Source organism: Grampus griseus (genome assembly GCF_964374135.1).
Source record: "Grampus griseus genome assembly, chromosome: 20".
NCBI classification, from domain to species: domain Eukaryota; kingdom Metazoa; phylum Chordata; class Mammalia; order Artiodactyla; family Delphinidae; genus Grampus; species Grampus griseus.
The window spans coordinates 14,720,167-14,846,122 of record NC_139014.1 but is presented as its reverse complement, the minus strand read 5'-3'; the positions used below and the strand labels follow the sequence as shown (position 1 = coordinate 14,846,122).

Sequence of the window (125,956 nt, the reverse complement as noted above, 5' to 3'; positions counted from 1 at the left end):
AGGGCCGATGAGGCTGCCAGAACAGCCACGGCCCTCGGGCTGCACCAACAGACTCACGTTAACCGGATCAGGACCCCTCTGCCCCAGCCCTGAGGTTAGACCAGCCCTGGGGTCTTCCTCAAACACGGGTGTGCGGTTTACCAGGAATATGGAAGCGCTGCAACCCATTCACAGGAGGATGAGCCGGTACAGAGAGATCTGGAAACCCTCTCTTCCTGGGAGTCACTGGAGGTGATGGATTTCTCCTGGAGAAAAGGAGACCTGGACAGACAGACCTCTCCTGTTGGAGGATGGTCGTGCCAAAGAGAGAAAAGACGAAGTGTGTCTCTAGAGAGCAGAGTGAAGAACAGTAAGTATAAATGGTGAGGCAGGAGACACAACAGAAGAAGGCAGTTCCTAACAGCTGGAACAATCCGGCCCACCAGAGTGGTGAGCTCCCTGTCCCTGGAAACGTCCTGATGGAAGCAGGATGATGTCAGGGATATCATGGCCATCACTGGCAGGAGACCAGCGTTTCCTAACCTCTCTTCCCCTTCCGAACATCCCACTGTTCACGAATCCCATGTTTGATAATAATGTATCTATTTAATAAATTGTACTTATGCAAAGTAAAATTTATTCCATTTTAATAGTCAAAAACCTGTGTATTGTCAGTTATCTGACGCTTAGCCAGGCTTGGGGCCCACTGAACAAGGAAGGAAGAAATGCTTCTGTGAAGAGGAGGTTGTGCCTTTCCTCCCGAGCCACCATTTTCCAGTAACTCACAAAGTGACCAACACAAAAGCGGGGAGGAGAGGCACTTACTGTATGTTCTCCAGGCCTTTCAAAAAACAAGGAGCTGTTCCTTTGGCCACATTCACGTGAATCTACAAGAAAGGTGATGTTGTAGACATGAAGGGAAGGGGCACCGTTTAAAAAGGAACGCCCCACCAGTGTCCCCATGGCAAAACAGGAAGAGTCTCCAGTGCACACAGCATGTGGCTGGCATTGTTGTAAACAAACAAGATAAGGGCAAGATTCTTGGCAAGAGAATTAAGTTAGGATTACTCCACCAGCGGAGACAGCTTCCTGAAACGTGTGAAAGAGACTGATCAGAAAAAGAAGGAAGAAATTTACTTGGGTTCAACTGAAGCGCCAGCCTGCTCCACCCAGAGAGTCCCGCTTTGTGAGAACCAGTGAGAGGAGCCTGCACTGCTGGAACGCACTCCCTGTGAATTCATGGCTTGATAGCTGTAAAAAAGTAAAGACCTCTGGACTGTGGGGGAAAAAAGAGAGAGAGAAGGAGAAGAGAGGGAGAGGGAGGGGAAAGGGAAGAGGAGCGGAGGGGAGGTTGTGCCAGAGCTGGGATTTGAGGAGTGATGGGGTTCTACGAGCAGATGAAGGGAAGTCTTTGCAGCCAGGACAGACTCAGGGGTGAAAATGTGAGCTCCAGAACAAACTACTGAGTGTAAAGTGGGACTGAGACGAGGCTGGATGCAGGAGGCCGTCCATGCTCTGCTCAGAGCTTATCAATTCAGCAGGGACCATGCAGAGGCTGTGACCAGGAAATAGGCATGATCTGCAAGGAATGAAGAGGAGCTAGCCAAAAAAAGGAAAAATAGAGAAAAAAAAGTAAGACCTTCTCTTATTAAAAGACACCACAAGGAAATTCAAACGAGTTACATGCTGGGAATGATTTCTGCAACACATTTAAATGACACAGGACTAATATTCAGAATATATAAAGAACTGTATGAGTTGATAAGAAAATGAAAAAAGAAAAGGGCAAAGGAAGCAAACAGGAACAGCACAGAAGAGGAAGCACAATTGCCCCATAAACATATAAAAAGATGTTCAACCTCATTAGCAACAAAGGAATGAAAATATGTCATGCCCCCCAAATTGGCACAAATTTAAAAATAGGAGAACACTAAGTGTTGATGAAGATGTGGGGCAGTGTGCAAGCTCCCATCCACTGCTGACAGGGGTGCAAATCAGTACAACTACTTTAGAAGCAGTTTGACATTGGGACCCCCTTGAACTTTTGCATATCTCTGAACATCTGCATATCCTTGGCCCAGAAATTTTACTCCCTAGAGCAATATTTCTCAATGAGGACCAGTTTTGTTTTGATTTTTAATTTGTTGGGGGAATAATACTTTCGTAAAATACAGTACAAATGAATTCCTAAAAATGAAGTGAAAATAGACATACAGTATACAAGCCTGATATTATTAGATTCAACAGACATAAAGTTACTTATGTATACCAAGGAGACATGTGCGAGAATGTTGCTGGCAAACTGTTTTGTAGTAACTGAAAACAAGAAGTAACTCACATGTCCAGTGACAGGATTAGAGGTTGGAAGAAAAAAATGTGGCGTAATCACATGATGGATTATTATGGACTATGAAAAAGTTATAAAAATAAATGAACTGTAAACATGCAACAGCAACGACAAAGTCTCAGAAACGTAATTGTAAGAGAAAAAACAAACCTTAGAAGACTCTAATATGATGCCTTTAAAAAAAAAAAAAACTTTATCAAAGTGTAATTTACATTTCCACGTTTTAGCATAATTCACCCATTTTAAGTGTACAATTCAATGATTAATAGATTATTTTAAGATTGCAGTGCATTTCCATCACCTTCAAAAGAACCCTCCTGCCACTTTTCAGTCACTCCTCATTCCCACCCCCTGCCCCAGGCAACCCCTGATCTATATTCTGTCTCTATAGATTTGACTTTTCTGGACATTACATATAAGTGGAATCATACCATATGTAGCCTCTTGTGTCTAGGTTCTTTCACTTAGCATAATGTTTTTGGAGTCCATCACGTTGTAGCATGTATCAGAACTTCATTCCCTTTTATCGCCAACTAATATTCCATTGTGTGGGTCTACCACATTTTGTCTACCCATTCGCCAGGTGATGGACGTCAGGTTGCTTCCACTGTTCAGCTCCTTTGAGTAACACTGCTCTGCACGCAGGTCTTCGCACAGATGTGTTTTCATTTCTCTTAGGTACATACCTAGGTGACGCCGTCTTTATAAAGTTCTAAAACAAGCAAAACTAAACAGTGTGATGTTTAGAGATACATACGAAGTGCTGAAACTCTTCTTCACAGGAGAATGATAAAGATAGCATTCAGGGGAGCTGGTGTGGGTGCATGTGGGTGTGGGGGAGGGAGATGGGAAAGGGAAGGACCAGACTCAGCTAGACAAGAGTAATGTTGGGCAGTGGATTTATGGGTCCTCACTTTATTATGCTTCATAACTTACATATACATTAGATATCATGTATACATACTACTTATATTCTATGTAACATATATTACATTATAAGAGGACACTTTAAAAAATGAAAGCCTGTCACCAATACCCAACAATTGCACTGGGTTCTCGTCTCAAGATAACCGGGTCCCTGCTCTGGCCGCCTGTCCACACTCAGCCTATTCTTGTCTCCCCCTGCCCCCGCCGCACTGGTGCCTTAGCTCTTCCTCAACTCAGGGAGCAACCCTTAGAGGGAGAATGGGTAAAAATGTCTATAGCTGTTTTACACATGAGGAAACTGAGGCTCAGAGAGGTTATTTTGCTCAGGTCATAAGGCTTGTAAGTGTGGCCCAGATTTTTCTGGCTCCCGATCCAGTGCTATCTCCCCTACACCTGGCTTTTGGAGTCCATGTGAGTTAATGCTGAATAAATATCGAAAGGCGAGGTTATCATTGGTTGAGGAGCTAGAGCTGCTCATGTTAGAGGCAGGACTTGATCTGGTCTTTGAGAGATGGGTAGGTTTTGGCTAAACAAAGAAGAGCAGGTGGGTATCCAGTGAGAGAACCACGGCTCCTCTGAAAACCAATCAATAATCGTGAGATTCCTGATGAACATAGAATGACAAAAGTCAACATTTGGGCGTATTTTTTAATAACAGCTTTATTGAGATATAATTCATGTGCTATAACATTCCCCCTTTTAAATTGTATGATTTGGTGGTTTTTAGTATATTTAGTGTATTCAGAGTTGTGCAACTACTAATTTCAAAACATTTTCATCATCTCATAAAGAAACTCCATAGCATTGGCAGTCACTCCCATTCCCTCTCCCCCAAGCCTCTGGCAACCACTCATCTACTTTCTGTCTCTATGGGTTTGCCTATTCCAGACATTTCATGTAAATGGATTTATACAACATGTGGCCTTTCACTTAGCATCATGTTTTAGAGGCTTATCCATGCTGTAGCAAAGAGTCAATTCTTCATTTCTTCTATGGCTGAATAATATTCTGTGGTATGAATACACCACATTTTGATTATCTCTTCATCAGTTGGTGGACATTTAGGTTATTTCCCATTTGGGGCTGTCATGCTTAGGAATGGAATTGCAGGGTCACATGGCATCTCTGTTTAAAGTTTTGAGGAACTGCCGATGTTTTTTCCAAAGTGGCTGTACTATTTTACAATCCCACCAGCAACGTATAAGTTCTCCAATTTCTCCGTATCCTCAACATTTGTTATCGTCTGTCTTTTTGACTTTAGGCCTCTTGGTGGGTGTGAAGTGGTATCTCACTGTGGTTTGATTTGCACTTCTGCGATGACTGATGGAGTTGAGCATCTTTTCATGTGTTTCTTGGTCAGGTCTCAATTTTATTCCATTGTTGGGCATATTTTCTAAGGGATATTTTTCTCAAACTGTGGTGACTTGTGACCTGTCCTCCCCTGGAAGAGAGGTGGAGAGATGGGGAGCTCTCCCAAGCAGACTGCACTTCCTTGGTGGGTCAGGCCTCTGGGGGGTCATAATTACATCCTCCTGCAGGATTCAGAGCCATCTCCATTGTTTTGATGGCAGCTGGGAGGTAGCTGACTGAACAAAGGACCTTATCTCTTTACTACCTCTCAAGGTTATTATAAATATCAAATAAGATCACTTACACAAAAGAATTCAGAAAGGTCTAAAATGCTATCCAGATGTAAGTTGTATTTACTTTTAGATTATCTTCCAGCCCCATTTAGCCTTTGCTCTTATGGTTTTCCAATGAGGCCGAGGCTGCTCCATGCTGAACCCAGATGCTCCATAGACAGCGTCACGAGGCCACCTTAGAGCTGAGGATGGGCCGTGGAGCAAAACCCCTGCCCTACCCGCCTCCCAGACACGGCGCTCGAGAGCTCTTCAGAGACAAGGCCCTGCTCAGACCTGCTCAAACCCTTCAGCTTTCCACGCTGTTTCTTTCCTGGTAGAAGAGAAGGGCTCCCCGGTCACAAGCTAAGCGCCAGGCTCTCTACCCCCTCTGCCCATCCTTCCGCTCCAGGACCCCTTCTTTGGGCCCTGAAGGGGTGCCACTCACAAAATCCCCCCCACCCATGCCTTAGCTGGTGGAGAGACTGCTCTCTCCCAGCAGACAGCAGCTCACTGTGCACACACGGCCCATTGCCCTCAAAGCCTGGAGAACACAGTTGTTAGAGCCACTCGAGAGCTGGCGAGTTCTGAGGAAGAGAGGCCAGGCTCACTGCATCGCCCTCAGCCGGGCCCCTGCCCTCGATGGGGCTGCTCTGATCACAGGTGTCCAGTTCGCCAGCCCTGAAGTGTCCGCTGGAGTGAAGGAAAGCCAGGGGCCCAGGACTCCTCTTCCTCCCCTCCCGCCTTCCCCCACACTGTTGAACAACAGCACTGACGATGCCCTGCTCCCCCTCCTAGGGCTGGGGCAGCCACCCTCCTCTTCTCCCCGCCTTCCTCCCTCACCCCCCCTTTCACACACCACCCTGGCACCATGTCATCTGGCAGCTCAGCACGGCCTCGGGCCACACAGCCTCCTGCACACACTCCAGAGGGCACAGCGAGCCCACGTGTCCCTCAGAGCCCCAGGCGCCATCCTGCACACAGATACCCAGGAGCCCAGGTGATTCCCAAGGTGCCCAAGCTGCGGATGGGTTGGGTCTCCTGAGCAGCTGTCACTGACTCCTTCCCTGCTCCCTCTGCCCAGCCTGTGCTTCCTCCGTCGCCCTGCCCACACCTTTGTCGGCGTCTGCTGGGGGTAGGTCCTCCCGCCTCTGGGGACAGACACCATGATGCTGAGGAGTTAGGGGCGAGCCCTCAGCCTCCCCAGCCGCCTCAAGAGGATGCCACTCTCCTTCCTCCCCCGTGCTTGTCACTTGGAGGAACGCGTGGTGAGACAGGGAAAGACTGATGGGGAGTGTGGAGACCTGGAGTGACTTGGAGCAAGCCATTCAACCTGAGTCTTCATGTCTTCCCCTGTTGAAGGAGAGGTTGCTGTCATCTCTGCGCTCATCTTTGTAGCTAGCTCTCAAAGTCGGCAAGTCTGTGACTGTTTCTGCCTGAGCGAATGACAGCTCGTGTGAAGAAAGCAGGTGTGCCAGTGCTCCTTTGGCTTTATTACCCGCCCCCTCCTCCCAGAACAGCTCCTCTATTCTTCCCCCCGCCTTCTGACAGCCCCCCTTCCCCAGTCCGCAGGTGAGCCGGGGGCTCTGAGCACCGCCCCAGGCGCCTGCGGAAGCTAAACTCTCCCCTACCCGCGCAGGCCACACCCTCTCCCCCCAGGGCCTCGTGAAGAAGCTGGACCGGGCGACCATCCTTAACCCTATCCGGCAGCACTAGCGGCACTGCGGACAGCTCCCCCACTTTGTCACTCCCGAGTCCAGAGAGCCCTGGGGCGGCGAGGCCGGGAGATTGAGCGTCAGAGACCGCTGGGCCCCGGGTCCCTGCGCCGAGGCTGTGAGATGGAAGGGGAGGGCACGCTGGCAGGCTGGGGTGTTCCAGCAAACTGCTGGGTCCCTCAGCTTCAGAGGTGTGTGTGTCCGTTAGGGGGCTTCTTTCTAGCCTCCCTTGTGAGAACCTGACCTAAGGCCCAACCGCCACCCCCGGGCTGCATCTCGCAGGGGGCCGCCTCGGGCCGGCGCCCTTGCCTGGGGCGGGCCAGGAAGCCTCGGTCCCCGCCCCGCTCCGTTAGGCCCGCGTAGCGGCCGGGGGACTTTGGAGCCGAGGAGGAAGCGCGGCGGGGCGGGGAGGTGAGGGTGTGTCGGAAGGCGGCGGCGGCTGTCGGGTTTTATAACCCGCGGGGCGGGCGCGGCGCGGGAGAAGAGGCTGCACCGCGCACCGCGCCATGGGGGCCGCGTCGGGCCGCCGGTGGCCGCGGCCGCCGCTGCTGTCGTTGCTGCTGCTGCTGCTGCTGCCACCACCGCCGCCTGTGGTCCTGGCGCTCGACCCCGCGTTGCAGCCGGGGAACTTTTCCGCCGACGAGGCCGGTGCGCAGGTCTTCGCAAAGAGCTTCAATTCGAGCGCCGAGCAGGTGCTGTTCCACAGCACGGCCGCCAGCTGGGCGCACGACACCAACATCACCGAGGAAAACGCGCGGCGCCAGGTGGGCGCGCGGGCCCGGGGCGGGGGCGGGGCCCGGGCGCCCAATCACCGGCGGGCGGACGGGCGCTGGGGGGCGGGGAGTCATCGCCCCGCGTGCGCCCCCGGCCCCTGAGCGGTGGGGACCGGGCTGGGCCAGCCGGCCTCCCCGCTAACCCCCAACCCCAACGCCGTCCCAGCAAGACAGGCGGTCGGTTTCCTAGCACGGTGCTGGGCACATGCCCAGTAAGGAACCGAATGGATGAGGCTGGCCCCTCTGACCCCGAGTCCCCCCAGGTGGCAGCGCCTGGGGTTGACGACGGGCTGGGCCAGCGGCAGTCTTCGCTGAGGGTGCCCGCTCTGCTCTGGGTTCTCATCCTCTCCGACTGCAACGTACCCCTCTCTCACTGTGCCTGTCATCGCTCACCACAGTTCACACTCTTCCCCCGCCTCTCCTGGCCCCAGTTTCTGCTCCACCGCCTCCCTGAGGCAGACTCCCCCAGTTCTTCACCCCGAGGGCCCAGGAGGAGGGAGCCGTGCTCCCACAAGCCCCAGTCTCCTGAAGCCCTTGGCCTTCCTCCCCTCCCCCGCGCCACGGCTTCCCCTATTTACCCTCTCGTGCCCTCCTGGTACCCACAGGAGGAGGCAGCCCTAATCAGCCAGGAGTTTTCAGAGGTCTGGGGCCAGAAGGCCAAGGCTCTGTTCGACCCAATCTGGCAGCACTTCACCGACCCCACGCTGCGACGCATCATCAGTGCCGTGCGCACCCTGGGCCCTGCCAACCTGCCCCTGGAGGAGCGGCAGCAGGTGGGCCTGGTGGAGCGGTGGATGCAGAAGTGGCCTGGGTGCCCCCATTGCCCCGGAGGGGTGGGGCCTGGCAGGGAGGGACCCTGGGATCTCTACCGGCCCCGACTGTAGGGGAAGCCCCGCAAACACAGAACGGATTCCTGAAGTACTGATCTTCCTTGGAGCTGGAGTGAGAGAAGTTCATTTCTATCAAAGCAAGTATTATGGAGCAGAAAGCAAAATTCAAATAAAGAGAGAAGGATGAAACAGGGGTTTTCAAACTTTCTCCATAGGTGGTTTGGTTTATGGGCTTCCTCAGAAAGATTGGGAAGGGCTGAGAAGGCATCAAGGTCAGAGAATGAGAGGGATTTGCCCTCGCTCAAGGTGGTGGCTGGGCTCAGAATTGAACCCTGATCCCTAATTCTCAGGACACTAGTTTCCCAGGCTGCTCCACTGGAAGTGGAATCCGTGCATTCATGCTCAGCTGTGCTCTGGGTGCCACAGCGTGGCCTTGCCCTAGCCACGTCCCCCTCTCCAGGCATCTCCCCTTTTCCTCCCAGCGGAAAGAGTAGAGGGCGCCAGATTACCTCCAAGGACTGTTCATCGCTAACATTTTCTCAACTCTAACTCCCCAGTACAACTCTCTGCTAAGCAACATGTCCAGGATTTACTCCACGGCCAAGGTCTGCTTCCCCAACAAGACTGCCACCTGCTGGTCCCTGGACCCAGGTACTGCCCTGTGTCTACTCTCTCTGTCTTCGGGGGCTTCCTACCCTTCCCCATTGGCCTGCTGCACTCAGGAGGATGACGTGTTTTTGCAGAGAGAGTGGGTAAACCCAAAGGCATTAACCTCCAATTGGGACTGGACTGTCAGATGCCCCCAGACCCCTGCTCCTCCAGGCAAACTGATTTCTGGAATCTCCAGCCTCCAGCCCCCGCTCCACCCCCACATGCATGTGTGCTTTTTCCTCTCTCATCACAACCGGCTTTCCTCCTGGCTGCCTGGTTTTCCCTTTCATGGGTCCTCTCATTCCCCACAAGAGTCCTCCACAGGCCTTAGACCCCTCATGGCTTCCCTTGCAAACCTCCTCCTCTCCCCCCACAGCTCCCCCGCCCCGCCACGTACCAGGCAGCCTTGAGGTCAGCCACTCCGTCCAAGGAGCCATGAAGGGTCTGCCTATGTTTCAAGTTGTGGGTGTCCTCTTGGTGTCAGCCACCTTAGAATAATCATTTCCTGGGAACCAGGACCCTGCCTGGCTCCTTACTTTGTATAGCTCCCAGTGCCATCCTGTCCAGCTTGTAGGTTGCCCTTGACTTTGAGGGTATCATGATGCTGAGGAAGTAGGTGGAGATGGTGAGGACCGGTGTGGGAGCTCTGGTGAAGGCTACTGCTGACTTCAACGCAGAAGTCTCCAAACTGACCCTGCTCACCTGTGTCTCAGAGCTCACCAACATCCTGGCTGCGTCGCGAAGCTATGCCCTGCTACTCTATGCCTGGGAGGGCTGGCACAACGCTGTGGGCATCCCGCTGAAACCCCTGTACCAGAAGTTCACTGCCCTCAGCAACGCGGCCTACAAGCAGGATGGTGAGCATGGCCACCCTGTCCCTTTTGTGGGCGTTTCCCTCTCATCTTCTGTCTCCACTGAGCCCCGCCCCCTGAGGCAAGCAGAGCGGCTATTACAGTGACTCCATACACTGGTCCAAGGTCACACAGATAGTGGATGGTGGAATGGGCATTAGCCCCATCGCCCTCATGCTGCGCTCCTGGCACTCCTCCCAGCCCTAGGGCTCAACTTTGCCTCTCCTGCTCTCTAGGATCTGTTTAGCTGGAGTTGGAGCAACCCGTAGTTACAAGATTGTAGAGCAGCAACCCCCAAGCTCTCCCTTCCAGCTAGCAGGCAGATACACTGGCCCTGAGCCGGGAGAACGGCCAGGTGGTAGCTGGGAGGCGGAGGTGCCAGAGCCTGGGGCCTGAGCTGCACCCCAACGCCACCCTCCGGCTAGGCTTCTCAGACACGGGGGCCTACTGGCGCTCCTGGTACGACTCCCCCACCTTCACGGAGGATCTGGAGCACCTGTACCATCAGTTAGAGCCCCTGTACCTGAACCTCCACGCCTACGTCCGCCGCGCACTGCACCGCCGATACGGGGACAAATTCATCAACCTCAGGGGACCCATCCCTGCTCACCTGCTGGGTAAGGACCTGGCCTTGCCACCACACATGTCCAGGGTCCTCCTCATCGTGTGTCACATTTCAGAGCCCCGCACTGCTCGATCCCCTGCACATGAGCCCATAAAGCAGGTGACCCTTCTCATGGTCACTACTGTTCCTACTTTTCACACGGGGACACTGAGGCTTAGGGTGCGCGAGTGACTTGGCAGAGGGCAGAAAACTATTAAAAGGCAGAGCCAGGAGTCACACTGGAGGCTTTAGCTCCAGGTCCAGTGGAGGAGGAGAAATGAGCCTAGTTTATGCCCCAGGAAGCCAGCCCTGTGGCCCTGCGTCAGGGTTGGGAGGCAGGGACCCTGGCACCGTCAGAAAGGACCCAGCAGCATCACCTGGGCTCACACTTGGCCTCTGCCAGCCCCAGGGAACGTGGAGCACTCGGGGGTGTGGGTGGGACTGATGTGTGAGCCAGCTGAGAGGGCAGTGGCCCTGCAGCACCCTGGGTCCAGACACCAGGCGCCCAGGGTGCCGTTCAGTGACACACATGGGGAAGCAGGCACTGGCTGGACTGGGAGCCAAGCTGTCTGGCTCCCCTCCTCTGTCTAGGGGACATGTGGGCCCAGAGCTGGGACAAAATCTACGACATGGTGGTGCCTTTCTCTGACAAGCCCAATCTTGACGTTACCAGTACTATGGTGCAGAAGGTAAGCTCGGAGTCAGGCCAGGTGGGGGCCACAGGAGTGAACAAGACATGAGGAGAGGGACGGGAAGGGACCTCAGTCCCTCCCTTTCTACAGAGCAGCAGCCTGGAGTGTGTGTCCAAGCCATGAGCTGGGGTCTGTGTCCTCGTCCTCGCTGAGCTGCCAATCCCTCCTCCGGGGCCCCTCGGGAGTGGGGGCTGTGAGCATCGGTCCATCCACTCTAGCCAGCAGGGGCCGGACATCTGGGAAGGGAGGCCCCAGAGCAGAGGTGCTTTTCATGAGCAGGGAGCTGAGCTGGGTGGGGGACCACAGACGTGCCCCTGGGGCAGCCATGGCGGGCTCCAGCGGCTGGCCCCTGACCCGTGCGAACACCCCTACCAGGGATGGAACGCTACACACATGTTCCGGGTGGCAGAGGAGTTCTTCACCTCCCTAGGGCTCTTGCCCATGCCTCCTGAGTTCTGGGCAGAGTCCATGCTGGAGAAACCAAGCGACGGTCGTGAGGTGGTGTGCCACGCCTCCGCCTGGGATTTCTACAACAGGAAAGACTTCAGGTCTCGATTCGGGAGGAGGGTTCTGGGGCTCCCACAGGGCAGGCAGCCTGGGCACGGAGAAGCCAGTTCCCAGGCCCGCCTCTAACCCAGCCCCAGCACTGGCTGGGGGCGGGGTCCCTTCCCTGGGCAGCTTTGACAGGCAGTCAGCTCTGTACCTTGGAACGAAGGGAAAAGGCCAGAGTGTGGGCTGGGGCAGGGGAAAGTGTTTGCCTGTTTCCGCCCGCTCCTTCGAGCCCCGGGGCAGTGCCCGCCTGGCTCCTTTCCCTCAGGCGCCAGCCCCACTGTTCTCTGGTTCCTGCCCCACCCATCCTTCACCCTCACCCACGCCCTCTCCCCACCCCAGGATCAAGCAGTGCACGCAGGTCACTATGGACCAGCTGTCCACGGTGCACCACGAGATGGGCCACGTGCAGTACTACCTGCAGTACAAGGACCAACACGTCTCCCTGCGCCAAGGCGCCAACCCCGGCTTCCATGAGGCCATCGGGGATGTGATGGCACTCTCCGTCTCCACTCCTGCACATCTGCACAAAATTGGCCTGCTGGACCATGTCACCAACGACAAGGGTATGGGGGTGGGTGGAGAGAGCCCAGTGCAGCCGCCCCCCCCAGACCCCACTGGATCCCACAGGAGGCCCACATTTGTCCCCGCTCCCCTCTGCCCTTCTTGTTTCTGCCTCACTGCCCCATGTCAGGCAGGTTTGGGGATCCACCCAGACCCTCACAGCCCACCCTGAGTCCCAACTCCACTGCCCAAGCTCCCTCTTCCAAGCGGGGCCCCAGGGTCCCAAAGCCTGGCGCTCCCTTCTATGCGTCTGCCCAGCCTCACCTCCTGCTGGCTTCTCCCCAGGCCCACCCTGTCCCAGCTGGACTCCCCTCTCCCTCTGACCTCTCTCTTTTCATCTCCCCACAGAAAGCGACATCAATTACTTGTTAAAGATGGCACTGGAAAAAATTGCGTTCCTGCCCTTTGGCTACTTGGTGGACCAGTGGCGTTGGGGGGTCTTTAGTGGGCGTACCCCCCCTTCCCTCTACAACTATGACTGGTGGTATCTTCGGTGAGCAAAGCAGGACCGGGAAGGGCCTAATCCCAAACGGCCCTCCCCCCGCTCCCGGGCAACCTGCCTCCTGCCTCCCTCCTCTCTAATGATGCCTCCATCCTCTTCCGCAAGGCATTCTTTCCTGCCTAAAACTTCCTCCGTCAGGCAGTCTCTCCTGGTTCGCCAGGATGGGGAAGGTATGGCCCGTGGGAATGTCTGCTTAGCAGACTTTTCTGCAAAGGTAAAATCAGCCTGTGTACAACCCTTGGGTCCTAAGACAATTTAACCACATCCTCTTCCAGAACCAAGTATCAGGGGATCTGTCCTCCAGTTGTCCGAAACGAAACCCACTTTGACGCTGGAGCCAAGTTTCATGTCCCAAATGTGACACCATACATCAGGTACTGTCGCCCCCACTTCCAGCACACCTTTAGTCCCCTTCCCCCTACTCTGGGACCCCCATTCCCAGGGCTTGTTCCCACACCCTTCTGGACCCCTCAACGGCCTGGAATTTGAGGGGGCCTCTCTCCTGAGCCAAGCTCGGTTCTCCCTTCTCCCCCAGGCAGCCCCTGGTCTGGCCTCTGCCCAGCGGAAGCTGGCTGGGACCTGGGCGAGGGGCCTCCACCATCCCCCTCATGCCCACCCTGTGCCTGCAGGTACTTCGTGAGTTTTGTCCTGCAGTTCCAGCTCCATCAAGCCCTGTGCAAGGAGGCGGGCCACCAGGGCCCGCTGCACCAGTGCGACATCTACCAGTCCACCCAGGCGGGGGCCAAGCTCCGGTGTGTGGGGCACAGGGAGGGCAGTGGGAAGTGAGGGGAGCGACCAGTGAAGGGCATGCCAGTGAGGGCACCACCACCAGACCAGTGGAGGGGGCCTTTCTCCCCTCCCCCTCCCTTTCTTTCTCTCGTCGAATGTTTATTGAGTGGGCCTCTTGGCTGGCATGGGGCAAAACATACGTTCCCCCCTTCACAGAGCTCCTAGGCCCTGGGTCTTAATGCTGCTGTTCTTGCCATCCAGTGGGGGCAGAAGTGGCCGGAGATGGGGCAGGTGGGCCAGGGCAGCGGTAGTGGCCCCTGGCCCGAGAGCCCTGTGCCCACTGTGCCCGCTCTGCCTGACAGGGCACTGCTGCAGGCAGGCTCCTCACGGCCCTGGCAGGAGGTGCTGAAGGACATGGTCGGCTCAGATTCCCTGGACGCTCAGCCGCTGCTCAACTACTTCCAGCCGGTCACACAGTGGCTACAAGAGCAGAACCGGCAGAATGGCGAGGTCCTGGGCTGGCCAGAATATCAGTGGCGCCCACCGATGCCCGACAATTACCCAGAGGGCATTGGTAAGGCCCGAGGGAGCCTGGGGCGGGGCGCTACCGCAGGTTCTCAGTTCCAGGCTCGGGACCAGGCCCCCGGTTCATGGTTCCCCATCAGCTTCTCCCAGCCGGGCCCTGGCGCCCTGCCTGGAGGGCCAGGCAGCCCCCTGAGCTGGTTGGCAGGGCCCTGGGGTGGGGTGGGCACATCTTTCCCAGCATCCTGGGGAGGGTATGCCCAGATCTGAGGCCCCGGCCGGGGGTTGGCTGGCAGGCACACTGCTCTATGAGGTCACGCTGAGGTCACACTGCAGGCTCCGCTCTTATAGGCCAGGGGGAGGGGCTGCAGGACTCTGCTCTCCTGCTGCCATGGGCCAAGGTTGGGCTGCTCCGGGACTGTCCCGCCTCCTCCTCCTCCTCCTGCTCTGCTGTGGGCGCCCCCTGCTGGCCCCTGGCCAGGGGACCACCGGCCAGGTGTCAGTCAGCCAGGGAACAGCCAGCAGCCAGACGACTACCCGCCACTCGACAACCAGCAGCCCGAAAACCCAGAGCCCAAGTGGGACCAGCTGGGGGCCGGGGCGGGGAGGCCGGGGCAGCAGTGGAAGGGCAGGGGGAGTCCTGTCTGTGTCTCTCTGCTCTGTCCCACAGACCTGGTGTCCGACGAGGCTGAGGCCAGCAGGTTTGTGGAGGAATATGACCGGAGATCCCGGGTGGTGTGGAACGAGTATGCCGAGGCCAGCTGGGATTATAATACCAACATCACCAAGGAGGGCAGCAAGATACTGGTAGGGGCCCCTGCACGCCCCCTTCCCCCCACCAGAGCTCGCGCACAGACTCAGCACACGTCTGCTCCTCCCCCGGGGGCCACCCTCTGAAACCCAAGGCACTGCAGGCCGCCCTTCCGCCCCCCGACGTCACCTCAGTGGGAACAGGCTGTCAGAATTTGTGAAGAATCCCAATGGCATATTGAAAAGCGTCCAATTTCAGGCACACACCCAGTGCCTAAACAAGTTGCCTTATCATTCACAACCAACCCGTTGTTGGTAACGGAATAATTTGTAGATAAATAAGTGATGCTAAAGTCAGTTTTTAAAAAGATTGAACGCTCCCGTTTGCCACCATTGAGAGGGCTGTGCGTCCCCTCCAACCCCCCTCCAACCCCCCTCCCCGCCTGTGTGGCTGAGCGCTGACTAACCAAGGTGAGCCGCAGAGGACTAACATTTCTTGAAGACCCACTGTGTGCCGGCCACTTTTCCTTGGCACTGGACATCTGTTGCCTCATTGATTCCTCAACAGCCTTGCGAAACCAGTGACCTCATTCGCATTTTACAGCTGGGACCCTGAGGCTCAGAGAGGCCACAGAGCAGATACCAGGCTGCATCTATCCTAACAGCCTTTAGGACACGGGGTGGGGTTTCCTTCTCTGCCGCTGCCATCAGATGTCTTGCTCGAAATGGCCATCTGTTGAGGGGCAGGTACTGCACACAGGATGTTATAGACAGTCCGGGTCGAAGAGGGTCTTCATAGGCAAAGGCAGCCACTTGGTGAAACCGGCCCCACCCTGACACCCTCAGTCCCTTTGGCTCCCCTCAAGGCGCCTCCTCCCAGGAGGCCTTTCTAGAGCTCCTGGGCCTCATGATACGGTTCCCCCGTGCCTTCAGCTGGAGAAGAACGTACAGATGGCAAACCACACTGTCAAGTACGGCACCTGGGCCAGGAAGTTTGACGTGACCAACTTCCAGAACGCCACCATGAAGCGGATGATAAAGAAGATTCAGGATCTAGAGCGGGCGGCGCTGCCTGTCAGGGAGCTGGAGCAGGTGTGTGCCTCGTGGGGCGCATGGGGCGGAGGATCCAGGGTCAGGGGAGGGTCCTAGCTCGGGGGACAGCGTCTGGCCTTCATGCTGCTTCCCCTTCCTCGATTTGCCGTGTCGTGACATCTGGCACGTCAACACACACCTACAAACTTGCTGAGAAGGCAGAGCTCTGGGAGCACCCGCCTCAGCTGCAGAGCCCAGGTCCACGATGGTGCCGGGGGCGGAGCAGGGAGCCCAGGGCTCAAGCTGGCCGCCCCTCTCCTTCCCCCTGCAGTACAACCAGATCCTGCTGGACATGGAGACCACTTACAGCGTGGCCTCTGTGTGCCATAGCAACGGCACTTGTCTGCAGCTCGAGCCTGGTGAGCACACGTGGGGAGTGAGAGGGAGGCCTGGGGAGGTCAGGGGTGCTGGCCGTGAAAGGGCGGAGTTCACGTCTGACTCACGGGGTCCGCGCGCCCGGGAGACTCACTTCCCTGTCTCCCACCGGTGGTGCTCCTCTGACCCTGCTTAGAACCGACACCTCCTTCATCGCTGCCCTGGTCCCCTGCCCTGCCCTTGGCTCCGCCCATCCGCTCCCACTGGGTGCCCTCTGTTCCTCCCTCCACTCCGCCCTTCAGAGCAGGTGTATCTCAAATTCATCTCTCAGGGGCTTGGACTCCCCAGTAGGTAGAGTAACTCTAGGCATCTCCCCTCTGCGCTCTTTCCTTGATCCGATCCACCTTCCCCATCTTCCCTGGCCCTTCCCTGGCCCCCTCCTCCACCCAGAAGTTGAAGCCTCAGCCAGCAGAAGCCACGTCCACGCCATTCCCACTTCACTCCCTCTGCCGCCACTCGTCACTGGAAGGAGTGGGCCAGCTCTGGCCTGTCCTCTTTCTCTCGCAGGAGACTGGCTGGTCCTTCTTACCTTCTCCTCTTTGAAGGAGCTCAGCCCCGACACCCCAGTACCTGCGCACAGATACACCCCCTCCCCTCTCTGACCCGTGCTTCCCAGGGTCGAGGAGCCAGAGGCATAAACATTTTTCCTGAGGAGTCTCCACCCAGAAGCAGTCTCTTCCTGGCCCTCCGCCCAGCTCCCACATTAGAACAATGACAAACAGAAGGGGAAATGGAAAATAAACAGGAGAGAGAAGCAGCTTTCCTGGGACAGGGTTTGGCCTGAGGGTTGTGTATGTGGGTAGGCACGCAAAGTGGGGGGAAGGGGATGTGCATTTGTGTGCATTTATGGAGAAGAGCATTAAAGGGAGTATGGCCTTCACCCCCCATCGGTCAGCCCCTTAATCCAGGGCTGGGCCGTCAGGTCACTGCCAGTAGTAAAAATAAGAAGCACCCACAAAAACAGAACACTCACATCAGCAGAGGACAAAATTCTCAAGATATGTTTCTTCCCCCAATAAAATTAACTTGAATGTACTTTGTCTGTGAAGAGTAGGTAGCGCATAGCATGTTTCAGGATAGAGCACAAGTCCATGAGGTGCGGATGCCCTCAGGCCTCCGTCTCAGGCCAGGCCGGGCAGGAAGGGGAGCCACCTTCAGAACCGACACGTGAGCTCACACCATCCTCATCCCAGCTCTGTGAGGTAGATGTGAGCTCCGTGTAATCCCTAAGCCAGGAGGCCACTCGTATAGTCACGGCTTTGACAGGACACAAACGCAAGATTTCTGGCTCCCTGATGATGCTTGAATGGATCTCTGTACTTTGCCTTCACAGCTGTTCTTTTATTAATCAGTCCAGTCACAATGTGGGAAAGATGCCCTGGGCCCTGTGGGGACGTGGGGATGAAGGAGGCACTGTCCCTGCCCAGGGGCGTCCTGCCCCTGGGCCGGCATAATCCCCATTTCATAGTCAGGGAAGGAGGGGTCCCGTGATTCACCCAAGGTGATTTCGAGGTCAGGAGGAAACCGAACAAGAACTCGGGTCTTTTGACCTCCAAGCCATTTCTCCCGGGGAGGTGGTGGGCAGGGAACGAGTTGGGAGCAGCGGCTCTGGGGTCTGGGCCCTTTGTGCCCCAGCTCAGCCACTTGCTGGCTGGGGAACGCAGCCGTGTCACCAAACCGCTTGCGTGGAAAGAGGGTCAAGGGCATCCCTCACAGGGCTGTTGCAGCCCTGCAGTTGCCTGAGATTGTGTACGGGAAGCGCTGAGCCCCGGGCCTGGCGCCCTGTAAGCCCCATGGAAAGGGCACCAGCCTGTCTCCAAGTTCCCTCGACTTGCTGCCTGTGCAGTCCCTTTCCAGTTTTATTCCACCTCTGAAGGAGGTGGGAGTTGAGCCAAGAGCTGGAGGCTTAAAGCCATCCAATCCCTCCCACCTAGATCTGACACATCTGATGGCCACATCCCGGAACTATGAAGAACTGCTGTGGGCATGGAAGGGCTGGCGAGACAAGGTGGGGAGATCCATCCTCCCATATTTCCCCCAATATGTGGAGCTCAGCAACAAGGCTGCCAGGCTCAATGGTGAGTCCTCTCTGCCAGTGTCACTGGCTGTCGGGTCCCAGCCCCCCGCGAGGCCCTCAGAAAGGTCCTCTGAAACCCAAGAGGTGAGGGGGGAGGAGGCAGGGCGCTCAGGGGATGGTCAGGTGTTGAGAGCCTGGCTGTGTCCCCTCTGCAGGCTACAAGGACGGAGGGGACTCCTGGAGATCTATGTACGAGATGCCATTCCTGGAGTACGAGCTGGAGCACCTCTTCCAGGAGCTGCAGCCGCTCTACCTGAACCTGCACGCCTACGTGCGCCGGGCCCTGTATCGCTTCTACGGGTCCGAGCTCATCAACCTGGAGGGCCCCATCCCAGCCCACCTGCTGGGTGAGGGCAAGTGAGACAGTCAACAGTATGAGGGAGGGGGCAGCCCAGGGCTGGCCAGAGGGCAGAGGGCAGACTGGGAAGGGTCTGCAGATGACACCTGAGGCTGGGGAATGTTGCCAGGGCTGGAGTGGGGTCGGGGCTGGGGGTGGGGAGAAGAGCCCCCTCCCTGCATTTGGTGCCACGTTTGCTACAGATCCACGTTACACAGGTCATCAGGGATGGGGCAGTGGGCGGAGTTCATAGGCCTGTCGTGGGGAGACCACATCACCCGTCGCAGCTCCAGGCAGCATGAGGGAGAGGAGGGGGCCGTGAGTGGGAGCTGAGAAGGCCTCCCCAGGAGGTGGCATGTGAGCAGAGCCCTGAAAGATGAGAGGTTCTGACAGATGGAGAAAGTAGTCGTGGGGAGAGAAAGGCAGACACGACATTCAGGCAAAGGGAGCTGTGAGAGTGTAGATCCTCCTCAACTTTGGGCGCCTCATTCTCCAGGGGTTGTAAACTCAGATGCCCTGAACACTTGAAGCAGGCAGTGGAGGACAATAAGGGATGGTGGGGACTGCGGCAAAGTAGAGGCTACTGGGTTCCTGTCTCTGTCGGGCCATCGGGAACACGTTTCTGGGGGCTTCTTACTGTGAACAGAGAGGCCAGGCGGGGCCATGGACCATTGACAAATCAGAGGGAGACCACCCCCCGTCCAGCTTTGGGTCTAGCTCTGCTCAGCCTAGAGGGTCTTTGCAGCCCAAGAGACCAGCCATTTTTGGTCCCTCTGTTGTGAGACCAGAGAATATCAGCTCCATGGCGGAGAAACACAGACCCCGGGAGGGAACACAGGTGCCCGGCTGGCCCTGGGAGCTGGGGCTTAGAGCTGAGCCCCCAAGACGAGCAGAGCAGCCAGGCCCAGGCTCGCTCCCCCCTCCCATTCTCGCTTCTCACTCGCTCTGACTCTCACTGGTTTGCACTGTAGGCTCCACTTGATGTCAGCTCAAGCTTAGTCCCCTTTGGCTGTCAGAGCCTCTCCAAATGTATTTCTGCACCTTTCCACTCATTCTGAATAGCTTCCTTATCTCCACTCTTGCGGTGAATGCAGAGGCATCAGCCTCTCCAAAAGGAGGGTGGTTCTTGCCAGCTGACCTGTAAACTGACCTCAGGCGACAGGGAGGGGACAGAGCAGTGGCTGGTCAGATTATGATCAGTGTTCCCTCCCCCTGCATGACGGTGCTGAGCCTAAGATCTAACACCTGTCTCTCCTCTCTCCGCCATCTCTTCCTCTACCCGCCTCCAGGGAACATGTGGGCACAGAGCTGGTCCAACATCTATGACTTGGTAGTACCCTTCCCTTCAGCCCCCAGGATGGATGCCACAGAGGCCATGATAAAGCAGGTCCGCACCGACCCCCTCCTTGCACCCCTGCTCCTCCAGGGCACAGGGGAGGGGGACCCTGCCCAGGTGGGAGAGGGCCCTCTGATTCAAGACTCCCAGCTTGGCCCTCTCCCAGGGCCCTCCCACTGCGGCACACAGTCCATCCCCACAATCCCCAGCTTCGGCAGAGCTCCCTCTGCTTGCAGGGCTGGACACCCCAAAGGATGTTTAAGGAAGCAGACAATTTCTTCACCTCCCTGGGGCTGCTGCCCGTGCCCCCCGAGTTCTGGAGCAAGTCTATGCTGGAGAAGCCGACCGATGGGCGGGAGGTGGTGTGCCACGCCTCCGCCTGGGACTTCTTCAACGGCAAGGACTTCAGGTATGTCCGGGCTACAGGCCAGGGGGACCTGGTCCTGAGCCCAGAGGACAAGGAGACGAGTCAAGTACAGGCTCCGCTGCTGTCTCCTCAGCCAGAACAGGGGACGGAGGGTTAAGAGAGTTGGGCCTGGCTGCAGCTTGGCCACTGGCTTGTGGCAGGGTTTCCTCGAGTGCTGACCAGCTCTGTCAGCCCAGCGTTCAAGGTCCCAGTCCTGGGGGTGAGCCCCACGTGAGCTGCCAGCCTTCCCTCCCTCTCAGGCGGCCCCTGTGTACAGCTGGCCCTCTCCCTGAGTGCCTGTGCCTTAACACGGAGGCACATGGGGACGTGGGGGCTTTGCACAGATCCACTCTCACCACTGATGGGCTCAGAAGCTGTCTTCATTGGAGGACAGTGTTTCAGTTACCTACTGCTGCATAACAAACCAGCCCAAAACCTAGTGGTGTAAAACAACCATTTGCTTACGCTCATGATTTTATGGGCCAAGAATTCAGGCACAGTGCAAATGGCTTGTCCTGCTCTGCAGTGGTGGAGAGCTCCGCAGGGCTAGAGAGGGCTGGCGTGGCTCAGTGGGGCCGTCTATCTGGGGCTGTGCTTCCGGCTGTCTGTTCGGTTCCTCAGTTTTTCTCTGTGTGGCACGTGCTGGGGCAGGGACGTTCACGTTGGGCTCCTTCACTCACGTGCTGGGCACCTGGGCTGGCATGGCTGGAGCAGCTGGGGTTTGGTGGGACATCTCTCTCCAGGAAAGCTTGGACTTCCTCACAGTATGGCAGCCTTAGGTGGTCAGATTTTTTATTTTTTACCTGGAGGCTGGCATCCCCAGAGCAAAAGTAGAAGTAGCCAGATCTCTTAAAGACTAAGTCTAAAATTGGGACAGGTCACTTCTACCACATTTCATTGGCTAAAGCAAGTCACAAGGCCAACCCAGTTTCAAGAGAAGGTAAAGAAGATTCCACCTCTCGGGAGAAGTGGCAGAGATGATCTGCCACAGCTGATGAAGTGTCTCTTATGAGAAGAGTGGGCACAGAGATCCTGGAACAAAGCAGCCAGTTTCACTGGCTCACCTGGCCTTGGGTCCTTCCTTCAAAGGCACAAGGACCAGAGCTGTAGGGCTGGGCGCAGACAGAATCAAGGGGGTGAGGGCTCTTTGGGGATCTTCCTTGTATGGGGAGTCATAGCAGAAGGTGGACAGCTCCCAACCTCATTGTCACCAGGGTGCTGGGCAGCTCTTTCCCTAGAATGACAGACAAAGGGGGTCAACTGAGCTGAAGAGTTCTGGTTAGATCCAAGGGAGAATTGCTTTGGCTCACAGAAGATGGAAAGTGATGCAGCCTCTGGCTTGGACTGCTCAGCAGATGTCCCTCTAGTCCTGGCCCTGAGAAATCCTGGGATGAATATCCTTGCTGGCATTGGGCACAAGGGATGCAGAAGAGCTCAGACGCTGTTGTTTCCTTCAGGAAGCCTAAGTCTTGGGAGAGACAAAGCACGTAATGAGGAACCACATGACTCACATGACCCAAGCCCTACACGGACCGTGACCGAGGGTCCCCATGCCTCTAGAGCACATACTTCGTACAGTTAGGAAGCCACACGGCTGTGTGGGCTGGAGTCAGTTGTTCAGGGAAGTTGGGGGCAGAGGAATAGTCTGGAGGACCAGACGTTCGGGGCTTCTAACCCCCAGATTCCCTCTATTTCCCCTTTCGGCTTTCCTTCCCATAATGCTGTGTTCCTTGCATAAAGCAGTCCTGTGGGTACGCTCTGCATCCAGTAAGGACAGAAGGTCCCTTTGCCCCAGGGATCCTCACTGCCCCCTTCCACACCGTCTCCCCACCCCCGTGTTCCCAGGATCAAGCAGTGCACCACTGTGAACATGGAGGACCTGGTGGTGGCCCACCACGAAATGGGCCACATACAGTATTTCATGCAGTACAAGGACTTGCCGGTGACCTTCCGGGAGGGTGCCAACCCTGGTTTTCACGAGGCCATTGGGGATGTGCTGGCCCTCTCAGTGTCTACCCCCAAGCACCTGCACAAGATCAACCTGCTGAGCAGTGGGGACGGCAGCTATGGTGAGAGAGGAACGGGGAGATCCTAGTGGGCAGAGGGGCCAAGAAGGGGCAAGCCTGGGAGGCGGAGAGAGGAGACTTCATAGCCCACAGGCAGAGCTGGGACAGAACAGTGGGGAACAAGAGGGGCAACCAGCAGGGAGAGTGGGAGGATGAAACCCATACCATCCCAAGAGGCAGGTCGCAGGACCCAGAGAGGTACAGCTCGCCCCGCCCGCTCCCCCCATCGCGCCCATCACAGCCCCACTGCTAGGAGGCAGGCCTGGATCTGATGCCAGGGCCCCCTTCCCTTGGCAGAGGAGGACATCAACTTTCTGATGAAGATGGCGCTCGACAAGATCGCCTTTGTTCCCTTCAGCTATCTTGTGGACCAGTGGCGCTGGAGGGTGTTTGACGGAAGCATCACCAAGGAGAACTACAACCAGGAGTGGTGGAGCCTCAGGTTCTGGAATGCTGCTGTGGGCTGGGGGGGCCTCCGTGGCGGGGTGTTTGCACGTGTATCCGTGTGCACATGGTGCGTGTGCGTCTGTGGCGTCTAGGGGTGTGTGTGTGTGTGTAAGTGCCGTGATGCGCAGAGGCACAGCACACAGGAGTCTGGAGCGCCCAGTGCAGGCGCCATACTTCAAATCGAAAACACCAACTCTCCCAGCTTGATTCTTCCCAAACCCTCCCTCTAATGTGTCTTCCTCCCCAACAGGCTGAAGTACCAGGGCCTCTGTCCCCCAGTGGCCAGGTCTCAAGGCGACTTTGACCCAGGGGCCAAGTTCCACATTCCTTCAAGCGTGCCATATATCAGGTAACAGGAAAGGGAGGAGGGTGCCGTGAGGGGCAGCGCCTCCGCTCAGCGTTCGGGCTGCCCTTGCTGCTGCCCCCCGGCAGCTACCGTCAGGGCGACCTGGGCACCCGGCTGCATGGCCCACTGTGTCTGGGCCACTCACCTGTGACCGGGCCACTCACCTGTGACCAAGGCTGGCCATTGTTTCACTCTTGTGATGTGACAAGAGCCCGCACCCTCTTGACAGCTGAAAACAAAAACTTCACTATAACTGGCTAATGCTTATAAGACCTTTGTTAGTTAACATTAACCATGACCCACGGCCGGATCATGACCTGAGCACTGTTTTTTTATTTTTACAAGATTGTGATTCCCTTACTATATACTGAAGGTATTTCCTCTGATATAACTTAAGTTGTACCTGGAATACCTTCTATCCACTAGAACTAGGATTAGAGACCCAGCTAGATTGGGAGTCTGTATTATTAGGGGCATGGGGTCATAGGCTGGGGCCCAGACAGAACTGGGTTCAAATCTCGTCTCCACAACTCTGTTTCCTTGAGTAAATTCCTCAGTCTCTGTAAGCATCATTTTCCTCAGCTGTGGAATCCTATTTCACAGGATCATTGCAAGAGCTAACTTCTTATCACACTGTCAAATACATAGCATGTTTGGGAACTGGTGGCCATAACCCACCATTATTAAGTTACTGACTTTTTTTTTCTCTTTTAAAAAATTTATTTATTTTTGGTTAGGTTGGGTTTTTGTTGCTGCGCGCGGGCTTTCTCTAGTTGCGGTACACGGGCTTCTCATTGTGGTGGCTTCCCTTGCTGCAGAGCATGGCCTCTAGGCGCACGGGCTTCAGTGGTTGTGGCCCACGGGCTCAGTAGTTGTGGCTCGCGGGCTCTAGAGCGCAGGCTTAGTAGCTGTGGCGCACGGGCTTAGTTGCTCCGCGGCATGTGGGATCTTCCCAGACCAGGGCTCAAACCCATGTCCCCTGCAATGGCAGGCGGATTCTTAACCACTGCACCACCAGGGAAGTCCCTAAGTCACTGTCTTAAATGGAATACAGAAACATAGCCGCGTTGTGAGTCATGCAGCCATAGCGTGAATGCACCCAACGCAGCCCCTTTCCCTCCATGTGCTGCAGGGGAGCACTTGCTGGGGACTAGGAAGGGTGATTAGAGGATCTGGAGCCCTTCCCAGAGGTAGGGATCTGGGGACACCTCAGGGTAGAGGGCTGGGGGCCCCTGGGCTACAAGTAGCCCAGGCCACCCGTGAGGCAGGACGTAGAGGGCACCCCAGCCCTTGCCTCCTGTGCTCCCCGGAAGGCAGTGAGGGAGGGCTTATGCCCACTGTGCCCAGTCCTCCACCCCAGCACCTGGCACAACGTCAGCACATAGTCAAGACCTAATAAGTAAGCATAGGGTGGGTGAATTCTGTCCCCGAGTCCAGGAAGAAAGAGAAAGCCTGCTCAGATGCTCCAGAGAGCATAGGTGGGCAGGGAGCCAAGGAGACTCAAGGGCGCAGCACAGGCCTGACCCGGCCAGTGTGCCAGGATGACCCGCAGGGAGGGCCTCCGCCCGCCTTCCCGAAGGATTTCTGAGCTTCCAAGCTGGCACTCACTTTCACACAGAAGCCAGGCCCATGTGATGGTTAGCTTCCGAGCTTAGCACAGATAATTCTCTAGGCGGGGGTGCGCAGAGGGGATGCACTCCAAATTCTGACCAGCAGCCTTGGCGAAGCACTTTAGGAAATGCCAGGAAAGTCAGTGACACACGGCTTGTGCCCAGCCTTCAAAGCGGGAGGCCTGCCCTGCTGGTTCAGGACATTCACAACCTCCCCAGGCTCGGAGAGGCGACCCCCACCTGGACCGGCAGACTTCTGCAGGGAATTCCTGCTGCCAAATTTGGGATAAAGGAGGTCCTTCGGGCTGGCCTCCCTGCCTCGTCAGAGAGGTGACCCCTTGGGCAACACCCGGCCTCTCCATGCACGTAGCCCAGGGACGGAGACCTCGCTGCGTCCAGAGCAGCCTGCCACGTCCGTCCGTGAAGGGCTCTGCCAGTGCCCCTGCCCCTCCTCGCCCACGAGGGACGCCCAGAGGCGCTCAGAGTAGGCCCTGCTGAGAAGTGCAGGCAGCCGCGTGGGCGTGGGCGGGAGGTGCCGGGGCGGAGGCAGTGGTGGCCGGGGGCGGTGACGCCGCCCCTCCGCCCTGGTCCCAGGCCTCGCCTGTCCTCCCGCAGGTATTTCGTCAGCTTCGTCATCCAGTTCCAGTTCCACGAGGCGCTGTGTCAGGCGGCGGGCCACAAGGGCCCCCTGCACAAGTGCGACATCTACCAGTCCCAGGAGGCCGGGAAGCGCCTGGCGTGAGTCTCCTCTGGTGTCCCCCTGCCTGCTGTCCACCCTCTGACCTACTTCCCAGGGCCTGAGGAGCCCCTCCCCCAGCCCGCCCCCGACCTGCCCTGCGCGGGCCTCTCAGGCCGAGGGAAGCTGGCGCGGGGAGGTGGGGTGCAGAGAGAACCCGTACGAGGCTGGGGCAGACGGGCAGGGAGCCCCGAGGCCTGTCCCTCTGACTCGGTCCCCTTCCCGGGGCTCCCCCAGCGACGCCATGAAGCTGGGCTTCAGTCGGCCGTGGCCCGAAGCCATGCGGCTCATCACGGGCCAGCCCAAGATGTCGGCCGCTGCCATGATGACCTACTTCAAGCCGCTGCTGGACTGGCTCGTGACCGAGAACACGCGGCACGGGGAGAAGCTGGGCTGGCCGCAGTACAACTGGATGCCAAACTCAGGTACCGCCACCCACCCCCCTCGGCCCCAGGCCGCCCTGGGGCTCGCGCAGGGCCAGGCCCCCCCAGGTTCAGGCAGGTGGGAGGCCGACCTCCGGGCGGGGGCGGGTGGGAAGCCAGCCCGCGGCCCGGGACCGGCCCAGCGCCCGCTCTCCTTCCTCCCTTCCCAGCTCGCTCGGAAGCCTCCTTCCCGGGCTCCGGCCGTGTCAGCTTCCTGGGCCTGAACCTGGAGGAGCAGCAGGCCCGCGTGGGCCAGTGGGTGCTGCTCTTCCTGGGCGTCGCCCTGCTGGTGGCCACCCTGGGCCTCGCCTACCGGCTCTTCAGCATCCGCCACCACAGCCTTCACCACCCCCACAGCGGGTCCCAGTTTGGCTCCGAGGTGGAGCTCAGACACTCCTGAGATGAGGGCTGGGCGGGCCTGCCGGGGAATGCGCCACCGGGAGACCCAGGGACCGGGAAGGCCCGGGGATGGGCTGACGACCCGCCACTGCTCTCAAGGCTCACCCCAGCCCTCCTCCCCCTCCCCCTCCCCCTCCCCTCCCTCTCCCCCCTCTCCCTCCCCCTCCCGCCCCTCCTCCCCCTCCCCTCCCTCCCCCTCCCCCTCCCACCCCTCCTCCCCCTCCCCCTCCCTCCCCCCTCCCCCTCCCGCCCCTCCCGCCCCTCCTCCCCCCTCCTCCAGTCCTCTGGACCACGAACCACCTTGGCCCCCTGGCCCCTGGGGACCAGGCCACCTAACATGGAACCCCCTCCCCATCTCTCTCTGAATTCAATTAAAGGTCCTGCCCTCCCCATCTGTGTCCATGTCCCTCACAGGGAAGCCAGGGACAGGGGAAGCTCTCTCACCTCCTGACAGTCAAGGAGTCACTTCTCGGGGGTCTTCATCCTCCTCCAAGAAGAGGCTGGAAAATACCCAGAGCTCTGGCCCCAGCACCCCCCAGCGCCCATCCCAGTCTCCCCTTCAGCCGGGGCAGCTGGCCCCTGTCCTGCCATGGCAGGCAGCCCCTGCCAGGCCTGGACACCAACTCAGGAGGGCTCTGGGCAGCAAAGAGGAAGCAGACATTCTGGGCTTCTGGAGCCCTGCCCCAGCTGTTCCATAAATGGCTAAGTCCCCCAGATGGAAGGCTCCGGGCTGCCCTCTGGTTCCCTCGGGAGGGCGCCTTGCATGCTGAGGCTGTAGAACTGGCCAACTGACCCCGGCGTCACCTCAGGCGCCTGCCTGCCCCAGTTCCATTTCCACTCGAAACAGTGGACAGAGCCACCAGAGTATTGCCCACAGGGCCCGGGGTCAGGACCCGTCACCCCAGCTAGGCAGTAGCTGGTGCCCACGCAGGGACTGACTGCTAGGGGACACCCCTGCCCATCCCCCCAGCACATGCCCTCACCCTGAGCCTTCCTTGGAAGGCCATTATGGGTTTGAGGGAGTATCATTTTGAGAGACATTTAAAAATCTCTTATCTACGTGTTTATTGTAGAAAATCTAGAAAACACAGAATAGTATAAAGAAAATAAAAGCCCTTTATGTCAACACAGAGATAAGCACTGTTGACATTTGGTGTATATCTTTCCAGCCTTTTTTTCTCAGCACATATTTTAAGTGGAGTCACACTGTATTTACAGTTGTATAACCTTTTTTCCAGTTAACATGACTAGACCTATTTTTTTAGATATTTAAATGCCAAACCTAGAAACTGTCCAAAGCCTGGCCGCCTCTGTGGAGACCCTTGGCCTTGAGCCTCTTCTCGGTTTTGCTGATGACTTGGCCCAGCCCCTAGTATCTGTCCCCCAACATCCTTTAGTCCACAGCTTTTGCCCAGCCCCCCAGTCTCCAGCTGCCATTGTGTGTGTGTGTGTGTGTATGTGTCTGTGATTGTGTGTGTGTGTCTGTGTGTGTATGTTGTACATAGACTTAATTGTACAGGCCTGTTCCATGGGGCATGACGTGGAGTTGAGGTATTTTGGATTTGCAAGAGGGTGGAAGTTTATGATTACTTAGAACAATGGAATCTATAAACATAGCCTCTAAATAGTTCCAAGCCTTCTACCACCAAAGACTTCTGTAATTACCCCCCTCCCCAGCCTGATGTTTCAAAAACTGTTTGCTAGACGAAGGTCACTGTCACATCACCCCTTTCCTATCTTTATGAATGACATAGGTTCCTGCTGCCTGTCAGAGCTGTGGGCAGCGTGAGAGCAGCAGCATTCAACACCCAAAGGTCTGAGGTGCAAAGAAGACTTAACAGCCTTATCCACTAGGCCTCTTGAGATATTAAAACTATTCAGACTCCTGTTTCTGCCTCCTCGGATGAGCGAGGAGGGGCCGTGTCTACCTCGGAGGTGGCCTAGGGAAGAGGAGGTGGTGACAGCAGGAAGAGGGGCCGTTCCAACATTTTCTCCCAGTGGCCTGAAGGCTGAGCCCTGCCCTGCGCTGCCCATCAAGCAGTCATTTCTCAGTGACAGCTCTGACGCACACAGGCCAGGGGTGATGGTGGTTTCTCTGATCTCCCCACCCTGCCCCCAGCTGCTCACTCTGGCGCTCATGAATGAGTCCAGTGGCTTTGGATTAGGCCTGAGTCAAATCCCACCTCTGCACTTACCACCTATGTGACCTTGAGTGATTTACTTCCATTTTCTGAGCCTCCATTTTCACACGTGTGAGATGGTTCTTATGATGCTGCTTATAATTATGATGGTTCTTATGACGCTGCCTCATGATTGCTGCAGTTGATCGAATGAGATAATACAAATTCCCGGTGCCTAGTCTCCTCTCTTTGTAATGACTGCATCATCTCCTGATAAAGATTGCTTCATATCTGCCTCCCACTTCAAACATCCCTTCGAGTTGCAAACTGGAGAGCTGGAAGGGCAAGCCCCTCACTAGAGAGACAGAGAAAGTCTTCCAGAGCAGCTCACTGCCAGCTGGATAGACATTTCTCATGATTCCTCCGTGCACCATCGGACGCTCTCGCCCCGGCAGTGCGGTGAGCTTGTTCACTTCAGGGACTCGGCTTCCATCAGTTCTCGAGACGCTCAGCCGTCATCTCCTCGTCCTTTTCAGTCTCCTCTTCGGGACTCCTGCCAGACCCAGCTTGGAGCTTCTTTCTTTGTCCTCTGTGTCTCCTCATTCCCACTCGTATTTCTCATCTCTTTTTTGTCCTGTGCTCCAAGCGATTTTCCCCAGCTGTGTCTTAGCCTGTGCATCGAGATTACTGTTTTTCCAATTTAATAACTATATTTTTTATTTTTGCATCTCTGTTACTTTCAAACCTACTGTGTTTCCACAAAAGTCTATCCTTGCTTCACAGATCCTGTTCTTTCTCTCATCCCTTTAAAGACCTTTTTTTTAAACTGTTGTAACATATACATAACATTTACCATTTTAACCTTTTTTTATTTTTAATTTATTTTTGGCTGCATTGGGTCTTCGTTGTTGTGCTGTGCAGGCTTTCTCTAGTTGTGGCGAGTGGGGGCTACTCTTTGTTGCGGAGCACGGGCTCTAGGCACGCGGGCTTCAGTAGTTGTGGCGCACAGGCTTAGTTGCTCCGCGGCATGTGGGATCTTCCTGGACCAGGGCTTGAACCCACGTCGCCTGCTTTGGCAGGCGGATTCTTAACCACTGCACCACCAGGGAAGTCCCATTAACCATATTTAAGTGTACAGTTAAAAATGGCATTGAGTATATTCAATTGTTGTGCAACCATCACCACATCTGTTCAAGTCTCTGACTTCTTTTGAGTATACACCCCAAATTGAAATTCCTGGATCATATGGTAATTCTACGCTGTTTTCCACAGTGCCTGAGCCATTTTATAGTCCCACCAGCAGTGCACGAGGGTTCCAGTTTCTGTACGTGTTGGCCATCACTTGATGTTTTCTGGGGTTTTTTGTTTGTTTCTTTGTAATATCCATCCTAGTGGTATTTCATGGTTTTGATTTGTGTTTCCCTAATGATTAGTGATATTGAGAATCTTTTCAAGTGCTTATTATCCATTTATATATCATCTTTAGAGAGATGTCCATTCAAGTCCTTTGCCCATGTTTGAACTGGGTTGTTTGTTTGTTCACTGCTGAATTTGGGGAGCTCTTCATATATTCTGGATATTAATCACTTATCAGGTCTATGATTCGCAAATATTTTCTCCAGTTCTGTAGCTTGCCTTTTTACTCTGTTGTTAGTGTCCTTTGATGTGCAAAAACTCTTAACTTTAATGAGGTCCAACTTGTCTGTTTTTTTCTTTTGTTGCCTGAGCTTTTGGTATCATATCCAAGAAATCATTGCCAAATCCAATGTCATGGAGTTTTCCCCTGTGATTTCTTCAAAGAGTTTTATAGTCTTAGTTCTTATGTTTAGGTCTGTAATCCATTTTGAGTTAATTTTTGTAGATGGTGTAAAACCCAGATTTTAAGTCCCTTTCAGATTGCTCTAACACCTGCCCTTCCTCAGGTCTAATCCATGCCTGTGTCTGTAGTTTAGCACAGACTCTGGAGTCAAACTATGTGGATTTGAGTCCCACCTTCACTATTTGCTAGCTAGGTAACTATGAGCAAGTTTCTCAACCTCTTTGTGCCCATTTTCCTTGTCTGTAAACTGGGGGAGTTGATCACAGTACCTACCTCATGGGTTTGTTGGGAGGATTCATGTCCTGAAAGCCCTCAAAGGGTCCCTCGCCCCTGGGAAATGCTCAGTGAGGGCTGGTAATCATTATTAACACCGACTACATTGGACTTCCTCTTTCACATGGAAATCTTGATCTATGAGCCATCTTCAGTGGGACAGCCTTCTGCAGGGGGACCCTTCCCATTGCAACACCAGGTTGTGAAGATGTCCTCCGGGTCGGTTTCATGGTTGCTTCTTGCAGGGCTCCCTTAGAAAAGAAGCCATCTGCTGGCTCCCTTGATGTAGGCAGTACTTCCACTATGACTGGCTATCCCCAGGCAGGCACCAATGCTGCAGCCCTTTGGGCATGGATGAACTTTGATTTACCACATGGGCCCCCACTCACTGCTGCATGAGCCCTCCTTGTCTCCCAGGCATCTGAAGAGTCCCTTTTCTTGCTTTCCATCTCAGCTCTGTATTTTGCATTTTTAAAAATACTATGTTTTGACCCCAAATAGACAAAGCAATCTTGAGAAAGAAGAACAAAGCTGGAGGCATCACACTTCCAGATTTCAAACTTTATTACAAAGCTATAGTAATCAGAACGTTATGGTATTGGCATAAAAACAGACATGTAAAAAAAAAAAAAAGACACGTAGATCAGTAGAACAGAATAGAGAGCCCAGAAATAAACCCATGCTTATATGGTCAATATATTTATGACAAAAGTCAAGAATATACAATGGGGAAAGGATAATGTCTTCAATAAATGGTGTTGGGAAAGCTGGACAGCCAGATGCAAAAGAATGAAACTGGACCCTTATCTTACACCATAGACAAAAATTAACTCAAAATGGATTAAAGACTTGAATGTAAAGCCTGAAACCATAAAACTCCTAGAAGAAAATATAGGAGGTAAGCTCCTAGATATCAGTCTTGGTAATGAATTTTTTTGGATTTGACACCAAAAGCAAAGGCAACAAAAGCAGAAATCAACAAGTGGGTCTACATCAAACTAGAAAGCTCATGCACAGCAAAAGAATCCATCAACAAAATGAAAAGGCAACCCCCAGACTTGCAGAAAATATTTGCAAATCATATATCTGATAAGGGGTTAAATATTCAACATATATAAAGAACGAATACAGCTCAATAACAACAACAAAAACAATTTGATTAAAAAGTGGGCAAAGGGGCTTCCCTGGTGGCGCAGTGGTTGAGAGTCCGCCTGCCGATGACAGGGGACACGGGTTCGTGCCCCGGTCCGGGAAGATCCCACATGACTCGGAGCGGCTGGGCCCGTGAGCCATGGCCGCTGAGCCTGCGCGTCCGGAGCCTGTGCTCCGCAACGGGAGAGGCCACAACAGTGAGAGGCCCGCGTACCGCAAAAAAAAAAAGTGGGCAAGGATCTGAATAGACTTTTTTTTCCAAAGAAGACATATGGATGGCCAGAAGTACATGAAAATGTGCACAGCATCACTAATCATCACTAATCATGAAAATGCAAATCAAAACCACAGTGAGATATCACCTCACACCTCTGAGAATGGCTGTTATCAAAAAGACAAGACATAAGTGTGGGCAAGGATATGAAGGAAAAGAAACCCTTGTGCACTGTTGGTGGGAATGTAAATTGGTGCAGCCACTTGGAAAACAGTATGGAGGTTCCTCAAAAAATTAAAAACAGAATTGCCGTATGATATAGCAGTTCCACTTCGGGTATTATCCAAAGGAAATGAAACCAGTGTCTTGACATCTGTACCCCCATGTTCATTGCAGCATTATTTACAATAGCCAAGATACGGCAACAACCTTAGTGTCCATTGATGGACACTGAAAATGTAATACACACACATACACACACACCCACACACCCACACACACAAGAATACTATTTAGCCATGTAAGAGAAGGCAACAACATGAATGGAACTTCAGAGCATTATGCTAAGTGAAAGAGGTCAGACAAAGACAAATACTGTATGATCTCACTTATATGAGGAATCTAAAAAACAAAAAAACACCCCAAAACAAAACAAAACTGAACTGAACTTATAGATTGGTGATTGCCAGAGGCAAGGGTGGGAGGGTGGGTGAAACGGGTGAAGGCAGTCAAAAAGTGTAAACTTCTAGTTACAAGATAAGTCCTGAGGATGTAATGTATAGCATGATGACAATAGTTAACAACAACCAAAAAGTACTATTTTTATCATAGTAGATGGTCCTCTACCTTCCGTGCCTCCTCCTGACAGCAAACTCATAGTATCGGGCTCTCCCTGGGGAAGCAGGTGTAAGAACAGGGAAAGGGAGGAAGGGTCCTGCACAGCCCTGGGATGGTCATACATCCCACAAGAGAGAAAAAGGCCAAAAATATGAACATAGGAGGTCAAGTCAGAAGAACACGGAGAGACAACTGTGCTTCCAGAGTCCAGAGACCCGGAGATGTCATTTCCTTCCATCCATCCATCCTCCCACCCACCTGCTCAGAGGTAATCTCAGCCTGTGGAGGGAGGAGACGCATCAATCCCTGGTCATGGCCAAGGGTGGCTCCAGTGCCAGGGAGAAGTGACCGAGTAGAGTGAGACAAGCTCTGGTGTAGAAGTCAAGAGCCCTGGTTCTCCTCTTGGCTCTGCCACTGACTAGCTGTGTGAATCAGGTTGTATGGCTAGACCATTCTGGACCTCAGTCTCCTCACCTGTAAAATGGGGACAGTTGGACCAGAAGGTAGATGGGGGCTTTCCAGTTCTGACGTTCAATGGCTGACCCTTTGGCCCCTGATGTTACAATATGGAGCTTGATCGTGATTGGCCCATAGCCTCACCCAGCTCTGCTGTTCTCCTGGCCATGGGAACAAGATGGACTTGCCCTGGACCTTCCCTACTTGTGCTCTTCTATTATGGGCAGCTCTTGCCATGGCTCAGGACTGAGGCTGATCAGAACTCAGGTAGCGCTGGGACCTGAAGGAGCATGGGATCAAACAAGGGCACCAGGCAGGGGCAGACGCCTCCCAGGGCAGCATTATACCCGTCTCCTTCTCCGCAGACAAGCTCTACAATGAGGCCGTGGCAAAGGCCTTCCTGCAGTTTTATGAGTGTACAGCCCAAGTTGTGTGGAACCAGTTCATGGAGGCCACCTGGAACTATGTCACCAACATCACCAAGAATAACCGCGGGGAGATGGTGTGGTACCACTTCCACCCCAGCCCCTTCTCCCCTTGCTCTTCTCAGGGGTCTCGGTGGGGGGATGGGGGGGAACCACACTTTTTTGCCCCCTTTCCAGAGCTAGAGGAAAAAGGGAAGCCCCAAAGTACATGTCAAAACAGACTGTAAGCTCCAGGCCTCTTGGTAGCCCTAAAGATCTCTAAGTAAGAGTCTGTTGTTTCTTTCCCCTTGTAGATATCCCCTGCTTGCTTTTAAGGACCAGGCTCCCTCCTTTCTCCCTCTTAGCAAATTTTTAATGATTCCAAACCCTTAAAGTGGGCTTTGGGGGACTTCCCTGGCAGTCCAGTGGTTAGGACTTCACCTTCCAATGCAGGGGGTGCGGGTTCAATCCCTGGTCGGGGAGCTATGATCCCACATGCCTAGCGGCCAGAACCAAAACAGAGCAATATTGTAACAAATTCAATGAAGACTTTAAAAATGGTCCACATCAAAAAAAAATCTTTAAAAAAAAAAGTGGGGTTTGGGAGGAGGTTGGGGGGCTGTGAGACCCTGACACTCTCCCTCAGCCTCACATGACAAACACAGTGACCCTCCTTCCAGCTGGACAAGGACGTGGAGCGGTCCCAGCACACGCTGTGCTCTTGGCACGCGGGCCCTCCTGTTTAAGGTCGCCAGCTTCCAGGACCCAGCCGTGAAGCGCATGTTGAGTAAGCTGCAGAACTTGGACAGGGCGGTCCTGCCCAAGGAGGAGCTCCGGGAGGTGAGGACAGGCCCCCAGGTCTCCAGGGTGGGTGGGCTGCCTGACGGGGAGCCGCCGGGGGCAGGAGGGAGGTTGGCAGGCAGGGCCAGAGCTTCCTCTGGAGGAGGAGGGAAGCAGAGGCTGGCGGGAAGATGCCTTGGCCGGGCCTGCCTCTCCAGGCTGGTGGGGCTCGTACCGGGGTGGGCCCACAGGTACCGGCCTGCCCTGGGTGACACCCGTCCCCCCAGTACAACCACATTGTGGTCCACATGGAGACCACAGACAGCATGGCCCAGGTGTGCCTGAACGAGGGGCCCTGCCTGCCCCTGGAACCTGAGGAGCACCCGAGCCCACCCCTCCCAGCCCCAGAGTCTCAGCACCAGCCCCTTCTAGGAGCCTCTAGACTCCCACCCTGGTCCCAGCTGCCCTGTTGGGGGGGGCGGGGAGAGTGGGTGCCTGGGGCAGGTGAGGGCAGAAGGCCACCAGCCGGAGTGGGGTCCCACCTTGGCTCCTTTTCCGGGCACAGACCTCCAAGAAGTCACGGCCTCCTCCCGGGACCAGAGGGAGCTGCTGTGGGCCTGGCAGGGCTGGCGGGATGCTGTGGGTCACCAGCTCCGCAGCACCTTCGAGCACTACCTGCAGCTGCGAAGCTCAACGGTGAGGCCCCTCCCCCGCCCCACACCTACCAGTCAGCCCAGCCGGGGGCCGACCAGGTACTGCGTGGGGCTCAGGGCAATGCTGGGAAGGGCGAAGCAGAGTCTGCAGAGGGGAAGGGTGGTGGTAGGACCTGGAGATGGGAACCCTGAGCCCTGCCACTGGGGAGGGCAAGGTGGGTCACTCATTGTGTGGTTCCACGAACGGGGATGGGGCACTTACTGTGTGCTGGTGCTGGGGAGGTTCTGAGGATGCATAGGTGAAAAGACAAAGAAGGTGCCCACGCTCCTAGGGCTTACAGTTCGCTGGGGGACAGACGCACATCTCCAGTTGTTGCCAGCTGGGATGAATGCTGAGCAGGAAGGGGCTGCAGAGAGAGAATAAGGGAGCCCTGCTTCAGCTAGGTGGTCAGGGAAAGCCTTGCTGACGTTTATCCAAGGCCTGAAATATGGAACGAGCCAGGCAGCAAGAAGAAAAGAGCATCCTGAAGTCCTTGGGAGGAGCTAAAGGAAGGCGGACTGGATGGGTAGGGCTTGAGGTGGGTGAAGAGCGGAACAGGGCTTTACCCAGGTCCTATCCAACCAGGCAAGGGGAAGAGCACACAGTATGTACTTTGCTTAGTGCCTTTCCACCCTGATCTCATCTAATACGGACAGTGGCTTTGGGAGGTGTTTTTCCTGTTTGGCAAATGAAGACCCCTAAGGATCTAGGAGGTCAAGTGGCTTCCCTAGAAGGTGCTTGGGTCTCCTGCCAGCCAGGCCAGGCTGAAGGGTGGTGAGCGCCTCTGAGCCCCCTCCCCTTTCCTGGGTTACAAAGACATGGGGGCCTTATGGCGGTCCACGTACAAGTCCGACACACTGGAAGAAGACCTGGAGCAGCTCTTCCAGGAGCTGCAGCCGCTCTACGTGAACCTGCACGCCTGCGTGCGCCTGCGTGCGCCGGGCCCTGTATCGCTTCTACGGGCCCGAGCTCATCGATCCGAGGGAGCCCATCCCAGCCCACGTTCTGGGTAAAACCCCAGCTGGCGGCAGAGGCAGGGCGGGCGGAGTGGGCCTCCAAGCAGGCAGGCGAGCAGGCAGGAGCTCAGGCGGGGGAGAGCCGGTCTCCTGCCTCCTCTCAGCCCTCCCCCTCCCCTTCCAGGCAACATGTGGGCTCAGTCCTGGGTCAGCGTCTTAGACCTGGTCCTGCCCTTCCGGAGAAGCACCCCGAGGACATCACGAAGATCACGTGAGGCCAGGTCAGCGCTCGGCCTCGGTCTGCCCCTGCCCACTCCGCAGCCCTGAGTGGGGCCCCACGCACTTCCTCTTCCTCACAGCAGTGGAAGTCTGAGAAAATGTTCCAAGAGGCTGAAAAATTCGTCACCTCCCTGGGGCTGCTTTCCACCCCTCCTGAGTTCTGGAAAAATGCCATGACGGAAAGGCCAACGGACGGGCGGGAGGTGGAGTGCCACGCATCCGCCTGGGACGTCTACGAGGGGAAGGACTTCAGGTGCTCAGCCTATGGCCAGCATCACCCCCTGCCTCTGCTCCTTCTGCTCTCCACCTGTCTGCCTGGCTCAGGAGGGCAGCGGGGGCGGGGGGTGGGCCAGGTGGGTGAGAGCAAAGGGCTTGGCCGCTGCTTGGATGTGAGGCCTGGAGTAACAGCATAAGGCCCTGCTGGTCTCTGGCTCGACCACCCCCGTCCCTTAACAGAGCCTGAATGGAGAAATCTCTCCTCCCAGGGCATCCCCATGCTCCTTGACCCCTGCCCTTTAACCCTAGGATAAAGAAGTGCACTGAAGTGACCATAGAAGATCTGCTCTCCATCTTCCACCAGATGGGCTATATCCAGTACCTCTTGCAGTACAAGAACCTCTCTGTGATCTTCCACACAGGCGCCAACCCAGCCTTTGAAGAGGCCGTGGGGTCGGTGATCACCCTCTCGGCCTCCTCCCATAAGCACCTGCTCAACAGAGCCCTGCTCAGCCACCAGCACCAGGATGAAGGTGATGGGGACCAAGGGGATCATAGGAGGCCAGTCTGGGCCTGGGGCTGCAGCTGGGGCTCTCCAGGCAAAGCTGAGGGGAGGGGGAACTGGGAGCAGCCTCCTAACGGCCCCACTTTCCCCAGAAGAGGAGGTCAGTTTCCTGATGAACGTTGCCCTGGAGAAGATCGCCTTCATCCCCTTCGCCTACCTGGTGGACCTGTTTCACTGGAAGGTCTTTGACGGCACCATCGAGAAGGCCGTGTACAACCAGGAGTGGTGGAACCTCAGGTGGGGAGGACCGCTGATCGGGCCCACTGCCCAGGCCCAGCGCTGCTGTGGGCTTTCCCAGGGCTTTCAGGGCAGCCTCAAGGGTACCACCTGCTACTAAAGAGCGCTGCTGCCTCTCCTGTGAGGGCAGAGCTGGGAGTGAGATGCTGCTGACCTGGGGCCATGGGGAAGCCCTGGGGTGGCGTTGGCTGTTTGCTGTCACCGGACAAAAGCGTTCCTGCTGAAGTGGGTGGGGCCCGAGCGTGCAGTCGTGGGGGATCATGTCGAGTGCAGCACCAGCTGAGCAGTCCCCTTAGCCTCTCTGGGGATCCTGGGAGCCCGGGAAGCTCGCACATTCGTTGCGCCTGGGCTCCTCCAAGAACAGGACACTGCCTGCCGGGCAGGCCTTCCTGCTCCCCCCCTCCCTTTCTGTGCCCACCAGTGGGACCAGCAGAAGGGGTGTTTGGGGGGCTGAGATCCTTCCCTCCTGTGGAAAGAGTCCTCATGGGACAGGGGCAGGCCCAGTGCCCCCTTTCCTGCTACCTGGACACGCACACACACCTGCCTCTGACTTAGCATCCCCAGACCTGTCTGCGGGCAACAGAAGGAGCACCACCAGCAGTCGGGCAGCATCAGTCTTGAGTGAGGGGCACCTGTGTCCATCCCATCACTGACCCCTGGCTGTTTGCTTGGGTAATAACTGCCCATGACTATGGCTCCTCCATCTTCACTAGGCCTCAGACTGACCAGCTCAGGTCTGCTTGTGACAGACGACCCTGATGGGCCTGCTAGCTCTGCACCAGGCCCTTACGTTGGCCATTCACAGAAGAAGGTGTGACCACCCTGCGGTCACACCGCCATCCAGGGATGGCAGAGCTGGGCGCCCCTCCCTTTGTCCTCTCACCCTCACACCCCCGCCCTGAATACAGGGCCAGGCCTCACTGGAGGGACTGGCGGAGTCTTGACTTCGTGCCCCCTCCGAGAGCACCCCCACCAGCCATCTGAAGTGCCTGCCCAGGACCTTTTCCTTCCTCTCCCGGCCATGCCCACCACCACCTGAGTGATGGAAACCTGGGGTTGAGGGAGAGGGACGGCAACTCCTTGGTCCTTGAACAAAAACCTGTCAATGAGAGAGGAACTTCCCTCAGAGGATAGTTCAAGGCTCCAGTGGGCCAACAGTGAAACGATGAGCTTGTTCACAGACTTTGTCTCATCCCAAAGATGGGTCATTTTATCCCCATTTCACAGACAACATTTTACAACAAGGCTCAGTGACAATAACTTTCCCATAGTCACACAGCTCAGAGGGGCAAAACCAGACCTGAACATGAACGTTATTAGGGTCTGCCCATGACTGTTCTGTGTCCTGCTACCAATTCCCTGATCCCTAAGCCTCGGTTTTCTTCATCTGTAGAATGGGAATAGGAGTAGTACTATACCACAGGGATGTCACTCTCTTTTCTTCTTTTTTTTTTTTTTTAATTGGAGTATAGTTGACTTAAATGTTGTGTTAGTTCCAGATGGACAGCACAGTGAATCAGTTATACATATACATATATCCACTGTTTTTTTTTTTTAAGATTCTTTTCCATATAGGCCATTACAGAGTATTGAGTAGAGTTCTCTGTGCTGTACAGCAGGTTCTCAGAAGTTATCTATTTTATATATAGTAGTGTGTATATGTCAGTCCCAATCTCCCAATTTATCCCACCCCATTATCCCCTGGTATCCTCTTGGCACTTTTTTTTTTTTTAAATATTTATTTATTTTTGGCTGTGTTGGGTCTTGATTTCTGTGAGAGGGCTTTCTCTAGTTGCGGCAAGTGGGGGCCACTCTTCATCGTGGTGCGCGGGCCTCTCACTATCGCAGCCTCTCTTATTGCGGAGCACAGGCTCCAGACGTGCAGGCTCAGTAGTTGTGGCTCACGGGCCTAGTTGCTCCGCGGCATGTGGGATCTTCCCAGACCAGGGCTTGAACCCGTGTCCCCTGCATTGGCAGGCAGACTCTCAACCACTGCGCCACCAGGGAAGCCCCGGCACTTTTTATCAGATGAAACGACCTTGTTGGTTGGTCTACAACCGTCCCCCATCATTAGGATGAAAGCAGTGACCTTGCCTAGCTTATTCCCTCCTGTGCCCCCAGAACCAGGACAATGTTGAGTGAGTCTGTGTGAAGAGCTTGGCACGGTTCCTGCAGAGAGGAAGTGCTCAGTGTTCACTATTGTTATTTGATTCTGATTCCCAATCCCGTGTGTTTTCAACTCATTTATTTAATCAGTAAAAATGCATTAAGTGTCCTCTGCATGCCAAGTCGCTTTGATAGCTGTGCAAATGTTTCAAAAGGAAAAGGCTCTGGGAACCCTACCGGATGGCACTATCAAGCCCCCAGTTTGCCCCCTGCCCCCAGGTTGAAGTCCCAGGGCCTGTGCCCCACTGTCCCTCGGACAGAGGATGACTTTGATCCGGGCGCCAAGTTCCACATCTCTGCCAGCTTGCCCTACATTCGGTAAAGGTCTGGGCCCTGCCAGCAGAACCGGCTCTTCGAGTTGGGAGTCGGGGGCATAGGACCCAGGCTGAGGATTTCCAGGAAGGCAGCAGATCCAAACGTCCCCCTGCACCCTCCCCACCTCCTCCCATCAGACTGCACAGCCTTCTGAGGGCCATGCCCTGAACCCACTGGGCTTTTACGTCAGCTCCCGCGTGGAGGGCAGAGCTGATGGGAAAGCGTGTCTCATGTCCCTGAGAGGAGGGAAGGAACGAGGGAGGCCAGCATAGGTTTGATTCAGAAGGCTAGGAAGGAGAGCCCTTGCAGTGCTCCAGGGCCAGCCTACCCCACTGTGACTGCGGACCCAGGCCCACCTCTGCCACCCCTCCCTAGCCAGCCTCGCCTTCTCTCCCAGGTACTTCCTCAGCCTCGTGCTCCAGTTCCAGTTCCATGAAGCACTCTGCAAGGCCTCAGGCCACGTGGGGCCCCTGCACTGATGCGACTTCTATAACTCCTAGCTGGCTGGGAAGCTCCTGGAGTGAGTGCCTTCCTCCCTCCCCTGTCCTTGGCTCCCCTTCCCCACCTTGCAGGAAGCCTGCCCCAGGGCCCCTCTTCTCACCTGGCCACCCTAGGCCCCCTGAGCAGAGCTTGTGTTCTAGTGGAAGTTCTTCCTTCTGTCAGACTGCAGTCTCTCCTATGTTAATCAAAGCTCATTTCCTCTTGTGTAGCCCCTTGTGGTCAGAGAGACTGTTTAGCCCCTCCTGCTAACACACACACACACACACACACACACACACTCACTCACTCACTCACTCACTCACTCACTCACTCACTCCCTCCCTCACTCACATAGCCAATAAACCAAACTGTCCCAGATCAGAACCCAGTGTTGGAGTCCTGCCTCTGCCTCCATCTTCCATCTGAATCCCCTTATTCTTTCCTGGCAAGTCGCTTGCCTAGCCTCTCAGCAGCATTTGATAAGGTGCACTCTGCTTTTTCCACCTTTTCTTGGAAGCATCTGAACCCAGTTCCCAGGCCGATCCAGGTGGCTTTCACACCAGCCTCTTGGCACACTCTGATCAGCTGTGGTCTACTTTGACCCCCTACCCGCAGTCTTTTTTCCTGCACTTGGTATCTAGCCCATCCTTTCCATCCCTGCCTCTGTGGCACTGCTTTCTGGTCCTGAAGCAAACCTGGAGTGGGGCGAGAGGCTGACCTGATGGTGGGAAGCATTTACTGCTACAGGCTGGGCTCCCTAACAAGCGCTCTTACAGTGTTTCACGTTAGCAGCTCATAACTTTGCAAAATGGATATTATTATCCACATTTCGTAAATGATGAAACCAAAGCTAAGAGAGGTAATGTGATCCCCTAGTGCACATCGCTCAACTAGGAAGTGGCAGAGTCATGCTTTGAGGCCCAAACTGACTCCAGAACACAATATCTTTCACCCTGTTGCTTGCATAAGTTAAACGATACTGGTCTGGTGAAGTTGACCTAGTCCACTGGTCCTAAGATCAGCGCTCCAACCACTGAGACATGAGGCCCACCCAGTGACATGGTCTTTTCCCCATTGAGTTTCAACCGATTTCAGTAGGTCCATTACCCTAACATGTCAAGGTCATGTTGAGGTTTTTTTTGGGTTTTTTTGTTTTTTTTTTTTTGCGGTGGTGCGTGGGCCTCTCAATGTTGTGGCGTCTCCCGTTGTGGAGCACAGGCTGCAGACGCGCAGGCTCAGCGGCCATGGCTCACGGGCCCAGCCGCTCCGCGGCATGTGGGATCTTCCTGGACCAGGGCACGAACCTGCATCCCCTGCATCGGCAGGCGGACTCTCAACCACTGCGCCACCAGGGAAGCCCCAAAGCCTCTTTTTAGTATCCTAATAATTACCCACAATAATTTAGTATCCTTTGCAAATTTAATGAGCACATTTGTGATTCCACCATGCCATTCATCAGTAACCACAAGGCCAGATGGAGTTGCAGGACTGGTGCCTGCCTTTGCTTGCAGGAGGGTTACACCTTGCATGCCTTCTTGTCTGCCTAGTCTATTTGCTTTTCTATCTTTTCGTACTACAGCAGTTTATTCTAGTTGACTGCCCAGGTTTGAGCTTCTCTGAATGTGTGAAACATAAGAGGCCTCTCTGCTTCCTGCATTCATGTCTCTGGCTGCCTATCATTTATTCATTCAGCAAACATTTACTTGTGCACGTGCCAACCAGCCTGCCCTGCGTCCAGCAGGGGGCAATGGGCCACAGGATAAATCAATAACCGTAATCCAAGAAAGGAGATGGTGCAGTAAGAAAGGGCTTTGATGAACATGTAAAGAGAGTGAGGAGGTCATGCCAGGGGATCAAAGAGGGATCTCTGACCCCCAACGCAGGAGTAGAAAAAATAGCAGACATCCATTTTCTATACATCAACTCACTTTTGTTTTGTGGTGTTTTCTTGTTTTGGCCGCACCGCGTGGCATGTGGGATCTTAGTTCCCCGACCAGGAATCGAACCCGCACCCCCTGCAGTGGAAGCCTGGAGTCTTAACCATTGGACCGTCAGGGAATTCCCAACATCAACTCACTTTTGACTCTGAGCCTTCATCCCGCTTGGTCGCTGGGACTTTTGAGCTCAGTCATTCTCATCACTTCCCACCCCCACTCCACACAGGGCACACAAGGCTCCCAGGGTGTGACTTGACACCAAGCATGTAGAAGCCTTGCCGGTCGTCACTAGGCATATTGTGGAGGGATGGGGCAGGCACGTGCTTGCAGGGGAGAAGGGGAGGGGCAAGATCCTTGGCTGCTCTTTTGCCTAACACAGCTTAAAACTTGATTTTGCTATTTTTGACTCATCTTCCTAAATGTGATTGCCGTGGGACAGCCTCTGGGTTGGTTCTCCTGGGAAGAGAGGGTCAAAGTGGACTTGGTCCAAATTCCCAAAGTCCCCTGCCTCACGCAGCCAGCCATGAGGACCTGACCCTGTCCATGGGGCCCGTTGCTGCCACGTTGGAGTTGAGGGCTCCAGGCAGTGCCCAGTTGTCACCCTTGCAAGTTTCATGTGCTGCCCACATCAAACCTCTTGTCCCGCCCAGCCTGAAAGACTATTTCTGAGTAGGCAGACTGTGAGTGGTTGAAACTTTTCCCCCACCAGGTCCTTCCTTTTTCCCAGGACCTGGCATCTGATAAAAATCTTCTAACTTAAAGTTAGTTTTGTTTGTTTTTTTCTTTCTATCTTGATGACTTTTCTCCTCCATTTCTCTAGGCTCATAACTACATTTCCCCCCAGTGGTTTCTTCCAAGGATCCACTGACCTTTAGTTTCCCCACCTCATTCTTTCCTAGCTGTTTATTAAGCGATGTGTATAAGTCTTTGCAAGCAACAAAGCCCTCTGTGCTGCCATTATGTGACTTAATCCTCACCACAGTGAAATGCAAGTATTAATGGAACCCGGCTTTACTGATGAAGAAGCTGAGGCTAAGAGAGGTTAAACTGACTGTCTGTGGTTGTGCGGCCCGTAGCTAGCACTGCTGGATCTGAACCTGGGTCCTGTTAGTCTAGATTCCACACTCTGACTTCTGGGCCTCTCAGCCCCACCTCTCTCCTGGTCGGATCAGGGGAAACAGGTTGAGAAGCATCAACATACGCCTCCTGCTACCTCTGCCTAAGGCTAGACCCCCTGCCACCAAGCACTAGGTGTGCCTTGAGACAGAGCTGACATTTCTGCAGCGCTGCAGGCAGTGCACAGGACACATCCCATGCTTATTATCTCTCTAATCATCCCAAACGCTCCCTGTGAGACCGGAAGAGACTGAAGAGTGACCTCTCTCTACTAACACTGAACACCTCATGGGAAACATGAGGTTTCCCTCTTGGCTTTAGGCTTATTTGAGTCCAGGAGAACAATAATCATCACAGTAGTAGTAGTAATAATAATAATAATAATATTAGGCAAACATTTATTGCCTACCTAGTATGCTCCGAGAATTGTGTTTATTTGGCCAACACAGCAACCCTAGGAGATAGGTACTGTTATTTTCTCCATTTTATGGATATGGAAATTGTAGTTCAGAAAGGTTAAGTACTTGCCCAAGGTCCCACAGCTGAGCCACAGAGGACTCAAACACAGGTTGGTGTTATTTCAAAGCTTATGATTTTATCCACTGTGCTGAGCTCTGTTGGAAGAGTCTGGGTATCACAGCCCTAAAGGCGGGGTTGGGCATACGGAGGGGTCCCAGCAGCATCAGCTGACTCCCCCACACAGCCTCACAGCTGTACCCACTCTCCCAGGGATGTCCTAAAGCTGGGCTTGAGCAAGCCCTGGCCAGAGGCCCTGCAGAAGATAACCGGGGAGACCAAGGTGTGTACAAAGGCCCTCATGACCTACTTCAAGCCCCTGCTGAACTGGCTGGTCGCCGAGAATGTGCGGCGTGGGGACATCCTGGGCTGGCCAGACTTCAGCTGTTCCTTTGAAGGTTTGGTAATCTGACCCTAATCCCACCACTGTTCTAGCCCCAAGCCCTACCCTAGCCTGCCCTGGGCCAGCCCTTACTGCAACCCAGCCTTCACCCCTAGCCCATCTATGACCTGACTTTCTGCTGTGGAGCCCTGTCTGCACCTGATGCAGCCTCGGCCGGGACCACAGCCCACGCCCCAGCCACTAGCTCGCTCGGATGCTTCCTTGCCCACTCTCCAGCTAGACTGCCGGGCTGGCTTCTGAGCACGGGGTGGGCACCTTGCCTCCCGACTCTTGCACGGAGCCACTGCTGGGTGCCATGTGGTACACAGCCCTATCTGTACCATCCCTTCCTTCTCTTCCTTTTGCTCTCTTTCTCACTCTCCTTCCCAGGCAAGGCCCTCAACTTTGGCTTGGAAGGTGGGTGCCAGAGGCTGAGGGAGAAGGCCCGTGGCAGTCAGATCCTCTCTGATCACCATGAGGTACCCTCCCCAGTTCCACCTGCTTGGCAAGATTCCTATGTCTTTCACAGAGAAAGAAACAGACAAGGAGGCATTCCTGGGTCTGGAGCTGGACGCTGCCCAGGCCAAATCTAGGCCGTGGGTGTTGCTGGCCCTGAGCTTTGTCATGTTACTGGTGGTCCTGTTGCTGGCCTACAGGCTGTACATCCTGGAAAAAAAGCTCACTGGCCCAAGACACCAGTGCGCGGGACACCAGTACTCAGGACACCAGAGCACAGGACACTCAAGTCACCACCCAAAGCCTGCTTTCTAGGCACAGCCATGGAGCCCCACCAAGTTGTCAAAGAACAGTGGCTGCTGCTGGGCCTCTGCCTCATCCTGATGCTGCGCTCAACCGGCCTGACCGTTCGGATTTTCACACAGCACAGCAGGAAGCCCCCGTGGATGAGAGCTGAATGGTGGAGCTGGGACTAGACACAAGTGTGACTGGTGAGGCTGGGGGGCAGGAGGAGGGTGGCCAAGCCAGAGAGGACGTTGGGGAGGTTGAGGAGGGGGCCGCTTGCACACATAGTGCCCTGCTGTAATGGGTGCAGCTGTGGCAGATCTGGGTCCATGCGGAGTTGTAACTGTGTGTGTGTGAACTCGTGTATGTGAGGCCATGTGACTGTGTGATTCCATGTACGCCCTGGGTTCCAGGCCAGCCTCCTTCCCTGGGGGCGCAGGAACCATGGTTTTAGTGACTCAGGGGCTTTGTTCCTCCAAGCCATCCCCCAGCCCCAATTCATGCCCAGAACTTGTTCTTCATAGTCATGCTTTCTTTAGGAGCCCAACTGTGGGGCTGGACAGGGACTGCAGTACCCGAGGAGAATCTGCTCTGGTTAGAAACTGGACACTGCTTCAGTCCCCTTATAAAATGTATTCAAGTAGAGCCAGACACTCCTGTACAAATCATCAGCGCCCAGTTCATGAGCACGAGGCTCTGTATACTGGCCGGCACCTCTTTCTGCTGATCCTCTGGCCTGCCCTGTGTTGGGCTGCATAATCCAGCCCCCAAAAGCTGCTTGTTAGCTGTCTGAGATGCAAGTAGCCTTACAAACTGCCCCATGGCCCTCCCTGCCCCAGTCCAGGCCCTCCCAAATGGAGAGAGTGGGTAGCTGGGCACCAAGAGAAGCTTGATTAATGATTGACTTCTTTAATATTTAAACAAAGCTCATCTCCAGCCACTGCACTCCATAGATGGCCTGGTTCAACACACACACCTGCTGCCTGGGCTGTTGCCCTGGGGATTGAGCACAGGGCAAACAGCACCTTTCCAGGCTCAGTGGGGGAGGGGAGGATGGGGAGGGAGAGCCTTAGGAGGACATTGGGGAATGAGTACTCCAGGGGCAAACCTAGGAGGAGAGAGGGAAGGCCTCTGCTCCTGCCTCTTCTCACCCTTTCTTTCTTGTGTTGTCTGTCTAACCCAAGGATGCCACACCCAATATATGGGAACTTATTGAGTTTGGACTGAGGCCCCAGGGGCTGCTGGGGAGGCTGAGAATCAATGCCTGTCAGAGATTAGGGAAACCTTGAGGAGAAGTAGCATCACAGCCAGTAACCACAGAGGGGAGGCACAGGAGCTCCAGTTGAGCTAGTGGGAAGGTGGCCAAAAGATGGAACTGGCTCTCTCTAGATTAAGGATCTGAGCCCAGAATTCAGGGGTTCAGGGTACAGAAGGACTGTACCCATAGGCTGAGACCTCCACGGATCCTACCTCTGCCCAGGTTTCAAGAGGTCTTCTTGAGTTCTGGCTGAGCCCAAGCACTTCCTGTTCTGACCGCAGGCTCCACAGGCTCCTCGTTTGATGTCTCTGTCACTGCTCTTGCTTTGCTGTGCTGCAGTGTCCTTATTTGTCCCCATTACTAGCTGTCAGCTCTGTAAGGGCAGGACACTGTGTAACACCTGTAACCGGCACAGGCCATGGCACATAGTGGGGACTTGGAAAATGTTTGAGTAAGTGAATGAATGAGTGTCCCACTGCCCAAATCCCTCCTCAGAGCTCAGCACCCCACACACTGAGCCCATGAGAAACAGCCCCACCTTTCCTCCACAGACAGCTTATCCCCCTACACACAGGGTCAGCCAGGACAACTCTGCCCCCAGCAGGAGGCCACACTTGCAGCCCTCCCATCCCCCAGCCACAGTGGCCAACGAGGCCCCCAGCAGGCATTGTGGCTCTGCGTGGCAAAGGCACATCCGACCCAGGACTCTGAACCTCTCAGCTGGACTCCAGCAAAAATCTCACTGAGCCTCCTTCTCCATCTTCCCTCCCCCACCCGCCATTGTAAAATTTCTTTCACTGGACTATTTCCTTCATGCGTAACTGCTAAACAACTTAGTTGTCCATCAGTTAAATCTAGATGTTCAAAATGGCATCTGAGGGTCTTTATCATTCCCTTCTTCTCCCACTTGACCTCTCCCACCCCCCCCAGCTCAGACCCCTGCACTGATCCCACCATCAGCCTTTGCCTGAAGTGCATGCCCCATTTGAATGCTTGCCCTCCAAGGCCTGGCTTGAAACTGGCCATTGGACCCTCTGCAAAGCTCCAAGCCCACCAAGATGCTCAGTAAACTGTGGTCCCCTTCTCTCCCTCCTCTCCAAGAAGCCTCTTTCAATAAACCTCACCCCATCCCCATCTGCTTATTCTATTGTATTCATTTTCAACCTGTACTCAGACACTTTAATCAGTGGTCACTTGCTAATAGGTGGTTTTAAATCTGTTCTCTTCCCAAGCAGTGCCTGTATGCTAAGAGCTCAAGAAAGCACCTCATTGCATATTTCTTGTACATCACTCTGCCAGGACCAGGTCCTGGATGGGCTTGCCACTAGGAGTTCTACGTGGGCACTGGGGTTCAGCTGGAGCGCACCTGGTAAGGATGGGCAAGAGGTCTAACCGTACCATTGCTGGAGTCCAGCCCAACAGATCAGGAAAGAGACCTTCAGCAGAAAACCACTTGAGGCCTCTAACACCCCCTTCTGCGCCACCACCCCCCGACCCCCCATGGCCTGAGAGAGACCTCCTGGCAACGTCTGGACTGCCCTCTGGTACCGGGAGCGGGTCTGAGAGGGGCCGAGACCACAGGTCATTGGGACAGAGCAGAAGCTCCTCCAAGAAGTCCTGGAGCGGGACTCCCGCCCAGCTCCGCCCCCTAGGAGTCAGGGCCCCGCCCCTGCCCCGTTGAGTCCCGGAGAAGTTGCCCCCGCCCAGCCGCCGCCGCGCGGCTTCTTTCAGCACCGCGTCGCGGACAGCTCCCGGGCGGCCGCGGAGGGGAGGAGGCGCGGCGAGCGGCCGGCCGGGGAGGGCCGGGGAGGGCCGGGGAGAGCAGCAGAGGGTAGACGCAGGCGGGCGGGCGGGGCACGAAGCCCCGCGGCCCTCCCCGGGGGCGGCGCCCGCCCGGAGCCGGACGCTGCGGAGCCAGAGGGCAGACGGAGACGCAGGGAGCCGGGGCGCTGGTGGCTCCAGGCAGAGGCCGCAGCCGAAAGATGCCGGTCCGCAGGGGCCACGTCGCGCCCCAAAACACTTACCTGGACACCATCATCCGCAAGTTCGAGGGCCAGAGTGAGTGTGTGCGTCGGGTGGGGGCACGATCTGGAGCCCTGGTTCGGTGGCCGGAGTGGCCGGAACCCTTTACTAACTTCAGATAGAGCAGGGTGGGGGGGTACCTGAGGCTGAACGCAAAACCCTTCTCTTTAGTGTCCCCGAAACACCTTCTCCCCCAGGGAGCCCCCGCTTACCTCCAATGCTGCCCTCTCTTCTACAGCACGGTGGGCAGAGCGCAGTGCTCCCCTCCACCCCTGAGCTGTTTTTTTCCCCTTCCAAGCCCTGACCTCCCCTTCTATCACTGTACCAATTCCCTCTTGAACCGCCCCCCACCCCCCCAAATTCCTTCAGAGGTTTCCTTTTCACCCTCCTTTTCACCTCCTAACCCTAGCCACTCTGGTCTTTCCAGGAGCTCACCCAGGCCTGGCCCCGGTCTGGTCACACCCCTTTCCCTGCCTCCAGGAAGCCTTGGGCCTCCCTCCCTCTTCACGACCCCATTCATTCCTGCCCTGGTCTTCCCACAATCCCCAGCCCTGACTCCCCTTCCCTCACTCCTCTAATCACTCTCCTGCTTCCCCCTCCTGACCACCCCCTTATTACTCCCAGGAGTCCCCTGACCTTCCCCCATGGCTCTGGCCTCCTTGGTCTTCCCACCCTCCCCAGACCTGACCTCCCCCCTCCCCCATTCTGATCACCGCTCTGCTCCCCCATCCAGATCCCCCCTGACTGCTCCCAAGAGTCCCTATGATCTTTCCCTCTCTGCTGCTTGATCCTGGTTGCCATGGGCTTCCCACCTCCCACCCCAGGTCGTAAGTTCCTGATCGCCAATGCTCAGATGGAGAACTGCGCCATCATTTACTGCAACGATGGCTTCTGTGAACTCTTCGGCTACTCCCGAGTGGAAGTGATGCAGAGACCGTGCACCTGCGACTTCCTCACAGGCCCCAACACCCCACGCAGTGCCATGTCCCGCCTGGCGCAGGCCCTGCTGGGGGCCGAGGAGTGCAAGGTGGACATCCTCTACTACCGCAAGGATGGTGAGGTGCCCTCAGGCCACAGGTTCTGCAAGGCAGGCTTGGCCCCTCTCTTGTCCAGGCAGAGTGACCATGGGAAGGGCACTGACCCAGAGGACCAAAGGGTCTGGATAAATCTTGTCTCTTCTCTGGGCCTCTGTTTCCTCATCTGTAGGGTGAAGTGATGGACACTGGATGAAATGTCTTCTGAGGTCCCTTTCAGAGGCCAGGGACCAGACTGAGCCACCAACTGGTCCTGGCCCCATGCAGGGCCTCCCACACCACCATCCCTCCCCCATGTCCCTGGTCTCCTGGCTGTCCACTCTGTCACTGTCAGCCCCAGCTGTCAGGCAGCTGGGATGGAAATTAACCTTTACTCATCTCCATCTGCTCTGGGGATTAGGGGAGGAGTCACCCCCTCAAGGCCTCTGTGGCGAGGCAAGGCAAGGGGCAGCTGGCTTGAAAAGAGTGCTGGGTCTGGCTCACCAAGCCCTAGCTCCCTGGGGAGATAGGGTCTGGAGTTTGCCATGACCTGGAGGCTCATCCTGTTTGGGATGTTATTGCCAGCCCAAGCTTACTGCAAACAGAACAAAAGCATAGGTCAGGGGCTGAGGATGAAAAATCATGAAGCCCTTTAAGACCCTCCCCCCAGTGCTTCACTGGATCCGTGAGGGGAGGGAAGAGAGGAGTGGGAATTAGGATCCTGAAAGTCCCTTTGAAATCACCTGGATCAATGGCCCCACCAGCCTGGTTCTGAATCAGAATTACCTGGAGCTTGTTTTCCAAAACACACCTTCCCTAGAGAGAGGCTGACTCAGAGGTGTGGAGGGAGGACAAAGCAGGTGTATTTGTAAAAATCTCCCTGGCAGTTTGGGTGTTTTGCCAAGTTTAGGAGCCACTGGCTTAGATAAATCCCTTCCTTTCATGGATGAAGAAACCAAGGCCCAAGAAAAAGAAGGGACTTGGCCAAGATTCTACTGCTTGGGTCCAAACTGGGACTGGACCCCAAATCTCTGGATTCTTCCCTCAGAGATATCTGGTCTGAATAATCCCAAGAAGGGAGAAAGGAACCCAACAGCCTCTGTGTTTGGAGGCAGGACTCTGGGGGAAGGAAGCCTCAGAAGAGGGCCTTCCCTGGGGAAGAAGGAATGAGGACCACTGGAGTGCAGGTAAAGGGCAGGCACTGGGGCTGAGGGGTGCTGACAGCCGGGTAGCAGGGGCCTCGTGTGTGTGTGTGGAGCATGAGTGTAAGTGTGAACCTGAGCATGTGTATGTGTGTTTAAGGGCTTCCGGGTGCTTCCTGGGCAGGTCCTGGCTGTACCTCTGGCTGTCCCCTGCTGCTGCCACCCATGTGAATGGGGTAGTGATTAGGGGACTAGGAAGAACCTGGCTTAGCTTGGCAGCGCTCACAGGGTTAATGAAGTTAGAATATTTTTAAAAGCTGTGACCTCACCTCCTCACATCACTACAGAGAGGAGGTGACAGTCAAAGGAGTGAGAACGGTCCCAGGGGAACAGGGTGGGACAGCAGGAAATGATAGCGGACAACAAGTCCTTCTCTGTCCCTCCCCTTGACCCCAGAGCTCTACCTGGGCCCCAGAGGGGTGAGGACTGACCACAGACTCCTAGTGATGTCAAATCAGAGCTCTTAGGGTCTCCTCAGCACCCTGCATGTGCCTGGGCAGGGGGTAGAGGTCAAGGCCAAGCCTTGACCCTCAGATCAGGACTCCGGTCTTCAGAACCCTGCTGGGGTCCTCTAGCAATCAGAAGGGGCCCTAGAGACCTAGTCTTGGAGGTTGTCCCTGGGTGAAAATGAAAAATTACCCACATGCCTGGTGCCCCATAAATCCCAGTCTACTCCCACCCCCATCCTAAGCCCTTCCCTGTCCTATAGTCCAAGACTTTGACCACCTGGACCTGCCCCAAATTGGCCTGAAACCCAGAAAGGGGAACCTCCTGGCTTGCATTCCCCTAAGGGAAGGATGTAATGCTCAGATAACTTATGTTCACCTTATGGTCCACTCTGACTGCATGATTGTTTTTTATCATAGTCACATACATTTTATAGTCCTGCTGGAGGGCATCCTAATGATGATTTCTTCCCTCCTCACGATACCTCTTCTCCCCCCCTCTTTCCCCCCTCTGACTCCAGGGAGGTGAGAAGGGAAGGGGTCCTGGACAGAATTCTAGCTGATTTATAATCCTCTTTTCCTCTAAAGGGGTAATCCACTGACAGTTCTCCAAGTCAAAGTTGAAGGTCTGTGTCCACATATCTCCACATTGTGCAGCTGTGTAAAGTTGGACTCAAAGAGGCCAGGGCATTTGACAAAAATTACCCCATGAGACAGGGCTCAGAGACCCCTGAGAAACTGGCTCTGCCGCCATCTGCCTTTACTGGGACAAGTAAGAACTTAACAGCTGGAAGGCATGGGGATGGCCATAAGACTAGAACGAACGAAAGTCTGCAGGGAGGGATGGAGGGCACTCAGATCTCCCCCCCGGCCCACGCCCCTACTGGGGGCCTGTCAGAGGGGCCCATCCCTGCCTGCCTTGGCCAGATCCTCTTCTCTGATGACCCCAAACCAGAGAGTCCCTTAATCCGCAAGCCTGGGGATCCTCTAGTCCTCAGCTCCAGATCAGGAGGGTAGGGCAAGGGCTGAGGTCTGAGGTCCCAGTGTTTTCTTTACACCCACCCATGAATGTCAGAAAGACCAAGTCGGGAGGCGGTGTGGAACCGCCCTCTCAGTGGCAGCTTTTGTGGCACCAGCTCCTCCCTGAGGGCTCACCACATGCTGGACGGGGGTGTGTAAAGAGATGGGGGCAATAGACAACAGGGAGGCTCATAGGGGAGGGGCGGGGACTATAAGAAATTGAAGGAAGGGACACATCCAAGACACAGAGCAGAGCGGAGAGCAGTGAGGTGTCCCAGGGGGCAGATGCGCCTGCTGCCCTTGGTCAGAGAGGTGACCGGGAGGAGCCCCTGGAAGGGAGAATGAGCACAGCCTGTGGCCCCCAGTCCAGGGAGCGGGCAAGGGCACAGAAACACTGCCACTCCTGGGCACAACCTAGGGTGACCACACTCACCCCCTTCCGGTCACCCGGACACAGGTGCTCATGAGCAAGGACAGCTTAGGGATCAGGAAAAGAATGCTCTGAACTCGTCCAAATCCTGATAGCCTCCTGTCTCCACCACCCCACAGGCAGCAAGCGTGAAGGTCAGGCATAGGGTGTCACGCACGGCCCCCTTCCAGCCCTCACTGCTCTGATGGGCTGGTCTTTGGTCCATTCCCAGCCTCAGTTTTCCAAAGATAGCATCAGTGGGTACAGACTGGGCCTTGGCAACCCCTAGCAGCATAGAACCTGGAGGCCCTGCCCTCTGCCCAGGTCTGCCCTCTCCCCGCCTGCTCCCAGGCCAGATTTCTGCAGTGCCAGAGAGAGTGAGGAGATAGTCTGGCCTTGGGGGCGGTGTCTCAGGTCACTGGCCAAGGAGGCTTCCTGGGTGGGTCCCAGTACCCAAGCCTCGCCATGCCCCGGGCTGACAAGAGCACCAGGCTCTGGCCTGGGAGGCAGGCCTACAGCACTGCGAGCCCAGGAGTGGGTCACAGAGGCGAGCGGGTAGCCTCTCCTCGGGGTGGATGTCTCCCGTGGGGCCCAATGCAGCAGCTGGCAGATGGCTGCCTGACGCCTGGTGCCTGGGAGTCCGGGAATCTGATCCTGGAGATTCCTGTTCCCAGGGAGGAACGTGGGAGGGAGGATGGGGGAAGCTTGGCTGCCCCCCAGCAGTAATGGTGAGAGGAAGCACACCAGAGGGCAGCTGGGGGAAGCGTGATTCTGGTGAAACCCAAAGTAGTAATAATCCTGTGAGCTAGCCTCCCACCCACTCACATTTACACACATTCTTCCATTCACTCAGTTAACAGCACCTGGAACAGGTCCTGGCAGCTGGCAAATGAGACAGACACAAACCTGCCTTCTGATAGTCATTTTACCTGAGGCCCCTGCCCTTAGCATCCATCCTGACCCTTGGGCCTGACACCCACCAACACTTTGAACTGAGGGACATGGGATGACCGGTTACCATGGAGGGGGGCTCACGGGGCATCCAGCCAGCCCACAGACTGGACTCTGGGGTACAGGGAAGTTTTAGCTTGTTTTGTTCCACTCACCTATGGGAGGGGGAGTGAGACCCTGGAGCAGAGAAAGAGGAAGAGTGGGGTCAATGGCTGGGTCTGGGCTTCCTGAGAGAGCAGGGAGAGTGGCTGGAGGGCCCATCCTGCCCCCACCCTGCCATCTATCTCCCTCTCCCTCTCCAGACCCCAGGCCACTGCCCTGCCTGCCCCGCCTCCACCCCCAGTCCCAGCACCAGCACCTCTGCCTTGAGACCATGGGCCCCTTCCAGGCCTGGAGCAGTAGCCTGGCCTTCATTCCAGTGTCCTCGCTCCAGACAAGTCCCCTCCCCTCTCCAAACTGTTATGTACTGAGAGCCCAGGGCTCCCCGCTCCAGGGCCCCAGCCAGCCCCAGCAAGTCAGTTTCTCAGAACCCCAGGCTCAGCGGAACAGGGGTCCGTGTGGGCCCTCCAGGGATCCACTGGGTGCCACCACGGAGCTTGCGGCCTCATGTGCCAACTGGCTCAGTGCCCAGCACTCAGTATGTTCTCAACAGTGAGTTCCTTCCAGCATCAGGGGAGCAGGACATCTTTGTGAGACGGGAATATGGGAGCTGAACCCAGGGCCAGCCAGAGCTACATGGGGGTAGAACACCCGACCTCACCTCCCCACTTAATCCACCCCCATCTGCTCGGCTTTAATTACAGCAGAAGCGAACCTCAAGGTTAAGCCCTGAGCTGAGGGCTGAGTGTGGACTTGGGCCCGATGCTACATTATTTTCTAATGAGAAGCTTAGCTGCTCTCTCCACCTCTGCCCTGTGGGTGGGGCACCTGCTGGGTAGTGTCACCAACCCTCTGCCCAATAGCTCTGGTGACTCTGCAGGCCTCCTCACCCCCCACGGCTGCTCTTAACTTGACCTTAACCCAGATCACTCTCTAGCTTCCCCAGGCCAGGTTCCTGCAGGAGAGGACCCCTCCAGTGACACCCCCTCCCCACGGTGTTTGCAGCCTCCAGCTTCCGCTGCCTCGTGGATGTGGTGCCCGTGAAGAATGAGGATGGGGCCGTCATTATGTTCATCCTCAACTTTGAGGACCTGGCCCAGCTCCTGGCCAAGCGAGGGAGCCGCAGCCTGTCCCAGCGCCTGCTGTCCCAGAGCTTCCTGGGCTCCGGTGAGGCGGGGAGCAGGTGGCCGGGGAGGGGCGGGGAGCACCAGGTAGAGCAGTGGGTCCCCCAGCCCTGGCTGCTCTGACCCCAGCCCTGGTTTCAGAGGGCTCTCATGGCAGGCCGGGTGCACAGGGACCTGGCCCAGGCAGGGTCAAGTACAGGACCATCAGCCAGATCCCGCAGTTCACACTCAACTTCGTGGAATTCAACCTGGAGAAGCACCGCTCGGGCTCCACTACGGAGATTGAGATCATCGCACCCCACAAGGTGGTAGAGCGGACCCAGAACGTCACCGAGAAGGTCACCCAGGTGCGGCCTGCAGGGCAGGGTGGACGGGGCTCTGCTGGGCCTCGAGGGTCCCTCCTCAGGCCATGGACTGGACTCCTCCGGGGCTGGGCTAGCAGAGGGAGCCGGCCTGCCCAGCCCCCTACTGTCTGGTCTGAGCTCCAGGCCTCTTGTCCTGCTGGAGTCTGATTCTTTAGACCTAAAGACCAACCCCAAGGCCACCACCCTGATGCTCAGCTCCCAGAACCAGGGGAGGATGGGGTCAGCAGAGCCTGTGACTAGTGCCACATCCTAGGCCTGGAGGAGCTGGGAGGGGGGAACCCGCAGGTCACCATGGAGGCCCACCCAAGGCTCTGCCAGTCCCGGAGAAGGAGAAGCAGAGAGAAGAGGTGTCAGGGCCATACTGAAGTGGATGGGGAAGCCCCAGCCCTGCTTCTGCCCCTTGCCTTTGAGGCGACGGCCAGCCCCCCCATGGCAGGATCCTTCTGCAATCCAGGCAGAGGGGAGGTGGCCCTGGCATCTTCAGGTCCCTGGGGATCAGGCCCGAAATGCCTCCCTCCCCACCACCCCACCTTGGCCAGGCCAAGGCGAACCCCCCTGGGTCCTCTGTTCCAGCTGACCCCCGTGTCCCTCCTCCTGGGGCCTGATGCCCCAGTCCCCAGCTGGCCATCCAGGGGGAAATGCAGAGGGCCGTGCCCAAGGTTCAGGTTCCCTGCCACCAGCCCACTCTGTGACCTTGGGCAAGAGGCCTTATGCCCTTACTGGGCCCCGGGGCTCCCATCCGGAGGAATGAGTTGGACCGCACCGTCTCTGAGGACTCATCTGACATTGAGTGTGCTGGCCCCACAAAGCACTGAGGGCTGCCTAGGCCAGAGATGGGCAAGGGGCTGCAGGGCGAGGTAGGCGCCTACTGCAGCTTCCCCTGGGACTTTGCTTCATAAGCGGATGGGAGCAGCTCTTTTGCCTCCCTACCCCTTTTCACCTGAAGCACTGTCTGTGCCGGAGCAGATGGAGTAGAAACTCCTTGTGACCCAGCCCCTCACCAAGCACAGGAACCCTGGGAAAGGACCCCAGGTTGAGGGCTGGGCGCTTGGAGGTCAGGCAATGTGGCCCAATGACCTGGGAAGCCCACCTAGCTGCACACCCCGGGGCCCTCAGGTTGGTGGTAGGGGCCATGGGGGCTGTTGGACTGGAAAGTTGCCTGTGAGGCTCGACAGAGCTGGCTGGGGCTCGTGGTCCCTGCCCGCACCCAACCTGTCCTGCTGCCCTTCCCCCTGCCCCAGCCCCTCTTGGCTTTACTAACCCACTGCCTGTGGGCCCTAAGGTGGGGAGGAGCCTGACAGAGCTCAGGCTGGCATGGCCCAGAGCACGGAAGTCACACCAGCCTCAACCCGAACTCAAAGGGCCTAGAGGGCTGTGATCCCACACCTGAGTTCCTACGTCCTGAGAGCCCACTGAGAAGGGCCTCGTGCTGGCCTCAGAGGCGATGGGAGACTATGGAGGTCTGTGGTGGGGGAGATGGCACCCCTGTCTGGAAGTCCTGAGGATGTACACTTCCTCGGACCCCATCCCCCCAAAGTCTGACTGTCTCCCTCCCACTCCCCGTGCTCTGCAGTTTCATCCTGGCTGGTCTTGAGCAGCCAGGGGCGGAGGTGGCCATGACAGCCAGGCTTTCAGTGCTCGTTTGGCCCCTTTTAGTTGAGCCCCCATGTGGACCAAGTGCGGGGCATATGAGGCGGACGTGCGGCACAAGGGATCTGCAGCTCTAAGTCAGTGGGGGAGAGCTGTGTGGTCAGGGTGTTTACAAGGAGCAGGGAGAACATTGGAAAAGATGGTTTGAGTCTGTGCAGGGTTAGAGGAAACATCCTGGGGAGGCAAAACAGGAGCCGAGGCCAAGGCTGAGCTGGAGGTCACCACAGGGTGGGGACACTGTGGCCCCTCCCAGGGCCTTGGATGGCAGATGGGGGACCGTCTGGTTGGAACCAGCCCTTGGGTGGATCTTCCTTACTGTGATCCCATCTGCTAATGGACCGGTTTGCAAGGTCAGAACCTTACATGGTAGATTTTCTTAAACCAGGACCACCGGCAGGGCCCTATCTGGTAGTGCTGGGCAGGGGGTGGGGCGTGGTCCGTGAGACACTCCTCAGGCCCCATCCTTGTCGGGGCAGTGTCTGACATGGGTTGAGTGGGGAGGAGGAATTATCGTGTAGAGCGACATGTGCCATTGAGACGTACCAGCTCATTTACTCACAACAGCCCCATGGAGTTTGTTGTCCTTTGTCATCCCCTTCTGCCAGTGAGGGAACAGAGGCTCACAGAGGTTAAAAAACTTGCCCCAAGACAGACACACAGCAATGTCCGACCTGGGATCAACCTGGGAGGTCTGGCTTCAAAACGCTTGCCTTCCTGCTGCCCCAGCTGTTTGTTGTGTTGGGCAGCTGGGCAGAGCTTGGGTATGTTGGACTGGGCCCTGGGGATCCTGTGTTGGCCATAGGCTCGGAGGCGGGGGTCAGAGGGTCAGAGCAGAAGGGCGTTCAGCTGAATGTAATGATCAAAACCCCCTCGGACGTGTGAAGGAGTCAAGGCTTCCGGCACACAGCACCTGTCGAGGGCTCAGATTAGCTACTCACCCCCAAATTTGGTTCTTTCCACGGAGGTTCTGAGGGTTGGCCCCAGGGAGGGCCCTCACTGGTCCAGGCTCCACAGGGCCCTCAGGAATGCAGAGGGTATTTTGGGGGTGACTTGTTCCCATCGGGAACCTGACCACTGGAAACTTCCCAAACCCACCAGAGAGGACTGATGCCCCGCCCCCCGCCCCACCACCCTCTCAATCTGCCTGAGCCTGGCCCTCCCCTCTCCCCTCCCCCAGCCCCGTCTCCACCTGTTCCAGGCTGGCCTGTTTGAGAGGGAGTTTGTGAGCTTCAAACCTGGGGTCACTGTGGGACAGAGCTGCACCCCTCATATGGAACCCCCCTCCTCTCTGCACTTCCTGCACACCTGTCCCCTTAAGAACTTGCCCTGTTATACATGCACACCCCATCTTTGTGTCGTCCCCTCTCCCCGACACAGCCCCGATCGCCCACCCTCTCCCACATCTCCCTTCCTAGGCCTCAGCCCTGCATCTGCACCCCTCCCAGACCCGTCTCACCAGCGGCGGCCACCCTGCTGACTGCCCCACGGTCCCCACCCCCAGGTGCTGTCCCTGGGTGCGGACGTGCTGCCGGAGTACCAGCTGCAGGCACCGCGCATCCACCGCGGGACCCTCCTGCACTACAGCCCCTTCAAGGCCGTGTGGGACTGGCTTATCCTGCTGCTGGTCATCTACACGGCCATCTTCACGCCCTACTCGGCCGCCTTCCTGCTCGGCGACCAGGACAAGCCTCAGCGCGCGGACTGTGGCTACACCTGCAGCCCGCTCACCACGGTGGACCTCATCGTGGACATCATGTTCGTCGTGGACATCGTCATCAACTTCCGCACCACCTACGTCAACGCCAACGACGAGGTGGTCAGCCACCCCCGCCGCATTGCCGTCCACTACTTCAAGGGCTGGTTCCTCATCGACATGGTGGCCGCCATCCCCTTCGACCTGCTCATCTTCCGTACTGGCTCTGATGAGGTGAGCAAACCCCGTTCAGGCCGGCCGCTGTGGCCATCCCCTGTGCCCCAGCCCTGGGTGCAGAGAGTACCTGGCGTTGGGCACCTTTGCCAAAGCAAGTGGTGGTGGAAAGGGGGGGCCTCAGACATCTGTCATCTCCCAGCCCTGGAGAAGGAGCAGCTGAGCACCCCAGGCCTGAGTGCCCTCCCTGTGCTCCAGAATCCTGCCCCTTCTGGGATGGGCACTCCTGTGCCCCAGCCCCTCGTGCTGACTTCTAAACCACTCTTACCCTGGCGTTAGAAAAGGAATCCACAGGCTGTCCCTCCATGCAGCCTGACCCCCTCCTAAGCCCCAGCCCCTCCACTATGCCCACCCTGCTTCTCATAGCTGATGTGAGGGCATTTTCATGCTCTTTCCGTAGCTTCCAGTCCCACTATGTCCTTTTGACCCACCTTCTCGGGATCAGCTTTCCGCTGAAATCGGCTCTGCCTCTTGCAGTCACCCAGCCCGTCCAGCACGGGGTGTCCATCGTGACTACCTGCTCCCATGACCACCCACTCCCAGCAAATCTATCCCCAAGTCCGCCCTCCCACTTTCCACCCACACTGCCCCTGCCTGCACACTAAGTGGCCTTCTTACCCACCTCTGCCCCAGCCCCATACCTGCCAGCCTCAGCCCCTGCACGCAGAGGCCAGAGCAAGTTTCAGATCACTTGTCTGACCCTGTCCCTTATCTGACCCAGTCTTCAGAACTTTCAGTGGCTCCCCAGTGGCTTGGAATAAAAGCCGAGCTCTTTGTGGGCCCTGCGGCCACAGCAGCAGCCCCTGCCCACCTTCCAGGCTCACTCCTCACTCCTCCACCATCTTCTACTCTGTGCTCCCAGCTGCAGCATCACCCTTGGTTTTCCACGTGGACTGTGCCCTCTCACACCTCCATGCCTTTGCTCATGCTGCTCCCTGTGCCTGGAGTGCCCTTTACCTCTCCCTCCTGTCTGCCTGGAGACCCAGCCTCCTCTCTCAAGACTCAGCTCCTGTGCCACCTCCTCTAGGAAGCCTTCCCTGCCCTGCCGCTGCAGACTTGACCTCCCCTTCCTCTGTGCTCCCCGTAGACTTTTGTGCGAGCAAACACATGGCTATTTTGAACTCTACACTGAGAGCTCCTAAGGCCCTGCACTGTGCCCCACTGCCAAGAGCCTGGCCCAAAGCAGGCTCTCCATAAGTGTTTGTTGAATGACTATGTGACCACATTCACAAGTGAATAAACGTGGTCTTAAGCACAGCCTTTCAAGGGCTGACCCCCAACTCCGTGTCCCCGCCCCCTCCCTACCTCTCCAGACCACAACCCTGATCGGGCTGCTGAAGACGGCTCGGCTGCTACGGCTGGTGCGTGTGGCTCGCAAGCTGGACCGCTACTCTGAGTACGGGGCAGCAGTGCTCTTCCTGCTCATGTGCACCTTTGCACTCATCGCACACTGGCTGGCCTGCATCTGGTACGCCATCGGCAACGTGGAGCGGCCCTACCTGGAACCCAAGATCGGCTGGCTGGACAGCCTGGGAGCGCAGCTCGGCAAGCGCTACAATGGCAGCGACCCAGCCTCAGGCCCCTCGGTGCAGGACAAGTATGTCACGGCCCTGTACTTCACCTTCAGCAGCCTCACCAGCGTGGGCTTCGGCAACGTCTCACCCAACACCAACTCTGAAAAGGTCTTCTCCATCTGCGTCATGCTCATCGGCTGTGAGTGTCCCGGGCCTTACTCATAGAATCCCAGTTTCAGTTTTGTAATGAGATATAACATAGGGTGTATGATAGGCAGATCCTAAGTTGGCAGCACAATGAACGTTTGCATATGTGTACACCAACTATACACAGAATTTAACACCCATGTAGCCCTCACTATATACCAGGGATCAGGACAAACTACATCATTTTCAGGGCCTGGGGCAGAATGAAAATGTGGAGCCCTCTGTTAAAACAAAATTATTAAGAATTTCAAGATGGTGACAGCAGAGCATTAAACTAAGTCCAGGGCCCTTCTTAGCACAGGTCCACGCCCATGAAGTATTTAGAGATGTTAAAGCCCAGAAAAACAAAAACAAGGGGAAAATGGGTGAAAACAAGAGACCAAGAGTTTTCCCTTTATTATATTTTTACAACTTGAAAGAGAAAACATATCTGAATTTAAAAACTTCATTGCCCCCCAAAAAAAAAAAAAATTCATTGCCCTGGTTTCATCTTCTCAGGAGTTTGGCCTCTGGGCCCAGGAAGCTGCCAGGAGGGAGGGCAGAGGGAGGAGGGCAGGAAGCCCAGGGGTCTTTGTCCCCCATGTGCCCTGGCGCCGTCCTGGGCACTTGTGACTTTGCCCTGGACAGAGGGGTCCCTGACTGGGGGATCCCAGGGAGAGGGAGGGGGTCCTGGAGCAGGCCCCGAGGTGTTGTGGCCTGGCGGGGATGCTCAGGAGCTCACCCCGCACCCCGCCCCCGGCCCATATCCCCCGCTCCCCGCCCCAGCCCTCATGTACGCCAGCATCTTCGGCAACGTGTCGGCCATCATCCAGCGCCTGTACTCGGGCACGGCGCGCTACCACACGCAGATGCTGCGAGTCAAGGAGTTCATCCGCTTCCACCAGATCCCCAACCCGCTGCGGCAGCGCCTTGAGGAGTACTTCCAGCACGCCTGGTCCTACACCAACGGCATCGACATGAACGCGGTGAGCCCCCGCCGCTCTGCCTGGGGCGGGGCGGGCGACCTAGCCCAAGTCCCAGCTCTGGCTAACTCCCCGAGGGAGGCCAAAGTCCCGCGGGCGCAGGGCGTCCCCAGAGCCCTCCCCACCCGTTCCCCCAGCCCCACCCCCACCCCGGCCGCGCCCCGCTGGACGCGACCGCCCTTCTCGCAGGTGCTGAAGGGCTTCCCCGAGTGCCTGCAGGCCGACATCTGCCTGCACCTGCACCGCGCGCTGCTGCAGCACTGCCCGGCCTTCCACGGCGCCAGCAAGGGCTGCCTGCGCGCGCTCGCCGTCAAGTTCAAGACGACGCACGCGCCGCCCGGGGACACTCTGGTGCACCTCGGCGACGTGCTCTCCACGCTCTACTTCATTTCCCGCGGCTCCATCGAGATCCTGCGCGACGACGTAGTGGTGGCCATCCTCGGTGCGTCTGGCGGGGAGGGCTAGGCCGGCGTGTGGGGTGCCCTGCCTGGACCAGGCCATTCCCAATGATGACGGTGGCCCCTTCTGCTGACCTGCCATGTGCAGAGCGTGTGCCACGGGGGAGCTTTACACCCAGCTCACTCAAGCCTTAAAACTAACCTCTGCCACAGGCCCCATTTTCCTGATAGGGAAGTTGATGCTCAGAGACGTCTGGTGGGTGGACAAGCAGGGATTCTAGGGCTACGGGGCTGACTCGGAAGTCCAGGCAGCTTCTGACCTTCTCCCACCCTTGGGAAGCTCAGGGTGAGAGGACGAGGGTTTGCCTCGGATGGAGGGGGGTCCCCAGTCTCGGTGCAGCTGCAGGGACAGCTGGACACTTCAGAGGAAGGATGCGAGCATTGGACAGGGGACAGATTTGGGGCACACACAGCCCCTGCCACTTACATTGGGCAGGTCACCGCAGCTGTCTGAGAGCTCATCTTCCTTGCCTTCCCGCTGACTTCAGCCCACCCCAAGTCCCTGCCCAGGCCGTCACTCACCCTCCCCTGCTCGCCATGGCCGGGCTCTACTCCAGCCCCTCCACCCAGTCCTCTCCCTCTGGCCTGCCCTCGGCTGGTGTTCACCAAGTGTGCTGCTCACTCTCTTCTCCCATTACATCCTCACCTGGGCCAGCTCCTTGCTCCTGTGATCTCAGCCTCACCTATGCCACAAGGACCCCCAGAACTGTGTCCCGACCCCAGTCTCTCCTTAGACTGGACTACCCCATGTGTTCTTGGGCATGGCCACCCTTATATTCCATAGGCAGACCACACAGCATATCTCAGTCTGAAATCATCTGCCCTCAAAGGCAGCTCCGTCGGCATCCCCATCACTGTGAACCTTCCGTTGCCTGGGCCAGAGACCTGGGAGTCAACCAAAGAAGCACCCTCCTCCTTTCTGCCCCACCGCCACCACCCAGGCAGCCACGGAGCCCTGTCTGTTCCCCTCATTAATCTCGCTCTGTCCCATACCTGTCTACTTGTCCCTGCCTGGGTCCACCCCTCATTGTGTCCTTCCTGGGCAGGTGTCAGGAGCTCCTTTCCCATGGCCCTGAATCTGGTCTCCTGCCATACTCCATCTTCCACCTTCTGCCGGTGACCTGAAATTCACATCTGGCATACTCCTCTTCTGCTCAAAATCCTTCCATGGGTCCCATGACCCATGGAACAAATGTAAACCCCTGTGCATGGCATGCACAGCCCTCCCCATTCTGGCCACCTTAAGTCCTGCCAGCCTCCCCCCAGTAGTTCACATTCCAGCCGTACAAACTAGTTAGTTCTGTAAACCTGCCCATCTGTCACACCTCTGTGCCTTTGCACGTGCTGCCACTCTGCTCAGAGCACCTATCTTGCACCCCTGCCTGGCGGACCCCAGTCATCCTTCAACGCTGAGCTCAAGCACGGGCTCCTCTATGAGCCCTTCCCTCAGTCTCAGCCAAGCTTAGAAGTACCGTCCGTGTGGGAGAGACAATAATTATTATTAATAATTAAGAAGCCAGTCCAATTTAAGTTTTATTTAGAGACATGAACTCCTCTCATTTTTGTCCTGAGTGGAAATGGACATTAGGTCATAATCCTTCATCTACTGGAAAACCATCACTTTATAATGTTGCCCAGATTTCCAGCTTCTTGGGTTTCATATGTGACCCTGGAGGGTCCCTTCCTTCTCCAAGTCTCGGTCCCTTCCTCTGTAAATGACCTTTTATCCGGTTCTCTTGGGGCACATGTCTTGGCCTCTGTCCATCATTGTGCAAGCAATTAGCACCTCTTGTGTGGTACGGCCAGGCTGGGGGGCTGGACTTTGCTGTGGGGAGTGGCCATCCAAGTAATCATGGTCCCTGGCACCCTGACCCTGGGCTTTCTGCCCCCAGCCCTGACTGTGCCACACGGACCACATGCTGTTTCCTCCACCCCATTGCCTTTTTCCAGTCCTCCTAGAGTCTCACAACACAGCCCCCCCCCACTTCACTTGCTCTGTAAGCCCCCCTCTTCCCTGCTCCCAACCACTCCTGGTGGAACGAGCTTCTCCCTCCCCCATAGCCCCATTGCTCTTGGCTCTTCCCTGTTCTAAGGCTCTAGAGATCATTCTGTAATCTGTCTCTCTGGGATTTGGGGGGCTCCTTGTGCATGGGACAGCATCTTATTCATGTTGACATGCTGTGGCTAGCACAGTATCTGGCGCCAGGAGGGCCCAATACCCTCACCACGTGCCCCTGTATCCAGCCCGTGTCCACCCTGTGACATCTGTCCCTCCCAGGGCCCTGCATCCACCTGTCTGGTGCGTCTTGCTATTCAAGCCACTTCCTCAAGCATCACATCTGCTTCTCTGGGCAGCCCATGGGGGTTGACAAGGCAGATATGGTTATACCCATTTTAGAGATGAGGACACTGGGGTCCAGAGAGAGGAAGTGACTTTCCCAGGCTTCCTCTGCTGGGGCCATGCTGGTCACTTGGCCCCACAAAGGGAGCGGGAACACGAAGAGAGGGAAGCCTAGGGCCCTCCCCTGGGGAGCTGGGTACTCCTGACGCTGGGTCCCGTCCACTCTGCAGCACCGCGGCAGCCCGGAGAAGAAGAGATTAAGCAGGGAGCCTCTAGGGTCCCTACTGCCCACTGTCCCCTGGATGGGGGTGGTAGGGGCAGTTCCAAAGAAAGTGGGAAACAGGAGGGGGGAGTCTAATAGAGGATGGTCCCAAGGGGCCTGGAGATAGCAAGGGGCCCCACATGCTGGGGTGGGAGGGGTCTCTGCAGCACCCCTCAGCCAGCACATCCAACCTTGTTCCCAGGCCCCAGCCCAGAAGGATCCCTGAAGTGGGGTGAGGTCATGGTTAAGAGGTCCTCAGGGAGGCTCCTCAGAAGAGAGCTTGGAGCCAGGCCCTAGAAAGACCCCGCCCCTCTGGCTGGCAGGAAAGAATGACATCTTTGGGGAGCCCGTTAGCCTCCATGCCCGGCCGGGCAAGTCCAGTGCAGACGTACGGGCCCTGACCTACTGTGACCTGCACAAGATCCAGCGGGCAGACCTGCTGGAGGTGCTGGACATGTACCCCGCCTTCGCAGACAGCTTCTGGAGTAAGCTGGAAGTCACCTTCAACCTGCGGGATGTGAGTCCGGGCTGGATAGGCTGGGTGGGGGGTGGCCCTCGGCCAGCTGGTAATGGGCAATGGCCAGTCAGCCGGCTGAGAGCTTGGCCTGCCTGGCCTAAAGGGACCCATCCGGCCACTTGCCTTCCTTTCAACCCCCTCCTGCATCCTTTACCATAATTTCTTCTGTGCCTACCATGGCCAACATAATGCTAAATATGAAGGTAGCTACCAATTATCGAGCACCAACTATGTGGTAAGCGCTGGGCTCCTTTTACATGATCTCATTTAGTCTTCTCGCAAGTGTGGTGGTGTTATTATCCCCATTTTCCGGATGAGGAAACTAAGGGTCATAGCGGACAAATGACCAAAGCCACACAGCCATACAGTAAGCCGTATAGTCAATGGCGCAGCCAAAATGGGACTCAAGTTTGTGCATCTCCGTAGCCCGGGCTTTTCCCACCACATCCTACCAAGCTGCAAGGGGCGGGTGCGAGGCGGGGGCAGCGGTGTCTGCCATCCAAGAACTCACGGTGCCAGGTCCCAGGGGTATAAACAGTAATAGAGCAGTCTCTCCTCTCAAGTTTATCACTCAGCGGAGGAGATTATAATAACTCAGGAAAAAGAAAGAGCTGCATAGTTAAATAACCAAGGAAGTCTCAAGGGTGTGCAGGGAGACCAAATATTTGTGGAGCTCAGGGTTGCCAAGGCGTGGGGCAGCCAGTATGGAGTGGAAGTGCCCGGAAGGGTCTGTATGGAGGAGCAGGTCTGGAACCAGCTAGTGGGAAGGCGGGGGCAGGCACACCCGGCAGGGGCAGCAGCAGCTGAGGCCCCGATGCTGAGCCCCCCATCCCCGGTGTCAGGAGGAGGGGTCCTGCTGGCCCAGCCCCACACCCAGCTTCTGGAGGTGGTGCTGAGGCAGGTTTACATGGTCTGGACAGCCCTCCGCACCCTCTGCCCTCTGCTGTCCTCCCCTTCCCCGGTCTGCCCCCTTCCCACCTAGGGGACATCTTGCAAAGACCCTGCCTTGGGGGAGGTCCAGCAGCCAGGAGCCATCAGGTGGCCCAAGTGCTCAGTGGCTGGACTCCAGGGCAAGAGGGATGCGATCCCCATGGCCTGGGATATCTGCAGCCCCTGGATACCCTCAAATCTCATGGTGCCAGGAAGGTGGGCTGCCAGGGGCACTGCTGAGGGCACCCCCTGAACGGACTGGGACTTCCAGACCCCGTCTCCTCAGAGGAAATCGCCCCATTGGCCCACGCTGAAGGCGGGGACACCAGGGCCTTGGGGAAAAAGGGAGGAGAACAGTCCCCCCGTCTCCCACGACCCCAACCTTGCTGCTCAAGGCGGCCTCTCGCAGGACTCTGTGGGGGTCTGCACGTCTCCAAGCCCCTGTTCATCTCCCACCCACACACACAGGAGAGGAGCTGCCGGGAGCACAGTCAGGGAGCCCAGCCACCTGTCACCACTTTCTCACCTAGTGGCCACAGGGCCACGGGGGGAGGGGGAGGGGAGGGCAAAGAAGCCCTGTCCTGGCTTTGGTCCCTGTTACTTGATGCTCTCGTTCTCCACAAGGCAGGCGAGGGTCTCCAGTCATCACCCCAACAGGCCCCAGGCAGCCAGGACCACCAAGGCTTCTTCCTCAGTGACAACCAGTCAGGTGAGCAAAGCCAGCCCCCACCAGTGTCTGCCCCTCCCCAGCCCGAAGCCCCTGCCCAGCCTCCTGCCCCTTCTCAGGTCCTCCCCAATCTGCCTCCCCTGGGAGAGGCCTCCCCAGTCCCCTCAGTGAGTGGAGAGGGGCTCCCTCCCTAGGCTCAGTGTCGGAGGCCCTTGTACCCTTCCTCCCCCTGTGTCCTCAGAGCCTGAGTGAGGGCTGCCCTCAGGGGTAGATACTGGCCAGCCCCTGGGGCTCCACATCAAGGCACCAAGGGCCCTGCTGGGCGGCAGCTCCCTGGACAGTGAGGCCAGGGCTGGACGTTCCCAGCCAGCCAGCCACCCCCCCCCCGCCAGGCTGGGGCCCCAGGCCCCCTCCCAGGGCTACAGCCTTCTGGGTCCCAGAAGCCAGACCTCTATGGGGGTAGGACCTCGTACTTCAGGGCGCCCAGGTAAGGAGATCCACTCCTCCCACCCTGTGCTCCCATGGCAGGTAGGGGGAGGGGCCCGGGCTCTGCTCAAGAAGGTCAGGCCTGTGGAACCGGATGAACCGAAGCTCAAGTTTCCCTTGCCCCGTGCAGGTGCAGCCCCTTCCCTGAGCATCTCAGATGCATCTGGCCGCTGGCCTGAGTTGCTGCAGCAAGTGCCCCCCAGGCCAAGTCAGAGCCCCCCAAACCCTCAGGGAGACCCAGACTGCTGGCCTCGGGAGCTAGGCTCCAGGCTAGAGCAGCTCCAGGCCCAGATGAACAGGTGAGTGACCTGTGGGCCACGGGTGGGGGCAGCCACAGAGGGCAGGCCCAGTGGCAGGCTAGGCACGGGTGCCCCCTCCTGGTGCCTCAGGGACATCGCTGGGTGCCCCATGGGTTTGAGAATGGCCAGCCCCATTTAGCTGCAGACCTCCCCATCCCTGTCGCTAAGTACAATTCCTTGGATGGCTTGTCCCAGCAAACCCTGGAGCATGCCAAGGAGGACTTCTGGGGAGATGGGCATAACCTCATGCAGAAACAAATTCCACAGGCCCTTGGAAAGGGGGTGTGGCCTGTGGATGTTACGGCTGTGGTGGCAGAGTGAGGGCTTGGGGGCACTATAGTCCTGGGTTCCAATTCTGGCTCTGCAACTTACCAGCAATACTGTGGACAAGTTACTTAACCACTCTGAGCCTCAGTTTTCCCTTTTGTGAAATGGGGATAACCAGAATACCCACGTCAAGTTTCATTATGAGGCCAGAGTGTCTCTTTGACAGGCACCCTCTGGGAAACAGTGTTAAGGAGAGCTAAGCCTTAGGCTGGCTTCTTGTAGCCACGGGGATGACGTCCCTGGTCACCAAGGCAGTGCATGCATGTTTGGGTTACCTTCACCTTTCCTAAGGTGCACCAAAACATCTACTTAAGTTCTTTCCATAGTACCATTCCGTCAAATAAAGTAATTTGGTTACCCACCCCCCTGCCAAAAAAAACTTCATTATGAGGACTAAATGATGTATGCACCGTGCCTGATCACTGTTATTATCAGAGTCAGGGGTGTGCTAAGGGGAATTTGGGCAGGGGCTGTGGATTACAGCAGGGAAATAGCAGGGACAGCATGCAGGCTGCAAAATCGAGAGCTGCCCTCAGGACCTAAACTGCTTTTGCCAGCCCCAGCCCTGACCCTGACTCCGACTGTGGGTTTCTGCCTGACAGGCTGGAATCACGCATGTCCTCAGACCTCAGCCGCATCCTGCAGCTCCTTCAGCAGCCCCCGCCCCAGGACCACACTGGCTACATTCTGGGAGCCCCTGCCTCCAATGACCTGGCCTTGTCTCCTTCAACCTCAGCAACTCAGAGTCCAGGAACTAGACTACTACCCCAGGGCGATCTGCCCGCTGCACAGGTAAGCAGCTGAGGAGATCCCCAGGGGCTTGCCTGGAGGCAGCTGCATGTCTTCCCCCACCCTTAACTTGGTCTCAGTGGGCATCCAGCCCACGGCCTTTGTGGTCCGAGAGCAGCTATGACTTTTGCTGTCCTCCTTTATGGTCTGAGTCATGACAGGCAGCCTGGACAGGCGGTGACAGAGCCCAGATTGTGACCAGGGACGCCACATCTGGGGCAAGGGCAGCAGGACACAGCTCCTGCCACTTCCCATCGCTGAAGTCGGGGTGGCCTGGGGAGGCTCCCCGTACTGCATGCCTCCCTCTTTCTTGCCCCTCCCAGGCCCCCAGTTATGGTGACCTGGACGAATGGAGGCCGAAGCTCGGGAACTCCTCCTCCAGGATGCTGGCCCCAGCCACAGAAATGGACAAAACTACAACACCGTCCTCAGAACAGAAGCAGCCTGAGGGGCTCCCGTCACCCTTGGCCTCGCCTCTGCATCCCCTGGAGGTACAGGGACTTGTCTGTGGTCCTCACTTTCCCTCGCTCCCTGAACACCTCAGCTCTGTCCCCAAATAGCTGGAGTTCCAGAGACATGGCTCAGATCCTGGATTTGTGAGGAGCTAGAGCCACTGTACCCCAAGATAATAGACACCAGGAAGGAACTGAAGGCGGGTGAGGCGACAGTTAAGGATTTGGGGGAGGCAGACAGCCTGTAAACTGAAAACCATTTACCTAGAGTAGCTACAAACTGCCAATCCAGGTGACCCAAGATGGCTTGGGCCAAGAGGCTCAGGACTTCTCCCAACCTCCCGCAGGTCTCTATTTAGACAGCAGGCCTGGTGGAGGGGGGGTGAGCCTCAGGTGTAGAGGTAGCTTATGGGACAGAGGGCTCAGTGAAGAACAGAGACCTTCCTGATCTACTGTGTGAGAGCCTTGCTCTGTGCCAAGTACGATCACCTCCCAGCTCAGAACTCTCCCCCACCACCCAGCCAGCCCCCAAGGTTGGTCAAGACCTCCCGCCGAGAGCTTGTGAACCAGCTGGAGATGAAAGTGTCCTCTGTAGTGGACACATCAGGGACAGAACTCCAGCCCCCAGCCACTCTGCCCCTGATGGTTCTGTGAGGACCTTTGGGACCCTAGGGGACAATGGAGTGAGTGTCTCAGAGCTAATAAAGTCTGCACACTTCATGTTGGGCTGGGTGTGTAACTTACGTAGGGTCATCAGGTCCTTGATTGTGCTGTAACTGACAGCTGTGATCTTCTCCAAGTCCCTCTCCCAAGGAGCTGTGTGTTGGGGACCTGAAGGTGGATCCACCATGTTCAGGAGTCCCCGGAACAGGGGGCTTTTAGCCAGGCTGGGGTGAAGGGAAGCAGAGAGGCGCTGGCGTGGTGGCCATAGGGAATCATGACAACAGCCAGCGCTTCCATAGCACTCACCCTGTGTTGGGGGACACCGTGCTGACTGCCCTGCAGATATTAGTTCATCAACTCTTTACAACAACTATATGGGGTCAGTATTATTATCCCCATTTTAAAGATGAGGGATCAGAAGCAGAGAGACACTAAGAAATTTACCCAAGCAGGAGGGAAACTTCTGGGGTGCTCGTACTCTTCTATTTCCTGATCTAAGTGCTGATTGCATCAATGTGTTTCAGGTTGTAAAAACATGTGCACTTCTATGTGTAAACTATACTTTGATTTAAAAAAAATATTTCCCAAAAACATATCAAAAGGAGGACATAATTTCAACACAGATGGTCTGGTTTGAGAACATGTGCAGTCAACTACTCCACTGAAATTGGCTGTTGTCCAGAAAAGTCAGTGGTCCTGTCCTTTTGCAGTACTCCCTAAAAGAATTTTGAAAATCTATTTTCCCCTCACACATTTTTAGTTGACATCTGAAGTATTTCCTGATAAGTTTAAATAGTTGAAGAGGACAGGACTTCCCTGGTGGTGCAGTGGTTAAGACTCTGCCTGCCAATGCAGGGGACATGGGTTCAAGCCCTGGTCTAGGAAGATCCCACATGCCACGGAGCAACTAAGCACGTGCGTCACAATTACTGAGCCTGCGCTCTAGAGCCTGCAAGCCACAACTACTGAGCCCATGCGCCTAGAGTCCGTGCTCTGCAACAAGAGAAGCCACTGCAATGAGAAGCCCACACACCGCAACGAAGAGTAGCCCCCCACTCGCCACAACTAGAGAGACCCAACGCAGCCAAAAAAATGAATGAATAAATTTTTAAAATAAATAAATAGTTGCAGAGGACATAATTTCCAGTGTGTTGTAAATATTGACACTTTATAAACTGTTGCATTCATATCAATCTATTTCAATCCAAATAGCAGTGATTCAGAAGCCAATATCATTCATTTAAAAACAGGAGAGCAAGCTCTTCTTTAACATAGTTCCTTTTTCTCTGCTCATAATTCCACTCTATTCCATCCACAGTTTATCTGACATGTAATTTATTTCCATGCTTGAAAGTCTATTATTAATAACCTCATCATATCTGTTTGGAAAACACGCTCGCTGCAAATAGAGAAAGCCCACACGCAGCAATGAAGACCAAACACAGCCAAAAAGAAATAAATAAATTTATAAAAAATAATAAAAAAAATTTTTTTAAGTAATTGTAACCTTACTAAGGCTTTAAGGGTTACACTTATTAGTACTAGGTTTTTCAAAACAACATAAATATCTCTTTAAATTTTTATAGAAACTAAAATTGTATTGGATATACATCACTTACAAGAGGGAATTTTCCTCTCAATTAGTTCATGTGTGTGGATGAATATTAATTTTTTATTAGAGTAAAACAGAAGCACAGAGAAAACTTGTTCGCATAAGTAGATAGTACTATAAGGGGTTTGTTATATATAACAGTGTCACTCAATTCTTTGAATTCTTTCTGAGCTGTGTTAACAATCACATTTATCATTAAAAACTATATTTAATGATATCTAACAATTCAATCCTCCTTTAGTTTTGTTGAAAGCAAATTATTGGAAACCATTTAAATTATAAAGAGATGTTACCTAGGTTCGGACCCTTCTCCATTTCAAACTCAAGACACAGATATAGTATTTAGGGCTAGATTAGCATTTGCCTTGGGACCCTCGGTGGGGAAAAGATGGAATGGGAACTAATAAAAAGTGAGAGCCACACTGGTCGGGCTGCTGCCTGCTGAAGACCAACCCTAGAATTCAGAGCATTTCTACAGTGGCCAGGATAGCGCAGGAAAGCCTGACTGAAGCTGGTCTGGCCCTGAGTACATCGGCGTGTCCAACGGTGTGTTCGCCTTGGGGCGCTGGGAGAACAACATTCCGGCGTAACGGGGGCGTTGGCACGACAGGGAATTACGGTGATTCCCCTTTGGCGCAGGCCAGGCAGCCAGGCCGCGGAGCTCTGTGCCGCGGAATGCAGCAGGCCCTACGGTAAGGCAGACTTTTCTTTTTCACTCGACAGAGTGGAGAAGCCGTTGGAAATAGCAGCTGCTGTGGGGAAGTCAGAGCACGTCACAAGAGCTTTCACGCTCAGACTTGACCTAGAACTTGAAGGCCCGTAAGCCAGCGCGCTAGATTCTATGCACCCACGCCCCCATTCACCCGCACTGCCCTCTTATCTCTCTGACTGACATCTTTGTCAGCCAATGACCTTTGGGGCTGTGAAAGCACCTCCCCCCGCGGAGTTGGGCGGGGCAAGTAATTGGAATGACAAAACACACCAATAGCAAGGAGGTTTCAGAAGCCCCGGGTACAATAGCCAATGAGGAGAAGGCATCGTTCGAAAGGACGTGTCAGGCAGCCAACGGTCGGCGCCGCTGCGAGGGTCGCGTAGCTTCCGTCCCGGGTGGGCGGGGCGGTGTCTCAAACGGAAGGTGGCTGTCGTCCGAGCCGAAGCAGGTTTGAAACTGAGAGTTGGGCTCGGCCCTCGTTGTCTCTCGCTGCGGGCCCTCTTCCGGGCTAGGCCGTCCTTGCCCGCCCCCGCCCCGCCTCCCTTCGGACCCCTGGGTTCCAGGCCAGGCTCCCTTCCCGATTGGCGCCCCCGCCCTCAGCAGCCCGCTGCCGTCCCGGTCCGCACTGCGGCCCCGCCGCCGCCACCATGTCCCTGCACGGCAAACGGAAGGAGATCTACAAGTATGAAGCGCCCTGGACCGTCTACGCCATGAACTGGAGCGTGCGGCCCGACAAGCGCTTTCGCCTGGCGCTGGGCAGCTTCGTGGAGGAGTACAACAACAAGGTGGGCCGGGCAGGGGCTCGGAACCCGGCTGGCGGGGAGCGGGCCCCGGGGGCGCCCTTTCCGGGCCGGAGCCCAGACCCCAGGACCCTCCCGCGGACTTGCCCTAGCGCCACGGAGCGGTTCCTCTGTGTCTGGCCCTGTGCAGACAGTTTCGCTCTCATTATCGCATTTAATCCTTGCAGCATTCCTGGGTAGTCAGGAGTGTAGTTACTCTCATTTTACTGATGGGAAAACTGAGGCACCGTGTTGTGACTTGCCCGAGTCACACAGCTATTTCGTGACGGAAACAGGTCTCAAACCCAGGTTTACACCCCAAAGCTATGCCATTTATCACTCCTATCCCCTCCGCTCCTGCCGCATTGCTTCAGTTAGGGGGCGGAAGAAGGATGAGGGAATGGTGGCTGTGAAGAAAATGCTGGCGCCTCGGTGGTCACTCCTGGCCACGCTAGATCGCTATTAGGACTGTTTACTACGCAGGCTTCCCAGCCCCCTACATCCACCCCCAGGTACTCTTCCTGGATTCCCCCAGCCCTTTGCCGGGATTGCCATTGCTATTGCTGCCTCATATTCGTCCTCTTCAAAGAGACCCTCTTTTTGGAAATCTTGGCCAATGGCTGTAATCCCGCCATTGTTTTCCGAACAGAGAAGGATGATACTTGCCGTATTTTTTTCTTGGCATCTTTCGTGCTAATACAGATATGTAATCTTGAGTAGTAAGTCTTTCTGGACATCCACAATTTGAGAATCCTTCATAGAAGCACGGGTAGTAGGAGGAAGCTTTAAGCTGGCAGTGCAGCATAAATTTATTTTTGAAAGTTGTTGAATAAGTTAGTGGGAAGAGTTTTCTTTCCTTTATTCCTTAATCTCTTCCATTTATTGTATTAGAGTAAACGTGATTGATAGTGATCAGAGCAACGGAGAGCCGTGCCTAGCGGTGTTGAAAGCCTGTACACCTGCTTAACACCATGAACACCGTGACTTAAGAAGAATAAAGTGTTGGATGGTGACAGGCATGGGGCAGGGAAGAAAGCCAGGTGCTCTTGGGTTGGGTCCTGTCTGGTCCACTGACCAGCTGTGGGGCACTGCACAGGTCAGTTTTATTATTTCTGACCCACAATTTGTTGTAGGAAAGTTCTTTTTACACATAAAGGTCCTGTAAAAAACATTTGAACATTGTAATTTTGTTGACAGTTTTTCAGGAGCACATCTGTTTCTCTAGAGTTAGGTCTTAACTATTTTGGAATCCCCTTTGAGAAAGTGATGAAAACGATGGACTTTCATTACCCAGACATCACACATACACAATTTACAAACAAATCTTGGGGAGTATGCACTGATCTTGGAGTCCACCCATTGCCCACAGAAAGCAGAGAGTCCTGACAAGACATAGCTTTATTTTCTTTTCTCTGGTGCCTCTTTCTTCTTTATGGCCCATAGTGGACGGCAGAGCTGGGAATGGAATTCAAGGCCCTGATGTGTAAACTGAACTAGTAAAATTGAGAACATTAGAACTGTTGTTTAAGGATACATGTTTAAAAGGGGAAGAAAAGTAAAATATATCTTTCAAAGGGCTTGAATCTTTTCACACAGATAGATTTTTTTTCCTTGCAAGTTCTTCCAGGGTCGATTTGGGTAAGCAGTAGTCCCATTTCTAAGAGAGGAGAAACTGAGCCACAGTTAGGCTGCTGGGGGAATCAGTGGAGTAATTGGTGTCAAACCTCCGTTGCAGGGACTCTACCCCAAAGTTTGTCCTTTCATTTAGTAACCATGTGGAGCCCCTTCTTTGTGCCACAGGCACACAGGCCGCGTGGTCTGATGATCCCAGGAGTAATAGGTTAAGCGGTTACCTCTGTCTCAGTTCACTTGCATGATGTAGGCAGTGCAGTGTCTTGCCTACTGTTTTTGTGCCCTCACCTATCTAGGTCAGAGTTCTTAACTTGTGTGTGTGTGCGTGCGTGTGTGTGTGTGTGTGTGTGTGTCTGTCATGGACACCTTTGGCAGTTTGAAGCCAGTAGATCTCTGTTCATAATTCTGTTTTCAAATGCATAAAATACATAGGATTACAAAGGAAACCAATCATATTGAGCTATAGTTATTTTTTGTTTGTTTGTTTGTTTTTCGTTTTTTTTGTTTTTTGCGGTACGCGGGCCTCTCACTGTTGTGGCCTCTCCCGTTGCGGAGCAACAGGCTCCGGACGCGCAGGCTCAGCGGCCATGGCTCACGAGCGCAGCCGCTCCGCGGCATGCGGGATCCTCCCGGACCGGGGCACGAACCCGCATCCCCAGATTATAGGAAGCCCTGAGGTATAGTTATTAAAAACATTTTTTAAAAAGTGATAATCTGGGGGCTTCCCTGGTGGCGCAGTGGTTGCGAGTCCGCCTGCCGATGCAGGGGACACGCTGAGCCTGCGCGTCCGGAGCCTGTTGCTCTGCAATGGGAGAGGCCACAACAGTGAGAGGCCCGCGTACTGCAAAAAACAAAAAACAAAAAAAAGTGATAATCTGTACTTTTAATTAAGTTAACTCATTAAATTACATCATCCATTATAATCATTAATCTTGAAGTAGGGATGAGGGTAAACAACATTTCAAGATGTTCACTTTGATGTGATATGAAAAAATCAGTGATTTTTATTGGTAACAAATCACAGCTCTTGATGCCATGGTGAGTAGCTGCCTCCATTTGTAATGGAAGAAGATGATAAATTTTAGCTAGAGGTTTGTGAAAATGTAAATGTGATTTTCCGCCTCAAGTTCATGGACCTCAAGGTAAGAAACCCTGCTGTAGAGGATCTGTGCCTAGGGGCTGGCGGGCAATAAATCTCACTTTAACACAGTGATTATCAGGCTCAGTTTCGGAGAAACCTGGACATGGAGGTGCCAGACTTCATATTTTAGAGGAATTTTAAAATTATTGGTTGAAATTCTCAGACCTTTGGTTCCTGTTTGCTGTCAATAGTAATTGCCAGTAGAGGACAAAATAAATTGACACAGCAAATTAACATTGATGAAAAAGCCTAGAAACGGTCATCTTTTTTTACTGTGAGACATTAAGAAAACGTGATTATAATTTAAGAAAAATTTTGTATTCATGTCATCACATTTTCCTGTAGTAAAATTATTTGTAGTTCGGTAGAATTAAATCTCTTAGCATTTCAAGAACAACTTGACTTCCAGGTGTTCCATCATCCGAATAAATTTGGGAATTGTTGTGGAGTAAACTAGGTTCTATCAACTACACCTGGAATAAAGAGTCCTACTATTGGTAATTGTGTTTGATGTTGTTTTTTTGTGGTCTCTGCTTGGGGATAGAGCAACACTGGTGTTGGAGAATGGTTTTCTAAATTTTAGCTTGTGTATAAGAATCCTTTGAGGGACTTACACATTCTCAGGCTTCACTAGTTAACAGACACCCAGGTGATTCAGACACAGGTGGTCCAGGTGGTGCTCTAAGACCATTACCCTGGAGTTACCTTGGCATCTCCTGACCAGAGACAGGAATCCTTCTTTTTGCATCTGCATGTGCCTAAATATTGATTCCATCCCATGAAAAAAGCTCAATTACCAAATAGCCTCTTTGAGGTAGTCTGGGTTGAGATCTCAGCCCTGCCACTTACCAGTTTTGTATGGCCTTAAGCAAATGAAACTCTGTGCCTCAGTTTCCTCATCTGTAAAATGAGAGTAATAAGATTAAATGAGTTAATATATGTAATGGAGTTAGGAACTCTGCCTGGCACATAGTAAGCAATTTAGAAATGTTAGCTATTATTACTTAAACATCATCACTACTCTATCTGTAATCGAAATATAATCAAGGAGCATTATATGGGTGTTAGGTAAATTTGACTTTTGTATTTTCCAGAGAAAAATCAGGACCTTAGGTCAGAAAGGTACCTCAAAAGGTCATTATGTTCATTCCTTTGCCTTTTAAAGACCCAGGGGAAAAAATTCTCTTGGTTTCTTTCAACCAAACCCATTTTGTGGTGTAGAAGCTTCTTGTTGTCGGACTCCAAGTAGTGTAATATGCTAGTTTAAGCCCATTTTCTCTTGTTCTACCTGGATTAGACACAGTAACTCTGATACAAGAACTCTGGGGCTTCCCTGGTGGCACAGTGGTTGAGAATCTGCCTGCTAATGCAGGGGACACGGGTTCGAGCCCTGGTCTGGGAAGATCCCGCATGCCGAGGAGCAACTAGGCCCGTGAGCCACAACTACTGAGCCTGCGGGTCTGGAGCCTGTGCTCCGAAACAAGAGAGGCCACAATAGTGAGAGACCCGTGCATCGCGATGAAGAGTGGCCCCCGCTTGCCACAACTAGAGAAAGCCCTCGCACAGAAACGAAGACCCAGTACAGCCCAAAATAAATTAAAAAAAAAAAAAAAAAGAACTCTGGTATTTCTCCTGAGTTTTGACAATATCTGTCATCTTTAGACGAGTGGTATTTCCCTTGTTTTATGGGGAAAGATGGGTAGCAGTTCCTGGGCTTCTATTCCACTTAGTTGCATGTTTCAGGGTTGGTTTTGAATAGAATTGACAGCGTGATTGGGATTTATTTTGCCCTAATATTTAACTAGCTGACCATATGTGCGTTAAGATTTGGCATCTAGAAAACATTTTTTGAGGTTCTGAGGAGAGAAATCATAGGTATACCTGATGCTTTTTGAAGAATACTGGTAGTGAATCTGAGTAAGACTACCTTGTACTTGAAATGCACATGGGATGAATGCTTGCTTTGTCAGCCTGTGTTGATTCCTATGAGATCTTTAATGTAGAATTACTTTATCTATTTGGCACGTAATGGTTTTTTTTTGTTTTTTTTTCCTGCGGTACGCGGGCCTCTCCCTGCTGTGGCCTCTCCTGCCACGGAGCACAGGCTCCGGACGCGCAAGCCCAGCGGCCATGGCCCACGGTCCCAGCCGCCCCGCGGCACACAGGATCCTCCCGGACCGGGGCATGAACCCGTGTCCCCTGCATCAGCAGGCGGACCCCCAACCACTGCGTATTTGGCACATAATGGTTTTGACCCTGGCATATAAGTTTTCATTTCTCAGTATTTCTGGCAGCCTTTCAGGATTCTCATTCATTTGTTCATTAATTCAACAAATATTTATGTGTTTTAGGCACAGCGATGATACTTGGTAACCTTCTGTATCCTTTCTTAGCAGATTTGAGATTGGTAGCAGTAAAGAGAAAGTGTTTTAATACACATAAGTATTTTTGATAGATATTTAAAATTTTGCAGTGCTCCATCAGTCCTTGCCAAGAGTGTCAGCAGGAGAATTTAAAGTATAAAACTCTTCTGGTTTTAACTTCCTCCTTTCTTTTTTCTAGACAGTGAGGGGACTAATTCCTCCATGAGACCACTGAATAAAACTTCTGCTATATTGTTTTTTGCCCTAACCTGGTTCACACAGACTTACTGGAGATGCTGTGATTTGAACAAGGAGTGAATCTGTGTTCTGTAGGTAGTCTGGCCTGCCTGGGGCTGTGATGCCAGAGCTGATTGATTAGCCTCAGAGCCAGGAGCTGAAGGGGTGCTGTGCCAGAGTTCATCTCAGAGTTTGACAAGGCAGGACCTCTCTGCAGATGTTGATCAACAATAATCAGTCAGGAACAGGCTTGAAAGGAGGACAAATGGAAAAGACCAAGAAAAGCTGGTTTATTCTGTCAGAATTTTGCCTTAGCTGATTTTGGTTATATTAACAATTGTGGGGAAATGTTCTACTGTCAAGAGTGGTATTACTGGTTTAGATAACTTGGTTTTTTTTTTTTTGCGGTACGCGGGCCTCTCACTGTTGTGGCCTCTCCCGTTGCGGAGCACAGGCTCTGCATGTGCAGGCTCAGTGGCCATGGCTCACGGGCCTAGCTGTTACGTGGCAGGTGGGATCTTCCCGGACCGGGGCACGAACGCGTGTCCCCTGCATCGGCAGGCGGACTCGCAACCACTGCACCACCAGGGAAGCCCCGGGTTTTTTTATTATTATTATTAATTACATATATGTGCACACATATTCATATGCATTCACCTTCATGTTCTGGTACTAGCACTGCATGTAGTTAAACCGGGATACACAGTCTCCTCCCTCGAGGAGCATAGTAACAAGATAAACACAGCAGCTTTTAAATTTTAAAAAATACAAGGTATGAGTAATGTGAATAGTAATTTATGTTGTTGTTCATGAAAGTAATTGAAAGTGAAGGTGTGGTCATGCCTCCAAGGAATAAATATTTTATGTTTTATATCTGCTCCTTAGGAGATATCTGACATAGTAATATCCACAGTTTAAAAATAAGTAAAAATGATCTTATTTCACAGTCTTTTCTTTCTAGGGGGCATTTGTTTCACATGTTGGGGTAAAGCATTGTGAAACAATAGTTGCAGAAAGGCAGTGGAGGTGGGAGATAGAAGAAGTTTAACAGGAGGACAGGGAAGACTATGGAGGAAAGAAAAGGCAGAGGGGTAACCTAAATGTTGACAAGATGATTAAAGACATACTTTTTCCTTACGCTCCCACAATAAGTGAGGAAGGATGGCAGTATAATGAAAATCAAATGGGTATAGGAAGATGCTGAGAAAGGATGTCTGTGGCTGCAGATTCAAACTCAGAAGAGCACAGTTCTCCAGGATAGGATTTTGATGGGCAAAACCAACAATCCTTTGTTTGGGACAGTGAGAAGAGGGTGCACAGAAGGCAGCAGGAGCTTCTCTAGACCGCACTTGACACCTTGGATGAGAGGGAAGCTAAGCTGTATAAGGAGACATGGAGACATGCCATCGTCTCTAGAAGCACTAGATGAGGCAGGTTGGAAGAGATTGAATTGTGAGCAGCTTGACAGCTCTTCATCTCTGTTGGCTGGGAAGATGCAAAAGCCTCATGTATTTATGCTAACTTGGAACATGGCCCTGACCTCTCTCCCATAGGAACTTCCTTCAGATCATCTAGAAAGAACTTGCCTCATTCAGGAACCAGCATAGTAGCAATAGAGAGATACTATAAGAAAGGAGGGGGAAAAAATGGGAAACAAATGGAAGGTAAAGTATCTACACTAGAAAATTGTTTTCACCTTAGTTGAAAATTAATGGCCACCATGAATTCAAAGAACTTAAGAAAATAAAGAACTCCAGGTGGAGATACAGGAGATCAGGTAAAATAGGCATGGTGACAAGAGAAAATGGGACCACCAGCAGGTGCAGCCCAGGAAAAAAGTGGAAGAGAAAACAAAAATTATCACAGACCTAAAAGCCACATTAGAAAGAGAATTAAAATGAATACAAACTGCTGAAAACAGTGGAAGATAGGGAAGACAGATTGAGAAAATGAAGTGGAAATGAACAATTAGAAAGTCTGTAATAGATGCAGAAAATAAAGAATGTCTAACTTAGGTATAATTGGTGTCTCTGAAGAAGACCAAAGAAATGAAACACAAAAACTCAAATATGTCGTTAAAGAAGACTTTATAGAATAAAGGTTTGAAGTAATGAGTTCAAACTATATCTCAAGAGAAATGGACACAAAACAATTGGCACTGAAAACTTTCCTAGGAAAGTGTCTACATTTTCCTAGGGTGAAGAAAGAATCTTTGGACATTCAGGCAAAATGATCACATCCTCTTGAAGAGGGGAAGGAAAAGTCAGGCTAGCCACAGTTGATGATAGAAGGCATGGAGCAGTGTCTGCAAATCTGCAGCTATTACAGATTGTGCTACTGTGAATACCTGAAAATATACTTGAGTATATAAGATTTATATGGGGAATAGAATGCACTTTTTAAAAAGATAATTTATAAAAATTGGCCATGTATTAAGAAAAAAATTTTTCTTAAGGGAAACCAGCTGATTGGTAAAAATAATACATATCAGAACTTATGGGAAGATGAGGAAGCTGAGGCCCAGATGTGCTAAGTAACTCCCCAAAGTGACATAGAAGGTAAATGCGAGGCTAGAACTGGAATACTATTTGTCTCCAGAGTCTTAAAAATAAATGTATACTGATGTCCAAAAAAAAAAAAGGGAAAAGATGTTTTGAAAACAGAGAGGGGAACACTTGCCTACCAGATCAGAGTAAACATACTGGAATTGGTATAGTTACAGCCAATACCACATATAGTTGGTGCAATCACACACAACGTTCCAAAGCAGAACTAAGTATATATAGAAATGTAGTTATTGATAAGATAGAACTTTAACTCACTGGGGAAAAAAATAAATTGTACGGCAGAAAAATTTAGAGCCCCCTAATTCACGTCATATATGAAAATCGATTCCAGATCAAGTAAAGAACAGTCCCCCAAACATAGTAAAAGAAAATTGACTATGAAATTTGTACTGGGGCAGTGGAGGGTGCGCAGAGAAGGTGATCTTTAAGCCAATCATTAAATCCAGAGTCAACTAAGGAAAAGATTGACAGGCTATAGTGCAGTTGACCCTTGAACAGTACGGGTTTAAACTGCACAGGTCCACTTATAAGTGGATATTTTTCAATTAAGTACTACACAGGGTCCATGGTTGGTTGAATCCAAAGATGCAGAGGACTCAGATACTAAATTATACGTGCATTAACCCCCCACCTTGTGCAAGGGTCAACTGTACATACAAATAAAACATTTCTATGTGAAAAGATATCCTGTGGACAAAGTCAAAAGACAGATGATAGGAGAACGAAAAATATTTTCAAAACATGACAGCCAGTAGGAGCTAATTTACTTAGTGTGATAGAAAAATGAACAGAGTATAAATAGCCAGTTTGTAGAAGAGAAAATGCAAGTGATCAATAAACAGGAAAAGATACTCAACCTCAGGTAGTTAAGGGGAATGAGAATTGACCCTGTGATGTTACTTTTCCCTTTCAAATTTATAAAAATTAAGTTACTGCTTCTAGTGTTGCTGATAGTATGGGGAAGTGATAACCTTTGTGATCCTGGGCAAGATACTTAACATCTCTTTTACTCCATCTCTTAGGAAAGTGGGAAGAATAAGAGTACCTACCTCATGGAGATGTTGAGAGGATTAAATGAGGTATTGCATGTAAAGCAGTAAGTGTAATGCTTATACTTGGTCCATTATAAGCACTCATTTTAAAAATTATTATTCAGAAGTAAAAATAATAAATATGCTCACCTTCAGTAGTAAAATGCCATTTTTCGTCTCTCAGATTAACAAAAATGTTAAAAGATTATTTTCAGTGTTTTCAAAGGTATGGGGAAATTGGCACCCTCATATACTGTTAATGAAAGTGTAAATGGAAGCAGCCTTTTCAAAGGCTGCTGGACAGAATCTGTGACTTTTTTTTTAGCTTAAAACAACACACATTTATTATCTCATAGTTCCTGTGGTATTAACATCTAAAATGTGATGCAGCAGTTACACTTTAAGCAATCTGACCAATAAAAGCCTTTACACATATATGTACAGAGCATTGTTTATAATAGCAAAACAATGGGCTATAACCACAGTAACTATGAATAGTTAAATTATGGTGTGCTTACCACAGTCTGCTGTGGAAGAATGAGGTAGAGCTATTTGTACGGACGTGAGATCTTCCAAGATGTTGTTAAGAGCAAGTTACAGAATACATTTTATGGTCCAAACTTATCTGGGGTTTTTTTTGGTGTTTTGTTTGGAAAAACATTTGGAAAGTAGTTCATATCAAACTGGTTTGAGAGTCACTAAGTAGAATTGAGGGTGAAGTTAATGGGAGACTTTACCACTTCATTCTGTATTATATGAATATTCAAGAGAACTTACATTCTCTTTCATTAAATTTTTAACGTCTGCATATATGAACAACAGTTGAATAACAGTGAAAGCAAAGTGTTATTCCTTTCAGTACTTGGTTGGCAATTTGGAGCAGAAGAGCTAAAGCGAGTTAGGCCAAGGATGAAACACGAGTCTGTGCAAACACATGAAGTCTTTGGGAAGATCAGGAAAGATCCCAGCCATTTCCTGGCTTCTTCCCTAGGTTAGGTACTGTTGTGCAGAGGTTGTCAAACCTTGCTGAATCAGATCACCAGGGAGGGTCTTAAGAATATAGACTCCTGGGCCCCACTTGACACTTGTTGAATCAGAATCTTGGGCTAACGGTGGGGAGCCCAGGAATGTGTAAAGCACTCTAGGTAAATCTGGTTGCCAGATTTGAAAACCATTGCTGTTGGCAGTACAAGCAGGAGTAAGACACAGGCCCTGTTTTTTTTTAATTTTTAATTTTTTTAATTTTTTTAATTTTTATTTTTTTAACATCTTTATTGGGGTATAATTGCTTTACAATGGTGTGTAGGTTTAATTTTTTATTTTTTTAATGTTTATTTATTTATTTGGCTGTGTCGGGTACCGGTTGTGGCACACGGGCTCTTCATCATGGGCTTCTCTAGTTGTGGTATGTAGGCTCCAGAACGTGCAGGCTCAGTGGTCACGGCACACGGGCTCAGTTGCCCCGCGGCATGTGGGATCTTAGATTCCTGACCAGGGATCGAACCTGCGTCCCCCGCATTGGAAGGCGGACTCTTAACCACTGGACCACCAGGGAAGTCCCTACAGGCCCTGTTTTTAAGGCATTTACTAAGAGAAATAGCATAAGACAGTCATGCAGGTGCTTTCATGAGGCAGTGTGGGATTAGTCACCAAATGGATGGAATAGATAAGTACTGAGAGACCACTGTGCTGGGAAGACTGCAGATGGTTTATGAAGGAGGTGAGGTGTAAGAATATTAAAAGCTCATACACTGAGGAAGGCATCATACTGAACAGTTTACAAACAGAAGGTGTTACATACAACTCTGTGAGGTGTAGCTACTGTGAATATCCTCACTTTACAGATTGGAAACAGGTTTAGCAAAGTTAAGTAACATGTCCAAGGTCCTACAACTAGCAAGTGGTAAGTAAGGAGGCCTGGAAGGCTGATGCCACCGTTCTTTATTAATACTGGGCAGGATTTGGATCAACGGAAGGAGGTATGAGGATTTTATAAGTGAGGGCAGTGTAAGGAGAGGGATGGGAAGCACTGACTAGATAAATGAAAGTGGAAGATAAGGTAGGCTAGCGAAAGCTTTGAATGCCTGCTTAAGTGGATCCTAAGTGGCACGTGCTCATGGGAGCTGATATTTTGAGGTTTGCAGAGAAGCCTCCAATGGCTGGAAAGCAACTTTTAGCAGTAGCAGCATTTTCCCCTTCTAGTTTAGCCTTACCTGCATGGCTAGAAAGAGGGATTTTGTGCTTACTGCCACATCCCCAGCACTTAGGGCTTGGCACCTAATAACCACTAGGTAAATATTTGAATAAATAGATGAATGCAATATCTGGCTCAGAATCTATATGAGAGGCTTACGCTTTATTCTGCCCAGTGAGCCACAAAATTTACCTTCTCATCTATTTTCTCCTCCTTCCCCCACCAAGCCTGATGCCAATTTTCCCTGTTCCATCTAGAATCTTCCTTTACATTTTGTTTTCTGCAAAGGTCAGAATGTCAACTTTTTAATTCCATAAGAACTGTTCATTCTGTCAAAATCCTTCTTGTGGCCATCTCGGGTTATCCCTTGCCATTCTCACTACCGGTCACCACAGGCCCTTAACCTTTCCCACCTGTTCCCCTGTGGGTCTCCAGGCTGAGCTCCCCGCCTCCAGCCTCTTCCTGGATCCAGTCAGTCCCGCCCAGCATTACCAGGCCCCATGCTCATACCTCCACGGTCTCACAGTCCTACCGCTGCCTCTCAGACGCCTTCACGGGGGAAAACCCACCTCTGTTTTCAGTTTGCTGTCAGGGCTCTCGAGCCTGCCCTAGGCATGTTTCATCAGCCTCCTCTGCGGGGCTCTCTCCGTTGGTTCCTCTTGCTGCCCGCCAAGTGGGCCATCTAGTTAGTAACTCTGCCCCACTTGCTGGGGATGCCTTCCGTTTCTAGGCCTCCTCAGAACCTTTCCATACACTTTTTTTTTTTTTTTTTTTTTTGCGGTACGCAGGCCTCTCACTGCCGTGGCCTCTCCCGTTGCCGAGCACAGGCTCCGGACGCGCAGGCTCAGCGGCCATGGCTCACGGGCCCAGCTGCTCCGCGGCATGTGGGATCCTCCCGGACTGGGGCACAAACCCGCGTCCCCTGCATCGGCAGGTGGACTCTCAACCACTGCGCCACCAGGGAAGCCCACCGTACACCTTTTAAAATTTTATTTATTTATTTTTTGCGCGGGCCTCTCACTGTTGTGGCCTCTTCTGTTGCGGAGCACAGGCTCCGGACGCGCAGGCTCCGGACGCGCAGGCTCAGCGGACATGGCTCACGGCCCCAGCCGCTCTGCAGCATGTGGGATCTTCCCGGACCGGGGCAGGAACCCGTGTCCCCTGCATTGACAGGCGAACTGTCAACCACTGCGCCACCAGGGAAGCCCCCACATAATGCAATATTATTCAGTGATACTGTACACCTAAAGTGAGTGAATTTTATTGTATGCAATTGTACCTAAATAAAATTGTTTAAACAAAAAAAAGATAGGAAGATACTGGTATCTGAGACTGGAGTCAGCAAGACAGGAGTGGAAGGAATTCTTTCTGCTATATGGTTAGTGCCTATCCTCTCGTTTATCCTCCCTACCATTCCATCTTCCAGCTGGTGGAAGTTCATAAGCAAATGTATAGCAGGTGGCATTTCCTACTGAGCCAGACTGAGTTGGACAGCAAAGGATGGAAGTCAATATTGGTCCAAAACTGACTCAAAGAAAAGGTGGCCAGACCAGCTGGGACTTTCTCATCAACAGTACCCGCTTTTTTGCCAGTTACAGTGGTTTGGGCTCCCGAATGCTTGTTTGGCACACCCTTCTGTGTCAGCATATTACCAGCCAGTGGGGGCGAGGTTGGGGGGCTAGAGGAGGAGGCGGTTTGTGGATGATTGCCTTTTTTATTAAAATAAATTTTATTTATTTTTATTTTTGGCTGTGTTGGGTCTTCGTTGATGCGCATGGGCTTTCTCTGGTTGAGGGGAGCGGGCTTCTCATTTCGGTGGCTTCTCTTGTTGCGGAGCGTGGGCTCTAGGCGCGTGGGCTTCAGTAGTTGTGGCTCACAGGCTCTAGAGTGCAGGCTCAGTAGTTGTGGCTCACAGACTTAGTAGTTCCGCAGCATGTGGGATCTTCCTGGACCAGGGCTCGAACCCGTGTCCTCTGCATTGGCAGGTGGATTCCCAACCAGTGCACCACCAAGGAAGCCCCTACGATTGCCTTTTTAGGTGAGACATTCCTTTGTTGGCTGTCACTAAATGTCCACAGCACTTCTAGTCGTGGGGTCACTAAAACCACGGCTGCACGTTGTCAAGTGCCTCGGCTTGTGGGGGAAGGTAACCAGCTGGGCAGTTAACACAGCTCTAGGGTGTTGGATCAAGAGGGCAGGAGTTGGAGTCAGAAAACCTGTATTCAGATTTTGTCTCTGCCTCTGACTAGCTCTGCAGTCTTCAGTGTAACTCAACCCCTCCAAGCCTGGGTTTCCTCGTCTGAGCAGCAGGCCCGTTGGACTAGATGCCCTCTCTCTCTTAGTTCTTGCCTCTGCAGTGAAGGGTAGTACAGCGTCAGGACGGCTGTCACTGACAGGGGTCTGGTGTATTTGGTGCAGCTCCCGAGAAGCAGATGTTTACGTGGCTGGATTCTGCTGTGTTACAGGTCCAGCTTGTTGGTTTAGACGAAGAGAGTTCGGAGTTTATTTGCCGGAACACCTTCGACCATCCGTACCCCACCACAAAGCTCATGTGGATCCCTGACACAAAAGGCGTCTATCCAGACCTGCTGGCGACGAGTGGCGACTATCTCCGCGTGTGGAGGGTAAGCAGGTGCTTGACGGGCCTCCGCAGAGTCAGCTGCTCGCAGCAGCGTGGACGCACGGAGAACAGGCCGGGGCTGGAGGCCAGATCACTGCAGCCGGGAGAACAGGTGGGAGCGGATCTGGACTGAGCTTGTTTGGCTCAGCAGATTTCCTAGTGAGTCCAGCCAAGATTCCTTCAAGTCCTGCTGCCGACTGCAGTCGGCCTGGAAGCTCAAGGCTCAGTGACCGTGATGTAAGCACGAAGGCCTTCTGCAGGGGTGGGGACACCGGCGGCCTCTTATTCTATTTACAGCCAGGATATTTTTGAGTAAATTAAACAAAATCCAGGCCGCTGCTTCTAGTGCAGCATGGGAGTGGATCCTGGAGCCTCCCCTCCCCTCTGCCGAGCCGTCACCATGGCCTCTCCTGTAGCTGGAGGTGTGGCGTCCAGCCAGGCAGGGTACAGATGCCCCGGTTTGGGCAGAGTGAGAAGACTTCTTGTCTAGAAGAATTTGGGGGTGAAAATTTGGGAAACAAAGCTGGGCAGAGGAGAAAGCTTGGAAAGAAGTAGCATTCAAGTAGTTCCTCTGGTTTTTATTACTCTATGATAAAAATGTCCCCCACGTCTTAAATTTACTAAAATATGGACTAAAAGAGGCTTTAAAGATTTTTTGTGAAGATAAGACTGGCTGAGTTTTTAAAGATTATTGTTCCTTCAGGTTGGTGAAACAGAGACCAGGCTGGAATGTTTGCTAAACAATAACAAGAACTCGGATTTCTGTGCTCCTCTGACCTCCTTTGACTGGAATGAGGTGGATCCTTATCTTTTAGGTAAGGGAGTGAGGGAGGGTGTATTCCAGTGTGAAGAAGCAAAGATACATTTTCTCAGATATAACACTGGGCCAGTTTTTAACCAGGGCCCTGAGGTCCGTGCAACATCCTAAAATGGGGCCAAGTGGGGAAGAGGCTAAATATGGAATGTGGTTATTAATTCCTCCCGTGGAGTTGAGCTTCCCACGTGTGCATGTCTTGTCTCTCCAGGCAGAGTCCAAGGCCCTGGGGTGAGGATGGAGTACGTGACTCTTTTTTTTTTTTTTTTTTCTTTTTGCGGTACGTGGGCCTCTCACCACTGTGGCCTCTCCCGTTGCGGAGCACAGGCTCCGGACACACAGGTCCAGCGGCCGTGGTTCACGGGCCCAGCCGCTCCGCGGCATATGGGATCTTCCTGGACCGGGGCACGAACTCACGTCCCCTGCATCGGCAGGCGGACTCTCAACCACTGCACCACCAGGGAAGCCCACGTGACTCTTTTGGGGTCTCCATCCCTGTACTCAAGAAGTGTTTGTAGTGCGTTGTCTCTTGGGCTGAATAGATGAATAGGGACAAGGAGAGAAGCTGGCGTGGGAACTTCACCCCCGTCAGCTGCTGACTTGCACTGGTTGTTTCCAGGTACCTCCAGCATTGACACGACGTGTACCATATGGGGGCTGGAGACCGGGCAGGTGTTGGGGCGAGTGAATCTTGTGTCCGGCCATGTGAAGACCCAGCTGATTGCCCATGACAAAGAGGTACTGATGCTGGTGCGCAGCTGCTTTCTATGCCTTCAGCATGAAGGCAGGCTGTTCTCTCCCTGTTTTGCAAATGACATGGAAAATCATAATGCTGACGTCGTCTTGTTTAAATTGAAAATAGTAATGTGTCAGAACAGTGGAAAACAGCACTGTTGTAAATGAGTGTATTTGTTTTTTGGCTGGTGTAAACATTCTGTAGTCTGTTGTTTTTCTTCTTGTGCCAGAGATTACTGGGTTTTAATAATGAGATCTCTTATAGACAAACTTGGACTGAATGTGATTAAAAAATAATCTTAGAGTAACACTTATCTTGAAATATATTTACTTTTTTGGGAGCAGGGAGGCAAGAAGAGGGAATATTTCCTGGCAGACAAAACTAAATCATTAATTTTTCTCTAAACTTGTTTTATGAAATTCTAGTATGTTCACTTAATGCTTATACTTTAAGACTATTTGGAATTGAATATGGTTTATTTTGATGGTGATGTTTCTCCTGTGTTTATTGGAAGAGCCAAAGGAAGCTATCTGTAATTGTGTTAACAAAGCGTTCTTCTGAGTGATTTTGTAAAGTGGTCATAAATCTTTAACTGCCAGAGCCGCTGCATGCTGGTCCTCTACCAGAAAAATTATAGGACGTTTCCTGTGGGTAGTGTTTTCTTTTCTATCGTACCCTGCACAGTGAAGATTATTAGTATCTGTACCAATAAAAAGGATGCCTTGACATGAGGTGAGAAACTTGAGGTTGTCCACAGAATGGAAAGCTGGTGACTAGATTATCATTCTTAGTGAGAGGTTGTTCTTTGGCTTTCTGTGCTCCCAACGGTAAGATCTGTTACAAATCTGCTGGACTTGGCTGCCATAAGCCAAGGGGCGAGGGAAGAGTTTGTCCTGCCGAGGAGATCGGTATAAGGAGGTTCTGGGAGCCCTCTGGGCATCAAGTGGAGCAGGTTGCCGCATTTTGGTTCTGTGACAGCTTAGCCTGCTGTCCTCTGTCAGGGTCCAACCCAGAAACCTAGAGCTACTTTAAATATTTAAACTGAGGGGATTTAATGAGGAGATTGCTTACACAGATGATGGTAAAGCTGAGAAGCCACACCGGAGCTGCAGTGAGGTAGTGCAGTGTAGACAATGGGAGCAGCGATCTCAACAGCCAACGGGCCCTGGGCCAGCACCCCGGCCTCGAAGAAATGAATCGAAGGGTGGTTGTTCTGAGAGGAACATGACGCCTCCTGGCACCTTAGATTTTTCTCAGCCCACCTCTCTCTGTTGAAGTAAAGACTTGCCAGGAGGTTCTCGTTGCTGCTGGCTGATTGGTGCAGAGGAGGGTAGCATATATCTGGGAGTTATTTCCCTCCCTTGGCTTATGATGAAATACACTGGTGGAGCACAGAAGAAGAAGCAGTCAGAGCTGAGCTTTACACACTCGGCCATATTGCCTGTGAGAACCTTACTGCTTAGTGGTGCTGCCATGGTGTCCCTGTCCCTGCGAGTTACTGGGAGCCAACCCTGGGTGCACATATGGATAAACACAGCCCAGCCCTAAGGTAGCTGGTCGGTGTTGGACAGAGCCTTGATCTGTCAGGCCTCCTTGTGATGACCAGCCCAGTGCCCCATTGAACCACTCCTAATTCCTACTACAGAAAGAGAAGTGTAATTTCTTCATAGTCAGCCAGAGGAAAAGGAAGTTACGAGGTTGAATAGAAACAGATGCTTGTTTGCCAGTGTCCCTTAGCAGGTAGAACCTCCAGAAGGCTGGAGTCATGGTCCTGAGTGAGGGATTCCACGCATGTCTCCCCAGAAGTCAGCTGTCTTTGCCCTTGGCCCCAGAAGATAGGTTTTGTTTGGCATTTTGTTTTCCTTTTTCAGATTCTCTCTCTCCGCTTGTCTGGCTCTCTTTTGCTCTCTGCCTCTGTTTTCTCATAGACATTAGCAGAGTGCAATGTTTGTAGCAAGTAATAAGTGCAGAAAACAATGATTCAAAACCTAAATTGATTCACTTATGAGTACAAACCAACTAGGAGAAGAGATAGCGTGTCCTAGGACAAGAGAGCGGTATTAAGCCTCTCCATAAGTATAGGAACACCTGAGCCTCCCGAGATTCAAAACTCTGTTACTTCTTTCTCGCAAATGAATCTCAGGTCCAGGTTTCTCAGCAGAACCGTGGCTGCTTCCACCCAGCAAATCGATGATCTTGGCCTTAATGTGCTCATGGCTTTGCCTCTGATCACACACAAATGAAACCACGAAGGCCCAGGAAATAAATGTCTCCATCTTGTAACAGGGTGGCAGGAGACAGCCACTGGCTCTCGCTTCACTGAGCCTGTCCAAGCCTACAGAATACTTGCTCCGAGCTACTTGTGCTCTGCTGGTCAGCAGGGTATGTGCTGTTTGTTTTATCACGGGAGGTGGCGGAAGAATCCTTGGAAAGCAGGAAGTGAGAAGAAGCCAGCCAGTTTCCAGAGCAGAATGACCTTCACTCTTTGGAAAGTCACTGATGTTAGCACTCTCAGGTCCCAGTCCTCACAGGCGCTGTTTGGCTTTGTTTACCTCCTTCTGGGTCATGAACAAGGGTTTGGATGAACTAGGGATAGCAGATTTCCCTGTTACAGGAAAGGGTGGTAACAGAGCTGAATCCGACTGACGCTTCTTATTCACCAACAGGTCTATGATATTGCATTTAGCCGGGCCGGAGGCGGCAGGGACATGTTTGCCTCTGTGGGTGCTGATGGCTCGGTGCGGATGTTTGACCTCCGTCATCTAGAGCACAGCACCATCATTTACGAAGACCCACAGCATCACCCACTGCTTCGCCTCTGCTGGAACAAGCAGGACCCCAACTACCTGGCCACCATGGCCATGGACGGAATGGAGGTGAGAGCCCCGCTTGAGGCTAACATAGGCCCTGCCACTCAGCTCCGGCTCTGCGTACTTACTGTATCTAGAAGAATGGTTTGCAACTGGTCGCCATTGTCTCCTCAGAGGATTTTTGGAAATATCTGGAGACCTTCGGGGTGGGAGGGGGAGGGGCAGTGCTACTGGTGTCTAGTGGGTGGAGGCCAGGGATGCTGCTGCACGTCCTGTGGTGCACAGGACCACTCCTCACAGCACAGAATTATCCGACCCGAAATGTCAGGAGTGCTGAAACTGAGAAAACCTGATCTAGAACAAGGGCTGTGAGTTAAGAACTTTTACTACTTGGAGAGTTGGAGTCGGAGCCAAGAAAAGCAGTATCTAAAGAGTAAACCAAATCTCCTGTGCTTATGGTGCCGAGTAAAGAAACAGGCAGTTTTCCCCTCTGTAGTCTGGACAGATTCTGCCAGCCTTAGTGAACAGATGTGGAAGTGGCAACTCTGTAGCCTGTTATTTGATAAAAGCAGTAGACCGTGGGTGGAGATGATGCAGTGATGAATTTTATTTTGATGAAACCAGTACCTTGGGCTGCTTACCTTTCAACTTTTGCTGCAGGGGTTGGGGAGAGGGCTTCCATGCTGCCCAGCTGAGCACGCAGAGAGTCCTTAGCACATGCACCTAATAGGACTTGGTGGATTATTCAAATTCATGTTACTTGCTCTGCCTTCTCCCCTGCAGCCTAAAGGCCCTGAGCTGCTTATGACACAGACTAGAAACTAGCTGTGCCGAGACCCTCTGTCTCTAAGAGTCTTTAAATCTACAAATGAACAAGTTAAACAATTTTTTTTTCTCTCTCTTGTGTAGTGTCTTGTTTTTTTCTGTCACACCCTGAAGTTTCTGGGCCTCTTCCTTGTTATTTCTGCAGGTAGTGATTCTGGACGTTCGAGTTCCCTGCACGCCTGTCGCCAGGTTAAACAACCACCGAGCATGTGTCAATGGCATTGCTTGGGCCCCACATTCATCCTGCCACATCTGTACTGCAGGTAATTACTGGCAGGGGGCGATGGGGAGGGAGCGGTAAGGAGATCTTCCTCTTGTCTCCTTAGAATTGTAATCCTTAGTGTATTCCAAGGATAGTTTGAGAGGTTTACACAGAGTAACTCCATTGAGAGCCTCCCTATGCTTGTGAAATTGAAGCAGTCCGGATTTCCAGATGATTTTGTACCCTCAGTGATGTCAGAGCATCTGTATACTACTTACATCGTGTACCCGTTATAGGCTTGTACCAACTACTGTGCGCCTCTGAAATCTAGGTCGGCACAGAGGACTCATCCAGGAGCATGAAGGAGGGCGCAGTCTCTCTTGGATGTAACTGGCTCTTTGGGCCTGTCGCCTGGGAGATACCAAAAGCACATGCCCCCTGCCCTGAGTTCTGGGTGCATGGAAGGGCCTGCACAGCCTGCCCGGGTCCGTGGTGTGTGACGTGTAGTTCCCATCTCTCCATTTGCCAGACCCAAAAGAGTACCCCTTAAAAATACGCTGGCCGTCAGTGTGCTTGTATTCTAGAAACAATGCCTGCTATTAAAAATTCAACAATACAGAGATGTAAAAAAAAGGAAGGTGAACGTCATCTTCTCTGCTTCCTTTCCCATTTCTACTTCAGCCCCACTTTGTTTAGGTGGCACCACTCACGACGGTCGGTATGTCTCCTTCCAGACCCTTTTAGGTGGATCCATGTGTACACATCCCTCCCATATGAATACCTGTCCCTTTGTTTTACAGACAGGATTCCACTCTAGCCCCATAATGCTGTGCTCCTTATCTTTTTCAGAGCCTTGGGTTTCCTCCTAACATACTTTTCCCCTCCTCACAAATCAGTAGCATCCTCATTTCCTTGTTCATTATGGAGCCAGAGGAGCGATGTAGTTTGGTGGATTTCTGCCATTTTAGCATGAGTTCGAAAGGCATGAAGCTCTTCCTGTTTGGGGCCCTCTGCTCATGCCTGTCTGTCTCCTTGTGGAGCAGTTGAGGCCCAACGCCGTCCTGCGTGCCTCATGTTGTGGCCTGACTTCTTCACTCTTGCCCGCTTTTTCCCAGGAGTGTGGCTAGGGAAGGGCAGGAGGAGCAAAAAGAAAGAAAGGAGAACAGTATCAGCCCACCCAGCAGAAGCCCACCTTCGGCTCCCAGTGGCCGCCTTTGCAGACCTGCTGCTGCCCTGGGTGCCGCACCCACCCTGTGTCCTTCCAGTGGCAGGAGCTGGTGCTGAAGAGCGTGCTCAGTTGAGGTTGAGGAAAAGGCACTTACTGCTTTAGAGGTGCCGAGTGTTTAAAACGACTTCCCAGATCTCTTGATGCAGATAGTCCTGGGAAGGGTGTCTCTCACCCATGCCCAGGTTGTGCGGCCTCTGAGGGTTTAGTTTATTCAGGAGAGAGACAGGCTTTCACGTCGGGATGGGTGATGGGACTAGGGGACACTGTGGTGTGGAAGGTCATTGCCCTTTTTTTCCTCTCTTAAATTAAGAACTTATTATTTTGATCGTAAAAGTAACATGACCACCACATTACACATCACTTAGGAACTAGAGAAAAGTAAACATAACTCATTACCTTGCGGTCCTAATGGTACCACTGGTCTCATTTTGATATATTTCTTTCCAGGCACTTTTCATGTGCTTATCTGTCTTTTTAAGGTGCTTTCCTTCTTTCTGGTATTTCCCAGGGCCCTTTTCTTGGGCACATGTCCCCACAACACTGTATCTCATTATCTGTATAACACCTCATTGATGTATAAATGTCCATAAGATGGAGGGAAAAGAATCCCATTAAATAATTGAATCGTCAGAGAGGGATCTTTAATCACTCAAGTACTTTAAGTGGCTGAAAATGACATGTTTGGGGATCGTTTTTATCCCATCCCTTCTTCCTTTCCTGATGCCTGCCCCAGATGAGATGAGGTGCCCATCCAAGTCCCTTCCGCCATCCCAGCTCTGCTGTGGTGAATGGGTCAGAGGCAGCGGCCTTGCTTTGCGTCCGGGCTCTGCCACTCACTGCTGCATAGCTCTGTGGTTCGGGGCATGTGCCTTAACATTTCCTCATTTATAAAATGGGGGCTTGCAGTAAAACCTCCCTCACTGGGGTTTTGGTGAATGAATGCTTTGTAAACTGCGATCCCCGCTCAGGTGCAGGGGTCATGGTCCTCACTGCCTGAGTTGTGACCTTGCTCGCTTGCTCTCTGTGTCCATAGCGGATGACCATCAGGCCCTCATCTGGGACATCCAGCAAATGCCTCGGGCCATCGAGGACCCTATCCTGGCCTACACAGCCGAGGGAGAGATCAACAACGTGCAGTGGGCGTCGACTCAGCCCGACTGGATTGCCATCTGCTACAACAACTGCCTGGAGATACTCAGAGTGTAGTGTCGGTGGCGCTGTGCCCACGAGGCAGGGGCTTGTGTGTTTCCCGCCTCTGTCCCACCCCCAAAGTAAGAAGAAACATGTTTCCGGTGGCCAGTACGTCTTTCATTGCTTTGCACCCACTGTTCCCAGAAGCTGCTCTAGGAGTTCCCGGCCAGTCGCCCCACTGCTCTCTGGGCCGGACTCAGTGCCGTGTGGCGCCTCCTCAGCCCAAGGCTGAGTTTTAAGATTTTCTCTCTTTTCCTCATGTCCTTTGGTTCCTCAATTAAAAATTTCTGTATATTTGTTTGTCAGACGTTGTGTTAATGAGCACTGTGGGCACCGGCTCTGTTTGTATTCATCTGTCCCAGACGTCTCTGTCTGCTGCTGCCCGAGGCAGCAATCTGTGTCCGTGTCCATGTGAGCACTTAGGTGGGAACAAACGCCAGTTCAAAGTTGTCTTTCCTCCTGTTATCAATGTCTTTAACAAACTTCAACTTTGTATATTTTTTATCTATCAGGCTAATTTTTTTACGAAAAGAATTTTACTCCCTGGTCTCTTCCTTTGTCTCATAGCCCTCCCTGTTAGCACCTTCCTCTCTTCCCTCCCTGCCTGGGTCTGGCCCCAGGTCCTTGACCCCATGAGCAGTTTGCCTTCTTGAATCACTGCCTGAGCGGAACATACCTGACCTGGAGTCCCAAACCGCCTCGGTGCTCTGAAGTCAGCCAGCTCTCACACCTTTGCTCAGCCTGGCTCTTCTCAAGGGCATTCTGAGCTCCGAAACAGACATGGGACTCCTTCTGTTAACTCCCGGAAGTACCCCTGTCCAGCCCCCCAGGACCTCTTGGGCACGTGTTAGCTCTGAGCTAGCCAGACTGATTGGGGCGCCTGACTGAGGGGAACAGTGGCAGGAAAGCTGAGCTTAGAGCATGTTTCCAGTACCTAGTTTGAGAGTCTGTTTTTCCCTCCAGATATAAGCCCCCGGCCCGTCTCTTTCATGTCTTGAATGATAGGCAAGAATGAAGTATAAGGTGAACTTCAGTATCTCTGTTTGTTCAGTTTACTGTGAGTGGCAGTATATTGGCCACTCTTTGGATAGAGTGCTCTGAGGTGAGAGAGCCCTGCTTGACAGGTGCACAGTCTGAGCATCTAGCCTGAGCAGGATCTCCTTTAGAGTGTGGGAGACTGTCAGCTCTTGCAAAGGGTGGACCAATAGGCTGTGGTGATCCCAGGCCATCAGTTATATAGAGAGCAAGAAAAGCTTCAGAGACCCAGGGTCAGCCAGTTCAGAACTCCACGAACCCCTGTCAGCCACCCTGACCCCAGCTTAGGTTCTGAGCAGTACTGGATTGTAGGCTGTGGGTGTCTGTGTCCGTTATATGAGCGAGTTCCGTGGAGGGGGCCTGTGTGTGATTCCGGTGGTAGGTGAATCCTTGGGCAGGCAGAGTTGGGGACGTGCTCAGAGTCGGCGCGGGGTGGCGGGGGGAGTTTGCCACGCTCTGCCAAGTGCCGGAAGGTTTCTGAGACCCTCTGAGTTGAGCGTCCGAGAGTAGGAGAGAAGCAGACCTTGAGGCCAATGGTTTTGTCCAGTTCTCATCTGCTTTTGAGAAACAAAGCAGTTAGCTTTGTCCTTCTGCACACTTAAACTCTCTTGGTTGAGTCCTACTTTTCAGAAGCAGATGTATTTGTATCCCCAAAGTCATAGCTCTTTGCTTTAATACACGGGGGCTTGGCCCAAAGAAAAAGGCTCTTCTTTTTAGTCAGGGTATTTCCCCTTCTCCCTTTATACATTGTTCTGATTTTGAGGCTCTTTGGCTGGCCGTCTGCTTGAGGTCATCTCTCCTGCACTTACCACCAGATTTGCACTGCATCATTTGGAGATGTAAAGCGAACAGTTCTTGGTCAGAACACTCCTCTGCTTGTTATTGTGTTTGATGGTTCCAGGGTCCTTCCCTCAAGGGTAGCAAGTATAAATTGAGTGTCACTTGCTCTAGGAGGCTGTCAGTTCCTTCCTGTGGAAAAGGGTCTGAAATGAAGGTCTAGTGGTAGAGGGGGCTGGTCCTGCTGGGGCAGGGCTTAACTACACTGAGCTCTCGGTTGAGATTCCTTTCCTGATCTCCACTTTTGTGGTCTGAGTGCTGAGAAGATTTATCCACTCTAACTTGAAAATAATCTGGAGAAAAAAAATTTGTTAATAAGAATAGGGATATATTTGGATAAAGTTGCTATTTACTGTGGAAAACAACAACTTGGAATGTTTTTTTTCCTTGCCCTGCAGACTCCCAGCCCTGTCACCCTCCTTAGGCCCTGCAGTGTGGTCTGGTCCTCTTCCTTTCAACATCCCACTTGGGCCCAGGTGAGACTCCCCAGTCCCCCCAAGCAGACACAGACACACAGTAGCTGGCATGCTGGGATTTTGAAGTCCCGGCTCCCTCACTCTCCCTTTATGCCATGGGCCAGATGGCCTCATGGCTGAGGAGGGGATTTCTGTAGTCTCAGGATTTAGAAAGCCTCTTAGTCAGCCACGCCACAGGAAGCAGAGATCTGTTGTAGTTTCAAAAGCAAGTGTTTGTTTAATGTGTTTAGGTTCTCAGATTGCCAGCCAGCGAGAATAGGTTGGGAGGCTCTGTCTCTGCACTCCTTGAACATGAGAAGAGCCACTGCCGGGACTGCACTGGAAAGGCTGCGGCAGCACCTCTGGGCTCTGGCTCTCTGGGCTGTGGCCCTTTGACATGCTTCTGGCCCCCAGAGCCGCAGCCGCCTTTGTTTTCCTTGTCTGCTCTGAGGGGAGGGGGCTGCTGAATAGATGAGGCCTCAGGTTCCCCATCAGAGAGCTGGTGAGTGGATCCAGGTCCTTCAAGCGTTCGAGTTGTTTACACCCAGGAGAGTCAGAAGCCTCTCTTTCCAGGGAGGAGCCAGGCTGAAAGATGAGGACTTGAAGAGGGAAGAAACTTGATAGCCAGGTGAGAATTTCTTATCAGAACCAGGATCGGCTCTCAGAGAACTGGTTAAGAAACAGAAAACATTAAGACTCCGATGAGTTTTTGATGGCAGGTGTGTCTGAAATTTTAGGAGGAGATTTAGGGTGTGGGGGAAAAGCAGTGGTAGCAAAGGAGAAAATATTAGAGGGCAGTAAAGGTCTGAGCTGGGGAAGCATTCAGACCGTCATGTGGCTGTGGAGTGAGACTGTGCTCTCGGCCTGTGTCAGCCTTCCTGGACTGTTCATCAGGTGCCTGTGATGTGGGGTAACTGGGGACAGGGGGACAGGGGGACCCCTTCCTGCTGCAGTTCAGCCCTAGTGTCGTTTGGTGGTAGAAACTTGCAGGAGTGGGAGTCCCTCGATCATTCCAGACAATGGCTCTTCTTGGTTGTAGGTTTGAAGAGAGAAGAAGCAGAGGTTGTAAACAGTCATGCTGACTTCCCCCCCTCCCTTTTGTCTTTTCTCTTCCTCTTTACCTTCCCACTGCCTCTCCACTGTAGAACTTCCTCCCTGCTGCAACCTGGGCCTTGAATTCCTAGGCTGTAAGGTATGTAGGAGCTGCAGGGTCTGCCAACCACGGGAGGCCAGCCTAGTAACTTCCCTCCACTTCCCAGCTCCTTTGACTGCCTGACTTGGGAGAAGGGAGACCAGTAAAGTAGAAGCCCCAAAGCAGCCTCTTCCCTTTCCTGTCTGTGCTCCAGGATGAGGAGGGAGGGTCAGCTTGGCACTGAAGTTGGGTTTTCCCTGGGAGGAAAGCTGAGCTGAGCAGTCACTGTGAACCCTGGGCCAGGCTCTCCAAGAACTGCCATCCCTGCACTGGCTGGGCCAGCTACTCAGTGTTGCAGAGCCTCGTCCTCTTTTCCCACCGTTGTCATTGCTGCTAGTGGTCAGAGTTAAATGTGTGACCACATGGGATGGGCCAGCTCCTCTCAGGCTACTTCCTAGATGTGATTTTTTAAGTGTAGAAACATGCAGGTGCCTTTCCAAGAGGCTTGGACTGGTGTATCAAGCCAGAAACAGATAAGCTAATCAAAGTATAAACTCAAGAGGAAGGAGGATACTGGCAGTCTGTGTAAGAGCTGGAAAACTTACAAGTACTGGCCTTTGGGAAAACCCAGTGAATAAGAACTTGTGATACCTGCTATTTGAAAGAATGTTCTCACCTTGGGTTGATTGTGGTAATACAGTGTGTTATGAAACTCGTGGAGCTGAAGCTTTGACTTGCTTGAGTCGAATATGGATCATTTGATATGGTTCCTGTGTATTTGATGACCCCTCTTTCAGTGACTTTCCATCCTTCCTCCCCCGAGCGTGAATTTGTAGCATGATTGTACAAATCTCTATGTAGAGAAAATGGAGATTCCTTGTTCTCTGAAGTGTTAAGCGCTAGCCAATCCATTTCTGTCCCCTTTAGCCTAGTGTGTCTGAACTTAATTTCCTGTTATATATTTAAACTTTTCCTCTACATTATAGGTTTTGTGGCATCCCATGGTCAGGTGGAGAGGAAGCTGCCCCTTGCAGAACTGTACTGTAACCATTTTTTTAAAAAAACATTTTCACAGGATTGATTATACACAGGGCTTGTAAAAAATTTTTTAACACTGTGCTGTGAAACCATGATGGTAAATCTCCATTGAAGGCTACTTCAAAGGCACCTGAAAGTGGAGTGTTATCTATGATTTTATTTCTTGCTTTCTGAATATATTAAACCTAATTTTCACCCTTTCATTCTGTTCAGCCTCCTGTATAAGAAGTACCGTATTTTCTGCCCATCATACTTTGTAATAAAACTTGAACATGTATAGATTGACTGAATTTCTTCTTGTGATGAATTCAGTTCTTCCCATTCTGCCACTGTGGTCATGTTCCAGACACACTGGCTGGGGGATTAGACCTCCAGCCCAGCCCATCACACTATCTGATGGCCTAATTCATCACCTTTAACAAAATACAGACCACCTACTGTCTGCTGGGGGCCATGACCCTCAGGTCGCTCACAGTCAACGAGAAGAGACATCTCCATAAAGAAACACTGGCAGTGTTGTGCAGCGATGGGTGTGTTCAGGTTCCCTGGTGGCCCTGAGGAGGAAGTGATCACCTATGTCTGGGTGGGAGCCAGAGAGGGTCAGGGAAAACTTCACAAGACGAAGGATGCTTGAATGGTTTATTTTGGTGGTTGTTTTTTTAACATTTTTATTGGAGTATAATTGCTTTACAATGGTGTGTTAGTTGCTGCTGTATAACAAAGTGAATCAGCTATACATATACATATATCCCCATATCTCCTCCCTCTTGCGTCTCCCTCCCACCCTCCCTCCCTATCCCACCCCTCTAGGTCATCACAAAGCACCGAGCTGATCTCCCTGTGCTATGCGGCTGCTTCCCACTAGCTATCTATTTTACATTTGGTAGTGTATATACATCCACCCCACTCTCTCACTTCGTCCCAGCTTACCCTTCCCCCTACCTGTGTCCTCAAGTCCATTCTCTACATCTCCGTCTTTATTCCTGTCCTGCCCCTAGGTTCTTCAGAACCATTTTTTTTTTCTTTTTTAGGTTCCATATATATGTGTTAGCATACGCTATTTGTTTTTCTCTTTCTGACTTACTTCACTCTGTATGACAGACTCTAGGTCCATCCACCTCACTACAAATAACTCAATTTCTTTCTTTTTATGGCTGAGTAATATTCCATTGTATATATGTGCCACATCTTCTTTATCCATTCACCTGTTGACGGACACTTAGGTTGCTTCCATGTCCTGGCTATTGTAAGTAGTGCTGCAATGAACATTGTGGTACATGACTCTTTTTGAATTATGGTTTTCTCCGGGTATATGCCCAGTAGTGGGATTGCTGGGTCGTATGGTAGTTCTATTTTTAGTTTTTTAAGGAACCTCCATACTGTTCTCCATAGTGGCTGTATCAATTTACATTCCCACCAACAGTGCAAGAGGGTTCCCTTTTCTCCACACCCTCTCCAGCATTTATTGTTTGTAGATTTTTTGATAATGGCCATTCTGACTGGTGTGAGGTGATAACCTCATTGTAGTTTTGATTTGCATTTCTCTAATGATTAGTGTTGTTGAGCATCCTTTCATGTGTTTGTTGGCAATCTGTATATCTTTGAAGAGATGTCTATTTAGGTCTTCTGCCCATTTTTGGATTGGGTTGTTTGTTTTTTTGATATTGAGCTGCAATGAGCTGCTTGTATATTTTGGAGATTAATCCTTTGTCGGTTGCTTTGTTTGCAAATATTTTCTCCGATTCCGAGGGTTGTCTTTTCGTCTTGTTTATGGTTTCCTTTGCTGTGCAACAACTTTTAAGTTTCATTAGGTCCCATTTGTTTATTTTTGTTTTTATTTCGCTTGCTCTAGGAGGTGGGTCAAAAAGGATCTTGCTGTGATTTATGTCATAGAGTGTTCTGCCTATGTTTTCCTCTAAAGAATTTTATAGGGTCTGGCCTTACATTTAGGTCTTTAATCCATTTTGAGTTTATTTTTGTGTGTGGTGTTAGGGAGTGTTCTAATTTCATTCTTTTACATGGAGCTGTCCAGTTTTCCCAGCACCACTTATTGAAGAGGCTGTCTTTTCTCCATTGTATATTCTTGTCTCCTGTATCAAAAATAAGGTGACCATATGTGCGTGGGTTTATCTCTGGGCTTTCTATCCTGTTCCATTGATCTATATTTCTGTTTTAGTGCCAGTACCATACTGTCTTGATTACTGTAGCTTTGTAGTTATGAACTGGGTTTTGAAGGCTGAGTTGGAGTCTTCTGGGAGTAAAGAAAGATATTTAAGGCAGAGAGAACATCCATGTATAAATCTGTAGAGGCAAGAAGAATATGGTTCTATTCAGAGAATGGTAAGGTGATGTGGGGTTTTGTGTGGGGAGTGGTGGGAAGTGGGTCTAGAGAGGAGAGCAGGAGCAGGTGGTCTTGTGCTTTGTAGAAAGTTTAGACCTTCCTCCTGTACGAGACTTTGGAAAATTTACACAGAGGGAAGTCATGCTCAGTTCTGCATTTTAGGAGGCAGTGAAGAACATGCCTCTGAGTGGGGGTGAGACAAGGAGTCACCTCACCTATTAAAATAGTCAACATAAGAAAAAGCAAAAGCCTCACTAAGGCAGGAGCAGCAGGGAAGGAGAGGGCAGGGCACAACGGAAGAGATTTAAGGGACAGGCTAATCAGGATTCAGTAATCTGTTGGCTGTGAAGGCTGACCAAGAAATGATAACTCCCACGTCCCCTGGGTGAGGACATCAGGCTCTGATGGCTGACTAGAATTTCCAAGTCCAAGCTGGTTTCCCGAGCCTGTGCCCCAATGTGATAGGATGGAGGAGTTTTATCCCACTGCTATTCAAATGCTGTTAGTCCTAGATGAATACTCCCTCTGTTTATTTTTATTTTCAGTCTGTGCTCTTGTTGAGCCATTTCAAAGGAAAAGAAGAAAGACATTTTGATTGGTTCAGTGAGCCAGTATTTAGTAAGTGCCTTCCACTTTAGTCACGTCATTCAACCTAACTGCAAGGAATGTATTTTTCCTGTGTGCCTAGGAAGAGGAAATAAATAATGTCTCCACCATACCATCAAATTAGCAAGAGTATCTGGAATAGTAACGAGTGTGGTTCTATTCATTGAGAGCCGTTAGTACTAGACGACACCTGTTCAAACCTAGTAGAATGATGCCTTCAGCCAGTCTTTAGAATCCAAGGTTCATTGTAAGTTAAAAATTTCAGGGATTTCCCTGGTGGTACAGTGGTTGAGAATCTGCCTGCCAATTCAGGGGACATGGGTTCGAGCCCTGGTTCCGGAAGATCCCACATGCCGTGAAGCAACTAAGCCCCTGTGCCACAACTACTGAGCCTGTGCTCTAGAACCCGTGCTCTGCAACAAGAGAAGCCACTGCAATGAGAAGCCCATGCACTGCAACGAAGAGTAGCCCCTGCTCACAGCAACTAGAGAAAACCTGCGTGCAGCAACAAAGACCCAAAGCAGCCAAAAAAAAATTTTTTTTTTCAATGATCTTGACAGCCAGGTCTCTAGGGATGGTTCAGTCACCTGTGAATTCATTTTGAGACATGAATATTAGCTCAGACTGAGAAAGTAAAAATCTGCCCTGCCATTCATCACAGATAAACAGACACAGATAAAACCAGGTGCAAAGTTAACAGGAAACAATATTTCTCCCAAGCACACACTGCAACTTATCAGATAATAATTCCCTTCTCTGGGTGGCTTTTAAAAATTCACTAAGAAACTGTTCTCTAAAATCAGACTGGGAATTCCCTGGTGGTCCAGCGATGAGTCCATGCTTCCACTGCAGGGTTCAATCCCTGGTCGAGGAACTAAGATCCTGCGTGCCACGTGGTGTGGCGAAAAATAAATAAATAAATAAAATAAAATCATAGACTGTCGGGAAGTTTGCTGTTTGAAATTATGTCCAGTGAGAATGAAGCCTTACAGTCTTGCTTGGAGAATCTAAGTTGCTTTGACAGAAAAGCAGCCTTGATTTCCAACCCAGGTGTAGAACTTCAGGGCTTTCTGAACACAACTTTCCACATTTAACATTGTAGTTTTCAAGGAAACTTAACCTTGGGTCTACTTTGCAGTCCAGAGCTGATGTTGACTCTCTTTTCATATAACTCTGTATTCCTTTGAGTATATCAAACCCTGTTTCATTGAAATTTCACCTAACCTCCACTCATTCCCATAATTATATAATAGAGATCTTTTCCTTTAGTGAGACACTCCACCATCCCTCTGGTGTGCAGTTTGCCTTGTTGCAGTGAGTTGAGAGACTGACATTGTTGGACTACAGCTTTGCCCTGGTGGGTTTAGGCTGATTGGACCAGGACTATCTCAAACTTTGTTTTGGCCTCTACTCTTTTTTTATTTTCAATTAATTTATTTATTTTTGGCTGTGTTGGGTCTTCGTTTCTGTACGAGGGCTTTCTCTAGTTGCGGCGAGCCGAGGCCATTTCTCATCGCGGTGCACGTGCCTCTCACTGTCGCTGCCTCTCTTGTTGCGGAGCACAGGCTCCCGAGGCGCTGGCTCAGTAGTTGTGGCTCACGGGCCCAGTTGCTCCGCGGCATGTGGGATCCCTCAAACCAGGGCTCGAACCCGTGTCCCCTGCATTGGCAGGCAGACTCTCAACTACTATGCCACCAGGGAAACCCTTGGCCTCTACTCTTATTTGTGATTATAGATTTCCTTCATTTGCTTTTTGCTACTTGAAGTAACATTTATGTTAAGCTATATTCTTATTTATTATTATTATTTTTAATAATTTTTTTTTGGCTGTGTTGGGTCTGTTTCTGCACGCGAGCTTTCTCTAGTTGTGGCGAGTAGGGGCTACTCTTCATTGCGGTGCGCGGGCTTCTCATTGTGGTGTCTTCTCTTGTTATGGAGCACGGGCTCTAGGCACGCGGGCTTCAGTAATTGTGGCACGCGGGCTCAGTAGTTGTGGCTTGTGGGCTTAGTTGCTCTGCAGCATCTGGGATCTTCCCTGACCAGGGCTCAAACCCCTCTCCCCTGCATTGGCAGGCGGATTCTTAACCACTGCGCCGCCAGGGAAGCCCCTAAGCTATATTTTTAAATTACAAAAAGTAATACTCTATATGAATAGCTAGCAAGCACATGAAAAGATGATCAACATCATTAGTCATCTGGGAAATAGAAATCAAAACCACAATGAGAAAAAACAAACAAACAAAACCACAATGAAATACCACTTCATACCCACTAGGATGACAACAGCTAGAGTCAAAAAGAGATGATAACAAGTTTTGGCAAGGATGTGGAGAAATTGGAACCCTCATGCACTACTGGTAGGGATGTAAACAATGCAACCATTTTGGAAAACACTCTGGCAGTTCCTCAAAAGATCGAACAGAGTTACTGTATGACTCACCAATTCCACTCCTAGGCATATACCCAAGAGAAATGAAAATATATGTCTACGCAAAAACCTGTATGTGAACGTTCATAACAGCATTATTCAGAATGGTCAAAAGGTGGAAAAAACCCAAATGTCCATCAACTGATAAATGGATAAATAAAACGTGGTATATTCATGCAATGGAACATTAGTTAACAACATGGATGAACCCTGAAAATGTTATGATAAATGAAAGAAGCCAGTCAAAAGAACCACATATTGTATGATTCCATTCATATGAAATGTCCAGAATAGGCAGACCCATAGAGACAGAAGTAAAGTGGTGGTTGCCTAGGACTGGGGGAACTGGGGAAAATGGGGAGTAACTGCTAATGGGTACTTTCTTTAGGGAGTGATGAAAATGTAAAATTTGGGTGATGGCTGCACAAATCTGAATATACTAAAAAACATTGTACGCTTTAAATTGGTGATTTGTATGATATTTAAATTACATGTCAGTAAAGTTTTTGTTAAAAAAAAAAGCTGTACTGGGCACAGGAGTACAGTCCTGCTCTCAAATAATTTAATATCATGGCAGAGACAAACATTTTGATATTAAAAAAGTAAGTGTTAAGGTACAGACATGTATGAAGGGTTATGTGAACACACAGAGTAGAGCATCTGAACCCAAACGGAGAATTTGCAGATGTTTTCCTCTGGTGGGAAATGATGCCTGAGCTGAATCTTGAAGGAAGAACAAAAATTAGCCAGAAGTGAGGTAGAACAGCAAAGACACAGGTTTGTGCTTAATACAAGAATTGGGAGAAGCAGTAGGAGCAATCTGGTGTTTCTGCGTAATCTGCAAAGTACAAGGAGGAGAGTGCCCAGCCCAAGTAGCTTCGATAATAAAAAATAATAAATTAACAATTCATAAGTGCACTATTAGTTACAGCTAAAAACTCAAAGAAGGACTCTTAGGAAGGCTTTAACCAAGGAGGGGACAGCTGAACTGGGTCTTGAAGCACGATGAAGATTTTATCACCGAGACAGTGAAGTTCACTCCAAGCAGATAGGGGCAAAGAGGTGATAAAGACTTGTATTCAGAGTACAGTGAGTATAATTCCCTCCAACTGGACTGTAGTGTCAGGACATGAGACCAGAAGAATGAGTAGATCTGAGATTATGAAGGTTCTTACATAATAGCTAAAAAATAACATAAAACCTATGCCTGTGTATTTTATCCATTATCCCATTTAATCATAGCAAGGCCATTCTACAGGTAAGAAAACTGAAATATAGGAAAGTAAAGGAACTTGCCCAAGGTTACACAAGTAAGTGTAACAACCGGGGTTTGAACCCACCTGTTCGGACCAGAGGCCACAAACTTAACCTGCTCTCTATCTAACACACCAAGTTTTTGGATTTAATCTCACCAGCCTGGGGAGCCACTGGAAAGTTGTTCACAGTTCCTGCTTTGTTTGTTCTATACCTTCTCCTCCTAATGGCATCGGTTTTCTCTTCTGTGAGAGCAGAGGGAAAATGCAGAGGCGAATTAGGCTCCAGGAAACTCTTCTGATCATCCTCCCTCTCCAGGATGGCAAGCGTCTCTTGCATTTAGGGACTTCATCACTATGATTGCTGCTGCTATTTACATAAGATTTTATTACTTTAACGCTCCAAGAGCTTTTTTCAACCCTCTTACGTTGGTAAAGCAAGTAGGAGCATCCTTATTTACAGATATCGAAGAGGAAGTTCAGAGAGACTAAATGATTGGATAAATCACATCTCTGGGCAGCGATTTCCCTACCTTAAAGTGTAGTGATTGAACTACCTATTTCTTTGCAACAACAAAACATTTATCATTCTAGGCCTGCTTAGAGTTGGGAAGTCATTCTGAAGCAAAATCAGTTTCATAACTAAGATGTATCTCTACTAGATCATCGTGGGAAGTAAAGTCCGGCGTTCCCCAGGCAACCAGGACGGATTGAGCACAGGGTTGCCCCACCTCCGCCCAGGCTCTGCGCAGCTGCAAGCAACAGAAAAGCAAGTACCACGCGACGGAACGGCTTTTGTGGGCGGTGGGGACGCGTTTTTGGAACGGACCGGGAAAAGGAAGTGTGCTACGCCATTGAATGTACCCGCTCCCGGCTGCCGCGGGGAAGGTGCGGCGTACTTCGTGTTCCGGCTGCCCGGGTTGGGCTGCCGCGGTGAAGGTGCGGCGTACTTCGTGTTCCGGCTCCCCGGGGTGGGCCTGAGCCTTTGGCTCTCCAGTGACGGGTTGAGGAGGCCGCAGGCTCTGGACCTGCTTGTTTCAGTGGCGGACTCGGCGGACTGACCTCGGCCACTGCTCTTGCTGACCTTGGCCCAGGGTCGGAGCCGATGGCGGCTTGGGCCCCTGTCACCTTGAGCAGGGCCGCTGCCCAGTGCTTGTGGGCGCGAGGCCCCGGGGTCCGGGTGGCTCGTCCGCGCTTCCCCCCGGCCTTCCAGCCTGAGTCCCCAGGCTGTAGCCCCTGTGAGGGCCGGACGCTGCACCTCACGGCAGAAGTCCTCGCCGGGCACAACAAGTGGTCCAAAGTCCGGCACATCAAGGGTCCCAAGGACACCGAAAGGAGTCGCGTCTTCTCTAAGCTCAGTTTGAGCATTCGCCTAGCGGTTAAAGGTGAGAACTTGACGGTCACCCCCCGGTGGTAGCCACTTGCCCTCACTATGCCCACGGCTTTGCTTGCCTACTAGAGTTGGGCCAGGCCCACCCCGATCCTCGGCCTTTCATTCAGAGCGAATTGAAAACTTCTTTTCCAAAATACTTACCCAGATCTCATTCAAACACTGGATAAAGTGTCCTCAACAAGCCGAGATCTAAGTGCTGACTTGTCGCTCTTTTGGCTGATGGGGGTAGGAGGCGGAAATCCCTTTTTTCTCTCATGTCATAATGAGATGTCTCTGCTTACTCTTTTCTATCTCAGAAGGAGGCCCCAACCCCGAGTTCAATAGAAACCTGGCCAGCATCTTAGAGGTGTGTCGCAGCAAGCACATGCCCAAGGCAACAATTGAGGCAGCACTGAAAATGGAGGTGTGTCCTCAGTTTAACTTTGTTTTTGATCACAGTCCCTACAGGGCACATGTCTGGAAGGCCACCACACACCCCTTAAATTATCAGAGAAGGGTAGTGATGTCGTTGACACTCAGCCCAAAGTCTCCTGGTGACTCTTCTCTCGGCCATTGGTTATGGGAGCACAGTCAGGAGCAGGATGTATAGACAGCGTACAGAACTATATAGCCTAGGATTGCTGAGCTGAGTTTTGAGGAGATGGGGTAAAAAGAAGGGCCACAGTATGGGGAAAGCCCTGGTGTTAGTTTGAGGAAGGGTTTGTTTTTCTGATATTTATGCCTTAAAGGAGAAAAGCCAGTAGAAAAAGAGAGGGTGCAGATGATAGTGATAGTGGGAGGGGCTGGGATGTAGAGCCTAGGTGTGGGAATTGTCTGCAAGCCCAGCTGAGGGGACACCTCTTCTCTAGGACAAGGGGGAAGGATCTGAGGAAGTAGTAGTCATCTTAATTGCTAACAGTTATTGAGTGCTTATTCCAGGCCAATTTCTTTGATAAGAACTTTGTATGCATTACCTCACTGACTCCTCAGAACAACCTTAAATGGAAACTGAGGCACTGAAAGATTAGGCGACTTGACCACGTCACACAGAAAATGACAGACTGGGAACCAGACAGACTCCAGAGGCTATGCCTAACCGTCATTCATACTGCCCTCCTGTCAGGTGTGGTGCAGATAAGGCGGTGGAGGCAGAGGATTTTCCCCAACCTGGTGTCCTTAATTTCCTTTGTGAAAGAGGAAGGGAGAAGTCATCAGTTGAGAGTTCCTGGGAAGACGGCAGGGCAGGGTGATGGAGAGAGTGGTGAAGATCGGATGCGCGGGCAAAGAATGAGCAGAGGCAGTGTGGGAGATCCAGATGAGATTGGTCATTAGAGTTTTTGATCGATTGTTTGAATTTTGAGGCTATGCTATTTGATAAGGCCCAGATGTGTCATTTCACGTGGCAGTACTCAGCAGCGCTGGGGTAGGAGCACAGGTGGGTTTCATGCGGGATAAGGTGTACGAGAATGAGTTTTAGTAGGCGCTATGGCGGGGTGGATGTGGGATTCAGCTGGGGAGGGGCGAAAACAAAGCTGGGAGATGGCAGATTGATTGTTCAGGGACAAGAGAAACAGACTGCCTTCCAAGTAAGGGATAGTACTTCCAATTATCTCAAAAGTTGGTCCCAAGGGCCTCCTCTCAGAGGGGAGGACAAAATTGAAGCTTAACAGCCTAGGCTCCAGCCCAGGGAGCCCATCCCATGGAGTCAACTTTGTGGTGCCTGTGGTGCCTGGGCTGGCATGTAGGAGGGAACTAGGAAACCGGAAAATGTGATTATGTTGTTTATTGCAGAAAACCAAGGACATTTATTTGTTGTATGAGGGCCGAGGCCCTGGTGGCTCTTCTCTTCTCATTGAGGCGTTATCTAACAGTAGCTCCAAGTGCCACTCGGACATCAAACATATCCTGAACAAGAATGGGTAGGTGTGTGTCTGGGGAGAGTAGAAGGGTACAGAGTCTTTAGTTTCCAATTCTGTGCAGGGAAAGTACTGTTGTTCCTGGTGGCGTTTCAAGTTTTACACACACTTCATCCTTAGCAGAATCCAAATGGGATCGTTTATTCTCCCTTAATGTGTTCTGTACTGGGCAGGATCCAAAAAACTTGTTCATCAGGTGTAGAACGAGCTCTCTGTCCCATTATCCCATCTGTCTGTATAATGTCCAGGTCTTAAAATGTACAACCAGGGATGGAATCTTAATCGCACAGGAATTGATGAGCAAAGTCTTTGCATCCTCCAAACTCCAGACAGGGCAGAAAATAGAAGGTTGGGGTTATGTTTGGATTATTCCCTTGCCCAGTGGTAGCTGCATCTGCCTCAGGAAGAGAGCTGCTCCATGTCTGTTTATACTCCAGGGGCTGGGTGGGAATGAGTGTCTAAAGGCATTCTTTCTGGCCCATTTCCTTTCCTATTAGGGGAATGATGGCTGAAGGAGCTCGCCACTCCTTTGACAAAAAGGGGGTGATCGTGGTTGGAGTGGAGGACAAAGAGAAGAAAGCTGTGAATCTGGAGCGTGCCCTGGAGCTGGCAATAGAAGCAGGAGCTGAGGATGTCAAGGAAACTGAAGATGAAGAGGAAACGAACATTTTTAAAGTGAGTGTGAAGCCTTAGTGTTTGGTGGACTTCCGAGAGGCCCCTGATTGACATGTTAAGGCATGCTTCTGTCAGTCTCTTCTTTCCTGTGCCCGGGGTACAGGTGAGATAAAGAGCTCACATATTGCACAGACATTTACTAAGAGAATACCGGATAGGGCTTACTCTCTTGAGGACGATGAGAAGGATTCAGAACATTGAAAACTCTGTTTCTGCCAGTGAAGACTTAAACCCAGTGATATAGTAATTCCATTCAGGTTTTGCAAACTTCTGTCCAGCTTTGTCCTGTTATCTCCTGGCTACTTACCTCCTGACTTTCCTTTGTTCCTAGTTTATTTGTGATGCCTCTTCACTGCATCAAGTGAGGAAGAAGCTGGACTCCCTGGGCCTGTGTTCTGTGTCCTGTATGCTAGAGTTCATCCCCAACACAAAGGTGCGGCTGGCTGACCCTGACCTGGAGCAGGCTGCCCATCTCATCCAGGCTCTCGGCAACCACAATGACGTGATCCACGTCTATGACAACATTGAGTAGCCAGGCTGTACGTGCCCCCGGCAGCCTATTCTGGAGCACAAGCTTCTGCAGCATCCTCTGAGACTCAAGCAGGTCAGGGCGGTGGGTGGTCTAGCAGGTTAGGAAGCAGAAGACCTGTAGTTTGTGGTCAACGGAATCCCTGCACTTTTGTGAAGCCTATTTGTCAGCTCTGCTGGTGTCTCCGTGCCCTCCCAGGTGAGCCCCTCCACATCCTTCTGGATGCAGAGTGAGGCCAGTCAGCTGGTCAGATTCTGATCTCAGGAAGTTGGCCCTTGTGGGGATGGTAGGTGCCCTGAGGGCCCATGTACTAGAAACTGCTCTTAAATAATAACAGTTATTGATCTGGGTTTGCTGCACTGCTGTTGTATGACTCTTGAGTTTTCCTGGGTTTGTGTCCAGTTGCTGGGACCCTCTTGACTTCCTTTCAAGTCTATAGGCTTAGTTCCACTACTCCAATCCCAAGACTTTATTTTTTTGATTGATCATAGAAATGTAGCTCCCTCCAGGTACTTTGTGCTCTAGTGCTCATCTAATGGCTTAAACCTGTCATTCTTTCACATAACTAATATTGATCAAACACCTACTGTGTACCAGGAACTGCACTTACAGGCTGTTCAATTGATGCCCTGTGTTAGATCCACTCTAAGACGTAGGACCTCATGGGGAAGACACAGGATTGCTCTCTACCGGAGCTCTCCCAGGGCAATGTGAGGTGCTGTGCATGCATCCTTGTTCTCTTTGTGTGGCCTCTGTACCCTTCTTCTGTCAGAGAGCTTAAGGCTGTGGCCCCGAAGGAGATCAAGTGCCAGTGATAAGGGACTCCAGGCCCTGCTTTGCCTGGGTCCCTCTGTGTTCTGAGATTGCTCAGAGTGGACCTGTCAGTGGGCTGCGCTCAAGAAGGGCTGTACCAAGCTGGTTTTGAAAGCTGCTTGATCCCCAGAAGGCCCAGCCCTGGCTCCTTTTCATCCCTGATGCCAGATGATGGGGCACTGGGAACTGGAAAGGAGATAAGAACAGAAAGAAGGCTGAGTCAGAAGCCTGGCCAGGTGGGAAATAGGGGCCTTGGTGCCTTTTGTTCCTGAGTCACTTCTGGGTTTAGAGAGACAAGGAGTGCCAACCACCTGTGCTGGAGCCCGTCAGGCGTGTCGGTCCCGGAGCGGCTTTTTGATCCCTGTTATCCACCTTCTTGTAAGTTGTTTAAGCCAGTTCTGAGCTCAGAGTAATTTTCCTGAACGACTCATAGGTAAATGAGGATGGAAAAGAACTAAAACCAGATTGGCTAAATGATAACTTCACCTTCTAGGAAAAACAGATTACTAATTCCATGATGACTTCAACAGCTGGAGAGTGAAGGCTAGAGGGAGGAAAACCAATGAAATAACCTGTTATCGTGCCAAAGCATATGCTGTTATACCTCATTTCATAATTTTGGTACTACCTGGCATTCTTTAGTTTTTATAGGAGATAACTCATCTAAATATCTGAATAGCACATCATTAAAATAGGGCAATGTAAAGTTTAAATGCCACTTCCTAACTTATAAGATACTTTCATATTTTATTCATTTGATTTTCAAAACAAACCTACAAAATAGTCAGGCCAAGTATTTTATGCACAGATGATCTCATACCAAGCAGGTGAGAACTACATCTGTATGAAATAAACCAAGGTCTATTGTAAATGTTGAATATAAATTAATTTGGAAGAATGTGGTCATGCTGATCTGAGAAATCCATACTAAGGAAGCCTGCTCTAGAAGGGAACTTGGTTACTCATGTGAATAGTCCTCTAATCTAATAGATAGGATTTGTTAATGTGAATTCTTGTGTAACCAGTTTTCTTGCATAAAGACATACTAAACAGCTCTGCACTGACCCCTGGCGGTGCCCTGCAGTCTTTCCTGCAATTAGTATGGGAAAGGCAGAAATGAAAGCTTACTTGGACCTGCTCTGCCTCTAGATCTGGTAAAGAGACCCTTAGCTCTACAGGTTAAATAGTTAACTATTTAACTGAATAGTTAAGTAAAGAGGGTATGAGTTATTCTGCCACTAGAAATTATTTTTCAAAGAATATTTTATGTCAGAGAAAATGTTTACAATATAATGTTAAGTGAAAAACAAAGATGCAAAACTATATGTATAGTATGGTCCAAATTTTAAAATATATATCATACTTTATATATGAACTTTTAAAAAAAGACTAGAAGGAAGTATACCAAAATATCAAAACTGGTTATCTCTGGGTGGTGATGTTATAATTGAGTTTTATTTTCAATAATCGTATCTTACTTTATCAGGGAAGCATTTTTTTAAAAAGAAAACTAGTCACATTATTGTCCTGTTAGGGAGACAGCATGTGAGAGGGTGGGATTCAGGTGTACCTTAAAGTCAGAAGAATAGCGTTTGGTCCTGCCTTGCCTTTGCCTTATCTTTGGTCATTGTCTTAGCAACACAAAATCATTTAGAGCCTTGAGCTGGCTCGGGCTCATTTTCAAGTTTCCTTTCAGTGGGATGGAAGTATCAGTGACAGGCTCTGTCCATAGCCTTGACTCTTACGAGAAGTGCTCGTGTGGTATGTAGCTGCCCCAACTCTGCCAGGGGCCCCCGCTGAATCAGACAGGAACAGTGAAGACTCTGCCTCTAGCCAACTCTAGAAATTCAGTCGTGTGGTTGAGTTACTTTTTTTTTCTCTCGGAAATATATAGCACAGCTGTCAATAAAGCTTCACACTCTAAGAGTCCTCAACTTTTGAATCCCTGAGGACTCCTCTGAAGACATTCTATGAAGAGAAAATAAGTGAGCCAGTAGATCTCACAAAGGAGAGTGTCATGATAGATACTACACTCGTCTTGACTGAAATCACTTTCTCTCTTTATTCTATCCCCAGACAGTGAATGGGATAGAAGTTTTTACTTTTTCCTCTTTTTATCTTTCTTTGGTTTTGCCAAAAAGGTAACCTTTATTGTTTTTTAAAAAGTCAAATCTTATAGAAATATACAGCAAAAAAATTAAAGTCCCATCTAATCCTAACCTCCTAAAATAACAACCACCATTAACAGTCTGCTCTTCTCATTGGTGTCAATCTTCTGGGGCACAAATTCTGACTCTTGTCAGTTGCTAGCAACCTTGGGGAAGAACTTAACCTCTTTGTACTTATTTCTTCATCTATAAAATGGGGATAATAGCATCTATATCATAAGGCTGTTTTGAGAATTAAATAAGTTAATATATGCTAAGCACTTAAAACAGTGCCTGGCAATAGGAGGTGTTCAGTGTATGTTGGCCTTTTTTCCCACTAAGTGTGAAAGAACTATTTTAAAAACTGAAATGTGATCACCCTATATATATCTGCTTTATAACCTGTCTCCTGCGCCCCGTCCCCCCAGATATATCCTGGATTCCTTTTGGTATTAGAATGGAGACGTCTGCTTCATTCTTTTTAGTAGCTACGTAGTATTTTATTGTATTAATTAATGTGCCATAATTTATTTAACCAATCTCTATCAATGGACATTTGGGTTGTCTATCTTACAGAAGATGCTACGATGAACATTCTTTACTTTGGTCTCTTGCAAAATATTCTTTAGGATAAATTTATAGAAGTGGAATTTCAAAACGAAAAGCAATTTTTGTTTAGAAGTAAATGTCCATATATAAAAATGTAAAGGAGATGTCAGAATCTTCTGTGTACATCACTTCTTAACAATGCAGATAAACTAACTGGTTGAACTGGTAATCTGAATATATTCCACTTTACCTCTGAATTAAAAGAATTTTCATCAAATTAGGTGATAGGTTTTTTGGTTTGTTTTTGTTTTTACATCAAATTCATTGAGCTATCCCTTAAGGAAATTTATTCATTTGTATTTATTGTTCCCTGTCATGTGTCCTGTGCTCTTGGAAGAAAAAAGGAAAATGTGCAGCTGGTGTGTGATTGGCTGCCTAATGAGTCTTGGGGTCAGGAGTGGCTCACGTGCTTAACCAGGAGCATCTACTCAGTGTAAAACTAGGGGAATAGACTTGAGAAGGCCTGGCCCAGTTGGGAGCCTTCACATGGGGAAAATGAAGAGTGAGGAGAGAGACAACATAGAGTAGATAAAATACATAGCTAAAAGGGCACACCTGTGGAAATTACATTCAATTACTAACATACCCATTTGAAGTTCACTTATTTATTCAACAAATAATTGTTTTTTTTAAGAATTATATGTTGAGCACTTTGACTATTTTTAAGAGCCAGTAGAGTGAAGCCTAATTAATTTATATCTTGTGAATTCTGAGTTTTTTAAAATATTTATTTATTTGGTTGCACCGGGTCTAGTTGCGGCAGGTGGGCTCCTTAGTTGTGGCTCGCCAGCTCCTTTAGTTGAGGCACGTGAACTCTTAGTTGTGGCATGCATGTGGGATCTAGTTCCGTGACCAGGGATCAAACCTGGGCCCCTTGCATTGGGAGCACGGAGTCTTAACCACTGTGCCACCAGGGAAGTCCCAAATATTTGTTTTTTTGAATGTGCTGTGAGAGATGCTAGACCATCTTTTTTTTTTCTTTAGTACACGGGCCTCTCACCGCTGTGGCCTCTCCCCTTGCGGAGCACAGGCTCCGTTGGTGCAGGCTCAGCGGCCATGGCTCACGGGCCCAGCCGCTCCGTGGCATGTGGGATCCTCCCAGACCGGGGCACGAACCCGTGTCCCCTGCATCAGCAGGCGGACTGTCAACCACTGTGCCACCAGGGAAGCCTTAAAGTTTTTAAACAGAGCATGACGGGATCAGGTATCCATTTTAAAGGATCACCCTGTGATGGGAGTGATCTTGAGAGGCTGTTAAACTAAGTAATCCAAGTGAGAGATTTTTGGGGGTTTGAACTAGGATGGTGGCGCTGGGGCTGGGAGAGGAGTGGACAGATTGGAGACATGGTCGAGATTAGCTGTGGGGGAAGGGAAATGGAGAGAAAGAGCTCTCCAAGTTAGATAACTCAGAAGCATCCAGCTTGGGGAACTGAAGATGGAGAGAGGATATAGAGAACTATGGAGGAAAATGATCAGTTCAATTTGGACCTGTAGAATTTGAGGTGCCTGTGGGGTACTCAATGGGTGATGCCTCTGAAGTTCAGAAGAAAGCCCAGTATGGTAAATGCAGCATGGGAATGTTTGAGATGGCTGGTTAAGCAGCAGGCAACAGAAATGAAGCCCTCAAAGAAAGCAGTTGATAGTAAAGTAGAAGAAAAATCAGAAGGCTCTTTTCAGCTAAAGACTTAATGTAGTTGTATTGCATGTGCTACTATGTACGAGGCACTGTTCAAAGTGCCGGTGATAGCGCAGTGAACAGGACAAAATCCCTCTTCCTACACGGCTTATGTTCATTGTAGTTGGAAGAAAGACAATAAGTATATAATTTCAGGCACTATGAAGAAAAATAAGGCAGAATATAGAAATACAGAATGATGGAGGGGAGAGGGGCTATTTTGGATCGTGTGTTTAGGCGCTCTTAATAGTTGATATCTAAGCAGAGACCTGAATGCAATGCAAGAATTAGCTGTGGGAACATCTTAGGGAAGAGCATTCTAGGCAGAACAAATGGCAAGTGCAAAGGTCCTGAGCTTGGTAGGTTCAAAGTATGGTGAGAATGCCAGTGTGGCTGGAGCGATTGAGGGAGCAGGAGAGTTGTGGTAGGAGAGGATGGCTGGAGCCGGCTCCTGTTGGGCCTGGAAGATTCTATTCTAAGTGTGGTGGGAAGCCATTGGAGGGTTGAGAGCAGGGGAGTGACATGATCTGAATTACATTTTACAAGGATCACTCTGGCTGCTGTGTGGAGAATCATTTGCTGGGTGGCCACAGAGGAAACAGGGAAACCAGTTAGGAGGCTAGGGCAGTTATACAGTAGAGATGGTGGTGGCTTGCACTAGCGTGGAAGTGGTGAGTAGTTGGATTCAGATAACATTTTGAAAGGAGAGCTGAAAAGACTTGCTGGATGACTGGATATAGGGATGTTAGGGAAAGTGAAATCAAGGAAGACGCCTCCTAGGTTTGTATTTTAACAATTGGGAAAACAGAGGAGCAAGGTTTGTGGGGGGAGGGGGAAAGAATCAAGAGTTCAGTGTAAAACACATTAAATTGGAGTTGTGTTTTAGACATTCCAGGAGAAGCTGCTGAATGGACCTTTGAATACAGGCAAGTATTCCTAAATCTAGGAGTGGGTCCTACATTTCCACTGGCATAAATGTCTTTTTTTTTAAATATTTATTTCACAGCTCAGTAAAATTAAGGGTCAGATCTGAGCCTCAGATTGGCAGATTGTGACCTCCAGCACTGGCCTATTACACACATTCTTAACAGGGTGATATCCCCAACAGGACGAAAAATGATTCTTACGAGGTGAAAAAAATCTTCAATAATATGATGGTATATGGGCTTCAAAGCTCAGCCCTACCTGACAAAATCTTACCCCTTAATATTTAATTTCTCACATTAGGGAGAATTTAAATTTAAGTAATTAAAAATTTTCTCCTTGGGGCGGTGATAATGAAAAAAACAGTTGAGAAATGTGCAAGAGCATGGCCTTTGGGTGTCAGAAAGCCCTGATGTGGATCCTGGCTTTACCACTTGGACATGATACTTACCTTCTCTGAGCTTCACCTTCATCATTCAAACACCAGTACTACTACTTACCTCAAAGTTACTGAAAAGATTGAGAGGATGTGCCTGGCACATAGAAAATGACTGATAAATATTAGTTCTCTCTGCTTTACCTCCCCTTCCCAGAAAAGAGAAGTTATTATAGTTAAGGAACTGCAATAAACTGGGTAGGGATCTACTCAAGTGGGAAAATGACAGACTTAAAAGCTTGTTGGAGGAAAAAAATAACAGACAAGGGGCCTGATTGAATCGTGGTGGTGGCGGGGAGGGGTGGGTGTAAAGAAAGAGAGAAGAGAGAAATCTAAGGTAATTCTTAAGAGATTTGATACCAAGGCAAAGCCACCACTAAAGGTTCTTAGTTGACAGTTGAAAACAAGAGGAAGATGATTCTGGCGTCTGATTTATATTACAGTAGAACAGAAGCCAGAGGAAGGGAACCGGGATTGTGGAGGACTTGGAATCTGAAGATCTGGGTGTATAACATGTTGAACAATGGGGGTTGGGAAAATTAATTATGGTCATCTCTATTTTGAAATATCATGCAGCCAGTACAATTGTTTTGGAACAATATTCAGTGGCCCCGGAAAACACTTATGATAAAATGTAAGCACACTACAGAACAATGTGAAGCCGTTTTTATCAAACATTGTATATTTAGGTAGGAAAGATAAAATTATCTCTGGGGTGGAAGTTTTATTTTTATTTTTTTCAATTTTAATACAAAGAGCTTGTATTGCTTTTATGACCAGGAAAAAAAAAAAAAGTTTTCTTCCCGAAAGAACCTCTCTGGCTTTGCACTTAATGGTTTCGGCCCTGGCCAGCAGATTCCTAGGACCCACTTTCCGGCACTACCCCAGCCCCTTGGAGAGTGTGGCCCTGGAGGTGTGAGACCCAGGAAAAGGCGGGCAGTGGTAAGCCGCTTCTGCCTCCGGGCAAGCGCAGCGTCTGGACCGGAGGACTTGCCTGGGGATCCGGCGGCAGAGGTGGCCACATGCCGGGAAGCGCTCAGAGCCAGAACCCTCCCCGCTTATTACGCGCCCGGTGTGGGCACAGGGAGGGGCAGGACCTCAGCATCAGAGACCGCCGAGAGCCGGGAGGCGGGAGGCCAAGGGGCCCCTCCAGCCGCCTTCCCAAACTCCAGCCCCAAAGTAGCCGGCGGGGAACCGCGCCAGCCCGCGCGCCCGCCGAGCCTTGGGTGACTGACGGGAGGTGGGAATGTGGGCGGAGCCTCAAGCGCGAGCTGTGATTGGAGCGACCCACACCTCCCAGGGAGAGAGGGAGGGCAAGCCTGCGAGGGATGCGCAGAGGAGGGTGCTCAGAGACCTCTATGTGATTGGCTAGCAGCGGAGTGAACCGGGAGCTGTTTCAATGATTGGCAGGCGGTAGACAGCCCTCGGAAACTGCCTTGGCTTCGCCTATTGGCATCCTGAGAGAGTAGGCGGGATTGGTTCATCAAGTGGTGCTGATGATTAGCTGGCGGCTGAGAGTTAGGATGTTGGAGAGAGAGCCGGGGCGGGGGGAGGAGGGGTGGCGGGGGCAGCGACTTCCTCGTTGGTATTGGCTGGTGAAGTGAGTGGGGGGTGGTACCAAGGTCCAGCGACTGCCTAGGATTGGCGGGTGCTGGGGTGAGTGACAGACAAGGGGGCGAGCTGCGCGACCAGCGGTTTGTTTTTCGGAGCGTTCCTGAGGTGGAGAACGGCGGCCGGACCGAGCGACTGCGGGACTGAGGGACTGGCGGTCGGGCGGGCCGAGCGGCGCCGCCGAGGCCGGGCTGGGCCGAGCCGAGGAGCGCCGGGGATGTAGCGGGCCACCCTGCCCATGCCACAGCGCCCGGCTGCGGGCGGAGCCGGAGCCGGAGCCTGGGGAGGCGGCGGGGGCCCTGAGCGCAGCCCGCGCCCCCTGCGCGGAGCCAGGCCCGCTGCCGTCCCCGCCGCCCGGGCCCCCGGCATGCAGCCCCGGCTGCGGAGGTGACACTCGGGCCCAAGACGCCGCCGCCGCCATCGCCACCATGGGTGAGTGTCGCCACCGCCCCGGCCTGTGCCCGCGCTGCTTCGCGTTGCCCCGCCCCGGACTGAGGGGAGGAGGACCCTGGGCCGCCGCCTGACAGGCATGGACAGCCAGCCGGGCCGGGACTGCGGACCGCCGGCGCCCGCCCGCCCGCCCTGCTCGCGGCTTAGCGGCTCCGCGGCCCGGGCGGGGGTTCTGGCTTCTTGGCCCGCCGGGGCGGCCCCGGCCGACGGAGCCCACTCGGCAGCCTCCTTCCGGGCCGCGCGGCCGGCGCATCCCAAAGAAGCGGCGGCGGGTCGAGGGCCCATGCTCGGCGGGGCAGCCCGCTCCGGGCCGAGCGAGCCGGACCGCGAGCCCGAGGGCGGGGGAGCGCGAGCGCAGTGTGGGGCCCGGGCTGGAGGCTGGTGCAGGCCCAGCTGCTGTTGTGTCTTTTCCTTGATTTGCTTTTTTTTCCTGCCTGTGTCATTTCCTTCCCTTTGCTCACACAGGCTGGCCTGTGAGAGTTCCCGGGGCTTGCTCTCGAGCCCTGTGCGCGCCCCAGCGCAGGGGGGAGGGCGTGCAGGGAGATAGGTTGGGAGGTGATTAAAACGGCAATCACTGTTATCAACCGCGCGGTTGAGAAATGCGAGCTGCGCGCAGATTGCTGGAGGTTAGGAATTGGTCGCGGGCTGCCACTTATAATACACATCCTACCTTTCGAAAAATCTAGTAGTGTTTTACATCCATTATTTTAATCTAACTGTATCCCTGAAATTATGTAACTTTTGAAAGAGAGAAACATTCACTACACAAAAGAATCTCTATGAAATCATTTCCTTTTTAATCGATATTTGTAACTTCTGTTGTGAAGATGTAATCTAAGAAAAGCTTTTAATGTCTTCCACACGCAGCATTTGAACTGAATTATATTTCATGTCCTTTTTGGTAATTTACCAAATGACTATTGGACTAGATTAAGTAGCAAATAACATTTTAGATGTACTTTGCTTCTCTTGTTGGATCAGTTATTTTGATACTGTTGTTTGCAATGGCAAGTTTTGTAAAGTATTTGGTATTGTCATAAATAATCAAGGGGTAAAAGTCAGTAAAAAGATCATTTGCACGACCATTGATTGCATCTGTGAAGAGGGAACGTTAATATTTGATTTGCCCTATAGCAAGGTCAAGTCGTTTCTGTAGGGGATTAAATGTTTGCTGTGTCACATGGGGCAGATATTCTTTTGCGGCCCATCTTTACACTCTGGCTTTGAATGAATTACCTTGTTCTGTTCCATACTGCCCCTCATACAGTAAGAGATGGGTTTGTTCATTTGTTGGGCTTACTGTTTCCTTCCCATGCTTTACTTCAGAAGTGCTTGCTTTTCTGGGAAAAGTCTGTGACAGTAAGCAGAAAAGGAACCCAGTGAGGCCTGGTATTTAAATACATAATTCACCAAATACTCATTGAACATTTACTATAAATGGGGAACATAATTCTTCTTGTCCTCCCCAGGTTTCATACATTTATTTTGTGTTCTGGAATTTGATGATTGAACTAAATCTTTGAATTGATTTGTGAGCCTACACTTGCTATAATCTTTCTAAGTCTTTCCTTTTTGTCCTGCGGGGACAGTCTTAAGTCCCAAAGGGTAGTGTGAAATACTTGAGGGTGTGCAGACCTACTTCCCACTTTCTCAACTGCTAAATCAGTTAGAGTGTCCAGATGCGTTGACTACATTGCATCCCTAGAAATAAAATAGATGTCAGCCTGTTTTCACATTTCAAGATATTTTCAGGGGCTTCCCTGGTGGTGCAGTGGTTGAGAGTCCGCCTGCCGATGCAGGGGATGCGGGTTCGTGCCCCGGTCCGGGACGATCCCACATGCCGTGGAGCGGCTGGACCCGTGAGCCATGGCCGCTGAGCCTGTGCGTCCGGAGCCTGTGCTCTGCAACGGGAGAGGCCACAACAGTGAGAGGCCCATGTACCGCAAAAAAAAAAAAAAAAAAAAAAATTCAAAAAGTTTAAGTGTGTGAGTATATGGAGAGACAATAATGAGGAGGAAAGGAACTATATAGGTAGGGTCCAGAGCCCCAAACGAAAAAGGACCAAAAATTCAGTGTCTTCTCATTTGTCCCCATGTCAGGTTTTACATGAAGAAAGTGAGACAGTGAGGGGAGAATTAACTTGCCTGGTGGTTGCAGTATATTAGGCAAGCTGATTTAAGAACCACTGCCTGGCTTTCTTCAGCACTCTCCCCTCATACCATTCTCGGTTTCCTTTTAGTAGATGACCTTGACGTGCAATTAGAGCTGATAACGAATTCTCTTAGAACCTGGCCTTTAGTTTGCTTTGTATATGGCTCAGCAAGCATGTATGTACAAACACACACACAGAGTCTCTCTTAAATACTAGTTTCCATTTTGGTGACATAAATGATGAAAAATCAAATTCCCAGGTTAGTATGCTTTAGTTGCTGCATGCAGTCCTAAATAAATTCAAGGAGTAATAAGAGAGAAGCATAGACTTATTAATATTTTTATTATACTTGTTAAACTCCAGCCCAGTGAGGAAAGGACTAAAACTAATTTGAGTTCCTGCCCTTCAGGTTCCTTGGTTAATAGTCATATTTTCCTGAGCTGTTCTAAGCCCCAGACTCAAGCTTGTTTGACAACTTGGGTTGGTAATGAAAAGAGGTCAGATTTTGTATTGGCTGTTAGCCCCAGTAAATTTCTAGTGGAAATTACACTTATCCTTGTAAATAATAGGAAATAGTCTTTTTTTTTTTTGGCTTTGATACTATGTGGTTATAAAGAAAAATTTGGGCTTGACTGGTCATTTTTTCTTGGTCACACCAAAATTCTCTCCTAGTTTTAGTAATTATAGTGGCACATGCTGTTAATAACACCTAAGATTAATTTACTAGTGTTTATTTGGACTCTATAAATGCAATCTAAAATTTAGTGGGAAGTATTACTGAAAACTATGCAACAACTTGGAAATGTTACTGGAAACGATCATGAACTGAGTATAGGATTTAGGATGTTGTGGTTCTGGTTTGATAACTTGGTTTGAAGTCAGAATCGTTGTGATTTACAGATGCCTTGTGTCTCTAGGGTTTCAAGTCTGTTGGGAGCTCCCAATTAGACCAAGCTAGAATCTGACCACCTGTGTATACTCTAAATAGTTAGCAACTGTTTTGATTGAAATTGGGATCACAGTTTAATGAATCAACATGGCTATGTCACGACTAGATTTCTGATACTGTACAAAATGATGATTGGTTTTTAAAACTGAATTTTAGGCATTTGTAAAAAGTATCAGTCCAACTTAGCATTACTTAGGGGAATACATAGAGGAAGAAGCAGTTTTCTTGGTTCTGACTATGTAAGCTATCCATTTTTTCTTTGCCCATTTATTGAGCATCTCTTATGTGTCAGATATAGTGTTAGGCCCTGTACATACATGTATCCTGTGTTTAAGAAGTTACAGTTAGGTGAGGTGAACCAAAAACATGAAAACAAATCAGTGCAATGAGGTGTTATAGGTACTTCATCAAAACTGTAAAGGTACATAGGAGGGAGAGATCAGTTCTGTAGTTTTGGGATTGACATACATTATCCTATAGTCCTCAGACCTGTAAGGTCAATTTCATTAACCATTAAAATAAAATATGATGGTGATATATTGATTTTTACGAGGAAGCAATAGCTTACTTTGTAATATGTATTTTTTAATTTTAAGTCATCAGTTAATATTGAAGGGCAGTTATATCCCAGAAACAGAAAAATAAACACCAGAATTTGACTTTGAGATTTAGCGAAGATTCAACCAGGGCCTTGAAGGAAAAAGGAAAAATGTTTCTTGTGAATTGAGGATCAGACCTTTTTGCTTATACTTACTATGAAATGATGTTTGCCCAGGTATGGAGAGGGTGGAGGCAGTGTGAGTATGTAACATGTCATGAACAGTAAGATAGTAAAATCTGACTCACAGACACTCTGAAGCACAGGATCTCCTGAGTGAGCAGTGTGATCAGATGATCTGGCAGAGTTGGGTAGAGCAAGGTGAAGAAGTAGTTTGTTAAATGAAAACAAAGATTAAATTTGGGGGTTGTATATATGGAAAAGAGTGAGTGTCTGGCATCATGCAGGACAACAATGTTTATCGAAGGACATGTTGCTTCTGGAAACTTTTCTGGGTTTTAAGCCAAGGGAATTTGTAAATGGGAGTGCCTTAGGACCCTGCTTTTAGATAGAAGTAATAGCTCAGTCTGGAAGAGTGACTTCCTGCTGGGACTAATGAGAGAGAAGTGTGGTGCCTGGCAGCCCCCATGCCTTAGGTCAGGGTATGGGGAGAAGGAAAAGTACACGCCGCTGGATAATTATGGATAGCTGTCTGCTTGAGACTGCTGAAGAGCTTCCACTTTTTAAGCCTGAACTGTAAACCTTGTTTCATAGATTCCTTCTTTTCTTTTTCTATGAATATTCCTCACCCCTAGATCCTTGACCTCCTAATCTCTAGAGTTAACTTCTTCCTCTGTGCTTCTTTCTGGTAGCTTTTAAGTGTGTCAGACCACCCCCATCCTTCGGAAATCTTTTCAAGGTTATATAGCATACTATTACCTCTGCCTCAGCTTGTTCACGTGTAAAGTTCATAAGTGAATTGTTGATTTCCACTACTTCCAATTTTCTTTTAATCTCCAGCTTCTCTATTCCCTGTAAAATTGTTTCTGCCTCTACTACCCTATTGGACCTGCCTGGCCTCTGCGTGCCCCTGCTATTCTTTGGTCTGAGCTTCTGTGGTGTCACCCTTGTTTTTTCCCAATCCTCTTAAAGGCTTCTGTGCCAGCACACCTTCTTCCTACTCTACTTGATGGCATTACTATTCACTGAGGATCAGTCCCTGACCTTTTCTTTTCCTCCACCACTCGCTTGCTTTCATGTCCTTCTCTCAGTTTATTTGTAAAGCTCTCTTGCATAGCTGGTACAACTTGCTTTTCTGGAAAACTCTTTATTCTGTAAAATCATCTATATAATCTCTTGCTACTCACACTGTAAAAAAATTTTTTTACACATGTGTTTATGTATTCTGGTTTGTTTCTTGTCTAATTCAGTCTCTTTATTTGTGTAACCTTGTATTTGTGTGTTTTGTCTTTTTACCCCTAGAGTTTGAATACCTTAAAGTATCTTTCAAAACTGTCTAACGTATAATACATGATAGGTATTCAGTAAATGGTTATTGTTAATGATTAATAAAAATTCAGAAATACAATTAAATATTAGGATAGATGGTGGCCTCCATTAACCTTTTCTCCATTGCTAATAATAATAGCCAGCATTTTTTTCAACATTAACCTTTTCTCCATTACTAAAAATAATAGCCAGCATTTTTTCCATCATTACTAAGTGTTAGGTAGCGTGAGGAATAATTTGTAAGGTTTTTTGTTTGTTTGTTTTTTCCCTTAAGTTTCACAGCAGCTCTGTGTAATGATACTTTTATTATCTCCATTTTACAGATGAGGAAATTGAGGTTTAGGGAGAATAAGTAATTTGTTTAAGGCCTCTTAAAGCCAGGTCTTTCTGACTCCAAAGTCCATATAACTGACTACTGCACTCTAAGAAAGCTGCTATTTGTTTTTAAAAGGTTTGTTTGTTTGTTTTTATTTTTTAAGGAAAGAGTACGATAGCACAGATAATTCAGTTAAAATCCCAATCCAGGAAGAAATGCCTAAAAGAACCACTCGATTTGCTTCCTGTCTTTATCCATGTCCTCAGTTTGAAGTATCAGTTTAAGAACCAGGGCTTCCCTGGTGGTGCAGTGGTTAGGAATCCGCCTGCCAATGTAGGGGACACGGGTTTGAGCCCTGTTCTGGGAAGATCCCACACGCTAAGCCCGTGCGCCACAACTCCTGAGCCTGTGCACCTAGAGCCCATGCTGCGCAACAAGAGAAGCCACTGCAGTGAGAAGCCTGCACACCACAACGAAGAGTAGCCCCCACTTGCCGCAACTAGAGAAAGCTCGCGCACAGCAACGAAGACCCAACACAGCCAAAAATAACTAAATAAATTTATTTTTTAAAAAAAGAACCCGTTTGCCTCTAGAAATATATGCAACTTTGACACAAAATCAGATTCTATTACTTTGTTTCACTTGGGTCAGTTGCCCCAGATTTCAAGAGATAGAACCAAACCATTCCTCTAGTGTGTTCGCACCACTGGAACTACCAAACAAGTTCTTATCCATTAAGTAATGCCAGGAATTGGTTAGCTTCCTGGAAACAGAATTTGTCAACCTGATAAACCAGCTCTTATAATAGCATCATCTTATACAGAATTAGAAACAATTTCTTTGGTCATACTTGTCATGGATTTGACTTGGAAAGCATGTGCCTGTGTCTGTATATTCACATCCATCTTGTTTCAGTATCTGAGTTGAGACAACTGAAGTTCTCAATTCTAAGGCTGGTTACCTTGATACTGAAAACTATATGCATTCTGCTGTTAGGACTATCACTGGATGCTCCTCAGAAAACACCCACCTAGTCATAATCATAATGACCCCAATTTACTGTTACAGTTGGCCCAATAAATTTATACATATATAATATTTAATGATATATAAGCCAATTTAATATATAAGCCTATATATATATGTTATACATATATATAATCTAGTCATCCTAGCTTAGATGTTATGCTCTAGTTTTAAAATCTTGGTTGGGAGGTTAAAAAACAAAACAAAAACCAAGCAAGTTCCCTTTAAGGAGCCTACAGGTAAATTGTGAGAAAGTATAAAATAATTGATGGGATGTATGTGTTTTAATTTTTTTTTTTTTTTTTTTTGCGGTACGCGGGCCTCTCACTGTTGTGGCCTCCCCCCTTGCGGAGCACAGGCTCCGGACGCGCAGGCTCAGCGGCCATGGCTCACGGGCCCAGCCGCTCCGCGGCATGTGGGATCCTCCCAGACCGGGGCACGGACCCGTGTCCCCTGCATCGGCAGGCGGACTCTCAACCACTGCGCCACCAGGGAAGCCCTGTGTTTTAATTTTGACAGATGTCTTTCTGTAGACACCCACTTCCTCATTCGTTATCTCATTTACCTCATTCTTTTCATACTACAACTATATCACTCTCATACTTTTGTATATATTTTGAAGTGGAATTAGTTGGGAAGCTACTCTACTGGTGTTTTTCCTTCAAGTCTTAAATCTAATTTTACTTTTCTGAGCAGACAAAAATCTCTTCAGGGGCACCCTTCTCCTTCCTTTGCTGCATCTCCTCAGAGGGCATGTAGGGCACCCAAGCAGATTTGGTTTAGGAAGAGGGGAGAGGCAACTAACGCCGCTTTACTTCCTATACTCCATGCTGCTCTTTCCTTTCCACAGGATATTAGAGTATTTTCAAGGGACAGTGATAAAGCGCAGAAGATAGGCACACTCTGTGGGTGGAGTCTTGTACTTCTTTTAAGGTGTGCCCCAAGTCCCTAAGTGACTAATTTGTCACTAAAGCAAGTGTAACAGCTCATTCCTCATGTTTCTTTGCAGATCAGCAGATTTATTTTCAACTCCCCAGTGCTATTTGAGTAGACAAGGATCTCTTGAAGGGCCTAGGAGGATTTTGCAAAACATGGAATTGGGCTGGTTTAAGTTCTGGGTTTTGGCCAGTTGTCTTCATTGCATGAGAACTGTAGTGATCTATGCTATGTCAAGAAAGGGGGATTAAAAGTAATACCAGTAAGGCAGAGACAATGCATTGCTT

At 51.4% G+C, this 125,956-nt stretch overlaps 6 protein-coding genes across 12 annotated transcripts in view; all 6 read left to right on the top strand.

The window, feature by feature from the left end:
• Positions 1–7,093: 7,093 nt before the first annotated feature.
• Positions 7,094–26,326, top strand: LOC309838436 (angiotensin-converting enzyme; the record flags this gene model as incomplete). 2 transcript variants are annotated; one of them, XM_082679500.1, is made up of 25 exons in its annotated part: positions 7,094–7,351; positions 7,966–8,133; positions 8,748–8,841; positions 9,555–9,698; positions 10,118–10,309; positions 10,888–10,985; positions 11,364–11,536; positions 11,880–12,103; positions 12,450–12,594; positions 12,879–12,977; positions 13,233–13,355; positions 13,695–13,906; positions 14,525–14,661; positions 15,538–15,696; positions 15,968–16,055; positions 18,006–18,149; positions 18,304–18,495; positions 19,775–19,872; positions 20,058–20,230; positions 22,073–22,296; positions 22,591–22,735; positions 22,991–23,089; positions 25,312–25,434; positions 25,670–25,857; positions 26,025–26,326. In XM_082679500.1, the coding sequence occupies 25 exons, from the start codon at positions 7,094–7,096 to the stop codon at positions 26,252–26,254; spliced, it is 3,930 nt and encodes a 1,309-aa protein (XP_082535626.1). In that variant the 3' UTR covers positions 26,255–26,326. The 2 variants fall into 2 exon arrangements, with proteins under 2 accessions (XP_082535626.1, XP_082535627.1); XM_082679501.1 differs by lacking the exons at positions 7,094–7,351; positions 7,966–8,133; positions 8,748–8,841; ... (5 more) ...; positions 12,450–12,594; positions 12,879–12,977 and having other exon boundaries at positions 13,270–13,355; positions 13,732–13,906.
• A 6,976-nt stretch (positions 26,327–33,302) lies between these two features.
• On the top strand, positions 33,303–45,098 carry ACE (angiotensin I converting enzyme; the record flags this gene model as incomplete). The annotated part of the gene is given in 22 exon segments (XM_082679168.1): positions 33,303–33,368; positions 33,370–33,391; positions 33,490–33,626; positions 34,209–34,244; positions 34,246–34,368; positions 34,596–34,683; positions 34,874–35,004; positions 35,796–35,920; positions 35,922–36,010; positions 36,142–36,189; positions 36,192–36,228; positions 36,286–36,489; positions 36,762–37,014; positions 37,016–37,254; positions 39,640–39,738; positions 40,133–40,211; positions 40,215–40,232; positions 40,236–40,255; positions 43,998–44,182; positions 44,696–44,844; positions 44,846–44,908; positions 44,910–45,098. Coding segments are annotated over 22 exon segments (2,400 nt in total).
• A 3,049-nt stretch (positions 45,099–48,147) lies between these two features.
• KCNH6 (potassium voltage-gated channel subfamily H member 6) lies at positions 48,148–68,712 on the top strand (the record flags this gene model as incomplete). 3 transcript variants are annotated; one of them, XM_082679124.1, is made up of 14 exons in its annotated part: positions 48,148–48,223; positions 49,012–49,242; positions 54,333–54,494; positions 54,593–54,798; positions 57,968–58,393; positions 59,707–59,861; positions 60,021–60,106; positions 60,880–61,079; positions 61,266–61,518; positions 64,461–64,654; positions 66,209–66,293; positions 66,868–67,036; positions 67,966–68,155; positions 68,476–68,712. In XM_082679124.1, the coding sequence occupies 14 exons, from the start codon at positions 48,148–48,150 to the stop codon at positions 68,710–68,712; spliced, it is 2,670 nt and encodes an 889-aa protein (XP_082535250.1). The 3 variants fall into 3 exon arrangements, with proteins under 3 accessions (XP_082535250.1, XP_082535248.1, XP_082535249.1); XM_082679122.1 differs by adding an exon at positions 66,622–66,738 and having other exon boundaries at positions 59,707–60,106; XM_082679123.1 differs by having other exon boundaries at positions 59,707–60,106.
• A 3,310-nt stretch (positions 68,713–72,022) lies between these two features.
• Positions 72,023–95,492, top strand: DCAF7 (DDB1 and CUL4 associated factor 7). The gene is made up of 7 exons (XM_082678936.1): positions 72,023–72,376; positions 86,001–86,159; positions 86,859–86,970; positions 87,589–87,707; positions 90,372–90,581; positions 91,486–91,603; positions 93,804–95,492. Exons 1-7 carry the CDS (start codon positions 72,239–72,241, stop codon positions 93,974–93,976), a joined length of 1,029 nt encoding a protein of 342 aa, XP_082535062.1. The 5' UTR covers positions 72,023–72,238; the 3' UTR covers positions 93,977–95,492.
• A 10,431-nt stretch (positions 95,493–105,923) lies between these two features.
• Positions 105,924–113,324, top strand: TACO1 (translational activator of cytochrome c oxidase I). Of its 2 annotated transcripts, none has more exons than XM_082678279.1 (5): positions 105,924–106,471; positions 106,779–106,882; positions 108,250–108,377; positions 108,872–109,049; positions 109,381–113,324. In XM_082678279.1, exons 1-5 carry the CDS (start codon positions 106,192–106,194, stop codon positions 109,579–109,581), a joined length of 891 nt encoding a protein of 296 aa, XP_082534405.1. In that variant the 5' UTR covers positions 105,924–106,191; the 3' UTR covers positions 109,582–113,324. The 2 variants fall into 2 exon arrangements, with proteins under 2 accessions (XP_082534405.1, XP_082534404.1); XM_082678278.1 differs by having other exon boundaries at positions 106,776–106,882.
• A 4,809-nt stretch (positions 113,325–118,133) lies between these two features.
• The window catches only part of MAP3K3 (mitogen-activated protein kinase kinase kinase 3), a 62,151-nt gene continuing 54,328 nt past the window's right edge, over positions 118,134–125,956 (top strand). For all 3 annotated transcript variants that reach the window (XM_082679861.1, XM_082679860.1, XM_082679862.1), the window contains exon 1: positions 118,134–118,225. In XM_082679861.1, coding sequence (XP_082535987.1) covers positions 118,222–118,225 — 4 coding nt within the window. In that variant the 5' untranslated portion in view covers positions 118,134–118,221. The remainder of the gene's footprint in view (positions 118,226–125,956) is intronic.

Excerpts from the sequence above, each read along its gene's own strand:
- DCAF7 (XM_082678936.1), top strand. The coding sequence starts at position 72,239 with ATGTCCCTGCACGGCAAACGGAAGGAGATCTACAAGTATGAAGCGCCC. Across the intron at positions 86,160-86,858 it reads ACTATCTCCGCGTGTGGAGG|GTTGGTGAAACAGAGACCAG; the intron begins GTAAGCAGGTGC and ends TTGTTCCTTCAG. Across the intron at positions 90,582-91,485 it reads TGGCCATGGACGGAATGGAG|GTAGTGATTCTGGACGTTCG; the intron begins GTGAGAGCCCCG and ends TTATTTCTGCAG.
- TACO1 (XM_082678278.1), top strand. The coding sequence starts at position 106,192 with ATGGCGGCTTGGGCCCCTGTCACCTTGAGCAGGGCCGCTGCCCAGTGC. Across the intron at positions 108,378-108,871 it reads CATATCCTGAACAAGAATGG|GGGAATGATGGCTGAAGGAG; the intron begins GTAGGTGTGTGT and ends CTTTCCTATTAG. Across the intron at positions 109,050-109,380 it reads AGGAAACGAACATTTTTAAA|TTTATTTGTGATGCCTCTTC; the intron begins GTGAGTGTGAAG and ends CTTTGTTCCTAG.